Genomic DNA, 144179 nt, shown 5'->3' on the forward strand with positions numbered 1-144179 from the left:
GGATATAAACACCTTCCACTAATCTTTATTATAATTAAATATTTAATACTGTATTGGTGGTCGCTTTTCTCAGTAGATGGCGTCACATACACAATGAAACAAACTGAGACTCTTGCGTCAACTTAATTAATCATTTATTTATTCCGTTTATTATTGATTGAAACACGAGGCTTTTGTGTTAGTAGTTTATAGGTAAGTGACTGAGGCTTCTTGGACGGACGTTCTGAGTTCGAGTCCTAATTTGGGCAACTTAATTTTTCGACTACAAATCCAAAAAAAAAAAATTGTCAAAGCTAGTCTTTAGCTCAGCTTTTCTGAGAAACTATTGCGCTGCGCAGTAACTACAGGTACCTACTTGGTTTTCATACAAAACACTTCTCTTTCTTTAGGCACCCAGAGTAGGTTCAGATACTCAGCAGCAGTTCAAGATCCAAATATGTACAGCCAAGGGAACGCCTAGGAAAATGTTTTAAGTATACTTCCACTAATAACAGCCAACAACAAAATAATGATTTACCAATGTGTCAATGAATGAGCAGAAACCTTAATATTATCAAAAAAATTAAATTATTTTTTTTCTTCTAGGTCCTGCATGATAGTAATTAAATCCGAAGTTAGATAGGCCCATATGTTTACCGCATATTATAGTAAATTTATTCCTTGTTATTGTTTACGTTTTTACTCCTGTTTACATTGAGTATGAGTCGTAGTAATAGGCGTAACAAAATAACATACAACATTTGCTTACGTCAGATATCATAGGTGACTAGATACCTACGTTCTGCAACACGCAAGCTGCGTAGGTTTACCTATTGCTTTTCATAGACATCGCTTTTTGTGGCGCGTGAATGCATGAAGGAGGCTCATTTAATTTTTCTTTTTGTTGCAACTCTTTGCTTTATTGCACTTTTCTTATCTTAATTGATAGGTACCAATTAGGTGTTGTATGTATATTGATTGTCGCTATGACTTTAATTTTTATTAATTGTTGAGGCATGAAAGAAACGGTCGGAGTGAGTAGGTAGGTACCTAATAATTAATATTTTAAAATAAAAAACAATAAATATTGCTTATCTCAGACAGAACACGTATTACGTACGTAAGTACTTACTTGTTAATAAAATTGCTTTATGAATTTAATTAAAATATGATAAAGTAGGTAGGTTCATAAAATAAATATTTCATTCTCATTATTGCACTCACACAATACAAAATGACTTAGGTAAGTAATAAAATTAATCACTGGGAAGAAACGAAAAAATAAAGTATTTTTTTTTAACTTTTATAATTATAGCTTCTTATAGGTATTTGTTAAGAATAATTAATGGCATCTTTAACACAATATAGTCTCACAATTAAAACAGTCTTAAAAACAATATTAGTAAAAAAAAAAATACTTACTGAATTAATCCAAAGAAGAGTTTAGATTTCTATGAATTTAATAAAGATTTTTCTCTGACACTCACCACCGGGAATACCTTAATATTAATGGCTTCAGGAGGTTGTTCTAGTTTTTTCTTACCGAATGCTGTGTAAATTTTGTGGCAACCTATAAAACCTATAAAATGGTTCATCTAAATTAACATCAGATTTAAGGCGTGATCTTATGATTCCCGGAAATTATTTACCTACCTACCTCAAAGTAATTTTGGATGCCTTTGTTTAACTCCGAAAGTTCTTACAATTCAATATAATGAAATATTATAAAAGGTATTATTTATTAAAAGTTTCTCAGGTATTTGTATTACTGACGTTGTCTAACTTAAGATTGCGTCATTTCGATATTGCCATTTTTTGTGGTGGGAAATCATCATATGACCCCTCCCGCTGTGCGTGCAGAGCAAGGGAGTGTCAGAGTCTTGCTTGCTGACTAAAATCCACCATGTTCCTTCTGGAGCCCGTGGTAGGTACGATTGATTATTAAAAAAGAAACGACACTCCAATTGATATCGAGAACTTGTATTGTTATCAAGCTCGTATTTTAAAGTAATTACGTCGTATACAATTAACTTTTTAACAGATAAGGAGTTATTTAATTACAGGTTATTATAAACACTGTAAACATGACATATATCTTTTAACAGTCCACGTAGGCTTGACTTTAGCAACAATATAAATAGTTCCAAATCTAGAATATTGTATTGGATGTAGCTATGTTTATATCGACATCTTAGGTTTTACCCTATGCATGCATGCCTATATTTTTTGAGAATAGCTTTCGATTTCTCAGGGTTTCCATCATCAGATCATAGACCTGATGACAATAATCTGATGAACAAAAAAAAAAATTGAAAGTGGTTGGTAACGACCAACACAAAAAACAATACAAACAACCGAACTAGTAACCTCCTCTTTTTTGGGAAGTCAGTTAAAAACACAACCCATTGTGCAAGGATCCTAAAAGGACATTGAAATATTTATCACACGTTAAAAACTTTTCAGATATTACTTATCAATTAGAGCAATAATAATTAGGCTCTCAACTAACTGTTTTGTACTGCACGTGGGTTCGAGAGCAACTTATTCAAGTATAAGTAAGCTACAACATAAGTTACGATCACAGTCTTTTGGTTAATCTACGGCACGGGTTTTTATTTGTTTTAAATTCCAAAGATCCGAGTTATTTTCGTTATAAGAGCAGTAATGTGAATAGTCAAATAGTTACCTTATCGTGCGCTTTGAGCGGCAAGCCTGTTATGTTGAAATAACAGAACTTTCCATGCTGTTCTGGAATAGAGGTTGGTATCTACTTAACGTGCATGGATATTGATAGGACTCGGTAAGTATAAAAATGGGATACTTGGACATGATGAATTAAATAATGGTCCTTAGTAAGTGGTATAAAGTCATCAACATAAATTAACGCTTTTGTGAAAAGCCTTTGCGCTTGCTCTTTAGCTGCAATGGACTTTCTTTATAGCACACAGGTATATTATTATTAAATCTATTATTTTTCGGAAATATTATTTTAGCATTTCAGAAAATAATTATGTGCATCGGTAACCATGAATTGGTTTGGTGTTTAACTGGTTCGAGGGGATAAAATTAGGGATAAAACCTTATTAATGACGTTGTTAATTTTTACCCCGTTTATAAAATGGATATCTGTAGGGGCAAGTATGTGGCTTGTAGAATATATAAACAACCTGATTCTATTGCCGTCATCACATCTACATTTTCAAACCAGTTCCACGACTCGAGAGCCTGTGCTTGTCAAACGCCACTGTTCCGATACAAAACTGAGTTGTATCGAAATGCGAGCAATATTCTCAATTCAAGTTTAAGTGACGCCGCAGCTTTTTATATTCCGCAAGTTTTGTGCCCATGTCGCGACGGTCTCGAGGAAGCAACACCTGGGAGGTGCGTGCATCGACGTTGGCTCGCAATACCCATAACCTGATCAGGGATATCGTCGAGAACCTCCAGGTGGAACCGAATCCAGAGAAGCAGCTGATAGCGCTTTCAGTCGGTAAGCCTTTACGCAGATACTTTCTAGACTTTCGCATCGAATCTTACGAACTTTGAATTTTTGGAGCAGCTTAGACTACTTTATTTACATAGGTTTACTGAAATAGTCAGGTGTTACGTACCTACAATATTAAAATTTAAGATGCAAAAAATAAAGCCAAATACATGTCAGTTAACGTCGTCTTGTTGGATGGGTATTTATAAAAAAAAAATAAGAGTGTAGGGGCTCTATACCTGACAAGACATAATTTTGCAGTTAAATACACGTTTGGGTAAGTTAAATAAAGGTTAATTTTTAAAATTAATATAAATTGAAAGTGTAGAAAAATACCCATGTGCACCTAATAAAATTTATATAAATTACCTAGAGACGCTGCTGCTACGAATTTGTTTACGACGTAACCATCCTAATGCTGCGGAAAAGTCGCGAAATATTAATTAGCAGAAGTAGGTTAGCGGACGATTTTTTTCATAAATCAAGGTCAACAGGATTTCGATTTCACAATATTTTTAACAAGGCATACTTCATTTGTTTTGCACGTTAGGTGACCCAACAACATTTGGCAATCTTAACCCTCCCGAGCAAGTGCTGCAAGCTGTTCGGGAGAGCAATGAATGGCTTAGCAGCCGCAGCTATGGCCCTGCGAAGGGACACATCGAGGCGAGGGTGGCCGTAGCGGAGTACAGTGCCCACCAGGGGGACATATCACCGGACGACGTCATCCTCTGCAGTGGGTGCTCTCATGCTATTGAACTTGCAATCACTGTGATTGCTGATTCAGGACAAAATGTGCTCGTGCCACGGCCAGGATTCATGATATACAAGACAGTAGCTGAAGGATTAGGCATTAATATCAAATATTACAATTTATTGGTATGTTAACTTTACTTTAAAGTAGTATGTATTTATAAAAAAGTACATTTCGAAGTGCCACATTATTTACCTACGAACTTTCCAAATTCTACTTAAGTAGTACCTTTGTAATAGATCTGGTTGGTTTTATTACTGGTTCGTATGATGAAATTCAACATGACTTTTGCGAGGAAATGTGCGAAAACTAGGGGCGTAGCAGGGGGATAGACAAGTATTAATATGAGGTGATGTTAAACGAGTTTCTAGAAGCATAACAAGTTTCTTGTGGAATGGATTTGCATACTGCTCATTTACGCTTTATTTATTTATAACTGCGTAAATCCTTGATTAAAGGTTATTTTGCAAAACGATAGATCATAACTAAGATTGTTTGTTGCAGCCAGATCAACAATGGAAGATAGATTTGGAGGATCTAGAGAGCCAAATAGATGACGACACTGCCGCTCTAGTCGTAATAAATCCCTCGAATCCGTGCGGTTCAGTGTACAACAAGGAGCATTTGTACGAGATACTTGACATAGCGGCGAGGAATCACGTGCCCATCATTGCTGATGAAATATACGAGCACTTTGTTTTCTCTAATCATGAATTCACTGCTTTATCAGCACTCTCTACAGACGTCCCAATACTGACATGCGGTGGACTCACCAAGAGGTTTTTGGTGCCAGGTTGGCGTATGGGCTGGGTCATTATTCACGATAGACATGACGTATTTGGAAAGGAAGTTCGTAAAGGCTTATCAAATCTGGCAACTAGAATCTTAGGGCCAAATACCTTAATACAGAGGGCTTTGCCTGCAATATTAACATGTACGCCGCAGAGCTTTTTCGATGAAGTAGTGCTATTTATAGAGGTAAGTGAAAGGAAACATATGTTTTATTTTCATTTTTCTTGATCATCGTATGTGTAGTAATTAGATTGGAAGGTCTTATATGTGCAAAAAATAAATCAAACACAGGTATCCTATTTCTATGTATTAATTTCATCAAAACTAGAATAAAACTTTCTAAAGCTGGGAATTATTCTTAAACGAGTAGGTAGCTACCATGCAGCTATAAAAGTAGCGGATATTCTATTTTTATTACTTAACTTTATTTGTTTGTGTTTATGCCACGTATAACTATGTATTTCTCATTTTCAGAATCAAGCAAAACTGGCTTACAATGAACTACGCTGCGCTCCGGGTTTGCGTCCCATTATGCCACAAGGTGCCATGTACATGATGATTGAAATTAAACTATCATTGTTCCCAAGCTTTAAGAATGAACTGCAGTTCGTTGAACGCATGGTTGCTGAACAGTCAGTCTTCTGTCTACCGGGACAGGTCAGTAATTCTTAATTATTTTTCTATGATACTCGACATTTAAATAAAGCGTTACCTACCAGGTAAGTACCACTTCAAAGTGGCCAAATGCTACATAACCGGTATCTGACATTAAATTCGTATTATTTTTATACCATGTATCTATGCATCGTAGTGTTCCACATTCCACTTATGTGTTTAATTTAGTCTTGAAACAAGAGTGAGCCCAGAATAGACCCTTGAGTTACTCCAGTTGAAATTTCTCATTTATCGAATCTCTTTTACTTAACGTGTATATATTTTTTTTTGCCTTTTTTTCATTACATTACGTGTACCTAATACAACATTGGCCATTCATTCCTACCGAACCCGAACCTAACGTTACCTACTCGAAGAGATGATTAATTTATTAATGTTTTGTTTGTAGTGCTTCGCGTATCCAAACTTCATGAGGATTGTGCTAACTGTGCCCGAGGATATTTTGCAAGAAGCTTGCAAGAGGATGATAATCTTCTGCAAAGACCACATCGTATCCAGAGAGACTCTGAAGGAGATAGACAGTAATATAGTAACTGTAGCCAGTGACAACGATGTCATCTGCGATGGAACTGCACAAATTGCTTAGAATAAAAGGTATCTTGATTGTAATAGTGAAATAGATATCATTTGTTATCCAATAAATGGTTTCATTCTCTGTAATTTAGAAAATAATATTTTTAAAATAAATAAAACAAATAAACTTCAGAAAATCATGTGCCTATCTGGTTATTGCAATATTGCACATCAACTATTTATTATTTAGAATCAAATTGCAAGCCTTTGTTCCGTTCGGATTAAATCTGCTTAAAACTTCTCTAACAATCACAACGAGAAATAAATATCGTGACATTTTAACATCCCAGTTGCGCAAAAATCAGTATCAATGTAGATCCGAATGTTCGATAGACATACCTAGACAGGTGATGAAATCATATTTTCAGACTGACTATAAAGCAAATGAGTTGATATCTACAATGTAATGTGTCCCTCTAATTAGCAGGATCTTCATACATTTCCTACTTATTAAACAAAATTATGATGATTAAATTAATGATCTTTTGTGATGTCATGAACTGCATAAGTATCAGCACGTAGCCAGTGCATGGGAATTGTATCACGCATGCATGCATGCATCAAGATTTACAGAATTTTCCGCCTACCTACATCTGCGTCGAATATTCATACAATATCACGTCATATCTAATGAATTCAATAGATTATGTATAATTTCAAACTGGTGTAGTTAAGTTAATGAGTGTGCATAATTTCGTTAGTACATAATATGTTTAAGTAAGCATATGACTATAGACGAATTCGTTGTTACCCATTTGTTTATGTAAATAAATAATATACCCTACGTACAGATGGTTTATTTATTTGTAAAATTATTTTGCATTCATGCAAGAACCTGTGTAGACCTTTAATTTAGATAATACATATAAAGTATGTACATGGAATGTCCATTTATTTAGTGATTGCAAAAGATTGAAGGTTTTAAAGCATGTGCTAATTATGAATGTAGACGGATGGAGAGGAAGACCTAAGAAAAGATGGATTGCTTGAAAGATGACATGAATAAGAAGGGAGTGAGTGTCAGTATAATGAGTGACAAGGAAGAATGGAAGCGGAAGACATACTATTGCGCCGACCCCAAATAAAATTGGGAACAGGGCAGGAAGAAGAAGATGATGGATTGTAGGTTTTCTTTTCAAGATGTTATTAAGGTTGGGACTATGTTCAAATTATATTCAAATCAGCTAGGTATAGGTAACTCCTCAGAAGTAGGTAGAGCACCATCGTCATGATTTATTTTCTTAGTTTTATTAGGCCACTGGCCACTTCAGTATGTACCCACCTACTTCTTATTCCTAAACACTAAGTTGTAATCAGACGTAAATCGGCTGCATCCCAACAGCTCTTTTGCTGCTTAAAAACAGTTCATCGATATTTGTCTCCCTGTACAGGAACTGCTCATTTTATTAAATAGATAAAAAAAAAAATATAAAAAAAAAAAAATCGGGATCGGTCAATAATTTGATAGCGGAAGTTCCTACTTAAGTATCTATGTTGCCAGTAAGAAGCCGGCACGCTGTCTGTTTTTAGTTAGATAAATAAGACCTACATAGCACATCTGTTGCGTATCAGTGGGTCACAAAAGGGGCAGTGTTAGTCACTAAAAATCATTACGCAATTTTCAAAATTTACTTTATACAGTCAATAAAGTAGAACTCGTAGTATTCTGCAATTTTACTGACCGTCTAGGCTGTCCTTAATATTGGAATGTCATTGATACCTGTCAAACATCAACTGTCACCATCTGTCATTGTCAGTCGACCAATCATTTGGCAATCTGACGCTGCTAATAAGCCATATAGAAAATAAGTAAAAATAATTAATATAACAAAGATACACAATAGTTTCAAATATCTTGACTAACTTTTATCACGATGTCCCAAGTTAAATCTAATAAGAAATTCAAATGGGCTTTAGATTTCAATCAAAAGTAAGTACCTACTTAAAAATTGCTTATATATTCAACATGATGCATCATTTTATGTTGGTTATAATTTCTTATTTTTCCATTTTTAAGGACGCGCACACAGACAACTGAATTACCATCACCACCAGGTTATAGCCAGTCTACTAACGCAAGTTACACCGAAACTTCCAGAGATACTGATTCCAATTTACTTTTGATCAAAAAGTTATGGGACGTTGCTCTGGGTCCTCTAAAACAAGTTCCAATGAATTTGTTCATAATGTACATGGCTGGAAACTCAATATCCATCTTCCCCATAATGATGGTTGGTATGCTGATTGTGCGGCCTGTGAAGGCTTTGTTTGCTACCCAGAGCACATTCAAAATGGTTGAAGGCACTCAGGCTACAGGACAAAAGTTTGTGTACTTCATTGGAAACATTGTCAACATTTTACTCGCTCTTTATAAATGTCAAAGTATGGGACTTTTGCCTACACACTCCAGTGATTGGCTAGCTTTTGAAGAACCTCAAACAAGAGTTGAGCATATTGGAGGAGGTCTCTCGCTGATATAAAACGGTAGTTAAAATTAAACAACACTGTATTTATTGCTAACTTTATTTAGTTTATCATTGTATAGAACTACTTATATTTACAATAAAGTATTTGAATGACTTATGGATTTCATAACATGTTTAAGTTATACTTCTTTGTCATTATTTATCACCTTTCTTGCTATCATCACTGAACTCCGCAAGTTTGTTCTTCACATAACTTTGTGCCTTCTCAAATAGAACCTTTGGATCTTCAACCTTGTCTATCTGTACAAACACAGAAAATAACATTATAAGTTACAAAAACAGTGTGCTACAAAAACTTAATTTGTATATATAGAAAAAAAATACACAAATTATATTCCTGGTTCAAGCCATAGATAGTATGTGAAATTACATTATACATATCAAGAATGTGGCGTTAAACAATACTGTTCTGTTACATTCAGCATCCTGTTACTTTTAAGTTCCACTTTGGGAGATCCATGCTTATAATAATACTAAGGAACAGTGGCATAGAAGTGGCATTAGTGGCATAGAATATATTGCCTGGGTTAAACTAAAAACCTTGTTTAATTATTAGGAAATATCTGTACACAACCTTACAATGCTGTATACAAATATCATAAAATAAAAAGAAAAAAAGCTAACCAGGATTTTGTTGCCTTTCCACTTTCCTCTGCTGTTCTCTGACAAATTCCATTGAGGGTAGTCTGCATCAAGTAGAAACAGTATAGGTACAATCTAATAGTGAACTATTTTAACTATCTTACATATAAATGTGACAGAACAAAAGAGGCCATACAGTTAAGAAGAAATTAATAATAATTATGTATTTGAACCAGGAATTTGTTTTAGCTGATACAATTTGTTAGTTGCAAACACAAAATATTGAAAGACCAATTAATCATGCAGGCCTCCTTTGTATTTTATGAATGATATGATACTTAATGTGATAGAACATTAAAAAGGGAAGCATTGTTATGGTTACCTTATAGTTTTGAGCCACATAGACTCCTGTGTAGAGACCAGCACCGAATATTACCTAAAATTAATTTTAATTTTAGAAAGATGTATATGGTACACCAAACATTTCCTCTCATTAATACAGGTCTATGGTCTAATCAACAGACTGTTCACAAAAAATGAACTCTTACACCAGTTTTGATTATCGTGAAGCCACAACCCATAGTTTACACTGTTATTCGTAACCTTGTTTGTTTTAATGCATGCTGCTAAAACAGCTTTTATTTGATTTAATAAATTGATTTAAAGAAGTTAGCAATATCCATTTTATTAAAAAACTGGTTGTCAAAGTGACATTCTAACTTTAAATATTTTGAAGCTATCTAATGAGTTTTTTTGTAAATCAAAAAGGCAAGGTCTTATTGTCACTGGATTTATCTTTTGGGGGGTGTTTGTAACATTTCTTATAAAACCCTGAGACAACCCACTGACGAACCTCAGTGCTACTTATGCCTATTGTTTTTGGTTACTCTTAAACAATTTTGTATGACTACTGACACTTAAAATATTTTTTTTATTTTAAGGTATACATATTAACGTGCGTTACTACTTTTCCTTATTATTTATAAATTTTAGAGCTAATAATGTTAACTCTTTCACCTAGGTTTTAATGGACACAAGAAGGCAATATACTTGCTTACACAACTTAACAGCTGATAATTGACAAAAGGATTAGTTTAGTTTTAATAGCCTAACCTTATTAAAATCTTTTGTTTCGTGAATCTCTATTATTATAACAATAAACTGCGCTGCATGATATTTTGGTCGATTCATTGTGACAGAATCTTGTCACTTCATTATTTCTTTTTAGGCACATGATAATAAATAATGGAATAATAATGGATTTCTCACCAGCGCTTTGATCATCTTTTTCATCAGATATTTTGGTACTCTTCGTGTAAGATAAAAAAGTATTTCGATGAATACAATTGGTAAGAAACACTTTTTCGCAAATATTCTCTCGAAGTGAACGAGTTTTTTATAAATTTTGCGGATTTTTTGACACTTGTCATGATGACATTTTTATTTTTTTGACAACACCGTACAGCTGATCATGTTAGAGGTGTCCATTACCGAACAACTATAATATTAGTGGAGTAAAGGGTAAGCTTGTAATCGACTAAAATGCTGTGAAAATGCTGTTTTGATACACAAAACAGCATTTTTGTATTTGTGTATCAAACAAAGTCAGAAAGAGTTTCCAAAACACTTTTGTTAATCCAACATAAGTTAAGCGTTCATATAGATATTTTCCCAACATAGATCTATCTACAGGCTAACAGGTTTTCTACCACAAGCCAGTACCTTATTTATTGTATTGACCTTGTTCACCGATCCTAAAGATGAATGCTTCATCTGGAAGCAGGAAATTCAAATATAAAATGACTTTACCATTCACAGCGTTCACCTTAAACTCACAGGTTAAACTACTCACTGCATGCTCTCCGACGGGTCTCCGTCCATACACTGTAGGTACCACGAGCACCAGGCCCGCCGCTAGCTGTTTGTTCGCCCGCGTGCAAAACTGATTATGCCGCCCTACGACTACATAATATACTGGGTTTTGTCAAAAAATATATAAAGGGGGGGGGGGGTCCGGACGGACCCCCCCGGCCATTCATATCCATTTTACTTGTCCAACAGAAAAATATATATACATACACCGCTCTGATTGCAGAAAACCCGCCTACTTTTGGATACATAAATATTGCAATACATAACTTACATTACACATAACTTTTTATTTACTTGAAATGCTCTAAGACTTAGAGTAACCTAAGAAGTCCTGGGTTACCCCATTAGCAAACTAAGCAATTGCTTAGGGCATCAATGCAGTGCAATCATATCCCAAGTGGCCCCTATGTATACGATATACGTTAGGTACCAACATAACGTACATCAAAGTGCTTAGAACAGATTATGAGTAACTTAAACTAACGAACTTCAATATCTATAACAATGTTTAAATTCAGTAAAATATTATGTTATTTATGGTTTTTGGTGAGTTTCCCGTTGAAAAAATGAACGTATAAGACACCTTCCGTATGTAAGGAAGCGCGAGCGAAGCGAGCGCGAAAATTTTTTAGTCTAAGGACATAAAACAAATCAAAATCACTGTAAATTAACAAAGCAAAGTCAAAAAGTAAGATATGCACAGAAAGGAAGTGCAAAGGTATATGAAGCCGCGAGCGAAGCGAGCGCGATTTTTTCCTTTTAGAGTTTTCATGAAATAAACATATCATAAAAAGCCAAAGTGAACAAAAAGCTATAAATGATTTAAATTCGGAACTGAATGCCTCAACAATTAAACAAAGATAAATTGTGATATCTGACATGGAGCCGCGAGCGCAGCGAGCGCGAATTTTTTTGGGGATGCAAAGGGTGAACCCGTCAAAATTTATAGGAGACGACCAAAGCGAGGGCGGCTTTTTCTGAAATTTTATTGCAAATCTACTCATCTATTACACTAGTTTACAAATTTTTATTTTTTTCATATACCCCTCACAAAATCTATACCAGTACTCTTCGCCACCTTTGTACATTATAAAAGTAACAACATAAAAATTCTATCACGTCACATTTTTTTTCTGCCCTCAAATATTTGTTTTTAGGAATCATTCTTAACTACCGATCTTTGGTGTTGCATTACTTGTTTAGTTTAAGAGATATTTTTTGTTTAATTCAAACAAAATGTCTCCTAGACACTGTAAATAAAGTTGTGATCGCTTTTGTAATGTTTGTGGACAATATATTTATAAAAAAGAAAACACATATGACAGAATCGTTGAAAATTGCATATCTTCTTTATTTCGGATTTCCTGTGGCCATTCAAGAAAAAACTGGGCTCACTATGTGTTTTGTGAGAGCTGTAGAATCACTTTACTGTGATGGTCATAAGGAGAAAACGTACACCTGCCATTTGGTACACAAATGTTGTGCAGGGAACCAACTAATCACGAAAATTACTGTTACTTTTGTGTTACTAAGACTTCGGGTTTTAATAGGAAAACTAAGTCGGGTATTGTGTATGCATATGTCACTTAAAGAGGGGGTGTTTGGCGTCCCACAAGTACGCAAAATCATAAGTGATTTTAAGTTTGATACTCTTTTATCTACGACTGAAAGAGTTGATTGGAATTCATTCAAAACTGTTGTTAGAGACTTTTTCAGCATTAATAAAAGTGAAAACAATAAAGAGATAGTTAGTGATTCATTACAAAATTATCATAAGATGGGTGTTAACATGTCAATAGATTCCTTTCCTACATTCCCACTTGGATGTTTTTCCGGAAAACTTAGGAAGCATGAGCGACGCACAAAGAGAGCATTTTTACTAGGATTTAAAGGCTTTTGAAGATCGTTATCAAGGCTATTGGGACGAAAATATGATGGGAGACTACTCCTGGTCTATATTAAGAGAAACCGATTCCGAAACCTACAAAAAGAAGTCCAAAATTAATAATTTTTAGTTGTTTATGGTCCGTTTTTTCGTGTTGTTTAAATTAAATATAATTCCAAATGTGGACGTGATAGATTTTTTAAAATATTTTTCCTAGACTACCTATAGATAGATAAATAAAATTCAACAACTTTCAGCTGGGGTATAAAAACCGTGTAAACTAGTGTTATTAGTAAAAATAGTTTTATTACATAATTATGGTTTAATTTTGCCGCCCCCTAAATAGTGCCGCCCGGGGCATTTGCCCCAACGCCACGCTACGCTAATGGTTGGTCTTAAATCGTTTTTAATAATTTTTAATTTTGAAAATGATGTTTCAATAGAAGTAACTGAAACCGGCAGTGTAAGTAATATTCTTAGCGCTATTGCTGTGTTCGGAAATATTGAAATCAAATTATTGGTAGAAAGATATTGTATTTTTTAAATATTACGTGATAAGTCGCTCGATTTGCCGCCCCCTAGGACGTGCCGCCCGCGTGCGGTGCACGCCTTGCACGCCCGCTTACGGCGGGCCTGACGAGCACTTAGAATTCCTGAAAAAAAATCTTCTGTTCAATAATGTCTCTGTTACTTATACTCGCATTTTTTAATTATTCCAGTCACGCTTGCGTGGAATTTTAAGGTGCGTCTACACGGTGCAAGTAACTTGCGCATGTTGAGGAATTTATGCGCAGGTTACATGCATTTTAGAAACGTGCGGATCTAGCGACTCGCTCATGTACCATAGGGCTCTTGCGCATGTTAACTTGCTCCAGCTACATGCACCGTGTAGACGCACCCTTGATGACAGCATTTAGTTACGCGTGGGTATAGTAGACAGGCATGGCTAGGTCAAAGTACGAAATTCTCTGTTAGTGATATAGCCCGCGTTGCGCGGAATTTGGAAATTTGGTTGCAACACAAAGCTCCGGTCAATCTCATACAGGCGGAAAAGCTTATATTTCTGCTTTCATAGCCCCAGATTACTAGCTCTCGCCCGCAGTTCTAAAAAACTCTTCATACAACCAATGATTGAAATAAAACAATATTTTAAAAATTACGTAAGTAAATTATTATTATGACATATCTTTAAAAAAAAAACTTCTATTTACACAAAAACGAAATAACAGGCAATTACAACATTATGGGCATCTAAAATTATGTTGTTTTTAATAAATACTTATCATCTTAATACTTTCATCAGCAGTTTTGGTAAGTAGATTACCAGCTAAATTATGGTTGATACATCACATGATCACTATCTTAATTAACTGTATTAGGTAGGTACATTACATACCTGTAGCATTCAGTTGCGACGATTATAAAAAAGTTCTGTCTTATTTTAAAAAACTTGACTTTAGGAACTTAACATTGAGAAAACGTTAACGTCGCCTGATCTCGATAAACTTTGTTTGGTCAGCAACAAAAATTAACACTGCTTTAACTTGATTATAATGACACAAGGAATTTTATGAATTTATTGGCATTAAATTGGCATGAAATTAACTCCTTACCTATTGTATCGTGATCAGCGGATATACCTACCTATTTGGAATTTTGGTATGAACTACTTAATAAATAGTCCTCATTCTTACAACCTCACAATTATTGGAATGCTTTTTCCTATCTTCAATAAGTAACATTACCTAAGGATTGTCTCTAAAATACCTCTATCAATTATCGTTATGTAAACCGAAATAATGCAATTAACATTGCCAATAAAAGATTCTTACATAGGTATACTTACATACTAAACATAATTCTGATTCAAAATTTACAAAACCCCTTTCGAGAGAAAGTATTGTCTTAACTTATAGACAGTACCTACTAGATACAATTTAACAACCATGAGTACGAATATTATCACATAACATGTACTGCAAAAATATTTTCACAAAAACCACTTTGATAGTCTCATAATATAAACGCTTCCAGCGTTTAGTTTTTAATCGAAGCCGAGGAGACACTGCGTCTTCGTTACCGACATGATACAATATTTCAACATATTGCTACGCATAATATTTTTTTTACCTAACCACTTTTGACAAAAAACATCTCATGAACGCACAGTAGTCTCACTAACGCACACGTCAAGTCACGTCATATAAGTATTCATAACCGAGCATTGTTTTTAATTTGACTAAGGTTTATTGTTCTGCATTTCTAAAAAGATATTGAATTGAATCTTCGTGAAGAGCAATCATTAACATTATAATGCCACCCGAGAGTATTCCCAAAATTGCGAGTAGTAAATTAATACTTTTGCCATGGTTGTTCTCGTTAATTTCTGGCACTAAATCTGCAAGTGCTATGTAAAAGAATGTTCCGGCTGTTGCGGCATAGATCCACTGGGATGCAGATTCATGATCTTCTGCAAGCCAGATTCCACCTGCCATGCCCATAAAACTGAGCACTGAAGAAAGTAGATTATAATAAAGTGCACGCTTGATACTCATTCCGGAGCGTAACAGCACAGCGAAATCTCCGAGCTCATGAGGCAGCTCGTGACAAAACACGGCCAATGCTGTTGCGAAACCAGTTACCGGATCTCCGCTAAAGGCCGCTCCAATTGCTAGCCCATCTGTCAAATTGTGTAGTCCGTCTCCTACAATCACCATGAGCGCTGTAGACGTCATCGGTCGATCGACCGGCGGCGGAGGTGAACCCGGCATCATTGCGCCGAGTTCTATTGGCTCTATTTGTTTTCCTGAATCCGATTTCATGTCGGTCACTGATATTCCCGAATCGTGAGAATGTGCGTGACCTCCATTTATTGTTTGCATTATTGCTTCGACACTGTAGAAAAGTAAAATCGTAAGGAAGGTAACACTGCATTTTAAAACAACTTCGGTTTCTTCCTGCGGGGCTGAGGGAGGGCCGTGTGATTTCAGTGCATGCGGCAGTAGATGCAGGAGAGCGTCTCCGCACAGAGTACCGACAGCTACAGCCACCAGGAAGTGCAGAACGTGGCTGAATATCACCGACTTTAGTAATGGCACTATTGCTACTCCGAGAAGCCCCGTTGCACTGATGACTAATATACTTAATGTGGCATATATCCAAGCTGGAACAAATACATTGAATTAAATGAAGTTTAACGTGGATTATTAAATAGTTACTCATTAATTAGATGGAAGTTTCGAGTTCATTGAATTTTTATGTATAAGTACTCACTCCAAAACTTGTCCAATTTCGGTGCAGGTGCTTCTGTTTTGTAACAAGACCGTTGATCTAGCTGATATACTAAGGCGGGACACATTTCCAGGAACGTTTTTGGCCTGATTGTTATCACTCCAGGTGCTTCATTTTCCATCCCATACACTTCCAAAATTTCTCTCGGGGACAGACATGGTTTTTGCAAGATGGGTTCAGCTGGAAGTGTATAAAATATTCGTTAGTAATTTAAAACTAAGTACAATCAGGCACTCGCTCGCTAAAATGTCAGTAGGCTTTACCGTATCTACGTTTGTTATCTTAAGATCAACTTGTTATTTAATATGTCTAAGTGTGTAGTTACTAGGTACATTGTGATAAACGTGCAACGCAATGACAATATTCAACAATACATTCATTCATGGATTTATGTGACAGATCCTTGGCCGGGGTCAGACGGCTACGCAAGAGCAGCCGTCCACTCTGTAATAGGATAATCGCGATTATAAAGGACAGTTCTCCGTCCAATGGCGTCATGAGCTGTTTTAGCGGACACAGGGACATAATGCGGGCAATAAAGACTAGGCCAGAACATCTCAACAAAGGACTTGTTAAAGTTTAAATATTTTCATTGAAATAACTTGGCATGAAACGAATAGGTACCTTTTACATGTTCCTGTATGAGAAGATTACGAGTTATTAATTTCTAATCATGCATAAAATGTATGTTGATGATTAAAGTTATCTTCCAACATATAAGGGTTACGGCTGACATCGTTTATGCTGTCGCAATAAACGAGAAAGCAGCGGAACTATCTGCATCGCTTTCTACCAAACACTGGTACAAGTCACACCGGATTTCAAAACTTTGTTCATATTTCGTTGATTGAACAATATATAAAACAGCTGTTACTATATTTACTGATTTGACGGAGGCACACTTCGACCTCTTTAAAGGTTACAAGGAAATATCGCGCAGAAGCGCAAATACACCCAACTGTAGCCTAGATCTCAATTTAGTTAAGCACATATTTACCTATCTAAAAAGAAAAAAAAATCTAAAGGATTGAATCATAAAAAGCAATTTCAAGAGATTGGTCACACTTCAGCGAAGAATATAGCGTACTTTGGCTACCTTTAAAATTGATAAAAAATCGTGACAGTCGCTTGGCCAGGAAATGGAATTCCGTTGATTGCAATAATAAGTTTTTGCTTTCGTACAATACATAGGTACGTAGGCACTTTTTATATTTCTATGCAAAATGGGTCTTTTCGTAGAATCAGACAGCGTTTAAGTTTTTATCTTCAGAATAGGAATTTTGTTATAGCTATTTAAATAATATTTTGGAAAATAAATAAAAAAAATAAAAACTACTTAATATACTAAAGGATAGTATAGTACGAACTGAGCAATTGCACAAGTTAGCTGCTGAAAAAAGTTGGAACAACTTTGTTAAGTAAAGGACAATGCCTAAAAACGTCCCCACCCACCAACAGACTTGAAAGTAGTGTCATTGGATGCGCCTCATTTAATAGATATTTTTTTATTATGGAGACATATTCCAAAAGTATGGGGTTTAGGAACTATAAGACAATTTAGTATCCTTAATAATCAATTAACTTCAAGTTTGTTAACCAATTACTCGGAGTTGCGTGGACAGATTTTGAAATCTTTTTTTGTATGTAGAGAAACTATCTCAAAGCTAGTCCGATTTTATTTTCATCAAGATCTTTTAAGCAGTTTTTGAGTTATCATCAGTTAAAATAATCGGTTTGAAAAGGCAATGTAGGATGTCGTAAGGACACCTTCATCATCTCCAACAGAGTTGAACCTGGTGTCATCAGAAGCGCCTCATTTGATAGATCATTTCTTACTATGGTGACGTACTCCGAATGTATGGGTATTAGGAACTATAAGACATTTCATTCCATACATAATCGAATCCCTTCGGGTTTTTCACCGACTACCAACCTAGATTTGAGTAGACAATGCAGATTTTTTTTTTTTACATAACGAAAGATTACTTCAAGGGTGGTGTTATACAACTTTAATCGAGAACTGACCAGCAGTTTTTGAGTTTGTTTCTTTGACTTTTGGTTTCGTTAATCATTATGTTAAACTCAACCGGTATAAAATAAACTTGTTGGCCTGCAGATTGATGACTAAAAATTATCAGATGCTTCTTATTGTTATACAATGACATTTTACGCATAATATGGACTTTTATTTTCGAAATGCTTCGGCAAGAAACTCAACTGACAGAGATGCGGCCATTTTATTAGTTCTTAAAAGTTATAATAGTTTTTACTATTTGTTTACCACTTGCCCATCCTTTATGCAATTATATTGGAGTTAGCTTCCAGCACAACAGGATGCCACCTAATATCAATGTTTTAAGAGGGCGATTGTCAGTAACCATTCAGCTATTCCTTAACCATGTGCTCTTTTTTTTAAGATGTAAAGTTAAATAATTAATGTCAATATTTATGACTTTTACTTAAGAGAAAAGTTCTATGTCTTTTTTTTTTGATTTATACATTTCCGAGTTCATTTAAAATATGGGTTTGTTTTAAAATATTTTATTTATTTATTTTAATAAGTATGTTTTGGTCGTAACTAAACTATTAACTAAGTATCAAACTGGGTTAGGTTTACCACAGTTTTTCCCGTATGCTCAAAAAATTATTAGTCAGTTCTGGATGAAACTTTAATGGGACACACTTGAGGTAGCTCCTGTCCAACAAAAAATGATAATCAGAATCGGCTTGGTCTTGAGTAATTTGTTTTATACACCTGCTAACCTAACCTAACGTTACGTTAATTGTGGATAGTAAAATGTCGAATATATCTTAAACTCCAAACATTTGGAGTATGTCGTCATAGTAAAAAAATATCTATCAGACAAGGCGCTTCTGATGACACTAGGTTCAATTCTGTTGGAGTCAGTAAAGGTCCATACAAAATCATTAAACCAATTATTATTGTAACCGGTGATAACTCAAAAGTTTCTAAAAACATCCCGTTGAAAATGATATCGGACTAACGTAAACGTACACGTTCTTTGCATTAAAACAAAAATAATCAAAATCGGTCCACGCAACTCCGAGTAATTGGTTAACAAACTTGAAGTTAATTGATTATTAAGGATACTAAAATGGCGTGTATTTCCAAAACCCCATACATTTGGAGTAAATCGTTTTGATAATCATGATCTATCGAAGGATGCGCTTCCGATGACACTAGTTTCAAGTCTGTTGGTGGGTGGGGACAGGGTCCATACAAAATCCGGCATTGTCCTTTATTTCTTTATTTAGACTATAGATCAGATACTATTTTCAGTGATTTCCAAAATCACTAGCCGTTTTCCTCTATTTGTCATTTGTTAATTACGAGCAAAACGAATTCGTACAAGTTGTAGCTAATTTTAGCCAGCTCTGTATCTAATGCTAAACGAAGTTTGAAGAAATTCGTTGCAGTTAAGTGGTTTTCATGTTTTTGCACAAGTGGTTCATTTGAATATGTGGTTCCTTAAGTTCATTAAGATCATGTCATGGTATATTAAAGCGTTCATAGGAGATTTATCAGACGACTTTATTTTCCTAATCGATGTGTAAGACGCCCGTGATTTTGAAAGTTTCCGTAATCGACAACTCAGCAACAATCAAGATTGTCAGATGAGGAAATCTAATAATTCGCTCTTTTTGTTATTATTGTTATACATTCATAGACTGCGGCAAGTAAAATTGTTACATCTCATGATTCCAGCAAATTAAGTAAACAGTATGGCGGTATGATATCAAATTGAACCTTAGTTTGAACAATGTTCATGGTGTAGCCTTGCAAGTTTTTTCATAGACACTTCCAATCAAGGGTAAATTAAAATTACTCATTTTATTTCAATGAACACTGATTAGGCCATGTTTCCTCCTTTCCTTTAGGTGTTTACATTTTAACTTTCAAGGTTTAATAATGTCACGTTTCGCTGTTTCACTGAACTCGATATTTCTTTGTAACATACATTGTTTATACTTTTACTATACCAGCCAGACATGGGCACTCACGTGTGTGTGATTAAAGTTTTCCGTATGATGATTTTGTATGACGTTCGTAGTCTAACTAAACCTAAGTGAAAATTTACTTTTTACATGTGCATGATATTACACCCTTTGAGAGTAAAGTATCGTATGAAGATGGATAGTAACCGGGGTTAAGGTTTTTACGAATTGATGCAGAAAACAGCGAAACCATTATAGTTACCAGATCAGACAGATACTTAGCTGAATACTTATGGATAGATGGATTCTTATTGAGCATCCACCCTGGCAGTTAGGCATGTTAGTTGTCGCCTTTATGACTACGTCATTATTTTATTAGGGTGGCTTTATGATATTCATCGCATAGAATATTCCATGCGCTTGTTATCTAATCTTCTACTTATTATTTCAGATACACAAATAAATACGACTTTGTATTTTATTTATCTGTCTATCATGATTCTACTGTTCCGGAATTGTAAATATACTGCTTTGTAAATAGGTACAAATTATTAGTGTTATTATCTTACTCTATTACAAAGTACAAGCGAAATGTTTACCGACTGTAAAAATCTTGTCTCGAGTTTCCTCTACCGATAAGGGATTGTTGTAGTTATCAAACAACCCTTCTAATTACTCTGTTACACAAATAAAGCTGATTCTTTACTTGCAAAGGAGGTTACACGTGGACGTAATTTTACTTTTTACAATATAAGTAAGATGAGCGTAACGTGTTTTTTAATCGAGATTTACGATTTAGGTGAAAATGGCGTGTCAGATTAAAGTTTATATGGAATACTGACCAGGAGGTGGAGATCTGCGGTGCCTGTGCTGTTGGTCATGCAGCTGTCGGAAGGTGCCGTTGATGCGATGGATAGCGAGGTCGTGCGGCGACGTGAACACACGGCCACCGAGCCCCAGGCTGTCTAACAGATGCTCGAAACCCTGCAAAGAAAAAACAGGTTCTTCAAATTCTTGTTTTAAATTCAGAATTAAGGGTGAGTTTTCTGAATAAAGGGCTAGTACATAGTTAGGTAGTTTGTGTTTCTCAATCGCTTTGAACATATATCTACTTTATTAATTGGATACTTATTTAATATTTTTCGTAAGTGACCTAATAATTTGCAGTCGTTATCTAATAATGTAACTAATAACATCAATGCTTTAAAGTTATTTAAGTGCGTAATTACTTAGAATTAGTGGATTAACATTAAGATATTAGTTATTATGATAAAATGTTCCATAATAGTGAAATGTTGACGTGAGATTGCTTATCGCAGAATTTTTATTGCACCTTATTTCCTGATTCCTTACATGGTGTGTATCACATTGAATCAATTTTAACGCATCGTCAATTATGTAAAGTGTTCTATACAATTGACCTACTATCGCTTTATAATTGTATCGAGAAGGCCAAATTAAATTCGTGGCTTAACTGTTATCGGCAGATCAAGTAAGGTGAGGACTGCTTTGTCATGTTTTTTTTTAATTTTACCATGAACCTAGTGACTGAAGTCTACCAGTCAAGTTGAAGGACAGACGGCTTTGAACAAGTGCCACCACAAACGATAACTGCAATAAGCCTTATCAATAAAGGTATCTATCATTCTGAATTCGCAACGGTCGTAAAATTTTGATAGCTAAAGATTATGTTGTATCTGAAGATATTACACACGTTTTACTTGATGAAAAATATTATTGAAGACTTAATATCCAAAAATATAGCCGTGGGAGAATTACTGTTTCATGTACCTACCGAGTTACTGTCCACAATGTTACTGATATAGGGAATACAATGCGTTAAATCGAGATCTCGTTTAGTTTTAAAATATATGCCATGCAGACTGCTACTGTTAAGATGTATTAGTATGAATACCTGTTAGGCTATTGCCATTATCTATAAGTGAAACAATTAAAGCTACTCTATAGATCTCAATCATAAGATCAATCTCTTTCTTAGTGTTGTCAATCCCATGCGAGATCCCGTCAAGTTATGCTTCGGGGTTGAAACGCATGAGATCTGGGGGGTTAGAGAACAGGACTCTCTAGGATGATAAAATAATTGCTTCCAATATATTTATTCTGACCTCCTATGTTTTGTTCTGGAGATGATTTCATTTTATTACCAGGTACACCTCGCATAAAAATGTTTTAAACAATAGAGTGGAACATTGATCTTCAAAAAATATTAATACGCAGTGGTCTTAAATGGATATCGTACAATTTAATGATATAGCCTATGCTCCGTATCAAGATGACCGAATGGTTATTGTTTCTTTCAGAATATTAAATTAGCTGAGTTCTATTCTAACTTAAAGTGCACTAAGGATATCCGATATTATGACGTTAAAAGGTGTTCCTCAGGGGTCCATTCTTTGACCTCTTAAATATGTTTTTGTTATTTATAGTCCAGTAGGCACTTAATTGATGATAGATTTTTTCTTAGTTCTAAAATAATCAACAAACGTCGTTGTAATTGTTATTAACTCCTACACGTGAAGATGTGTGTATTGTATGGTACTAATTTGTGTCTTCCGGAAAGTCGTTACGATACTGGCCTTGGTAATGTAAGTGTATGGTTCAGTTTAAGGTAATATTACTTTGCATTTAGTTTTTAGACTAAGTTACTTAACTATTTTCACATTCAGTCACAAACATTCATACATCCCTACAAACTTTCGCGTTTATCATATTAATAAGAAGTAGGATTTTAAATCGTCACTGAGTTCTAAAAAGTAGCCACTTTCTTTCGTAATTACAATTAATAAAACAGAACCTTTATGTAAATACAGTAAGATTGTAATCATTTCCTTATACTACATGAAGAACTAGTAAAAACATTAGTTTTACTAACAAAATCATTCAATTATGTTTGCTTATCGCATAATTATTCGCATTGTTAGGAGGCTACAGGTGCACATAATGTCAACGCTAAAACAACAACGAGAGATTATACGTCACGCCCGCAGATGTGTATGCACGCGTGCCGGCGATTGCATCCAAGACATTGTAAGAAGTTGTAGAAACCGAAAGAAAGTTGTCAACAACTATAGTCTATTTATAACCCTTGTAATTTTTATACGACATTGACAGTTAATAGTAATAAGATACGAATCTCTTGCAAAAACCTTGTTAGTAATGAAAATCAATTATTTTAAAACAATTTGTGATGACGAGTTACAAAGTAGATGGTTACAATGTTTGACTGTTCAAATATTGAACAGACTCGTGTCACATATTTGCGTTTTCGATTAGGTATGTTGACATGTCTATTGTTCTGCATTTTCCTGGATTTTTCTTAGTCTGAGTATTCTGGGAAAGTCTGAGCGGCGAGAGAGTCTGCATGGATGATATATAACATTTTATGAACATGACAAGGACATATAATATTTTCTTTAATCATAAGATTTTAGCGGACGGGCTGAATTAAAATATTGTGTTGTAAGAAGGTATAGGCAATGTTTGTGAATGATGGTATACAGGTCTGCACACACCATTTCACCATTTCACACTTCACATTTGGGAAATCAAGACATACAAAATACATGTCAATGAGAAATTGATAGCGTTTCTAGTATTTTTTATGTACGGACCCGATTTTGCAGCTTGCAATTTTTTATATATTCTGAACTGCTTAAATTGTACCGTAGGTATTGTTTTTGTAAAGCTGTAACGTTAAATGAATGTATCGCTAATTTAGCAGCAATGCACAAAGAGAAGTAGCTTATTACGCGGTTTTCTCTTCTGTTAACATTAAGTATGTAAGTACAATTTAAAAATGATGTTTTGTGAGACGATATAAATTGATTCTAATGTTGAAACTTCTCTCACAGAGAAGGGGTCTCTGTGTGAGGAAATTGCTTTTCATCGCATTTTTATTTTCATTTCCGACCTGGGAAGAAACTGAATTTCAACCAGAAGTCGCTTTTTCGTCATGTTTATTTTTATGTCCAAAATGTAGGTGGCGATAGCCTTGTGTTTTAGTGATCCACCTCAAATCAAAACCTACTCTTAGGTACAATTCAAAACATCTGGTGGCATTCGTGCTATGTGTTTATCTTTTCCCTGGGAGAACAATACCCCAGAGGCGTAATTTTTTTGCAGTTTTTTCTACTTGACGTTAATTCAGAAATAAAAGTCAAGTGTTCCATTATTATGTGTATGTGTTCGGTACGCAATCTGCGTATGGCTACACACCAGTGGAAATTAATTTACGTGTGCATGTACGTCACGTAATCGGCATAACATAACTATTATACAAAGCAGCTCAGATTTCCTAAATAATATCAGTTTATTAAGTGGTAACAGAAAGAAAAATTACTGACGGCATTTCACGGTGATCGAAGACTATCTAATTTGTAATTATCACTCAAACAGTCATCAAATTATCAGCCAGATCACAAGTCATCAAGCATTCTTATGCGACTAAAATATAGGTGTAACCTGAAAACAGTCGCACTTCAACGTAATAAGCGGATAAGATTAAAATATTAAAGATGTTATAAAATACAATGTAAAACTACATATTTGTTAATTATTAATTTAAACACACATGTACGGTCATATCTAAGTTTGAAATCCTTTAAGATTCCGTATTTGATAATCATAGAGCAAGATAAAATTTGTTCCACATTCAACGCAACGATGCGACGTTTCTAGTCCCCGTAGACAATCTGCGACTTCCCTTTCCGCAATTATAATCCCAGTAGGAGATGTTTGTGATTTGTGTAAGCACTGATAAACACAATTTAAGAATTCCAGTAAGAATTGATTATTGATTTGCACTAGCGTGAAGATTCGGAATTAATACTAAATGCAATGTGCCTGAACCTGCGTCTGATACATCATTAAAACAAACTATTCGCTGAAACCACAATAAGATGACTGATGTTTTGAGAAGAAACTGTTCAGAAATGCTATACAAAATGTACCTAAGAAAGGTATGTCAGTTTTTTGATATTTGGTTCAAATTAACAGTTATCAATTGATGTTGGATTTAACAAAATAATGATAAGCTGTTGATAAGGACTGTCGTAACAGTTGATAGAAATTGTGAAGTTACATATAAGTTCGATGAACTTTCGTTTTGGAAATAGAGAAAAGGGTTATGAATAAATTCTTTAAAATATATGATTAATAGTTGTTAATGAAATAACAACCGGGACTGGTTTTAATTCAGTTCTTTCTATTTATAATGAAGTGAACACATACGTAGGAAAACAATTACACTTACCTCAAATGTAATGACGCCTTTATCTCCGTACTTGTCAAATATTTTGTCAATGAAGTATTGTTCAGCTGGCAGCGTGTCGTTGGCGACGTCCAGCTGGGTGGGCGCGGGCGCTGCGCTGGTGGCTGGCGGGCCCTGGCCGGGGCCCGGGCTGCCGGTGTCTGCGGCGCACAGCGCCAGCACCAGCACTACGACGGCGCTCGTTGTCAACATGGTCGCGACTGAGGGCGCACTCGCGGCTCGCACGGTGGTTCGCAGCGTGCGCCGGCGGCGGTCCCGCGCCTCCGCACCACACTATCAGACGATCAGCTCTTACAGCGCTCCGTTGAACGTGATAATGTGACGCGTCGCGTGGCGCTTGCGCATCGGTCGACCGCTCTTTTGTTTATTTGTTTGGAAATGTCAATAATTTAATCGCGAATCGATATACTCGTTAGACGCAGTTGTAGAAGCGTGTTTATCACTTGAGGTGAGGTGTGCGTCTGCGACTCTGCGCGGTGACTTTCACCCGACGCTCTCTGGAGGCTCCGAGGCCGGTTGAACACCGCCGTTACTGATAATAGGTGTATTTACGTAGTGACCGGCTTCAAAACAACCTATGTATGCGCGTATTTAATTCGCGACAGGTAGCCAGGTTGTGTGCATCGGATTCGGGGTGTTATCGGCCAATGTGGCCACTGGACATGCTTGTTGATCGATATGATACTGCTCTAAATCTAACTTGGTATTCGAATTTATACGACGTCGATTTATTTACTAACGCTATCTACCGTGATATTTTTGACTTATTATCGTGAAGTCAACAAATCAACGTAAATAAGTAATACGCGTTCATTCATAATTCAAGCAGTAAATAAATTATTATAGGTACCAACGGTGCGTGCTTCAAGCACTTTTAATTTAGCAAATCTAAAACTATGGTGTTGAGTAAATGTGTAATCATCAAATAATTACATATGCACACGTTTTAATGCGATTTGTACTTCCTTCTTACTTTATTGATTAATGTAATGTGTCGGTTGTTTTGCAGTGATATTATTTTTTGGTCTCGTTTGTGCTTGTGAGTCGTAACACGTTCGACGGTTACGTGTGAGGATTACTTACTATTCACGTCTAACTAACCACAAGTGTTCCTAGATTCCTACAAAGGTACAGTGAATTCACAAAGAAACACTGCGTCAGATCATTAGCTATTATGTAAAGTATTATTTAATTCGATAAATAACAATAAAAGAATGATTATGTAACATCGAGCAATAAATAAGACAGTTGAACGACGATGAAGAAATAAAGGCGGGAGATATTTCTGTAAACTTTGAACAAAATAACTAACAATTAATTGATTATTTAGAAGTCAGAACGAACCTTGAAGCTGTGTTTACACAGGTGTAAGGTGATTAGAAAGTTCGCAACAGATCAGTGAACAGAGTAATTTGTATATTTCTAAATATTCAAGTTAGGCAGACAAAAATGTGGAGGTTCAGTCACGCATATCAGACAAGATAACATGTTTTCCATGTGATGTTACTAGAAAGGAACAGTATTACACAGGCTCGGGACTAAAGTCTTTAGGTACATGTTACTATCACAAAGGCTAGCTACGCGAACTCTATGCTGCAACTGAAAAACAGGGAACATACAGTGAGCATTTCAGCTCTAAGATTCCAAACGATAAGCACACATAGGTAAAACGCCGTTCCTCATATCTGTATAGTTTCCTCTCAGTTGCGTTAGAAACCGCATTTGGGATGATGAATTTGAAGGATAGTTTAGGATAAGTAAGAAATAGGATGAAAACTGGAAAACCCGTCACAATAGCAAAAGTTGTTTTAACTAGATTGCGAAAAAGAATTTTTATATTTTCTTATGTATAATATATACTATCGTATAGTATAACATAATGTATACTATGGTATGCAGGAACTGCTTGTTTAGGATTAATTTGTTTTCACAGTTATTAATTGATTTAGTTAAGGTTTCCCAGGGTATTATCCTGAGCCTTTTTGTTTTGTTACTGCCGTGACAAAAAGTGATAACTGGGTCCTGGACCAATAAACGTAATTGTTAACAGGATTAATATTAATCTTCTCTCCACTTCTCCCAAAGCTGGGCAAATATCTCTTTTATAGTATTGTACCAAACTCCGTGCCACTGTGCTGAGAATAAAAATGTTTTTGACATCAAATTATATCGCAGAATGGCCTTAATTTTATCTTTTATATCAATTAAGGGATTAGATAAATACACATTATGATGAAGTCGTAAATATATCCTTAGTAAGTAAGACAATGTCAATGTTAGGCCTCACGAAGGCTGGTGAGATTGTTGCGACACGTTTTATGTAATATGTTATGCCTTCTCGAATAGTTTATCTAACGTGATTACCTATTTAATTGTGTTATTGGAACTAAGTATTCTGTGTATATTAAGTTCTATAATAATGAATCTTTATAAAACAAAAGTTCTTGTTTCTCACAGTTTTAAGTAACTACATATTCAGGTAATCTGTGGTTTTACGCCATGTCTACCTTGATTGCACTAAGACAGGGCAATATACGAACCAAGCAAGGTCTTGTCATGCACATCGATTTTATCAATGGAGTTCTGGAATTTGTTTTAGTATAGGTAAGGTTGGTATTCATGTGACTAAGCTATTTACTGTGATAATTGGATTGTCATACCACTCATGTGCATACGGAAAAATGTGGGACCAAAATATTGACTATTTACAATTTATTATCGAGTTACACACTACGTTAGGGTATGAAAGTCCTTTGCAATTGTTCCCATTGTTGTTGATGGGTTTTGTTTTTCCTAACATAAGAACAATACCTACTGGTGCTCCCACATTGCCGTTAGAAAATGTTTAATAACGTTAGTAAACATTTGTTAGCAAACATTTAATCACAAATAAATTTTCATGTTAGAAAATGTTTAGTTATGTTAGTAAACATTTTATAACAAAACAAATTATAACAAAATAAAACATGTGTTATCTTTTGTTTGTAAACATTTTATAAGGGCGTCCTCAGCCCTCAGAAGGCGAAACCAAACTGCGAGCCAATACTAGATGTTATAAAATGTTTAAACATTTTCCATCAATGTAGGAGCACTTATAACATGTAACAGTTTCTAACAAAGTGCAACAATTGTTAACATTTGTTAGTAAATGTTTTGGTGTTATAAAATGTTTACAAACATTTTATAACGGCAATGTGGGAGCACCATACTGCTAAGTGACCGCCTTCCCTGTGGGGCACCATTCGGAATAAAGGGCTATAGTGGTTTTTCTTTAATGGAGGGATTACTTATTTAATTTATTTAGACGTTATAACGTCATGACATGAGACAGATGGAGGAAAATAAATTAGTTCTTATAAGAACTTAATACATTAGTTCTTATAAGAACTAATTTATTTTCCTCCATCTGTCTAGTTTTTTTTTCCATATACCTATGTGGGGTCAACTTTCAGTGTAATGAGATGCGGCTGAATATAGTTTTTTTACATGGAACGATTGATATCTGATCTTCTCAACCCATTTATAAGGGCGGAATGTCATCCCATAGTGCAGTGTTAAGATGGCTTTTCTTTTTGGGGGGAAACTCGCTATCCTCGCTTATACTCGTGAATGGGTGCTGCTCACTGCACCAGGTCGTGTTGAGGGCTATATTTACACTTATTTCTATTAATTATTAGTCTGGTTTTTCATTAAGTTTTTTTTGGCGAAAATAATAATACTATAGTCCTAATAGGTGCATCATGTTTGTGTTGTACATTTTCACCAATGACATAACTGCACAGAATGTAGGTGGTTTTATGTAAATATACAAAAACATATTTTATTAACAGGAGGCTTTAGATACACGTACTTTAATACATTATGTAATGCTTGATTACTTTTGTATTCAATAAGGTAAACGCGGGTGAAGTCGTCATTCCCCAATAGTCTTCAATTAATCTAAAAACTTTTATTTATTATCTCTACCGAACTTAAAATGGGCTGGTTTATATGTCAACATATTGTTGATAATATATTGCACAATTGAAATGACAATACGGGGTTTTAACGGTCATGGCGTCTAAAATATGTTATTCGAAAGGTGTGTGCCCTAACAAAAAAGTTTTTTCGTGAAGTTCAGCTGTCAAAAGTGAAACTCAGCACGTGGTTTTGTGTTTTGATTTACATAACTCCAGTGGGGTCTGTGGTATGTTTCTTTGTTTAATTAGATAGTTAAGTTTATTTGCTAACGATGTAATATGCAATTTGGAATACTTTTAACATAGAAGATATATTTTTTTAATGTGACATCTATTGGTACTTTAAAACTCCCATTTGACCCAAAACCCGTCAATTTTAGAATTATTATGACGACTACTGGGACATGCTCAAAAATTGCACCTAAAATCGTCATAATGAGGATATTTTGTGTTTTACAGTACAAAATGCGAATAAATAGCTAATATCGGGACTTTTACAAAATTGTTAACTCTCTAGAACAAACATATAAGGTTAAGGTTTAGACTACATTTGTTGATAAAACTGCGTTTCTTTTAAGCTTTTTCTTAGGGGTACATTTTACTCTGCTGGTTCTAGATGCACGTACACAGTCATGTTATTCGATTCAATTAATATGTTTCTTAATGGCTAAATCCCCTGTTTTCTATAAGTATGCACTTTCTACGAGTGTTTTTTTTTAGGTATATATTGGCCGCTGTAGGCCTCCGCCATTCTACTAAGGACACGCGATACACATCTACCGCTTTGGGTACAACTACCAATAGCCTTTGTTTCTACTACGCTTGGATTACAATTTGTGACAAGCAAAAATTGACTGTTCTTACACTATGCTTTTTGTTCGAAATAACTGCATGTCGTCACGCGTATTGTACCGCGTCTCCCTAACGTGCCTTAATAGCGCCTGAATAAAAATTATGTCATTCAACTAGTTTCGACGCAAAAAAATATTAAAGTAAGTTTTAAAACTAAGATGACATAGCTTCCATCCCTGTCACTTATTTGCTTGTCGTAGTTATCTTAAGTAAGTTTTTTTTATTTAAAATTGTATGTACCTAGTCATTGCATGATCGTAATTTTAATAGCAGATCATGACTGAAAGAAACTACAAGCAAGAGGGCGATAGAAGCTGTAAATCAAGGGGCCACAACATCAGATGCAGCAAGAAAATTTAAAACGCCCTTTTGAGACAACTTTAATGAAATGGTGACACAAAACCGATGATTATCCTTGTATACATATACCTACTATAGAAATGAACCCAAGGACAATCCCCGGTTCTGTGCTAAACTATTGCTAACTATGGAGGAAAACTACTTGGGCTATTGCGTTGGGATGTTAGTGGATATAGGAAACTATAGGAACTATGGCACCTGCCGATGACAATGTATAAAATATATGTTGAAAGGCAGGTGGATAGGCTCGCCAGCTCACTTACTGGGCCCCCGGGAATCAGTCACTGAATAGCAACAAGAGAGCAAAACATGAGCGGCTGAAGGGTGAGGAAGGTATCGGTGGACTTTAAACGCAGATCACGCGCTCCCTGCGGGTCCAGCATCACCGGCCCAATCGTCACTTACCACGAGGCACCTACCCTCCGAGCCGAGCTACTAACCCAGCTCTAGCGACTCCACTCTGGACGGCCAATGAAGGCAAGCCAGAGGCGGAAGACCTATCCCCCGTCATGCTTCACTCCGGCTGGCCGGAGGTGGGAGACAGTATACTCTTTCTTAAATATTTTAATAGTAATAATTTTACTCGTGCTACATATGCAAATGACTGCATGATTAGGTATATGATTGATTACGAAATATATTTTTAGACTGATTTTGTGATTCCAAGCATTTGATAGATAGGAATATTAATTAAAATGCAACTATGTATCTGTTTTATTGAATACCTGCTCTTCTAACAGATTATGACCTGCTATTCTAAATAAGGATTTGGTTTTCTATCTATCTACCTAATGTTTCAAAGGCATAAGTATGCTTAACAAATTCAAGCACAAAAAAAATGTACATAACTTGAACCTTATGTTCAAGAGCAGAGAGTTTACATTAGCATTAAAAGTTGACGAGTACTGGGAATATTTGACGAGTATCCGTACAAATCAGACGACTATTGGTACAAATCGCCCTTTTGTTACTTTTGCCTTAATAAGTACATAAACCCATGAAAATTATTAAAAAACATTAGTTACTTAGAATAACGAATAAATACCCTATCACGTCATGCAAAAATTTTCATTTTCTATTGAATATTTAACACACAGTGGCGCTTCAAAGTCGGTGATTTCCGAAATCCGACGAGTATTGGTACGTTTACCTTATCTAAAAATATAGGAAATACATATGTTGTGAAATAAATAAATGAGAAAAGTTAGATTATTTCATTTTTCATTATCAACGCTGAGTCATCTGTGTTCAGTCTACAGAATTCATGACTCGACGGCAATAAGCCACTAAAGACGTACCTAATTAAAATGTGTCTAAACATAAACCCTAGTGTTGAACCAGGGCCTGGTGCTAAATTCCTCATTGAATCATATTAGGCTCTCTGGATTCTGGATCCGGTAACAGTAGTTTTTCTCCAAGGGAAAATGAAAATTTTCGTCAGAAAAGACCTAATATTGCATGAAGACACCTAATCTGTATTTTATCGGCGTGGTAAAATATTACTAAATCGGACATTATTTATTTATTAGCTTAGATAACTGCATGTTTATCTTTACCGTAATTTTTCCTTACTATTACAACTACTACTCGCAGGCGATAATTTATATTTACCCTGTAACTACTATCTAAATGGGCTTATTGGTTATCTTTCAGCAACATTAGAAATTTATTTTCATGAGTGTAAGTTTTGCTTGTTTCTTACTTTCTTTTTGGTTTGGTTTCGATTAAAGATTGTATCGGAAATCAATTTGAGTCATGGTTTTCTGCCCAACATTTTAATACTTATTTATGGATTCTTACTCATATTAAAGTGAGGGAGGGAATTACGAGCACTCTTGATTCCCTCACCAAAATCGTGGAATATTTTAGTCTTTTTATACTGCTGAGTCTATACCAACCGTAATCTAAAGGTATTATCATAACATGCCAATATGACAGATTACAGAGAGTCAAAAGGACACAATATCAAAGGAAGGGCGATGTTCTTCAGAAAAAAATCCCGAGTGGGTGTTAACTTTAAGTATTTACTCCACTTACATTTTATTAATGACACAATCGCATTTATTTGCTCTTTTAAACTGCTCTGATATCTGTTTACTAGTGCTCAGTCGAGCGATGTGCGAACTTGTAGACATTCTACTGTTTGTAGTGGTATTTACTGACTGCGCCCAAAGCAAACATTCCCATCCACCGGGAGAGATAGCGAGTATCAACACACCACTCTAATCGATATTATTATATATCAACATCAATTAAAAACATGTAAGTATGCTAGAGTTTTTCATAACATGCGAGCATTTGATGACCGACATTAACCAGTGCGACTTGCATAAACAGACATAAACGTGTAAGCATGTTGGTGGATAGGAATTTTCTATTCATTTCCCCGAGATTGTTTAGTACATTTCCGTCGAGATTAGCTTTTCTATGGAATATAAACCATTGGGAATGAATGGTTTTGTATTGGTAAAATAGAAAACAAAGGGAATCAGTTTAAACATGATAGTTTTAGATTCTGCGACAGGTTGTCATCCCGTTCCATGGTTCTGTTACCAGCCAATGTTTACCAAGTCGATCTGTCCCAGTTGTTATTTCCGCTTAGCTATTCATTAAACATAACCGCAGTTACTTACGTTTAATCCACTATTATAGAAATGCAAACCCTCTGTTTGCAAGTGAACCTGTAACCTGTTAGGAAGGCAATGCAGGTACTCCCCACGTGTTAACTTTATAAAATAGTGTAAACGTTACCAAAGCAAATAAAACTTGATAAACTGTTAGTTTTTCGTTTACCATAACAACCCATTTCCGCCTGTCCGGGACGAATTTGGGGAGATAAGCAGGCAATGCACATTCCGGTAATAGCCAGTTATTGTAAATAACAGCTAAGTACTATCAAATATTCAAGCTTTATCAATAAGTGTGGTGTCTAATGATGGCCATGAACTGCCTCTCTTCTCAAACCTCCAAACCGAAGCGTTTTTGCTATTCTGAACCCTTTGTTTCACTACTTTTGCTATTACATACCCAATTGTAAGTCAACATGTGAAAATAAACTACATTTGTTCTATGATTACTGTATTCCTAAACCAACTTTTCATGGACAGTGGGAAATGTCGTTCGGCATATCCTGTTTATGACAAAACACGCGGAAATATCCTGCACTGTTGGTTATGATTGTAGCACAAACTTGTGTATTGAAGTAGACGTTTTGTAGGCTTCCGTAACGGTTACGAAACTTTAATTTGGCCAATTTTCACGGTAAGCATACAATGGCGACGACGTCGCGACTTGATCATAACAGTGGATATTAGTACGTGATTTAAGAACTCAGCACGTCAGTTTTCACGCTTCAAATAACACCGCTTTGGTCAAAAAACTCGCCAGTTTATACGCGAGCAAGTTAGCTATTTGATGGACAAATAATTGAAATACTAGGTTACGCTGAGGTTTATTCTTTTTGTGATATAAAGTTACAGTAATTATGGCGATGGAAATCAGTTAGCATGCATGATGTGAGTCAATTATTGCGTTGGAATCTAATTTTTCTTTCTACATAGTGTTTTTTTTTATCGAATGTTAGTAAAGATATATCTAGGTATAGGTACAATACACATAGGGCATTAGGAATGGTGCTTCATACAAGGTAAAATTTTGTAACGTCGTTGCATAGTGAACAAAATATACAATGATAGGAAATTGTCAAGGTAGGAAGCGACCAACCGGGACGTTGTGTTGGACACGCAGTATATTCATGCATGCATAATGTTGGGATGGTTTTTACCCGACTGCAAAGAAGGATTATGTTTAACGCTTTATCATCAACGTAATGTTTTAACGAAAAGAAGTAAAGAATTGCCCCACACGGAGAAGTTATCGTGATGATCAATGAACCCTAAATCAGCCACCACGCTTTCAAGGACTTATTGGTATGGTCACCGTCCGTATATCAAAAGCCATTCAAGGTACTCATAGATACTTATACACATAGACAGCAAGATTTTTTAAATCTCTTTATCTTACTGACTGAAAGCCTACTCTTGTTCCATATAAAAAGATTTTGTCTTCCAGGGCCGTTCGAAGAATCCCGTAGCGTTAAGTTAAAGGCTGCGCCCCCAAACGGTCTCTTCAGTGGTGATGACGACACCCATAGTTTCAGTTATACTTACATACACTACGTTTGAAATAACTTGCCAGATAGGAAGTTACCTTTGCCTTTTAACAAGGATCCTAAAAAAAATATGTACAGTCACACACCTGATTTCAGATTCGATGGATAATTATTAGTACCTAATGCTTAAATGAAAATAAGGTAAATAACAGTTAAGGTTTAAGTACGACTACTGAAACAAAAATTCACCACATTCTGTTCAACACTAGGGACTGTCTAACAAAAGCGCCTACATGTATATTACGACTCGGTAACATGACTGTAAATGAGAGCTCAAGCACAGGGGCACTAACATTTAGATTGATAAGCTAACCAAGTGTTTAAGAGGTCTAACTGTGATGTGACCTGCTATGTTCGATGTTGGGCTCTAACGGGATTTCGTTCTAGGTGTCTTATTTCCTTTTCGTATTCAATCACGTTATAACTAGCTGTAGATTTCAATAGCCGTTTAGATAAAAAAAAATAAGCTTTAGCTCCTTGTCCAGTTTCCTTTATGTGATAAAGGAGATGGTTTTAAAGATTTAAAGGTAGATATAGGAAGTATTGCACAATATAAGTCTGGGATAGTATTCTGAAGATTGTATCTGATCTATCTTAACTCGGTTGTGCTACTTAGAAGAAATATAGAAATTGCGCAACAGCTTGCATGTATTTTTTTAAAGTGTCTAACTATTTGTGCAAATATCGATGGGTCTTTTTGTGATTAGTTACTTAGGTGCTTTATTTTACGTCGTGATTAGGATTTGGTATGACTTGATCAGGTTGATGATTTACCCTTAACTGATGATAAGAAATTAATCTGGGTTCTATGGCATACCTACTAACTACTACTACTAGCATTTAATGCTGGTTGAAGTAGATTTTATCAATTCATTACATTCGAAAGTTAATAAATTATATTCGTCGTAGGGCAAGCTTCAGGAGAACCTACCGAGGTATAAGTAATACTGAAAGGATCTCAACGGGTGTCTTGCATAGAGAACTATGAAGTCATCTGAAAGCACAAATTGCGAATGCAAAACGGCTAAAAGCTATGGCTTTGTCCCTCAATATCTGTGCTGACCCTAAGTGGTCCTTGCGACCATGAGCCTTATGAAACTTTCTTAGTCCAACTGAAATTGCAATAAGAAGTAAGGAGTAGATACGATTATGTATCTACTATAATAGTGCACATCAGCTAAATAAATAAGAAATGTGACGTACAGGATTGGTGATAACATCTGAATAAACACACGTACGAACAATGATTGCCTTGTATTATCAAATTGTCATATACTTAACATCTATTCACATATAGATTACTTAACCTACAACTGCATAGGAATCATCAACTTATCTAAGTTATAACAGATCTGTACTTAATATTATGCCAGCCCATATGCCATGCAAATTGGCATAAAACAGTAAAATTAAAATAGCAAAAATAATTAATCAGATCACAATATATTATCAGATAATAATAAAGATCATAAATCCTTGGAATCTTCGGGGAGACAGAGGAATATTTTGGAGCAGGCGAGGTTGAAGGCGTTGCATACTGAGATCATCCATTGTGGTTTGTTTTGCCAGACAATGAAGATGAAGTATACGGGGACTCCGATAGCGATGAAGGCTACGCCGATGCCAACTTCCATGGGATGTGTGAAGCAGGAGCAGATCACTACAAAGGTGCAGATGATGAGGAAGGATATTGGGAGGATGATGTTAACGCGGATGGGACGCTGGAGGTGCGGCCGGGTGAATCGCATCCACAGTAAGCCGGCGACGGACGCCAGGGTGAAGAGCGCCTCCACGGCAGTCACGTACACTATGAGCGACTCCACGTTGTTAGATAGCAGCAGCATCAACGTCGCTATGCACTGGAATATAAAAAATGTATAGTTTACTTCATGATAATCTGAAAACATTTTTATGGCCTTAGTTGCAATTTTATTTGGCATCATTTTAAAGGGGTACCTACATCTATGGGCTAAAATAAGGCAAGAAAGAAAATAAAATCTATTTATAAAATATTGTAATAGGTGGGAAAGGATACATTTTTCTTTCAATAGGGCCTTTAAATATTTTAATGAAAATCTTCCTAGAGAAGCCGAATAAGTAGGTTCGAAGGGCAGGTAATTTAAAAATAAATCTAGAAGTGCTGGATAAAATCTTAAATAAGGAGGAAGTATAAACGTGTTACTATCATCAGGGAAGTAAGTGTAACATCAGTTCCAAAACATGTACCTACCTACAGTAGGCAAATAAGGAGGAAGTAAATTTTGGCTGACTAACGTCTGCGTTGATAGAGCGTTTGCCGATAAACATGGTGGTTATCCAGTTATAATGAAGTAAATAATGGCTATAATAACAATTATATAGCTTGAAATTTATTTTCCACATTGTTATATTTTAACCAGTGGACGTCAATTATATAAAGTAACTACATCATCAATAAACCGATTACAGTGAAAACGTAATCGGATGTCATTACGGATACTCAGAAGCCAGTACGTCTGACAACAAGCTGGGTTGAGGAGGTCAGACAGGCATTCGCTCCGTGTAAAACACTGGTACTCAGGTGCATTCGTTTAGACTGAAAGTGAACCCCTACATACATATGTAGTTGGGAAAAGGCTCGGGAGATAGAGATGAGTGTAAACGTAAATACTGAAATAATTAGGTTCCACTTTAATCAACTTTCCAATATGACCGTGTCAGAGAAATCATCATAAAATAACACTATCCCGTTGATCAAATCAACTAAAAGTAATTAAAAAGCTTTAATTAAGGTGACTAAATGAAAACATTGATTACCATGTCAACTTATCTTGTTGCAGTTAATATGCTTTTTGATATCTTACACGTTTCACTTTGTAGTAACCTTCGTTATAAACCAAGTAAAAAATAGATTTTTGACACTTTCATACAAAGAAGCTAAATAATAAAGCGATATACATTAACAATTGTGTACGAATAATTTTATTACATGTGTAAGCTGTTGATATTTTCTTTCTTTTCTTTTATATTACCTACATACACACATAATAATCTGACCGTACTCCTATAATAATCTGGCCGTAACCATAGATATTAGAAGGAATGCAAAACCAATACTTACAAGGAACAACAACGAAGGCACTGGAGTCAACCTTCTGATATCAATCAGAGATATCGCAAGTGGTAAGTGTCCATTCCTAGCTCCAACGAAGAACAGCCTTGACGAGGCATAGATAGCTCCGTTCAGGGAGCCAAAGGTGCATAGAGCGACGAAAAGTGGCATGACCCAGGACATCATGCCAAGGATCTTGACGCTGAAGGTGACGGCGACGGCTTGGGAGGAGTAGATCTCATCGTTGGTGAGGACAGCGAAGTAGGCCACGTTGGTGAGAGCGTAGACAAGGGTTACCACTGGCATGGAGATGCAGATAGCGCGAGGCAGGTTTCTGGAAGAAGATAACAGAATTTTGAGCATTCCATATTTGATTCATGAGATGCTCTTTTTTTCTTAATGGTCTAGGTGGGTCTTATCAATTTGTTTTTTTTTTCAGAAAACTTGCAGGGAAAACATCGAGTCGGATCCTAATCTATTTTCCTAGTCTGGGGACTACTAGGAATAAAAGCACGGGAGACCGGTGTCTTAAGTTTTGTTTTTCTTAAATGTGCATTTCATATTTGTAGATTGAGAATTAAAATAACTTATCTTTAAATGAAATCGAAGTAGGTATGACTGATAACGCTGAATGAGTTGCAAAATTCTCACACTTTCTTATAAATCATCACGTAATAGGTAGGTACCTAATTATCTATGTCAATTAACTAATTAAGAAACAAATGAGTTTTGATAAGTTGATATGTATAAACAAACAGTTGGAGTATTCTCATGATTCATTAAAGTTTACACTAAAGTGATGTACGATTATTATTGTGTTTACAATATGATTAAACAATTGACCCGTTACTATGAGATGAACTAGATAATGACGGCGAAAATATTATTGGATCATTAACTAATGCATCGCATAATAAGATCTGTTAATATGAGAACTTTGTTCAAACGAGCTTATCAACTTTCAATAATATAAGTAGGTCTGTACTATTGTTCGTTACCAACAATAAAAGTCATTATAAATAAGGACCTAAGAACCACGATAATAATAATTGATATCGTCACGCGTGCAACGTCTGGTTATACATATTTAAGAATTTCAATATTCAGAAAATAAATTAACTATCTTTTGACAACTCACTTATATGGCTCTTTCAATTCTTCGGTGACGAAGTTTAAGTAGTTCCATCCGGAGTAAGAGAATAGTCCCGTATAGAATGCGATGGCCAGCTGGCCGGGCTCCGTGATCGTACCCTGCATCATGTTCTCCAAGTTCTCCGTGTGCCCGGAGAATAAGTACCACAAGCTGGCGAAGAATGTCACCAGCAACGCGAGAATTTTCGCCGCCGTGAACGAATCCTGAACTCGCGTCACCCACTTAACGTTGTAGCAGTTTATAACTGTTAGGAAACCTGGAATGAAACAATTGAACAAATGAGATTATTATTCATGATTACACGCAACATATTTGTTCTGATGAATTGTGGTGGTAAGGCAGCATGTACCTACATTGTTTGGGACTTACAATGCAGAAAGGAATGCTAAATGGAAAGACCCTCCTTTGAAACTACGAACCTGACACACATATGCAAAAATTCACCAGTGTACATAAATTGCTAGTAAGGCGGGAAGGATTTTTGAATTCAAAGCTATCTCACAGACGGTCGTTATCTATGAGCCAAATCTTAAACACATAACCTAATCGGTCAATGGAAATTCCTTGCTCTTACGCACAATGTGGGTCAATACTCGTACGGAAGCCATCGTTTACATTGTAATGGCAAAATCGGGTCCAGTTATTAAGTGCCCTTACTATACGTTGAGCGTGATAATTCAGCACAAGAGCGTGTGTCAGTACCATGCGGGAGGAAGCTCTCATTATCCTGTCAGGCGCAATCAGCTCACCAACCGCGCCACATACACCTATATACCTAGCGGGAGATAAAGAAGCGGACACAGTTGCCCTATTGGCGTGACAGCCAATGGCCTCAAGCACAATACTTCGCTTTACAATGATAGATCGCGGGATCGTGTCTTGTTAGACTATCTTCCGTCACAAAAGGGCTGAGTGGCAATTTGACGAGTTAACATTTTCTATTAGATCGATTTTTAGAGGTGAATTAGGAAAATAGGAGCACAACATATTTTTACAGTGTAGTTTCTGTTCTTAGGTTCATTAGAACAAATTAAGGCAAGTGCAGAGTGATAAGGTCAAATATTGCTTTCAAGAAAAATACATTACCTCTCAGAGTACCTACCTAATCATTAGGTAAATGTAAGTTAGACATATTCCTATAGGATAAGCAGTTAAGACATCCAATTCAATAATTGCACTAAATTATTATGTCTGATGAAAAAGGGGACATGATCGAGTTCTGCAATTGCTTTACAATCACACAAAAGGCCTTTACGAACAAGATCTGCAATAACCGGCTCCCCTAATTCTTAACACTTCCTAATTCGAAAAACGCAAATAAATCGCTGGAACTCAATTCCAGGGAATCAAACCGGTTCGCAGCATGGGGTGATGATAATGCGTCCTCTGACGGCGAAAAATGATTTCTTATTGTTGAGCAAAACACGAGGCATACTTGTGAGAACTGCGTGAGAGAATTCTTAAAATCATCGAACAAGTTTCTGGGAAGCAGAACATCGATACAGGTTTCATATTGAGATTTCTGAGTATGATTAAGATTGCAATATGTGTGGACCTTATCCATAAGCAGCCAATACCATATTGGGATGGAAATCGAGTACGTATCGAATAGCTGTACTATAATAACAACGGCAAATATGTCGAAGTCACATCTTTTGATTTGTCTCAAATTCTTTTGAATTAATTCAGGATACTGTTTGATAATGCAATAAATTATACTGGTTACACAACAAAATAAAGATGACTTTGTATCAATTGAAGTGAATAATAGCGTTGGTTAGACGCAAACAATACCGTCTAACGAGGCTACGCAGAGCAAACATTTGTAAGAACTGTGTAAACATAAAAAATCGGTCTTATCCAATCGGCCTAGTAACTAACTGGGGTAGCCCTTGACGTCATCATTCCCATAATCGGCTTGTAGTTACACAGTCAAACTTGACATGAAATGGGGGGAAAAAAATGTTTACTCAAACACGTGTGTTCGCTCCCGGCTTCTGTGGGTCATTAACCGGAGAATCTCTTCTATTTATTCTCCAAGGATAGGTTATTTTCTGCTTTGTCGATCATCACGATTAACAAGCATTTAAATAAAAGACGATCTGGGTATAGTAGTCACCATTGAATGTTAAGTGTGGCACCAGACACCACATGTCTTTAACTTGACATTATTTTATTTACGAATCCATCCCACGCGTGGCAGCAATTAACTAATCGCGACATAGATACTGCAGATGACATTAGAAGCAGACGCACTGGTGAAAACTTAGCTTTGCAAAATTGATTTAAGAAGGCTGTCCCTATAATGTAATATGCAGTTTTCAAAAAAGAAGTTGGTTGGGCATGATATATTAATTTGTTTTACCTATACTTTATCAATTTGGTCAGCCTCATCGATCTAGTAGATAATCTCAAGCGGAATAGTGAGCGTGGGTTGACATCTGTAGTCAGGCTTGGACTGCTCAGTTTTAGGACCATTTTATCCTTTAGTAAAAGACAATTCGTTAATACGTAAAAATATATGATGTCTCCCTCATTTCAGCTCGTTCTTGGTTGCACCTTTGCCCGAGCGCTTTAGAGCCAGGGGTCGTCTAGCTTATGTGATGTTATGCTTATACCTAGGTACTAGGTTAACAATACGATCAATAATTTCTGGATACTAACATGTAATTGAAGCAGCTATGAGGCTCACAGCACTGGCAGGCGGCGAGCAGGCTGGCCAAAGAGGTTTCAGTATGTTCTCCGCGAAGGTCAACGCTGTGATGGCATTGCCTGTGGGCACCAGGATGAAAAGAGCCACCCACAGGTACAGGAACGCTGGTAGAGGTCCGAATGCTTCTCCTATGTAAGCGTAGTCACCCCCTGACTTTGGAATCATTGTGCCTGAAATTGAAACTCTATCATTACATTTCATTGAGAAGATACTGAAGCGGAGGCAAGCTTAGTAGATAATATGGCCTATTTTATTAAATGCAATTGGATGAGAACTGGTTTACTCATTTTGAAAAGAGAATCTGTAGATATGTTATATCGCTGAGGTCCAATTTTTGGCGGATGGTAATGGCTTTATGGTAAGGGGGAAATCAATGTTGTTGTTTCGTGACATTCAAATCTTACTCGTAGGGTGGAAGATTACTATGATTAACAAATTGTACAACGAGAGCTATCTACAAGGGAAGCCCTTTTTATGCATAACCCTCCTGTATCGCTGTTTATCATTTATCATATTTTACGGACGATTTAATTGGAGCACTCACTAGACGCATCTCAAAAACCTTGGCGCTCAAAATATTGTTAGCGTCTTTTCCTATTTTGGAAACTGACTGATGTAACATCATTGAATAATTTCATATGTGGAGAACAACGTAATTTGCATATAAATATAATGAATACGTTACAGATACCTACGTAAATTCATTTGTACATAGTTTTATACATCTCACGCACGTGTTTCAAGTGCAAGAGGTGGAACATTGTAACTGTTAATTCGAGGTCACGATTTTTGGCTGATGTAAAAACTGTTAACGGTTACTGATTATCAAATATCAATACCTAACTGCCATTATTATTAGTGGAGCATTATCCTCTTGTAACCTAACATAATGAAACATAATCGCATGAGTCAATCGAATTTAGATATGTAAGTACACGACCGTAAATATAAACAGTAGGTATGTAGATAGTTGCATTACTAACCCTAATCCCGACTTAAGGTCAGCATATTATTGGAATTCTTTTCTTAACAGCGCGCTAAATAAATAGAACGTTGCTGTTGACCGATGCATGTCTAAACGGCTTTTGTTCATATGCATAAAGCATTTAAAATCTTCGTTTCCGCGTGCAGAGTTCCAAAATAACTTGACATTTGACACATTTTCGATTTGCGTTAGATAACCGGTCAAATCTAATTTGAACCAGTTCAAAATCTTAAAGCATGTTTAATTAATGCCAACTCTATGATCTGCCACATGGCGATACTGAGGGATATTTAGTATTTACTGTAAAGGTAGCATTCGTTATCGGCAATAATTATATTCATAAACCATACCAAAACATTGAAGTGTGTTATTGTTCATGATTACCTAATCGTTACAAACACGTGTGAATTCTGAGTGGTCCAACCCTCCGAGTAACTCCGTTATTTGTAAAATGTCACGGTCTGTTAACTTTAAAATTTGGGTCAGTCTACCTCGTCAAAACTGCCAGTAAGCAGCTGCCTGTATTCAAATTACAAGGTACAGCAAAGAGGGGTTGTAAATTTTGCGAACGTTGTTTTATGAGTTTGTCGTTTGCCAGAACTTTACGATGGATATTACAATATTTTTGGACTATTTTTGTTCCATTGTGGTTTGTTTGCGTTCCGTGTTTGTCATGAGACTACCTATATCAATGTATTAGGTTCTGTTCGAATTTGTTCACATTGCATTTCAATTTTGAAAAATGTAAAGTCATATAATATTTAATATTATTCCAGGTTCCAGGCCAGTTTGGCCATAAAATCCCCGATATGATATGAGAATAATTTTATGGCCCTCTAAAGATAACGCCGACTAACTGTATTTAATTTTGTCCTTCCGCCATAAAATGTTTCAGGGGTTTCCTGATAGAAAAAATTGAAATGACTGTTAAAATGCTTTTGTTCGATTTTATTATTATAATTTTTACTCGCCCTTACCCAATGGGAGAGAGAGCAAGGCGTAAAACTACGATAGGTTCTTATAATAAACTTGTGTATCTTCATATATTTATGCTTTCTTATGTTATTTGAAGCCACGCTGAAAATCTTGAATTCTCAATATAGATACCTAGGTAAGGCAGAATATATCTGACAATATTTATGATAAGGTATAAAAATCCTAGGTAAAGGCAGTACCACCTGCAAATAGCGTTCGTTCTCAGTCGATAACTGGGTTATACGGTGATGTCTGCATTGCGCCTTAGGTCAAGTCTTTCATAGAAGGAAAGTAGGCACAAACTGCCATAAGATGTAAATATATAATAATAAAGAAACAAATAAAAAAAATATATATATAATTTAGGGCTAGTAGCAGACGTGACCTTAATTTATAACTAAAGCAGCTTTAATGTTGTTTTTCAAGGACTTTCCTTATCATAGTTTGTACAAAGTTTATAGTCAAGGATCAAATAAATAACGGCTTTGAAGATACCGCAATAAAACATTCTTACGCTAAGTTGAAACCACGTGCTTTTATCAAATACCCAATCAATGGTTGAAAATTAATAATTCGCTTGGATACCAAAATTAGATTCTGTTGCTAACTGTATAACATTGATTCTGGTACTTAATTAAACTTTCGTTAAGGTGTGAATGAACATAATTTATACGAATCTTGATACTTATTAAATGACCAAGTGAAGTATATCTATTTGCACTTCGTATTTTGGGGATTCTACAGCCCATGAGATCTTTTTAAGATTTTGCTCAGATGGCTAAGCAGAGCAAGCTAATGAGGTTATTGCATCATCTGTCTTGAACTCTATTCAAGCTGCTTCGACGGGAATTGTTTGAAGAGAAAGGAGTATTGTATGTCTAGCCTCTAGGTAGGTACATAAAACCGACTGCTCGTTACTAGTGTGGATGATTTAACCAGGGCCGCGATTCTCCTAATTTTACTTAAGCGTCATACGATTCACGTTCGACTCGATTCGACTGAGATCCGATCCCGACTCGATTACGATTGAAGTATATGTGGCATTCCGCTATTTTTTCTTTGAAATAAATGTATTTATCCTTTTCTGTCATTCAATAATGAATCATTTTGTCTGCAAATGATTTACGATTGCAAAATGATTGCACAGCAAACTACCGTATGGACCAAAATCACCAAAATAGCAGACCAATCGCACACCAATCAAATGTCAATCGAATGCGATTGGTCTTTTATTAGTAGCAGAATGCCCGATATGGTTAAAACTGCTATTGCGATTCGATTTCTACTCGATTTTGACATTATTAACTTAGGAGAATCGGGCCCCAGGCGCTAAATCCATTCAGTTTTTGCTCAAACTGAATGGATTTAGTGCCTTAGAAAAATCAAACATTTTTGAAGTGCCAAAAGGAATCCTATTCGAATAGATAAACGTTTCTTATTGGATTTCAGCTATGTTGTCGGGTAGATTACAATTTGATCGTAATTTAACAACGCGGTTTGAAGAATAGTTAAGTTCCGGGGTGTTAACAGTCGTTATGCTTATTTAAGAAATGCGACATATTTGATTTTACGTGATATTATTGTGATAAGTTTAGCGTAAGATGATGAGAGACAGCAGCACCTGTAGGTGTTAGCTGCGTAACAGGTGAGCAACGGGTTCAATACACCTTGATAACAGAATTAACGCTTGTAATTAATTAATGTTAACCGTGACGGTAACACTTTGCTTCTGCGTGATATATTTTTTACTCACCTAACTCTGCATAGCAGAGAGCTCCGATCATCGACAGGAAGCCGGAGAGTACCCATACGATTAGTGCCATGCCCTTGGAACCGGCATATTTTAGTGCTAAGCTTGGAGACACGAAGATTCCTGAACCAACTATCACACCAACTATGATAGCCACTCCATTCATCAGCCCCAACTCTTTCTTTAATCGAACTCCTTCACTGGACTCTTTATCACCAGATTCAGTACTCTCTGAATACATTTCCATCGGTTTCGGTGGCAGAACATCAATATCACTCACTTTCGCCATGATCAACGTTTATAAATAACAAATTCTTTGTGGAAACTGGCGACTTGAATGACGAACACTAGTAAAATTAAACACTTTTACACATTGTCAAACAGCAAGATGTAGCACAGCCGAAATTCTGAAGCACCGTCATACAAACATTGCATCACACTGCGGTGTGAGCTGCGGCGGGAAACACCACGTGCGGCGATGAACACCATCGAACTACCATGGACTGATAAAACTGCTCCTGCGGCTTACTAGCCGACAGTAGCTGATAACACGATACCGACCAATAGTAAATATTACCGTGGAACAATTCTGTATTATTGCATTTAGGTTAATATATTCAACACATTTAGGACACCTGTTTTAAAATTAAGCAAGAGACCTTTTGTGTTATCGTTTTTCAGTTACGGAAAAATTTAAGCTTAATTTAATTTATAATGAGTATTTTTTAAGATTGGTATTTTTCCCGGTCGCGATCGTGTCTATATGTTACGAGGAGTAGACGTCCGGCGTGACGTCCGCTTGCCTTACTATTCACTAAGCTACTTTACAAGTTAACCACGAGCACAGTCGTCTGCGTCCGCGTGGATGACTCAAACACGTAACGGCATGGGTGGAACACCATGTCGAGTTAAAATCAACTCTAACGGCGAGGTAATTGAGTGTACTTTCATTGAATTATGGGTGAAGAGAATTCACTGCCAAGTTCGTACAACTAGTTTTTTTAGCTATCTCGTTCTCACCATCCTATGTGCACCACCACGTGTAGCTTTGGCACAATTATTTTCTGAGCGATAACTGGCAAAATAAGCGACACTGATAAAGTACCGCCACGTTTGATGATGGGCACGTTGACCGCCTATAAGAGGATTATGTTCTTCACATAAGCAGGATATGAGCAATTCATTTATAGCATGTTCGCTGCAAAGAGGTCAATGACAGTCCGGTGATACGAGATATCAATCCGTATGGTGAAAGCTGCTGTTTCCCATCTCACTTGTAGTAATCCAATAAGCGTATTGCTTTAGATAGGCAGTGCTACCTACTTCTATATAGTGGATTATTTCGTTACTATTATTATATTAATCTTTTCTATTATTTTTCTCAGCTGAAATAATGAGGAGAAACTTGCAACTATTTTAGTTAGCAATGTAATATTGTTTTTTAAGTATATTTTCTTATCATGTTATTCAAAAAGGAGTTTATTAAACCGGGCTTTTATTTTTTGAGTACTTATACATAATTTACCCATATCTTAATTAATAAGTTTCATTCATGGTGTTGCGCGTTTAACGAAAACACGCTAGTAAAATCGCTGTTAGCCTTCTTATAAGCGGTTTGTTTGAGCGGAACTTTCAACTAATATTTGTGTAGTTTTGTAAAGTTTACCGCTATTGGGATAGAGTTGCGTTATCAATACACGGTTTTTAATCTTTTTGTTTATCCATCGCGCCCAAAAAACCCTTCTCAAATATTCTCTCTCAAGTATTTGGATTTTAGGTAAATTCATGAGATTATTTAGTTTTCAGTTCATGTATTTTGTATACAATAAACAATACATGTAATATTAACAATAAATAAAATTAAATTGGGGATGCTTATTGAAACTAAAAAAATATATATTTAATCATTATCTTTGTTTACTTCGTACTTAAATATCCTTGCGGTTCCATCATCGGAGGTGGTGAGTATTAGGCTTTCTTTAGGGTTGAAACATAGGTCTAGTACTTCGGACCGATGTCCTGTGAGCATCTGGCTTCTTTCTCCAGTTCTGCCTTCGTAGACTCGTACGGAGCCGTCGAGACAGCCGGTGACCAAATGGTTCTTCACCCAAACCATCTTGGTAACGCCGCCGACCGCGTCGTCCGATTTGGCACATTGATGACGAATCATTTGTCTGGCTACATCCCATATGCCTACTGCTCCTGTTAGTGTCCCTGCAAAATAAAAATGATTTTTATTTGTAAGTAATTCTGGGTATTGTATTTGTTAAAAAAAATATGAAAACCATGCAAATATTTATGTAGCCAGAGTAAAAAATCTTTGAATGAAAACTTTTTGGATATTGTTTAGCCATACTGTAATTGGGACCTTATTGTTGAATGTCCAGTAGAATATCCACTTATCACGACGAAAATCTGTGAAAAAATATTACGTTATTTACCTGTAGCAAGTAATCCCAACTGTGTGTCTTGTGCAAATGCAACTGTTTCCAAATCATTCTCCGTTTCTAACTGGCCGACCACTTTACCATTGTTTGGTGTTGTTAGGACAACTTTGCCTGTGAAAAAATAAAGAACACATATTTAGAACTAGTTCCAATACCCTCATTTGTTGAGGCAGCAGGGGCAAACTTGATTATATTATTTACTCTACATATTGTCCCTATAGTGTGAAGTCCGAAAAAGTCGAAAATTAGTTATCAATGTCATCTTGATGGCATTGTGATTGTGATGTTGATGACATTGATAACTCATTTTTGACTTAGTGACTTTTCACTCTAAGGGGACAATATATTGACAATAATTGCCTCTAAAATATCCAGGTGTAAGTGATCCAGGGCTCATTTAGCTTCATTTTACAAGATTTGATTTTGGACCCTTGGATATAAATAAAAGTATTGAAGCAAGTAGTACAAATAAAACATCAAAATTTAAGAGCTTTTCTACTAATTAATTGTTCTTATTAGTCTTACCATCAGTAGATATTGAAGCCATGAGGTTATCATCAGGATGTGTGTCTATGGCTGTGACTCTGATCTGGTGTACCGTAGCAGGTAACTGATGCAACACCGCTGAAGTCTTGAGGTCCCATATCTTCACTACTCCATCTTCATAGCCTGCCGCTAAGCGGACACCATCATGGAACAACTGGAAAGATAGTTATTTTTATTAGTTTGACTAATAATACATAGCTTCATGATTACTCAGCAAGTTGAGAATGAATAGTGACTAAACAATTTCTGCAAATATAATGACTTGCTAAAATAGGATAACAGCTATATCTGATCAATATCATAAACATTATGAATCCTTATTAAAGTAAATAATATCCTAAGACACATTGCTTACCTTTCCACACTCTACTTTAGTATTATGTCCTTGCAAGACTTTGGTATCTCCCGAGGGTACTTTAAACACATAGATATCTCCAGATTCTGTTCCAAATATAAGAACTCTGGCTCCAAAGTGCCACAAGCCCCAGGTTAAGTCATCAGCTTCATACTCAAAGGCAACTGTCCATGGAGTTTGTTGGTTTTCTTCTAAGTTACATTTCCAAACTTTGATTAGTCCGGACATGTCAGCTGTAGCTAAATAAGCTCCATCGAAACTAAAGCCAGCAAAGATGACGGAGTCTTTATGGCCAGTGCAGTCCATCACCAGCTGTCCGTTATCAACAGACCATACATAGGCCCTGTCGTCTTCACCTCCAGTGACTGCTAACTTTCCCTCAGGATGTACATCACAACAGAACACTGATCCAACATGCTTACTGAATACGAAAGCTGCATGATCCTCTGGAGGTTCCATATCAACGTCCTCCTCTTCCTCTTCTAAGTCCGTCACCTCTTCAAGGTACTCGTCATCTCCTAGCTGAATCTCTTCGCCTTCTTCGTAGTAGTACATCTCGTCCTCCATGCCTGTGATTTCGTCGCCATTCACTGACGACGGTGGAGTGTCTTCTTGCTGAACCCGCATTGTCTGAAACCGGTAAACAGTTGATCTTCTATTAACTTGGTTACAACAGAAATGAAACAGTGGTGCAACGACTAGATTAAAACTAACCTCTTTTGTAAGATCCGAAAAACAGATGTTTCAATTATTTTAAGTGGTTAAACGCACAACTATGATTAAATTTTACTTCAGTATACTTTCTTGAAAATTTTATTCTATGTGGATCGAGAGATCTAAATATTTATCTTTTAAAATCTACGTTTCACGTTAGAAACACGATTTCTTGCTTTGCTTGAAAACTTCGAACAACTTGCATTGCATGCCGCTTTTTGACTTTGACGTGACATGTCATTAGAGATGGGTAACTCAGGAGTGATAGATAAAAAAGATATGTATCTTTCCGTTCTTATCACTCACTCTTTGTATCAGTTCAAGTCCGAATGTATCAGTGTATCTTTAACAACTCATTCAATCCGTCGTCCGTTTGTATCTCTGTTGCACTCGCACACACAGCGTTGAGCGGTTGGCGTCACGGTTTCTCATCGGAAAGTCCAGACATCTCTTTCGCATTTCCCTACTTAGAATGTTCTGTCTCACTTTCTCGATACCGAAAATAAGTGTTTGACCACTATTTTTATTTATTTATTCGATTTACACGGCTTTAACAGCCAATTACATAAATCGTAAACTTAAATTTGAAATGAAAAATAGAAACTTAAAAAAAAAAATAAACCTAAAAATATTATAAACTGATATACGAATCTATCTATCATAAACGAATCTATCACTCTTAGTTCGTACTGATTTAGTGATACATTGGATTGAATTGAACGAAGCGAGTCACTCTGAGCAACAGTACAATGTCACTCACGGATTCGAAAGGATATAGAGATACAAAAGAGTGATACATATCCCAGTGATCAAAAGATACATATCAATCTTTTCTTTTCAATGATACGTTTTTCCCATGTCTACATGTCATTTCGGTTTTGTGACATTCAACCACTAAATATAGAGGCATTGACATATAAGTATAGGGACAGGAAATGTCACGAAAAAAACATGCACACCTACTGTCAGTCTGCAGTAGTAACTAAAATGGCTGCCATTACTAGGGTTGTACCGCTACCGGATTCAACAAATATCGATATTGTATTCTAGTTAACGTTCGGCCATTCAGAGAATGCGTTCCTGACACGTCGCGATTGAACTGACGACGTAACTTTGCAATGGCGTTGCAGTTACGATAAAAATATTTTTGCTGGTTGTTTACCGTTTTAACAATTGAGGAGCATTAAAACAACATTATTATATCAATAATCAATGAATGTTATTACGTCGTCAGTTCAATCGCGACGTGTCAGGAACGCATTCTCTGAATGGCCGAACTATAGAAGTATGTACGAGTCTTACTGGGTGCATAAAAATAACCGAGTATAAATAATCTCTTCGTCATAGAACTAACTATCACATTAACTTCACTGATACTAATAACCTCAACAACATCAACCAAATGGGAGGAGTCATTTCAGTAGGGTGATACCTTTGAAAAAAAAAAAAAACAGGCAAAGTATATAATTATTTATTATTTCAAATAGCCCTATGAAAGTTCTTTCACGACAGACTAGTTGCAGGGTGCCAAAGATTCGGTCCTATGAAGAAGAATCCGCAAGAAACGCCATAAGGAGATACTCTCTTAAAAAAAATACAATAATTTAAAATCGTTTTCAAGCTATTCATGAGAAAGTTATATAATGCAAATGGAGCTAATTATGTATTAATCGATTGTACAAAACAATTTTAGTGCTAAGAAAAAAATATTTATACAATTCGAAACCTATACTCGGTAACTAAGTTCTCAAGCAAATATTGCAACTTGCATTCCGATTTGCTCGTCTGTGCGGAAGCACTGCCGTGCCCGTGGTCGCCGTAGAAGCATCATGTGAAAATAAAAAGGCAAAACATATTATTTTCAATAAAATATGTCTTTAAAATCCTGAATTTTATAATACGCCTTTTTAATCAAAATGTTTTTAACTGATGTTTTGTTGAAAATAATACACAACTCTGAGGGCTCAGTGTCTTAGGGACAGTAAGTTCTGATGTTAAAATTTGTAAAAGCAGACTTATTAAGTGGATATTATATCGATACTATTATGACAACTGCACAGCACTATGCCAATATAACATGTTATTGTAAACAACATTTATTTCTAAATATAGGTTTTTATACAGAAATAAACCAAAATATAAGTACTTTCACCATCAATTCATGTTCCCGTAACATATTTTTTATAAAATGTGAATTATTTTATGTAGTTTCTAGCAAAAATAGGTTCCTAACCTGTGTAAAGACAATCCAGCTTGATTTTGGTGCTTCCTAGCACCACACTTCACAATACAACACATAGGCATATTCGTTGATTATTTCACTATTGAAATAGTAAAGTCTTAAAAGTAAACACGAGTGATATTCTATAAAATAGCAAAAATAAGTCACGAAGAGCACCTATTTGACAGCACAACTACCATGACATATATGGCCAGATAAGGCACGCACCTACAAACAGGAGGATTTCAAAAGTAAATGTCACCATTTTACGCAATCACAAAAATATTGTTGTCCCTGTTTTCAAATACACTTATCTGCTTAGAAAGAGTGAGACAGAACTATGTTGCATAGTTTGTTTCATATTTATATAACTATAGATACGTCAATATCAAAACGGCGTCTCCTTATAATTCTAAGCTCGATGTATAGAGGTCAGTGCATTCAACCAAGAAGCTTACATGTTTGACTGGAGGGACCGGGACCATCTGTAGATAGAAAAATCTGTACATAGAATCTGCAGATAGTATGATACATTGATGTCTCCATGCAGTCGCAGTTACACACTGTCTATACTCTATCCACGGAAGCAAGAGCTAAAAGGTAAACAAAGAATGACACTTTTTCAATATGGCGGTATAACCCGACCGATGACAAAATCACAGATACTGCGAACATTTTACACAAAAATGTGACGTTTTGTCATCGGTCGGGTTATACCGCCATCTTGAAAAAGTATCATTCTTTGTTTACCTTTTAGCTCTTGCTTCCGTGGATAGAGTATAGTGTCTGATCATGTTGTGCGGGTGATGATGAGCATGAATGTGAATAGATGTAATGAAATGAAATGTATTTATCTGCCAGAATATAGGTAGAATATGATGGTCGATACAATAAAAAAAATATGGTCTCACTATATTCGACTTATAATTTAGTCATGCAAATATCTTAAGTTCTAAAATCTTATAGCTAAAAAAGTACCTGCAATCATTTTGCATTAAAACTATTTCTCTTCTAGGTACTCTTTGACTGTATAAAAACATTTATCAATAAGCCAATTTCTGAGGGACCTCTTAAATTTACTCATTGGTAGGTCTTTAATGCGAGATGGTAGCTTATTGTATATTCGAATGCACATTGAATCATTCATTTCAATTCAGTTCTCATAAATGGTAAATTTAATTTTTTTGGGAATCTACAATTGAATGTGCAATCATCACCAAGTTTCTTAAACATGTCTTCATACAATTTTGTAAATCTGCAAACTTCCTCTATATAAATGCATGCAAGTGTTAGAATGTTTAGCTGTTTGAAAAGCGGTTTGCATGATGTCAAATTATCCACATTACAAATAGCTCTAATACACCGTTTTTGTGAGATAAAAACTCTGCCAACATGCACCGAGTTTCCCCATATTAAATGCCATATCTTAATACTGATGCAGTGGACTGATGTAGTGGAAGGGGATGACCTAAAAACGATGGATTTTGTGAATGTTGACATGGCTAGAAAGAATGTGACTGGTCAGATGACGGCAGATAAAGCATGGCAGACGCAAATATGATGCGCTAATCCCAAATAAAATTGGGATAAGGGCAGGAGGATGATGATGTCTGACACTGGCAGTACTTTGTGACACTGACTGACTGACATAACAATAATTGACACTTGACATGCACTTGACAGTTTAAAACTGAACCAAAGTTAGGTTATATACTATTGTTGTAGGTTGTAGTTTGTAAAAAACAATTATTACAAGCTACAAAAAGGTGTATTAATACATCTAAAGAACAAAACCTAGCTTTCAATAATGGCATCATTGAAAAAAGGTACTAATTCATTGTAACTGCATCTGGTATGTTGAAATTCTTTACGGTATCTAACCTGAATAATTTGTGATTTACAGCTTTGTTACCAACTCAGACCACCTTCCTGATCTCGAAACGATTTCGTGGAAAGATTAACATCCAAAAACCGAGGAAACCACACTTCGAACGGCAGCTTTTGATCGATTTATCTAAGCCTTTTTATGGCCCACCCAAACACACTATACCTGATATTACTTTTTGTGACAGAGGAGAGAAACGATTTGCCAAAGAGATCGATAACCCGTTTGAAAGAATATTAGCTAATGAATGCCTGAATTGGTTCAATACTTCAAAGATGGTTATATTTCTACATGTTAACTCCATAAGTATGGAAGATAAATTCCCAGTTTTTGCGGCATTAACCAAAAACAACATGCATTTGAGATGTTATGGCAAAAAGATCGTCAGTATGGCTACCACTGGGACTAGATATGAAGCAGTAAATCATCTGTTTACCTCTCATCAAAATATACTGTTTGGGCAGCCAGAAAATATTGCAAAAATGTTCAAAATAATGAAAAAGGCACCTCAATTAGTTATCATGGGTTTGTATTTAACTTTCAGTTTAAGAGCTTTGTACCTAAATGTTGGATTGAATGTCCTTCAAAGTTGAATAAACCTTTTTTCTTTTTCAGCTGGAATCGTACAAGATAGATTATTGTCAAAGAATGAGTTGGTGGAGTACAGCCAAATGCAAAATATTGACACTGCCCGCAGTCAGTTGTGTGCAGTACTTGACAGTGCAGGGTCTCACCTTGTGCGACAGCTGCAGCAGGGTCAACAGACTCTCGTGGCTCATTTGGACAAACATGTGGAGCTTCAGAACACTCCCGCTAATGAACCACAAGACAGCGCCCAGAAAGAACCAGAAAGTTCAACATAATTTTATTACTATGTAGAGTTATTTATTAGTATAAGAGTTAGAAGATTTTATTGTTGTTTCCTTTATTTACAGTTGTTATATTATTTTTATTTTATTTAGATATTTGCAATCCAGTAGATATTGTAGTTCTTACCCAAATAAAAAAAAAGTAACTTCTTTCCTAGTGTCCAAAAGAATTTTGGTAAGTACCTAACACTCTAATCAGAAGTCATTTAAAATTAAGGAACTACACTCAAGACAATACATTTTGTAGTACATGATGTTCATGTGTAATATTTGCTTGATATTTAGAGTGATTTCGAACTGGCGGATTTTCCGTGAGAACACGCGCGCAACATAAACAGCTGACAACGAAAGATATAAGCGAGGACGCAAGAATAAATGCTCAAATTGTGCCATGAATAGGCCAAACTGAGCAGATACCCATAGTAAAACGCGCTGAGTTTAGACCCTAAGTATATGACAGTGGTCTGCATCTAGCCGCGCATCCTGTAACGCGCGGCATCTCTATAAATGACACGGGAAATCTGGCTAAGGTAAGAACACAGAATAGCTTGTTGATTGACGATTTTTATCTTCGTTTCATTCACACACACGTATATCATGTGAGCTGTTCCTTAATATTAGAAAACTCCTCCTAAACCTTCCTCACAAACCACTCGGTCTATTCTATTGATCTGCAGTACAGTCACTGTAGACTTCTTGGGAAACAAATTTCACAGACGCCGCTGGAAGACAGTGGTAGAAATTCACCCAGACTAATTAACTTCTGTTATTGTTTATTTGTTTTCCTTTTTCAGTAAAAAAAAAACAATCTTCGCAATCGCCTTTCGCGATGGTTACTTGAAATGTGCACACAATGCTTCGTGTTGTTTACATGGCAGTTTTTTAAGCAAAATTGTTGGCGAATACGCGCAGCAAGATTATATATGTGAAGCTTTTGGTGTGTTACTGCAGACCGTCCAAAAACTAGTGGTCCTTTGTAAAATAAGACAAATCATAATTAACAAAATTTATTTTATTTCAATCTTGAAACACAATCTTTGGTTGGAGTTACAACTTATAACTACTTAGTCCAATAGAGATCAAAAGTTAATGACTATACAAGCAGGATTGCTTCCATGAGAAACTTAACTTTAAATAATACTTGAGCAACACGGATTTCATTGGCATTACGTAATAGTAAATTTTATTTACGTAGATGGCTAAACTTAACTAAAATACAAACAATAATCATACTGGCAGTTACCCTATTACAAAGAGTATTCTCCATTATAAAATATCAATAGACTTTTATTCACTTCTATAAGCTCTGTGGTCACGGGGCTGCAATGCGGCTGGTGGCGGTTGCTAGCGCGGTCAGGGCTACTGCAGCTTCCACTTCGTCCCGATCATGACGCGACAGTGTATTTATCGTAATCCGTTGGATTTTGTTGTCCGGCTTTCTTCGCTTTCCATCTGCCCACCACGAGTAGTTACACTCACTGGGCTGGAATCTGGCCGCGCTCTCCAGCCACTTACTAAGCAACATCGGACTTGTGATCGCTTTTGTTTCCTCCCGGCTATTCTCATTTGCGTCAGATTTGTAGGAATTATTGTTGATGTTCACGCACTTCTCTTTCATGATTGAAGATGTGTCGGAGTCATCATGGTGATATTCAGCTATTGTTTCGGGGCTTCCTGTGAGTTCGCCGTCGTTGTCTAAGTTGTCATCTGGGTTGGTGGGGTCGGACTCGCTCCATATACTGTCGTCAGAACAGATGCTGAATTGTTCCACATTGCCTTGCGCGCGATCATTGTACGTTCGAATCAAGTGACCCCATGTCTGTTGGTTTCGGTCTACGTTAACATTTTTCAGCTTTCTTCGCCAGTTGGCAAACCAATTGCAAATCTGTAAATAATAAAGAAAATGATAAGATATAGCATTGGGTAGTAAATTCAAATTGAGATAGTGAAACTTGATTTTGGTTACCGACGCCTATAAAGACATTATACCTTGTCTTTAGCACTAATTGAAGTAAAACACAGTATTCCGTTTTGTTGATTGTTAATTATTAAATAATGTTCTTCAATTGAGAATACTCAATCTAGTTTTTCGCTTAACGTTAAACTGTGAACTGTAGTCAACAAAGCAGGGACAAAAATAGTGCCTATTTATGTACAAATAGCAATTTCTGGCATCGATCCAATTAGGTTGCTGTTAGGCACAAACACTATACCTACGTGTAAAAATCTGAAAACAATGAACTCTAGAACAATAAATGAAATGGTGCACACTTACTTGAATGTACGTAAGGCCAGTTTCGCGAGACAAATATTTCTTTTCCTCTCTGTTGGGGTACGGGTTATCTCTTCGTCGCACCAGCCAGTCTTTAAGGTATCTCTTGATTTCTGGTGTGAAAAGTCTCTTTTGTGGACGCTGACCCGCGACTAAGCTCCTTCTGTAAACGAAGAAAACATAAGGCACTGACATGGTAAACAGAAAATTCGTCTAACATTAAGTTTAGTAAACAGTTAAGTTTATTTTTATTTATAAGTAAATAACTTTCAGTCCCTGTAAATGACACGTAAGTGACGCACAAAGAAATTATACTGAATACTGAAAGTAATGACTCATGAATGTCAATGTTTTTAGTTACTAACCGAGTGTATCGTCTGTTTCTGACAGGTCTCGAGGATTTGCCGAGATCTTCTTTCATTGTTGTATCAGTCATGGCTTCTTCAGGTTTTTGGAGGAGTGTCATCTGATCTTGAATCGCTTGATCTCCACTTAAATTACTGCCGAAATTGTTGAGTAGTTGTACAGCGACACGTAATGTGTGGATAGCACGTGCAAGGGCACCACCGCTTGCGACACGACTCGTGTCTCGCAACACTGCCGCTGCGGGGGATGCTTAGTGATCTATTAAAAAAAATAAGGACATGATGACATAAATAGATTGTCTTTCGAACAGTGTACTGTTTAATTACATGAAACAGTTAGAAAGGTAACAGTGTGTTGTAGTAGCTGCATTGATGTAACCGAAACATGACGGTCACATTCCTTAGTTCACTTTTAGATGTTATTTATCCGCGATACCCTCCTGTAGCGCACATTGGACTTTTAACTTTGATTTATTTCAATGTGTAAACTCTATTTTATTTGGACTTATTATTTTAATGTTTTTGTATTCATTAATTACCACAATGAACAAAAAACATGTTAACTATTACGTGTGCCCGAGGGTCAATGTTCTTGTTTTTGAATGGCCGAATATAATTTAGTGTTAATTAGATCATTTCCTGAGTGAGAACGGACGCACTGTTTCATGAAAGTGATTTGTGAACAATACAATTGTATTTTTCTTGCAAGTTTTGTCATAATGTGAAAATAGTGGTACGTACCTGTGTGCGGGAAAGCTCGGTGATTGTGTGAAAATGGCGTCGGATAAGCGCGCGACGGCAGCGCCGCGGCGCGGGCGCATCTCTGCTGCAAATACGTGTTATTTCAGGATGTCTCCCGCGATGTCTTCAAAAACATGATTACAATAAACACCACATATATTTATGGTAGCGGTGAGTAGGTACATAAACATGTTCTTTTTATGTAGATTATCATATTTTCCAGATTGAATTTTTTTTTCAGCGTACGAATGTAGAGCGGCATGAATTGCTTTGTAAATGATATGTTCATAACCTATGAAAACTTGTAATACACAGAGTATTGCAGAAGAAATGACGATGAGATTGGAATAGTAGCAATAAATGTTTTTCGCGATGTAGAGTCGCCCGGTATTGTCATGAACATTCATTGTGGGTATGTTAGGATAATCACGACTCGGCGAAGACACACGTCTCGTGTCTCCTATCTTTAAAACACGAAATTGGAAATACAGACACATTTCATATTGATCTTACAGGTTTTTGTGTTTCGAAATATGGATCCACCGCACTTGATGATGAGTGTTCAACTAACTGCTGCTCTTATGGTCAGGGGCCCGATTCTCCTAATATTACTTAAGCGACCTTCGATTGACGTTCGACTCGATTCGACTGAGATCCAATCCCGACTCGATTACGATTGAAGCGTATGTGGCATTCCGCTATTTTTCTTTGAAATAAACGTTTTTATCCTTTTCTGTCATTCAATAATGAATCATTTTGTCTGCAAATGATTTAACGATTGCAAAATGATTGTACAGCAAACTACCGTATAGACCAAAATCATCAAAATAGCAGACCAATCGCACACCAATCAAATGTCAATCGAATACGATTGGTCTTTTATTAGTAGCAGAATGCCCGATATGGTTAAAACTGCTATTACGATCATATTGACATTATTTTGACATGATTAACTTAGGAGAATCGGGGCCCAGGTGTAATCAAACTAGAACACAAAGGTTTTATTTATATAGGGGCTCCCGATTTCTTTAAAGCCTGATCATCACTAGGATAGGCGCTTAAATTCTGCAGCGTTTGCAAAAAAGCTTTCAATATTTCAATTATTAGGAAAGACAAAGACAAGAGGTGGAGTGATACATTAAACGCGCAAAAAGAAACATCTTTTGGTCCGACTCAGGCTGAAGTGTCCCTGATAGCAGCTGGTTTCTTTCAGCAAAAAATATTAAGCTAGAGATATTTTACTAATAGAATCAATATCTACAGGAAATACATAATAGTAAAGTTGGAAATTGTTACTAGAATTTGAAATGTGTAATCATTTGAAAGTGATGATTAGCTGATGGGATTTACATATTAAGCTTGTTGCATTTTTGCTATCATTCAATCACGTATCAGGGGTCGTTAGCTAGGTACTGGCCTTAAAATGACAGAAGTTCCAGACTAACAAACAGTTAACAGCTTCAATAACATTCAGGTAGATCGTTCAGTTAAAAAGGCGCCCGCGAACATGACGCAACTTCTTCATTGTACTTCATCATTGCGCTGTTGTCAAGTAGTAACAAACCGCCATGCAGCAGGAAGTTTAATTGAAAATGGTATAAATCAATGCTATTATTTTCTCGATATAGTTAACACAGTCAGTATTATATCTCGTATTTTCTGTCAAAGTTTACAAGAGCCCTGAATGCGCCGGCTGCAACAAGTCCAACATGGGCAATTGGTTTGCCGTCTTTTTCTGATGTGTGTCGGATTCAATGGCGGCGTCCCTCTCGGGTGCGGCGCAGTCCCAGCGGCGCGCATGGTGTTTCGTGACAGCGCTCTACAAATTCACTACACATGCGCTGCGGCGACTGCTCGGAGTGGTCGGCCGAATCGCGTCCGTAGTAAACTGCGCCTGACGTCAGCACCGCATCGTATTCCAGTTTCGCAGATCATAAAAATGGTAACAGAAAGTGATTCAGTCGTGTGAGATATTCCGTGGCGGCGTGTCACTCCATGGTCGTGTGATCCCGCGGTACAGCGGCGTGGATATCGCGCGTATTTAACCCACGTGCGTCGCGTTTACCGGTATACGCGATTGATTTTTTTGCGGAATGGGCGAGGAATCTCAGGCCAGCGATGGCAAAGTGGTTTTAAAACGTAAAATAACATTGTTTAATGGAGTTGGGATTATTATTGGGACTATCATTGGTTCCGGTATATTTATATCTCCAACAGGAGTATTCAAATACACTGGGTAAGCAGAGTGCTCCAATTTCCCGCCTTTTGGACTGTTTTCAGTTTCATGTTAGCGTGTACAAATTCAATTCTTCGCTTTTTATCGGTGTACACTTATCGCTGAATTCGAAACGCAAGATTTTTTTGTTGAATTATAAACGAACGTTTACTTACTAGGTACTTACCTAAAATAATAATTCTAAAAACCTTTTATATTTTATAAATAAACTACATAGCTTAAGTAATTTAAAGTGATTTTTTTAAAGTATGGAGATATTTTTCTACACGTGAATATTTTGATTTATAAGTTTGACTTCCATGATTTCAAAGAATTCGCGGTTTCGATATCTTATCTACTTACAACATGGGTAGTTTTATTATTAACCTATCATTCATTTGTTACTTAGACCGAATAAGGAATGTTTATGGATTTATTATCTGCTACCATGGAATTTTTAATTTATTACCTGCTCGATAAATACTTGGGTGTGCTGAAGTTATTAGCACCAGGCCAAGATCCAAATACTGAAACGGACGATAAGTTAAAAAATAATTTAGTTTACAGACATTACGGAATTAATGCAATCAGAAAAAAATTGTTCATTAAGCACTTATGTTATTACATAAGTACCAGTTTGATTGTTAAATTGTTGTCCATTTACTTAAGCGCAGTGGTCAGTAGGTGACATCGGTTGGTAACTTTCATTTGTGGCATTGTACACAGCTGCCCCAGCTGACGTCGTGCGATATAGCCACAGGTGGCTTATGTATGGTCAGCATAATCTTACTAAGTAATAATAATTATACATTTTTGAATGTGGTGCAACTATTGGAACTAATAGCCAGGTATAACTCACTTAGGTACTTCCTTTATTAATCGTTGCGAAATTACGTATGAATTTGAAGTTCTTTTTTCAAGTTATGAACTTAAGACTACTTAAAACATGGCGTTTACATAAATGTGTCGTAATGTTGAGCTTGCTATGTTCAATTAACATACTTAGCTTGAACTGATGACAATGCTGAATGTTGTTTAGCTTGACTACACGAAAAAGTTAAACGCTGATTTTATTCGATGTTTTCAACATTCGTTTTTTAAACAATGCGTGATATCTATAATTAACACCCATATCAGATTTTTGTTACTTTAACCTATTTACAAATGAGTTAAATATCTGATACGGTGTTCTTCACTAATTGGTTTGTTACTTACCGTGATGTGGAAAATGAATTCGGGTTAATGAACTCTGTATACTTATGTTATTCCTACGCATTTACGTACTTCTATCGCGGTAGTCACATTTAAAAACGGATTAACAGAAATTCGATACTTTATCGATTAACTAGTGGATAGTAGGAAACGTAGAGATCATGTTTCGTTCACCCATTGTATTGTCAATTTCTTTGAAGCCCTTTAGAATTTTAGATTTTTTGAAATGGTTTTTGAATCATTTCAATCAGAATTAAGTATAATTTATCTTTGGGCAAAAAGATTAAACCAACAATCATAAATTCCTTGGAACAACGGTAGATAATCATGAAAAACGAAAATCTGGATTTTCTCACGGTACCTATAGGTTTTTCAAGGCGCGGTTGACACGCTAGCCTAGATTCCTTTATAATTTGAAAACTAGAAGACCGTGACACTGAAACCTCTGTGACATAAGCGGTACCTATCTGCACTAGCACAATAATAAAGTGCTATCTATGTTGCTACATCTATGCATCTATTATATGCCTACATACTACACCAAGTTGTTTCTGCTTTGAGCTGGCTAAGGTCACCAAGTTGTATGAGGTTAAAACTAATATGAAACTTCTGCAATATCTACAGGCTTCCTAACTTAGATAAGTATGACCGAAGAGCCTTGTGAGTGTTGTGCAGATCCATCATCCATCATTGCTACTTATTAAGACAAATATGAACATCTGTCGTAGTAAAATGATGAATTATGATTTCATTTTAATTATACTTAGCCTGGCCTGACTATTTTACAGACAAAATAGGCATTTATGTGCCATTTATTTTATCACAACCGCAGAATTTATGGCGCATGTTTACCTGTCCGTGATATCGTTTACAAAGTTATGTATGAGACATACATTATGCAAGTCCCTATATAGCGACATATTAAGAGATTTATGTACAGTCGGATTTGAGGTAAAACAATCGTCTGGTTTGATCTACGACGCTCAAGTGAACTTGTTGCGGTCAGTTATCATAACTACTTAACATATCGGTCCCTTCCGCGTCTCGAAGGCACGATAAAAGTACCGTTTGTCTTATGGATATTTATTGCAGTGCTTTAGTCAGATCACAACACCGTTAGTAAGATAACTGGTCCTGTCTTAGAAAAGCATAAGTTGGGAATAGTGTAAAGCGGAGAGGGAAAATTAGATGATATTGTTCAGTCAGCTACGTCACTGTTTCAGGAAGCTGATTTTACCTTTTCGGGAAAAAATCTAGGTCAAGCAATGAGCGTTTAGGTATAGGTAGGTGTTACCCACGTAATATTAATTACTGACTTGCCTGTTCCAAAATAATCTTTTACGAATAGACTCTACTCACTATTAGTGGGTGTTCGTGGGTGGCATCATGCGAATGTAGGATCTTGGAATGCATCTCCAATGCTAGGAATTTCCTCTTACGGGATTTAGGAAAAGTGCCATGTATGGGTGAATATGTCCGAATTACGTGATCTATTATTCACTACTCTTGGATTGTGTCATCAATTGTTGATGGAAAGGTTACAGTAGGGGACTCATTGAACTTTATCTCGATTAAGCCTCTTTAAAATATTGAAGGTTCCACTTCACCATTAACTAAACAGTTTCATTTGTTATAGGTCCGTAGGCGCGTCTCTCATAATATGGCTCGCCAGTGGCCTGTTGTCCACATTGGGGGCTCTGTGCTACGCAGAGCTGGGGACCTCCATCACGAGGTCTGGAGGTGACTACGCGTACATCTACACGGCTTTCGGCCCACTGCCAGCGTTCCTGCGCATGTGGATAGCTCTGCTCATCATCAGACCGACGACTCAAGCAATAGTGGCCCTTACCTTCGGCCATTATGTTGTGAAGCCATTCTTCCCTGAATGTAACCCTCCTGAACTGGCTGTCAAACTCCTTGCTGCGGTTTGTTTATGTGAGTATTTATTGTTTTACTTTTGCATTGGGGGATTGGGCACCAGGGCTACATCATAGTAATAGAAAATATTGCAAGAGTAGGTAGCAATTGGTGGACTTTTACATTTGACATTGTACGATATCAATGTCAATCATAATAAAACTAATAATAAGAACTGATTTCCTGCTAATGTTCGGTGATGTGACTCAATTAAATAATGGCGAAATGAAATCGACAGCATGAATTGGCTTAAATTGATATGATTTATGGACGGTGTTGATTTTTTGTGAGAGACTTTAAATTGGCAATATTTGACTCAATATAGGTATCTACTTTTACATTAATAAAAAACTTTAATTTTGTGTTATGACCATAAGTATACTTGTTGGTACACTTGTTGTATATTGAGTTACTAGCTTCTGCCAGCGGTTTCACCCGCATCCCGTGGAAACCTCTGCACGAACCCGGATAAAAAGTATATAAGCCTATAGCCTTCCTCAATAAATGGGCTATCTAACACTGAAAGAATTTTTCAAATCGGACCAGTAGTCCCAGGGATTAGCGCGTTCAAACAAACAAACAAACAAACTCTTCAGCTTTATAATATTAGTATAGATTGAGTAAGATGTCATATAAGATAAGATAAACGGGCACCATATTTATGAAGTTGATAAAGCCAATCACTAATGCAACTTTTAATGCAAATCGTGTTTCTCATTAATTTATTGATTTATCAAAACCACTTGAACTTAACTTTTTTATTATTGCAAACAGTTCGCACTTATGCAATGAGTTCTTCAAAAAAGAGTTTTATGCCAGTGAGCACGTGGGTTTCTGATTTTTCCTGTACAACTATATGTACTAACTGTGTAGTCCAGTGTAATAAAATTGTTAACGACATAGGTAAATTACATATCTACTTTATTCCGAGAGTTAATATTTTCCTTTTCATTATCCCTGTTCGGTAAGTACCTATAGGTGTCTAAAGAAACCTAACGTTGTGAGTAGGTACCTTCTTAATTACGTAGTTTATCTAGTAAATAGGTAGTCAGAAGCCAGTAAGTCTGACACCAGTCTAACCAAGGGGTATCGGGTTGCCCGGGTAACTGGGTTGAGGAGGTCAGATAGGCAGTCGCTTCTTGTAAAGCACTGGTACTCAGCTGAATCCGGATAGACTGGAAGCCGACCCCAACAGGATTGGGAAAAAGGCTCGGAGGATGATGATCTAGTAAATAGGTACCTACTAAGATACGTACAGTAAGTACTTACACTACGTTGGTACTTGCAGAAAGTGAAGACAGTTTGTATCAATGATATGCACCACTTAATAGACCTGACCACTTGTGGTTGATGAATCTAGGCACATTTGCTACTAAGTTTGATATGGAAGAGGCAGTATTCAATTCCTAACTCATTTCCAAAAGAACTTAGGTACCTATGTAGATTATATATATTTTTTCAATCAAACCTGCCCACTATACACATTCCATTAGGGACAAATTAATGTAGGAACTGGTTCAAAACTCTCAAAAAATTCCAATGACAATGATATGGCAAATTCTTGCTTCTAAATATAGATGCTTAAGTGTTAATAAGACAAGGTCTCCGCCCCATAATAAAGTATGGAGTTTCTCTAATCAATACGCAATACTCAGTGGAGCAGGTTCCGTAGACACTTAATGGGCATGTTGACAGTCCGTCGGGAATGCTTTCGATCTTCGTTCACGACTCGAGTGACAGCATTGTTTGGACAAACAATCATAACTTCCCATAGTGAAAGCCAATTGCCACGTTTTTTATGTACATATTTGCAGGACTACTATGCAGGGTATTGATACATATTCAAAGGTAAAGATGATAGAAGATATTAAACACATTAAACAAATATTGTTGAGTTTCCTTTGCACTTACTACTAATTTACGAGACCTCTACATTGTAATAATAATATCAGCGTGGACACAAATAAATTGATTTGTTTATACTCAGCTCAGATACCAGTCATGTACCAATTAGCGATTCTAATCTAGACCAAAACAGTGTAACTAGTTGTTGTTTTCTATACATTTCTAGATTTACAATACAAGGTTGATAAACTTATGCTGTAGAGACGTTTAATAAAAATCAAGGATATTGATCACAACTGAAGTGAACATAAAGAAAATGTAGAGGCTAATGTAACACATCTAGCAAGTGACAGCCACAACCATTATGAATCAGTGTTCAGTGCTCATTACAATAGGTAGCCGGCATGTCGATTCATTACGATACGACAGCAGAATCTGTGTCAACGTTATTTTCCGATGATGCTACAATTTACTGAGTAAATGCATGTGCATTCGAAAATAATCAAGAGCACGTACAAATAATGTGCACGCCAAATTTAATCAAATACTTCCAAACCTGTAATGCAAATAGCAACGTAATATGTGTAATAATAAATCGGTCATTGATCTAAACGGTGACTCAGAATAATTTGTTGATTCGCTTACTAATGACTTTATGAGGTCTGATGAAACTCATAAATCTCGAGTAGATGCAATTAATATGTAGATCGGTTAGGTCTGCAATTATGATGATCAGCAGTTTTCCGCATGTGAAGATACGTACAATAGTAACTCAATCTTAGATATGTACTATATAAGTAACGGTCATCTTGAGGCTATTTTCATCATTACCTATAAACATCGAAAACATGACACAAGAGATGTTTATCTAGGACCGTTTATCAATGAAACCGGTATCATGAAGCAGGAAACGAGAACCTGACTAAAATATATTCATCCAGAAACTCAGGTCAAGTTTATCTGTAAATGTATATTCATCCACCCACAGAACTTCGTGAAACTGCCTAGCAACTTCTTAGATTTATCTTACGTTATCAGTCATGTTATCATACGAGTTATTACGGTCAAGCTTGTTGCTAATGCAAAATTAATTGCTAAGAGGCTTACCCTTTCAACCCCTTAGCTCATGGTGATCATGATAACGATGCATTCATTTGTTTAACTTGTACTCCTAACGGGCCCTGGCAGCGACTGGTTACTTCAAATCATTAAGCATTGGAATCCAGGCATTCCAGCGGACCAAGCCATCTTAGTAATTTATTGACGCAGACTTGCCTACCTACATGAATAAATTCATCAGTTTATTTATAAAATGTACTAGCTGCTCGATGGAATCCACCGACTTCAATTAAGTATAGTGGTTACAAGTTTTCCTGTCGCTATCACAGTGCTGCTGTCATTTTTTAAATAATTATATTACCAGTCATCACAGCGCTCTTACAAAAGGGTGTAGGGGCTTCCCGCTAAAAAGATGATCAACACTGTCAAGTGCTTGGAATGTAGATAGAATTAAGCTCACTTCACTGAATAGTTTATTAAGTGGTTTTAAAGCCTCTCCTTTTATACCTATGTATGACAATATTATCAACAAATGTAAGAGGAAACAGGAAAATCATTGAACACCTTAGGGAATTCCATTTTAAAATATCTTGAGAAATACAGACCAAGAATAGTCAAGTTTGCTTTGAAGCAAAGAGATAACTGAAAATCTATAGAAAAGGAAGCCTTTAATTCTTTGATTGCATTGCGTCTCAGAGCGGATCTGCCGGCGGAAACTCCACTTAACCCAATTGATGTTGATAGAGGGTCGGCTCTTTGAAACTGAACCTCCATCTTGTCAGCCAACGCTCTGGCGTAAATTAGTTTACCTATAGCTGCTATAGACGTTGTGGCTATTGCAGATAGCGTGATGTCAATTTTAGCGTTACTGATCAAACAGTATGAGGAGGAGATAGAACTTCAAATGTTTTGCCATAGGTATCCTTCTTTGCAAATTACTTCGGCAATAAACTTGCTTACTTTTAGGAGGCCTAACATTTCACGATGTGATTCACATGCGCAAGTACATATATTCTTGTGCGTGCCTTTAGTCAATATTCAGGAGGTTAGTACCATGGATTAATCTCCTGATCTAGAACGTTTATTCTTGTCTCGATCCCCGCCCACCACGTCACGATAGTAATGTTTATGCAACCTAGTTTCAAGAACACGTTTGACTTGCAGCTTGCTCTAATGACACGTTCAGGTTGCGGTTACTGCAACCCGACGCTTGAAATTACGAATGGCATTGATCTTTCTATATACACCCACAGGTTCTAGCTTTAAAACTGGTAATATGTCTAACGGCTAGAGTGGACTGAATGTATCTCGGAATGAACAGACACCAATTAAGACTTTTAATATCCCAAGAACTTTTATTTGCTAATAGAATCGTATTTCATACATTCTGCGGCAGATTACTAATACGATAAACTCATTATGCTAAAAGTTATCAGAATTAGAGAATTTGAGCTGGTAGGTAAGTAGACTGTCGTATAAACAAATATTTGCTGTGTAGTGTCTACCCATACGGAGGCGTACCGAAATACGATCCGGAACTGTTTGTCTTGAACCTAATGAGTCGCTGAAAGTGGATCACTTAGAACAATTTGTTTCGCTACCGATCATTCTGCATAGTACTCCCCTATTCGAGTTCTACAGTCGTAACTGATAAAACAAAAACTTGAACTTGTATTAATCTTTATTAGTATGGTCTTGACACCCTCTGACAGTTCTAGATGCCTCATTAAAATTAATGATTTTCTCCAAACGTTCAAAATTTTTGCATAAATCTCTTTGGATGACTTAATTTAGATGATACACTATAATTTATATGTTTTGGCTTCAATTTTAGATAGCGCTTAAATGTATCATTGTTAATAAGTAAGATCGTTTATTTAAAGTAGGGATGGAGACATTTTAGATAAAGAAACAAGACGGACTTGTTTTCTGTAGTCAGTAATTGAACTTTTATAGTGTCAGTCACACGATCGAAGATAGACTCTACCACCAAATACCATGAGAAACTTGTTTAAAATATGCACTAGTAGAATGTATTTACGCCTCACTTGTCCTTGCCTACTGGATTTTCGTAGATTGTAAATTGCTTCTTATGCGACAGGTACCTACATGTGGACTTAGAATTGTTCCAATTGCATCTAAAATACCAATGACATTTTCCAGTTTATTTACATGTTTAGAGCTATTTATATAATTAAACTTCTTTTGTTTACTAAAATTATTTTTCCTTCTTCGCAGGTGTTCTCACAGCGATCAACTGCATCAGCGTGCGATGGACGATGCGAATACAAGATGTCTTCACCTCGTCGAAACTATTGGCTTTGATCGTCATCATTATCTCTGGCATCTACTATATCTGCATTGGTAAGTGGATAAATAATCAGTTACTTAAGTGATAAGGAAGTCTAGACTTTCATGTAGACTCTGATAATTACTCTTTTCATATGATTGTGGTGAAAATGAAAAAAAATCACGCTGCAATTTTAGAGCCTATGTAGAAACCCACTATTACACTTCATTAGTTTTTGTTGAACTACCTTTAGAAACTATATATACATTGACCAACTATGTATCTTATTAGAAATAGACGTACGATTGATAAAATCCACTATTTATAAAGAGGTGATCTTTATCAGTCGTATTATCGTAATATTTGTGTTTATTTCCGTATCTACAGTTGAATTATTATCGATTCCGCGGTCAAATCTAACATTACACTCATAAACCAATTCTATAAATAGCGGAAATATTATATTGATGACTTTATCAGCTTACCCATTTGTCTATAGAGATAAATAATGATTACGTTAAGTACGTAGCTATATGATGATTATGATAAAACTGTTACAAGTGACACTTGTAGGTACTCGTACTCAGTATGTATGATATTATAACCCACATTCATGATGGTTTGGTGGGTCAACGAATTGAGCCGTTGATAGACCAAGGTCGCAACCAACAGTCCATTGTTTGGTTCCTTTCTCGGAACACTCACATGTAATGTAGCGAGAAATTCGCAGAATCACGTCTCGGATATCCTTTTGTCATACTTAATCACAAGGCAAATAGAAGATTTTCCTATGTAGACCTATTACTGTAATAAGTTGTACTACGCAGTTGGAATATTAGTCTAAACTTAAAAAAAAATATGATTTGCAAACAACCTAAGTTTTGCAATTTTATGTTTAGACCATTGCCTAACTAACATTACCCAATGTTACATGCTAAGTCATGTCATTTTAATAATGCCCATGAAATGGAGAGGAATACTGAACACTTATGATAAGAATATGATTGATACTGACGAGTAGCCCTACGTATAGGTAAAAGCCGATAAGAACGTCACATGGCTACGAGCATGGAGAACGCAATAGGGCAAATGTCTAATCTTAAAGATTTTGAAATACTCAGTGACGTCACCTGCCTTTACCGACTATATTGGGGTCGGCTTCTAGTTCAACCGGAGGCAGCTGAGTACCAGTGTTTGAAATAAAGCGACTGCCAATCTGACTTCCTAAACTAAGTTATCCGCACAACCCGATACCCCTCGGTAAGACTGGATGCTAGACTTTCTGTCTTAGCGGCTTATACCTGATGATGGAAATGATATTCGAATCCCATATTTTGCATTCAAGACACTTTTATGACACTTAAATAGATTTTTGCCAAAATTAATTAATTCGGCGTAATTTCCGCACTGCACGCGCATGCTGATATTTATGTCTTTAAAGAAATTTGGCAAAACTTCAAATACTCAATAATCGAGATTGATTGCAGCGTAAATAGGAATGTAAGTAGGTACTAATGACTCACTAGCAAATTGCATTTTACTCTACGTGGAAAACGTTTAACGTGCCAACCATACGTAATATCATTATCGTCCAGGTGAGAAAGTAAAGTTATAACGATTTTTACTAGCTATACAGGTACCTATTTCACTATCAGAAGAAACAGAGAAAGTGAAGAAAGTTCGAAGGGCCGTATGTTTCTTGTAAAGGTAATTTTAGATTACGTACGCATAGCAACTATTTGCGAAGCCATTCTCTCACCTACTATCAGAGGTATTTTCCGATAAGAGGCTGTAGAAAGTACAAAAAGAAAGTTTAAGGGCCGCGTCTATAAATCATGTCTGCCAATTATTAACATCTGTGACAAGACATGGCTACTTTTTAAAGGCAATTAGATAGCTAATAAAAAATAAGCGTTCACACGGAAAAACAAACATTTTATTAATTAATGAGACAACAACGTTACTAAATCAACTTTGACCTAAGAATCATATTTCAGTTTAGATTAAATGAAGTAGTAGGTAAGATAGATAGACTTTGATGCTGTATAATGTAAGTGCCCAGTTTACACGACGAGATCACGTAGGTCATTAACACCCGGACGGAGACCACTGCGGTTAGAGTTTAAATAAAACAAAAAAACGTTTCATGACATGTATGTAGGTATGTACCTACTTATTTGAAATGAGGAATAATAGCGATTGTCTCCCTATTTGTATGTGTATTATGTGAATGATGAATACCTACTTGTAACATATGCATTTGTACACTTGAAAATCCTGTTAGGCCTCTCTCAAAATGCCAGTCCAGTTATTTCCTTAATTGTTGGCATGACAAACTGATGTACAGTAGGAATCTCTAGATTTGGTTACAAAGTTCACAGATAGATCTTATATTACACATAAGCATATATTATGTTTAACGGATCAAAGTTCATACTTATAAAGAAAGTTGTAAAGCAAAAGGCATTGATCACTTATCGCTACTGTCATTAGCTAATTTATTGGCGAACCCATCAATGAAAGGATTCTTCCATTATTATGATTTATACCTACATTAAAATAAGCTCGACCCTCGCGTTTATTATTTATAAGTCAATGATTCATTGCTCATTGATAGGAAAAATTCTGGCTTGCGTATAAGCACTGCATATTTATACCGTACAATCTTGATAAGTACTTAATATTAATACTGCGGAGATGAAATATTATACTGCCTCCGTTGATTACCAAGAGAATTACGCATAACTGCCGACAATGTGTGGGGAAGGACAAGTATATTCATATACTGTAGTTATTCATTACACGATATTATTTGTGGTTGAAACAATAACCAAACATTCAGTAATAAAATTCGGTGGTTATTTTCCGAAACACGAGTAGTGTAGCACATAATTTGTATTCGTCACAGAACCACTGTTGCTTATTTTCATCCTTAACATTTTTTTTTCCAAATTACCAGGTCACACCGAAAACTTCGATGGAGCCTTTGAGGGAAAATTCAGCGCTGGCAACATCGCTCTCGCGTTTTATTCAGGACTATTCGCTTTCGGAGGGTGGAATTACCTCAACTTCGTCACTGAAGAATTACAGGATCCTTACAAGTAAGTTTCGCTACCTGTCAAAATATAATAGGCATGATGACAGTAATCAAAAATCATTAAAATAATATATTTATTAAATTAAACTTGAAGCTTGGAATATAAAACGCGCATTGTTTTCTTTATTAATAATGTGATTAATATGTATTTTTATAAAATAAAATTACGAAATAAGGCAATCCGCCATGATATCTTGAACACCAATCAGAGCTCGTGACGTCATCTCTCAAAACAACTCGCGCGAAAGCGCGCGAATGTCACATTTCGTTATTGTGAACTTCCACTGCGATCTTTGTTTTTAATTAATTAATTGTTTATAACACGAGTTATGGAGCCCGGATTTATCAAGGTAAACAGCGCTAATTTGCCTAGAATTGATATCATAATGCTGGGAAAGTTTTTGGCATCAAATAAAGATTTTTGTTCAGCTGAATTTAGAAATGTTAAAACTTCCATGTAAGTACAGATACCGGCACGGATATTGGGCTCTCGGCGGAAGAGTGGGGATCGCTTTGCGCACCCGTACGCATAAGGCAATGAGGCAGTAAATCGCTTCTGCGCAGGTGAAGGTCATGGCTCGATATCCGTGCCGATAACTGTATACTAGTTTAATTAAAAAACAATGAGAGATGAAACCTAACCTCGAAATAGTTATTTACATTATAAACTATGCTAGAATCTAGAGAACTATGTAATAACTTACATCAAAGTGATCTTCACAAAAATAAAGTTGTACCCTGGGCAATATTGCTTTTGAATCTCGCCTTGCAAGTTTAAGCCACTTGTTTCGTATTTTTTTATTGTGAGGAACGTACACAAATAACTTATCAGGAGTTGTTTTGGATGTGTTCTTACACTGGGGGACCCCACAACACCTATGCCCTTTCGAATTCATATTTAATAACACAAAAAACTTAATTATTGCACGAGAGTTGTTTACTTGCGTCTTGTAATTTCAGTCGTGACGTCACCAAGTGACGACATGACACTGACAAGCGTTTTCGCGCCGGATTCAAAGTGGACAGAGAAAAATGCAATTATTTGATAAAAAACTTCGCATTTTCTTAAAATTAATAATTTTTCATATAAAATAGACGCATACCTACATCATACAATGGAATTTAAAAATTTGTCATCATGCCTATTCTATCGTGTTTTTTATTTAGGTACATGCAATCTGATCTCTACCACACAATTATTTTACAACCTTTAGAGATGAATGTGCGCAACAGCAGTTTTATCGCTTTGGAACGTTAAAAATGATTTCTGCAAGAAAAACCTGCCGCATTCAGCAGTAACTTTTATAAGATAACAAAGAGAAGACCCAACTTTCGTGAACCTTACTTGTTCGTATTCGTAACTAGCGCCATTACGAAATAAGCACGTGCGTCGATACTACGCACTTTTATAAATCTGTCTGCACGGCATTGTATCTAGATCGCAATGCTGATCGTGCTCCTTCCAAGGCTGAATAGCACTATTCCTAAGCTTTATGTAATGCACGAACAAGTTGCGTCATAAAGTGGAGCAAATAAAAGGATCGGTGTAAAGAACACGATTTGGTATTAGGCTAGCTAGGGTCGCACACTGGATAGACCTTTAAATCCGTCTGAAGTGGTCCCCTCGAGAGCTCCTCAAATAGGTTGGTAGCTACTTACTTACCCCATTGTTTGTCGTTTCGATTAGGGTTGGAACGTCAATGTTCTAGGTACCTACATTTTTACCAAGCTACTCCAGATTTTAAGTCTACGAATAAAAATTGAGCGGTTATTGCCGTATCACCCGAATAAGGGACTGATGGGGGAAAGAAAATAGAAAAAGAGCCCAATAACTTAGAAACGGGTAAAATCTGAATTTCAATGGTATTGTTGGTGAATGTTCAAGTCAAGATTCAAGGCATAGATATGCCCGTTTGGATACTACAACGCATTTCGGGTAAGGAAGTGAAGAATAAATTTGAAACTTTATAAGTTACAATGACAGTACTGTTGGCAAAGAGTATTGTTTTATTCATTTGGTGGCGAAGTGTTCTCGCTCTATTGCATGTTTTATTCATGGAAACATTTATTTCACGTTGGAAGATAGGGAGTTAGTGACCATGGATTGGCCATTCGATTCTATTTACTAAAGAGGAAAGAAAACTTAGATTCTTTAAAATGGACTTGTAAATGTAGATGGATCAAGTAATCACTGTTATTGAGTTAACTGGTAGGATTAAAACAGGTCTGTAAAATGAAAATCTTTTAGGTCGAAAATTAACATTCATAATCAAGACTCGAGAGGAGCCTTTTTAATCAGAAATCCTACAGGTATATATAGGTAATAATAATACTGAATATGGTGATAATATCGTGAATAATTTTTGCACAGACGTGACTAGCGTTAATAAATAATAGTTTTACTACTCTAGGTGGGATGCCAATGGCCATCATATACTTAGATAGGTACTCTAAGATGAGTTTTGTTTTTCTGTAATGTAATTGAAGTTGTGTCAACTCATTAAAACTGAATCTAAATCTGATAAATATGCACGTGTTTTCATAATGTAGATACCTCTACATATGTAGGTATATTGCAGAATGCGAAGTGACTCATCAGGGGTATTGTAGGGATTTACCCATTGCTAAACGCGTATTTTTTTTCAGCTTTAATTAGGTTTTTACAGTCTTTAAATTCAACAATTTATTTTGTTCAAATGTTAATATTTTGTGAACCTCTATACGTAGATGAATTGTTATGCACATCACTAAAAGTCTATGGCTGTTTTACGACGAGTGTTGTACCCTCCATTCTAAGCAGAGAGTAATAAGTTTTTTATGGTCTAAATTCCTCTGTTTCAGGAATTTGCCCCGAGCGATATGGATCGCTATGCCCATGGTGACTATTATCTACGTGATGGCAAACTTGGCCTACTTTGCTGTCGTTACGAAGACTGAAATGATATCAAGTGCTGCGGTGGCTGTGGTAGGTTTTATTATTTTCATTTTTGTTTACAGGAGTTTTGTAGGAAAGTGTATGTTTTTGACTGTGATATTATGAGGCCCCAAAATCTCAAATCTTATGTACCGGAGAACCTATTTACCTATTTCAGAACGGTCCGAAGAAATGTTTGTTCTTGCTTCAGCTTGTTATCAAACTGCAATTTATAACTAAACAATAAATTATTATGTGTGTTAATTCAAAGTTACCTAACAACCTATCATCATTAAAATAGCAAATAAATTGCACTGATGATGTAACTGGTCGTTAAAATGTTAGTTACCAACTGTGTGGGCTTGCCTTGCTCGTTTCAAGGCATGAAAACAAATGGCAATCTAATGCATGGTACGTTTGGAAGCGAGCTGCAACTGTCGACGGCACGTGCGACTGTACAAAATCGGTCGATATCAGAGGGCGACTGCACGTGCTGCTTCAGCGTCGATCCAAAATAATGTAAATACATTGGTACAAACCAGTATTAGCAGCATGTGCGGTCGGGAGTTGCGGTCTTCAGCTAGCTTTCAGAACGTACCTTAACGCTAGCTATAATAGGTATTTTTATAAAATAAATCGTGATAGTTTAAAAATAAATAATATAGACAATGAACTCTCTTCGCCATTACCCTCTCATTTGCGGTCCCCAATTTTCAGGGAAGTAAAACTCCTGCTTTTGTCATATTAACTGCTGACATAATAAAGCGGAAGGAACTAAGTACAAAACAATACATCAGTGTACGACATTATCAGTAGCAAAGGAATATTCCTACAATCCTACTAGAACTCAGTTCAGTAGGCCATCACGTCTCCAGAAATAATTATCATGTCAAGTGTACTTGTGTGCCTTCTATCACTTCCAATACCTATATAGGTATTATTGTGACACGCTTGCTGATTGTACAGACGTTATTACTTACCTACAAATATTATCGTAGTGTCTAATAATATAAGAACAAAATTAGGGGGGTGTCTTCGAAGTAATTCTTTGAAACGTAGCAATGATGTAACATAAAACAAAGCATAAGAGTTCCATTATAAATGATATCGATACAAGTCTCTCAATACATACATACCTCCTTATTGCCAATTAATCAAAGCTACCAAGATAGCAGAAATGAAGTAGAAGTAGGTCCTTAAGGGACCATGGCATGAGTTCCTGGTGTTGGACTCAGATAGGGTTCTATCCGTATGAGTAGACCCACAGGATAGTAAAATTTCATAAAATAACGAACAGCCGGTATCTGTAACATATGTCAATCCGTCGCCTTCCGACTAACATCCTTGAATAGACAGATTGACAGTCGGTGATTGATTTATGAATAAGATACGTAGGACGTTTATAAAGGAATTATTAATACAGTCCTCGCTTTTATGACTCTACAATAATATAACGACGACATTTTATTATACTTGATAGTTAATAGTTAGCTACCTGTTTACTTATATGTTTTTGTTTTCAATTAAACGTTAATGCTAACAATAAGTATATGTCCTACCTAAGTCATCATCGTCAATGGCCTTTTAATATCTATAAAAGATGATTTAACTTATTTCTTGATTTAATTTAATTCCTACATAAGTATGTACTTATTATTCAAGGTCGTCATTGGAAGTTGACGTCAATTGCAATAAACCACTCCTTCCCTAACAAATACCTAATTCTCTGATAGAACCTGCTTAAATAGGTACCTTGATACACGTAGATTTACAATTTTTGTATGTTCGGTCACAGATTACATACTAAATAGTTACTACGTGGTCACCACTAGGTATACTGGATATTGAATAGGTTTCAATGTACAATCGACCAATTTTTATTTTCTGCATAAGTAGTAGTACCAGAGTACCTTCAATAGTAGGGGAGGCCTAGAAGGGATTTTGGGATTTACTCAAGCGCGGCAGATTAGTATATAGGGAGGTACCTATTACCCCATTTAACACCTCCACCAAATATAAGCCCTGTATATGTAGCCGCGTGTCTAGAATAAAGGATCAGATTAGTAAAAAAAAAAATATCATCTGACATTCTCCAGCGCGTCAGATTAAGATAGGGTAAGTTAGTTATATGCTAAAAAGTGTATATTCCACTAATCTGACAATTTGCGATTGACGATAAGAAGTAGGAAGGTTACAAACTTGTAAAAAAAAAACTTCATCTTGACTTTCTCGAGCGCGGCTAATTTTTTTTTTATTTTGAAGGGAATAATTCAACGTTCACGAAAAATATATAATCTGACGATTCCCGTAAGCCGAAGTAAGGAAAATTAATCGATAAAGTTTAAAGCGTGCAGCTACGTGATGCCGGTATTCTCCTCCCAAGTTTCTATTCCTCTCTCTCTTTTTTCAATTCAATTCATTTGCAATAAGTGTTGGTACATTTTGGGTCTTAAATAATCTACACTAATGTTATAAAGCTGAAGAGTTTTTTTGTTTGAACTCGCTAATCTCAGGAAGTCATACATAGTATGCAGATATACTGTTTTTAACGAAGACGATTCATTTTATTGGCTACTTTCGTTAAATACGTGTTCCTTCCAGTTGCATTGTTTGTCTATCGTGATACCGAGAAATGCCATTTCGTATACTTCTTGTAATTTATGTCCTCTATAATTACTCTTTATAGTCTTCTTTTTATACAGTCGTGGTGGCCTAGTCATCCGGTGAGACTGGAAGCCGACCCCAACATAGTTGGGAAAAAGGCTAGGCAGATGATGATGAGCCTTATTTTTTATCTATATGTATTAAATTGAATAAAATTAGTTTTTGTAAGATTTACGCGTAGATTATTTCCGTCAAGCCATGTTATTATAGATTCAATTGTATTGTTTATGTCACATGTATATTTATCAATGTCATTATAATTCAATGTAATTATTATAGAAATGTATGTAATGTATGAGCAGATTGGTACACTCCGCCAATAGCAATTTCATACATATCATTGGATAGGCCTTTTTATCTAGAACAACCTTTATTATGACAACTTTGTTGAAATGTTTGTCCGTTCTGGGAAAAAAGTGTATCAAAAAGTGTGTAAAAGTTAAAACTAAATAATCTATTGATATCTCAAGTTTTAAAGGAATACCAAAGTGCTACAACGTGTATGTCTTGTAAGTACTAAGTACTTGCTTTGCAGACATTGGTGTCCAAGATAAACTTAGACAGTAAATACAAACTTAGAAAAGTTGCATTTGTACTTGCCTGACCTGGAATCGAATCCACATACTTGAGAGGTTGGTTCTTTACTCACTAGGCCACCACGACTTAGATAATGATTATAACAAAATTAAAAAACAACGACATTGGTGTTAATTTTTCAACGAAAATTAGGTTACAGTATTGATTATTATTAGTTTTAAAAACTTTCCATTGTCAGATTAAGCGAGTCTCTCCAGATAATCGTCAGATTATGAGATGATTACGTTAAGGGTACATAAATGAACCATATATATCTTAAACTGACGCGCTCGAGTATTTCAAAATGGCGATTTTTTTTTGCAATTTTAAATAATGACCACGAGTTTAGGTCACGTCTAAATCGTCAGATTATTGCATAAGAGACTTCGTTTTAGTTCACTTAACACCCCTTTTGAAAATCTGTCGCGCTCGATAAAATTATTTTTTTTCCCATTTTTAACCCTTACCTACGACCACCCCCACCATGGAAACAGTCAGATTAATGTACGTATGTTTAAAAAATGACGTACGACGTGCATGCTATTAATATCTGACGCGCTCGAGTATGTCCATGCAACTGTTTTTTTTTACATTTTTGAAAGTTTATAGCCGCTCCACCCACCGATGAAAGTGTGTGTATGTCAGGACATTTTTTTCTTCTTATCATCTAAGCTTCACAATCTAATAGGTCTCATTGACGCTCGAGTCACTCCCGGTTTAGCACTCTTGCCTCCCCTACTACAATAAATTCGTGAAGATGAAAGAGACCCAACACGTGTTTGTGTGTAATTTTATTAGATAGTAGCACTCGTAGTCCTTCACTACAGGCAATCGCCTGGGCTTGTTTCTCGCGAGGCGCCTTAGGTCGGCGTAGAGAGCCCAAGTTGTCTACGTCTTGCTGTACTATACTTACTGAGGTGTTTTTATAGATTCTAATAGTTCGTTCGTTCTGTTTTCAGGTGTTTGGTGATCAACTATTCGGTGGATGGAGCTGGATGATTCCTGTGTTTGTGGCACTATCTACCTTCGGTGGAGTCAATGGTGTGTTGTTCACATCCGCAAGACTGTTCGCGACTGGTGCGCAAGAGGGACACATGCCTGCCTTCTTCTCGTTGTTCCACATCAAGAAACAGACGCCTATACCTTCGCTCATCTTCACTGTAAGTACATATTACCTACATATATGAAATAGCTCACTAAAAAAATAATTGTCAATACCTATCTTGAGGAACAACATAGCAATTAGATACCCATCAATAGTGTAGATTGGAGCCACTGGTTGGAAATGGCGTTGAATCTTTATCATTCTTTACTCAAATAGAAAACATTTTTGGGAACTATTTAATATTTTTTTCCTTCATGCCTCACCGCTTCCAACTTTTTTTAACATGATTTTCGTCTCATTCCAGTGTCTGTTCTCCCTCCTGATGTTGACAACCAGCAACGTGTTTGATCTCATTAACTACTTCTCTCAAACGTTGTGGCTCTCAGTAGGAGCCTCAGTAGTCGGCATGCTGTGGTTGCGACGCGTCAAGCCCGACATCCCACGACCCATAAAGGTCAACATCATCATACCGTACGTGTTCCTCATAGCTATCGCCTTCCTGGTCATCATCCCAGCCATCACCGAACCTAAGGATACCGCTATAGGTATAGCCATTCTCCTCTCTGGCATACCAGTTTACTACCTGTGCGTCAAATGGAAGAGCAAGCCAGAGATGTACCATTCCTTCTCCAGTTGCATTCTAAGGTTCCTACAGAAACTTTGCTCATGTATCTTCGTAGAATCCTCTGAAAGAATGTCGAATTGAACTTCGTGATTGACACAATCTGAATCAAGATTGCGTTTGGATTCAAAATGTCGAAATTGATATAGTTTCGAACATAATTGACGAAATATGTATGAAAAAAATATATTTACATGTAAAGGACCAATCAGATATCTAATGTAAACTATTTCGAGATCGTTATTTTTACCCACACGATACTGTGATAAATATACGTCTGCAACGTATCCACATTTTAAACTTCATATGTAGGTCCTGTCTTAGCGTACTTATTGTTCGGTGTTATTCTCCAATAGTAATTGTCTATTTGTCTACACATGTAGCAAGCCAGTTTCATAAATAAAAAGTTCTTTCAAGTTTAGAGCGATATAACAATTTGGGCAATACTAAACCAAGTCAGTATTTACAGACGATCTGAATGATTTGAATTACTAGATTATTGTAGTATTGATTATTGTCTGGGAGATGCATAACCTGAACGCGCGAATGTAACCAAATCTAACTCGGCCATGCTGACATTTGAAGTGAATCCGTTCAACTTATGGAACTATGTTTTGTACAAGCCACGCTTACTCAATGTATCTTTTAAATGCAAGCGATGTTACCTCTATAAACTTACCTGATTTGTATTTATAGGTAGGTTCGTGTTCGTTGCTCTCTGTTCTGAATATCTACTTTATTTAAAGTTGTAGACGTTAAGAGCTTATTTATATTTTATCAATGATAAGGTACGGACATTCCTACAAAGCACTGTTTTTATTAGTCCTAAAGTTTAGGCTGTATTTGTTAGTTTTGCTACGTTTTTTTTACAACTGTTTTGAGATAATGTGTACTCAGACTTTTTGTAGTTACTATTTATTATTACATTTACATATTATACATTATAAAGATTTGAATAAAAAGGTTTATGACGTATTTATTATATCTCCTGAAGTAGGTAGTTATAAGTATAAATAAAAACGACTGTCAGTGTCTTATAACTTGATAATATCAAAAAGTGTATCCATATTGATTGATTAGAAAAAAAATAATAAAGAAAATCTACAAGCATACCTACTTATTGCATTCAGTACATCTGTACTGATAGGTACATTATCTGGCATATATACCTATTTATAAATGTTTGCTTAAGTAACTACAAATGATGGTTTAAATAAACTTATAAGTACTTGACTATTTACTGTTTTTTTAATGACATAAACCTATCACCTACAAATGCCTACTAAAGTAGGTATCTTAACTTGGCTTAAATAGATACCTTAAATAAACCTTCGTTTTAAGAAATGGTCAGTCGCTGTGATTTAGTATAAAGTTTTTAAGTAGATAAAAAAAACTGTCTTATTTCACAAGAATTAAATAGCTTCTCAAGCAGATGCTGTTGCGCTCTTCTGCCACATTTATAACAGACTCCTGACTCTGAAATGTTGGTAAACACTGTAGGTTATATGCACTATAGGTGTAACACACAGACAATGCCTATATTCTTTTGCATGTCCTACCAGCAATAGCGACCACCAAAGGCATCACGTGTGTGTCTACACTATTCGTCGAACATCAACGTTGGCTGTGGTTGGTGGCCCATATGCTCCTTTATAATACCAAAATAATTTGCCTACCCTTATCCCAAAAACTTGAGATCAGCGTCATGATGGAACCACCTCAACTCCAAAATTATTGGCGTCATAATCAGCTGACTGCCAGTGTTATACATGGATCGACTACCTACATACTTTACGTTCTCAAGTCAATTATCCGGATAAACCTTTGAAGCACATAACAAGGAATACCTACCTATAATACCTATCTATATTTAAGTAGTGAATATTCTTTGTAATAAAAAAAACAAAGAATATTCACAATTAAATTATTTATTGTGTACTTTAAATAGTTTGTTATTGAGCGTACTATAAAACACTGGCACACAATAATTGGGCAATTATTTTAAAATTAAATGTCAATATTCATTCACTTCAGTCAAATATCTAAATAAGGAGCTGAAAAGAAGAAAAGATGTTAAATTTACAAAACAAACGTGTTGTGAGTTTAGTGCGCCAGGCACGGCAGTTCACAGTTTATGCACCACTACAGGAATACAAAAGGTGGTACCCTGATGAGACATTTATTAAACAATTTTCCGGATCGGTCATGTACCCCACACCAGAAACAAACAAGTACTACAGAATTATTAGCCACGGCAAACTCTGGCCAGTTGAACGCAAACTTCAGAACATGATTATCAACTTTGGTCCTCAGCATCCAGCTGCTCACGGCGTTCTGCGTTTAATATTGGAACTGGATGGCGAAACTGTAGTAAGAGCTGACCCTCACATAGGTTTCCTGCACAGAGCTACTGAGAAACTAATGGAACATAAGCATTATAACCAAAATTTACCCTTCATGGACCGTCTAGATTACGTGTCCACATTGGCGAACGAGCAATGTTTCTGTATCGCTGTTGAAAAACTTCTCAATATTGAAGTACCTCCGAGAGGTAAAGCAATTAGAGTTTTATGTGCAGAATTGAGCCGTATAGCCAACCATTTGTTGAATGTATCGGGCACTGTACTAGATGCAGGGGGTATCACACCTTTTTTCTGGATGTGCGAGGAACGAGAGAAACTATACGAAATGTTTGAAAGACTATGTGGTGCTAGAATACACTGCTGCTATCTTCGTCCAGGCGGCGTGTCCCAAGATATTCCTATTGGTTATCTGGATGACGTTTATGAATTATGTAGTAAATTAGGAAATCGGTTAGACGAAACTGATGACCTTGCAACTACGAACCGATTGTTCTATGCTAGGTGTGCCGGCATCGGTGAAGTAAAGGCACATGATGCTATGTCTTTGGGATTCACTGGAAGTATGCTTCGCGCTTGTGGAGTTAAATGGGATCTTAGGATATGCATGCCGTACGATGGTTATGATTTGTATGATTTTGATGGCGTTGTTGGAACATTTGGTGATACTTATGACAGATATCTATTACGTTTTGAAGAAATGCGCCAGTCTTTGCGTATTATCAATCAAGTAATTGACACAATGCCTGAAGGAGAATTTAAAACAGATGATTCCAAAGTTTGCTTTCCTTCACGGAAAGAAATGAAAACTTCAATGGAGTCCTTAATTCATCATTTTAAGTTGTGCAGTGAAGGGTATCCAGTGCCACCTGGATTTACTTACACCGCGACTGAAGCTCCAAAAGGCGAATTGGGTATATACATGGTGGCCGATGGAACGTCGATTCCGTATCGTGTCCATTTACGTCCAAGTTCCTTTACATCATTAATGGGTATGTCTGTAATAGGCCCTCGCTTAATGCTAGCCGATATAGGCGTGCTCCTTGCGTCAATAGATGTTGTGTTTGGAGATATTGATCGTTAATTGATTGTTTATATAAAGTTATAATTTGTGCCTATTTATTCAGTGCCTACTTACTTAAATGCGTAGATTATATCTATCTTATATATTTATTAACTATAATGAATTACATACAATTCGTCTCCATATTGTCGTTTCTTTCTTACATTGCGTAAAAAGTAGGAACACGATAAATGTAAGTACCTAGGTATGTATCTATAACCATTCTTCTGTTAAAATAAGCCTTGTTACTAAGGGATGATAGGTATAAATGATGATAAATGGGGTAATAGGTACCTCCCTATATACTAATCTGCCGCGCTTGAGTAAATCCCAAAATCCCTTCTAGGTAGGGCTGCCATTTCGAATTACGCCAAACCCGGACAAATATTTAAAAAAACCCGGACATTTGGCGTAAATAGCATTTTTTCCCCGGACGAGTCCGTTTTTTTTTGTTTAACAAAACAAGACCTAATTTTTAATATTACCATATTACTTAAATTCAATGAGGTCCTTCCTTACATCAAAAGTCAGGGCCGTCTCTAGCTCATGTAGTACCTAGTATTGAAAGATTGTGACTGAATGTATTTCGGAGGTCATAATTAAGAAAGCTCATATGGAAACTAGGAGTTACCTTCTTGATTGGTTAGACAAAAAAATTATGAAAAATACAAACAACCGTAAAGTGAAGTCGCCGCGAGCGCACAGCGAGCGCGAAAATTTTTGAGTTTTGGGTCACTAAAGCACCTAAACTTGTATAATAAAAAAATCCGCAAAGTGAAGAAGCCGCAAGCGAAGCGAGCGCAAAATTGTTTGAATATTGGGATATTAAAGTGGCTAAACGTAAAAAAAATGTTTTAAGAAGGGGCTAAAATTTTTCTGGTCAACTCCTTAGTGCCGCAGACCGAGGATAGGAACGCCGGTAGACTTAAACTGGAAATTTTGCGGACACCGAGGCCACCGAATCTGATCGGAAGGGTGGCTTGAAGCCACGCTCGGTCGTCCAAGGCCAAATTAAAAACAGATGTAAAAGTAGAACGGATAATTTGGTCAATTCTGTCTAAAAGATGTGGCTGCTTCCATAAGGGAGAGGAGCGAAGGTTGTATATAAATTTTGGGCCAAAACAACAGTATTTTACTAAGGTAAAAGCCGAATGAAGATTAATTTTAAAAAGTCTATCCGAAATGTCATTAAAATTTGAAATTTTGTTATCTATGAATGTTGTGAAACTTTCTTCCAAAATAGGTGAACCTAGGAGGTGCAATGATGTTTCGTCCAGAATTTTAATTTGAGGTGCTATGACATTAAATTTTGATATGACTGTCTGTCTGTCCGGGATGTCAGGAACAAAAATTTCACATTTTGATAAATTTAGATCCAGTCCAATCGAATGAAATTTTTCTTTTAGGAATATGAGGTCTTGGTAAACAGTTTCTCTATCTCCTCCTAGGGTCCCGTCATCCAAATACCAAGCGTTAAATTTTGAATTTAGTTTCTCTATTATGGGGTGAATAGCCAAGCTGAAAATGACCGGCCCAAGGGGGTCACCCTGTTGGCATCCAACTGCAGATTCCAAAACATGGTCCTTGTATAGTAATTTAGAAGGGTGCCTGTAACATTGCCAAAGGTAACTATAAATTTCGGGTAATTCTTTTTTAGCCTCGGCCAACAAGGTGTCCCTGTTAACAGAATTAAAAGCGTTCTTTATGTCACCCTTAAGGATGACCTCACCTTTTTTTGAGTCTAAAAATGTGGAGAAAGCATGTATAGCAGCCTCACAGCCCCCTTTCGAACCAAATCCGAGTTGCAGGGGCTGAAATTTGTTAGCAAGCACGTCATGATAGTGCTTGCAACAAATTTTGGCTGCCATACGCCTGTATGTACACCCTACGGCAATGGGACGAATGCCGCCGTCCTTTTTACGGAGCGCACATAAGTTCGCTCCGTAAAGCACGTCCACGACGGCATTGTTCACACCGCCGGAGAGCATAAGATTAACTAGAGCCGTAAGTTCCCTCAGAAGCGACTCACCAGCTTCCCCAGCGCCCGAACCTACAAGATCCTTCAGATGTTGAGGGCTCAGGCCGTCGAGGCCGCCGGCAGAGCCGCTCCTGAAAGAAGCTATGGCTCCAGCTACTTGTTGGGCTGTAACGGTGAGGTGGTTGGAATTTAGATCTGGAGGGTCGGGGAAAGTGAGGTCATCCGAGGGAGCCGGGTGTTTACTCTCCAGAGCGGCAAGTGTTTCTGGAGAGTACGGCGCCACCACATCGCTGCTGAAAAGGATCCTAGCAGCACCCCTTATGTCACCCTCGCTTAATTTATTCTCTACATGTTGACACAAGTCCTTGGAGGTGAATTTGGAATTTACTGAAGTGTCTGGGACGAAAATGGAGGTCGAAAGGCTGCAATTTAGTTTAATTTGCTTGGTTAATGATTTTTTATTTATCTGAGTTTTGTCAACATGTAGGATGCGGTAGGGAAGGGTGAGCAACTGTTCCCAGGCGCTTTCTGAATTTTCCAGGGTTGCGAGGCGGACGCATTGGGCCAGACTTGACGCAACAGTCCGCCTTGCACCCCTGGGCACTCCTTTGAGTATGGGGGTGTTATATTTTGATACTTAGTTTCCCTATAATAAGATCATTTTGTAAAACTATTGAATAAAATTTACAGATCATTCAAAAAAAAAAAAAAAATGTAATTATTATAGAAATGTATGTAATGTATGAGCAGATTGGTACACTCCGCCAATAGCAATTTCATACATATCATTGGATAGGCCCTTTTATGTAGAACAACCTTTATTATGACAGCTTTGTTGAAATTTTTGTCCGTTCTGGGATATAGATCAAAAAGTGTGTAAAAGTTAAAACTAAATAATCTATTGATATCTCAAGATTTAAAGGAATACCAAAGTGCTACAACGTGTATGTCTTGTAAGTACTAAGTACTTGCTGTGCAGACATTGGTGTCCAAGATAAACTTAGACAGTAAATACAAACTTAGAAAAGTTGCATTGGTACTTGCCTGACCTGGAATCGAATCCACATACTTGAGAGGTTGGTTCTTTACCCACTAGGCCACCACGACTTAAATAATGATTATAACAAAATTAAAAAACAACGACATTGGTGTTAATTTTTCAAAGAAAATTAGGTTACAGTATTGATTATTATTAGTTTTAAAAACTTTCCATTGTCAGATTAAGCGAGTCTCTCCAGATAATCGTCAGATTATAAGATGATTACGTTAAGGGTACATAAATGAACCATATATATCTTAATCTGACGCGCTCGAGTATTTCAAAATGGCGATTTTTTTTTTTGGAATTTCAAATAATGGCCACGAGTATAGGTCACGTCTAAATCGTCAGATTATTGCATAAGAGACTTCGTTTTGGTTCACTTAACACCCCTTTTGAAAATCTGTCGCGCTCGATAAAATTTTTTTTTTTTTCCATTTTTAACCCTTACCTACGACCACCCCCACCATGGAAACAGTCAGATTAATATACGTATGTTTTCAAAATGACGTACGACGTGCATGCTATTAATATCTGACGCACCCGAGTATGTCCTTGCAACTGTTTTTTTTTTACATTTTTGAAAGTTTATAGCCGCTCCACCCACCGATGAAAGTGTGTGTATGTCAGGACATTTTTTTCTTCTTATCATCTAAGCTTCGCAATCTAAAAGGTCTCATGGACGCTCGAGTCACTCACGGTTTAGCACCCTTGCCTCCCCTACTATATACTAGCAAAATCGGCCTGTCCCACACCTTCAAACATTTTTATTTTTATTTTTTTTATATGGCACGTGTGAAAGTAAGTTTTTGATGGAGATGGCCAAATTTTCATAGTAAAAAAACCCAGAATCGACAGCAACGAAATGGGTACCAATGGGTTCGTTATGATAGACCTTTGATGGTGCCAAAAAATCCAGTCTGTAATCCATGGGGTATAGGAGCTATATCATATTTTCACAAAAATAGGTTATGTTGAATTTATGTTGATTTTAAAGATTATTTGCATAAAGGACCATAAAAAATACTAACGTCATACATGCGAAGAGTAACATCACCATAGTTACAGAGTTTGCCTGGTAATCAAAACGTCTTGAGTTAGAATTTTGACCCCCACCCATTGCACTATTGACATGAGCCACTCCAGATACCTACGACTAAGTACCGGCCTTACCTACTTGAAGAGGTTTCCCTGTTATGTGTAAACTTCTGAACTGGCAAAGGTTACTTAAAAAAAAAATGAAAGTAAAAAAAAATGTTTTTTTTTTTTTAGCTTTTTAATCACTATTCACATTAGTGAAAAGTTCTCGTCAATGCGAATAATATAAGCCCAAACACGAGGTAGTTAATATTTTTTCCCTTGACCTCTCTTCTCCATCATTAGGTCAGCTCTAAACCATCACTCGTGTATAGTGCTATAATAACAGACATATGTACACCTGAGTGTAAAGTTTTTACCCTATGCGCAACTTTTAATGAACTGCAAACAGAAAAGTTAAGCTTTTTTATGTACTAAAATCTTCATCGAAAAAACCTTGTAAAAAGAGAACCCCATGGTTTTTAGATGATATGAAATACTTTTTGTAATCTACACATTATACTGAATCCAACCATACATACGAAGTTTCTGTCGACTCTGGGTTTTTTTTTGGCCATCTCCTTTAGGTATATATTTTAATGTACAATTAAATCAATATGTACCATAAAAAGTGGATAGTTATTTTTATATTTAAAATAAAGCTAAAGAGGACGTACAAATATCGTGTGTCCCATGGCGCTCTTGGAGATTTCAAATACGCCTTACTTCTAAAATATTCGTTTTTAGGTATGTTTAAGTTTTTGAACTTAGTCTCTGTATATCTAAAAACGTATTTTTAATTTTAATGCCATAAATTTATTGTTATTTTAAGAAATATCATTATTTTAATGTTGTTCTACGAAAATCATTGTTCCGGAAAATCCTGTTTCGTCACGGCGAATTTGATATCGTACGCAAGACAAAATCTACTAATTTGTGTTTTTTCTACCTTCTTGGCAACTTTATGATCGTATTAGGATTCCGCCATTGCTGTTTTAAAGTCAGTTACGGCTAAAACTGTGACGATAATGTTGAAGTCATCAGCGCGCAAAATTTTTGTTCCGGATAGTGGCAGTATTTAAAAGGTTAATAAATTCTTTTCTTAACTCTATAACACTGTATATAACATAAACAACTCATCATTATTAGATTATAAAGGCTAAAAACAAGGTAGTTTAAATAAATATTAGTTATTTTCAATTTTAAAAGTCTTGTGAGATGAAAATGTCACCCTCTGCGCGTCACGTTACATACTACCGGAACAAAATCGTAACGATCTTGAATTGTAAAGCTTAGTGTACAATTAAATAATTTATGGGAGTGTCATGTCCGCGCGTGTGGTAGGTATCAAACGAAAAGGCATACATTTAATCGGTTTTGTTTATATATGTGTGTGTAAAGGTTTATATCTAAAAATTTAGTTAGGTATTTAATACTTTATTCTTTGTAATTGTGTTTTGAAATCGGCAGTGTGGACATTGCTCAAATTATTCTTATCCATCACGAAATTTTCATAATAGTCACTGTCCCATATTCTGGATGTTACAAAAATGGTTTTAAAAAATATATTTTTCATTTTATAGCATTTATTTTGGCATCATAGTATTTTGTTAGTATCTAAAATTTCTCACTAGGCTTGATTTTGGAAATTGTAGCGGGTATCATTAGTAATGACAACTTTTCTAGTGAGATGTGTCCAAGAAGTGACGAAAGTGAAATTATTTAGCTGATTATTTAATAATCTTATAGAATTATGCTAGTTTTGTTTGTTTTTAAAAGATTTTAAGCATATCTTTATGCCAACATAAGTTGATTTCGTTTCAATACTTGTTTGTTTTATTTCTGATTAATTATATTTTGTGACGTTCAGGAATACTATGCATCATACGCTAACAGAAAATTAATTTAAAATGCAGATTTAGCTGGTTAACAAAATATTCATTAATATTAGAGTAAATATAGTAGATTTCTCGAAATATAAAAAATATATTTCCGGTGCGTCACAGGGTATTCTTTTCTGAAAATCACCCATCTACTCACTGGCAGACTCTGTTGAAGTCATTTTCGGTCTTCAGCCTAACATTTCGATGGCCTTATCGTGTAATGAAATGTCATGATTATGAGATTAATAAAAGCGTCACATTATGTCAATGTCACTCGTTTGATTTTGTCATTCATTATAATCATTATTTTTCAACCATTTTCAACTGAGTAGGTTGTCATACAAACAAAAGGTGTTATCTATTGTTTGAAAACAAAAAAGATTGTGTTAATTATAATCATGTTAAAATTTGAAATAGTTTCCTCAAGGATTGTGGAAGGTTTTGAGAACGAAAAGAAATTCGTAGCTTATATGTTACAAGTAACTCAAGCTTCAGAATCCAGGGTGATGGATCCAGACCCTGCAAACGTTGAAAGACGGTACACCCATTTCCTCGATCTTTACAATGGTTTGAAAAAAGAATTTCCGGCTTTAGTAGGCGGATTGTCGTTCCCCAGAAAGGTTGGTAAACAAGACTTCAATTTTAATTAATTGTAAGTTCATTGTTAATATTATGAGTCATGAATACTTTGTTAGCAAATCTCTACCATTGTCCAGTAGGCGTATCACCTACATACAAGTATTATAATTTAGGGATATTATCCATTATTTATGGAGAGTACGCACTTCAAAACTATTTTATGTTAAGTTTATCAAAAAGTTATATAGATATTTAGCAAGTTTGTGCTCTTCGCAAGTAGTTGGTAATTTTTATTATGCGATTTGTAAGTCAATAATTATCACTTTTATATTAGTTTGTTGTGTATGATCTGGTTTCTAGATATATTTTTTTTATTTCAGATTGTTATGGGTAATTTTGATCCAATTTTGATTGCCAACCGATGTGCAGCATTTAATTCCCTGCTAGATCTAGTGGCCAGTGAGTCACGGCTGCGGGACTCTCCGGCTGCTATCACATTCTTCCAGGACATTGAACTAAATGAAGCCAAGCGACTCATCAACAACGGAAGTTTTGATCAAGCCCTGTCTGTTTTGGAGACTAGTTTCAAATTATTAAACAAGGTTTGTATAAACTCAGTACCTATATTTAACCCATTGCATTAATTAAATGGACTTTACTAATATAATATCTATCTATAGAAATGTAATAGAGATTTTTTTTTGTTTGAATGGTTATACACTGAAGGCTCCAATTTGAAAAATTCTTTCCCTGTTGGGAAGTAACCATATTCCCCAGTAACATAAGCTAGTGAGCTAAAATTTGTCTAGCCACGGGAAGAAGTTCCCCAGCACAGGAATGAAACTGTACGGAATATAGCTAGAGTAACATTGGTGCAGTGACTGGTAGACACAGAAATCAAAAGATTTATTGATCTCTGCAAGTATGCTATTATACCTGCTATTTTATACTTTGTTGTATAAAATGAACATTCAATGGAATATTAGATACTTTTTTACACAATTTCCAAATATTATATTGGCCATGAGATTAAGTAAAATAGTATATGCATAATAAGTGTTATGCATATTATTAATGTTTAATCAATGTATACTTGCATTATTTACTTCTTCAATTCCAATAATAACAACAATATTTGTCTGGAATTTTCAAACTTTATCTTGATGACCTTGATTAAATGCCCTGTAGGTAATTAATTAGATATGCAAAATTTGTTTATCAATAAGACAACAATGAAAACAATTTTAATCTGCATATAATTCTTTTTATGTACTGATTTTGTTTGGTGATTTGACACTTTATTTTGTTCAATAAAACTGTATTCACACATTACTACTTTGAAATGATATTCAAATAGTTGACAATGTTGTGTTAACACTTTCCAGGTGTATACGGACAGGTCTCGCGTGGTACTTGGCGCTTTGTGTCGTATAGTCGCCTGCGCGGGAGCCAGTGACGGAACACTCGCTGGTCCAGTGGAACGCTGGGCACAACTCGCGCTCAAGCGATATGAGGCCGTCAGCGACTCTGATCTCCTTCTCATTTATGTACCGCTGTTACATACATGCATTACCATTTGGTTAGTATCTTTTTACTTACTATGACCTCTGTGGATTAAGCAAGCTTGTGGTTTAAGGACTCTTAAGCCCTCAAAATAATTTTTGTGCCCAAAAAAAAAGTCACCAGCAGTGCACTAATGGGGCCTTGTTTTGCCCAAGGAGGCTCTCTATAGGGAAATCCTACCAGGTAGGCACTGAGCAATTGCTACTATTGTTATATGGTTAATCTGGTACTGTATGTCCTTGTTTGTCCTAAAAATATATTTTTGTTGGTTAATCATCCAATATTATTATAACATGAGTCATCACCCTGTGTTCACAAACGTTTTCCTTTGCTAAGTAGGTACATCATCAATCATGTGATGAATGTTAGGTAACCTTGACGAACATAACGTATGAAGCAGAATATGGCATATACCTACAGTCTTCACTAGTACATATTAATAATTAATAATAATTATGATTTGATTTATCTCATGTGGAATTTCACACTACTGAACCAAATTCAGGATTTCGAAGCCATTATCTATATGGTTGCAAGTCTGTAGGCAATTGATAGAGGAAATGGTGTTATATTAAACAATGGAACAATAGTATTAGCCAATAAACAAGTACTATCAGATAACTCAACAATTGAATTCATTGAACTGTTGAACAATAATAATGCACTATAAATAATAGTAATAACCTCAAGATTTAATTAGCTAGTACCTATTTGTTATGAAACTGATAAGATGGCGCAACTATGACGTAAACTGTGTCCACAGAATACTGCGATAGGCTATGTTTATAGAAAACACGTACAATGCAAGCACTATTTGCTAGCAATACTTAACTAGATATTTGGTGTTGCTTGGGCAAAATATTGTTTACATTATAACCTTCATAAAGAGCTCATCCACAAGTCACAACATAACGTACAACGAATTTACAACAGTAGGTATCGTCCCATTTATTCGTTATTATTATTATTCCCTTTTTTCAAATATTTAATACTTTTAACAAGTAGCTTTACTATTACAAAACGCCCAATACATTGCAGTTTTACTCAAAAGTATTTTTTTTTTTCAGGGAGACCCTTGGCAGAGACAAGTCGAAGTTGGTTGAGGAGCTGAACGATTTACGTAAGCGAGGAATGAAAGTAGATTCTGTGCCAAGCCTAATGGAAGCAGTGGATAGTCTTATTATCTAAACAAGAATAACAGCTGTGACAAACGACTCGATAAATAATTATCTGAATACTAATCTAATGTATGTATGTTTAAATGTTATATCAATTTGGACCAGAATAATGCGCTTTTGAAACATTAAAACTTGAATAATTTAAATATTCTCAATGTTTATAAAATTCAAGGATTCTGTTTTGCATAGATTTCAATTAATTTCTGCAAGCAATGCAGCCTTGTAGACTTGATACCTACTCATTGGACAAGTTTCGTAGTTCAGTCGCGACTCGACAGGTGGCGTTTTTTTAAAGTAATTTTATTCTCTGGGCATTATGCATATTAGTTAAAGATCTGTGTTATCAGGGATGGCGAATAATGCCTCATTTTTAAAACTGAATCTCTATCTGTTGTCATTTTATAAAGTATCGGTTAATCAATGAAACGATACTAAAACCTTCGGCAGTGAGTAATATTTTACTCCATATTATATGAAATCAATAATGCCTGAATTTCGCATCCCTGAAAGTAATATTTTATATTTTGTTTATTGTGTATACGTGTAGTGGTTTCTGTATATTTGATATTTTAATGGTAAGGCGTTTAAAGCATTGTATTGGCTAGTATCTCACTAGATTGTAAGTCTAGTTTTTGTTTAAAATCATTTATCTACTGATATTATATTTTATTAAATTATTATCGATTTGCTTAGGCATATATGTAAAACATATTAGTTTAGGGAGAAACAATTGGATTGTGCCTCGGCTTTATTTTAGATCTATATTTATTACGTTTTTTTTTGTGATTCAACTAAAGAAAAAAGAATTCAATACATTGTAGGCCAGTATTGCCTCATGGCCAAAATATATGCATTTGTCGATGAACTATAAAAGGCGGTCAAATAAAAATGATTGATATGAATTTGTCAAACTATCTGAAAGAAAAATGGTCAATTTATAAAAAAAAAATCTTTGTGCTCCAAATATTATTATACTACAGCGAGCTTTAACTTATGTAACATGATATTAGTCTAGTCGTTTTCACAAAAGTCTTTTTAAAATAATATTATTATGAAAGCGAAGTTTATGAAATAGCTTTAGAACTGCGCTGTAAACATTTAACAGTCAATTATGTAATTTAGCTAATGTTCAACATATTACAATCAGGGCTTGGTAATGTTAAGCAATTTTTAATATGCAATTTACAATATTGCTTCAGTTTCAGTAATATATTAGTGCAATAAAAAGAATCTAGCATAATATTCAAGGTATACAATATGTAGTTGTATGTAGTTATTTAGAAAAATTAATTATCATTATCTGTGTGATTAATGCAAATGTTTATTAAGTAGTTTCTTAGTCTACATGTAATCAAGTGTATCTAATCAGTTTTTTTAAGAGCGGCTAGACATTTACTATGATATTATTTTTTAAATAATGCTAATGTTAAGATGACTGATATTTTATACATTTGTAGCCATTGTAGGAAATAATAAAAATTATATACATACCTACTTTCATTGTGGTTGTTATTAATTGCAGAATTTGTGATCCTCAAAATAATGTTAAGATGTTATCTGATATTAAGTACGATTTTACTGGCCCGAAGGCCGAAGGTGGCTCTTCACACAGAAGGGTCTAACCTAACATCATCTGCGTAGCTTGTTCCCAACTATTTCAGGGTCAGCTTCCAGTTTTACCATAGTTCAGCAGTAGCTGAGTAAGTACCATTGCTTTTCACGCAGAGCGACTGCTTATCTGACTACCACAACCCGGTTACCTGGCCATCTCGATACTCTTGGTAACACTGATTGTCAGACTCTGGCTTCTGGCCTAAAATGGCCCAATTGGTGCAGTAATAAAAATAACAATTGTCGATATGCTAAACACATCTCATAGCCAGGACTCAAATGATTGCGATCGCGATTTATTCATTGATTGGTATACCTACCTATTCTTACTAACCTAGGTACATACAGCGTTATAAAATTACTATAATATACTTACCTAAGTAGGTAAAGCCGCATGGTTAGGTACGCGATGCCGCTGTGTCATAAAACAGTAATCAATTTAGTAAATTGATTGGGGATTCACCAAAACAATTTGCCCTTCATAAAGGTAAATTAATTCGGTTCAATTATTTGAATTTTGGGATCCCTAACTGCGGTTGAGTGGTTCTTTCATTATTGGTAGTTATATAAAGCCAATACTTTTAATCGAGCACTGTTCTCATACTATACGGCAAATTATGTTGATAGGTCACGGCATTAATACAATTAAATGAAATAATCTAAAGTTACCAAACTTAAATTAAATTAACTACTTAAATTGGCCATAGGTCGATTTTTGAAACCGATTAATCGGCAATCGCTACAACCTTTCAGCTGCTGAAGGTTTATAAGCTCTTAGTAATTTTGTTAAATATTGTCTTTAACTCAACCTACAGAGCTCGCGTGGCTAAACAACGCTTGGCGCGGTCGGTCCGTGGATGGGTGACCATCTTGTCATAACTAGAAAGAAAGAAAGAAAAACCATTTATTATCGCAAACGACGCAAAAGCAATAAAATAAATAAAACTAACAACTAACTACTTCTTCCGTGTTTCGGAGGGCACAATAAACTGGTGGGTCCTGGATGTCACTTAGCACAGTTAACTTTTGGTACACTATATAATTTATTATAATAAATAATATATAATTAATTTAAAAGAAACTGTGTCGTCATTTGCACCTAAAGTCAGACATAAATATCTTCAGAAAATGTTCAATAGATAGGATAGCCTGTCCGTTTACCGAGTTGGGAGTCAACTAATTGGATACTAATAGGTATACCTTCCCTACTTTACATTCCTATAATATTATTTTCCATTTACCTATAATCCATTGTAGAGGTAGGTAAGTACCTAAGAACCTACCTAACACGACGAGCATGAGCATCAGTGTTGACTCGAGCGAGGTTCCGTCACGCGAGGCCGCAGCCAACCCTCAAATGCCTCAAATCACCTAATTGATTCGCGTGGCGCGTCTCCTTAGACACGGCAAGTCGGCGAGCACTGCCCGCCAGCCGCCCTCCGGGAGTTGTTTGCGATCCCGTCAGCCCCAAGCTTGTTAATTCCTCGAGGAAGTTTCTACTGGCACGCGATATTACCTACCGATTTTAAATTTCAGTGGGCACTATTTGTATGTAGGTATATGATACTTAGATTTAATACTTATGATTTTGATTAGGCACGAATTAGTTAGATTTTCTATTATCCCTCATCAGGGACTCGCAGAAAGTTTTATCGTTCCTTTCATCTTGAGCAGCAAGGAACTTACCTATATAACTCAAAATAGTTTTAGGTAGTAGGTAACTGAATGACAATTTTTGAGTTAGGTACGTAAAAAAAAAACACCTCGAGGAGAATTGCTTTATTGCTGTAGGGCTTCTAAACTTGTTGCATCTGGGTCCTTCTGTCAGCCTCTACTTTATCCAGTTACATCAAATTACGAGTGGACCTAACTGAAGGTATTACAGGATTTTCCCTGGAGCGACAATATCTTGTAGCAAAGTTGTTCAGCAAAAAATATAAATGAGACCTATTTATCTCAAAAGCTGGTTTTTCATTACAGGTCTGTAAGGAAGCAATAGATAGGTAAGGAAGTCCTTTAAGAAGCAACTTTGTTTTAAGCGCGCCTGGTAACCGCCATAAATCAGCCGTTCAGAATTTACGAGGGCCCTCCGCAAATCGGTTTATATTTTCGATAAATAAAATTGGCGCGGGTTTTGCGAGGTAAGCAGAGGCAGTTAGGAGCGCGTCGCCGCCCGGTGCCGCCAGCTGCCGCGTGCACATAAACCCGACTACCCTCGCGTTTTCTTGCTGACAATTTTTTCCTGCTCCGGTCATTACGCAGCTGGGCCCCGAGACAAAACGGCGAATCGTTTAAGCCCTCTCCGGAGACCGTCCAATTTTATTGTGTGTACCTAGTCGAAATTGATATGCCGCGCGAGCGTCGACGGCTCGCTCCATATGACGGACACAGGTTCCGCAAGGGACCATTTGCTGCCTCGCGAATTTTACGCACTAAACCTTACAAATGGCTTTCGCTTCTTTGATGTTTCGTCGTAACGTGAATAAGATGTTTGTGCCAATAATGTGAAATGAATAACATGCAATAAAGCGAAGTTTAGGTCAGTTGGACTGCCAAAAACGTTGCCGTTAAAAAAGGGCCATCAGAAAGAACGCTCCTTTTTTCCTTTTCAGCAATTAGCAGTCTGTGGAAAGTGACAACTTCCGTCTCTTATATAACATTTTTGATTTGTCATTTAAAATAAAATGTTGTTCAATATTTTCATCCCATCAAGTTTCCCCAGTAATGTCTGATAAGAATGATTGTGACATAACCGTGGTGTTAGGAGTGTTGGTGGTGTTCACGCTACCGCTGACGCTTCTGGTGCCAGGGTTCTCTCTGTGGGATGTTGTTCCCAAGGTGCGGATCTCGCGCCTGCACATCGTCAGCCAGGACCTCACTTGGCCCCAGTTGAACGCTGCTATTGTTTCGCTGCTGACGCTGTTTTTCTGCCTATACCTGGAAATTCGGAAGCGAAAGTGAGCATCGCTGACTTCCTTTTGCTTTGTGTTAGAGTTTGAATTTGGTGAAGTAGTTATTGCTTTATTATTTCAGAATACACAAGGAATGTGAGCTGTTACATAGCACTATATCCATATTATTTCAAGTTCATCGTCAGCCTAGTGCAGTCAGCAAGTCAACGAAATAATATCAGTAGGTACTTGCCGTGAATGAGCGTCTATAAAATAAAGCGAGTTATTTTATAAGAAATGGACACACATACTGTTTAAAAAACCTCAGGTAGAAATTGCTGTCCTCAGTCGGCTCTAGCACTATATTATGCAATCTAGTGAATTCATCGCTGGCACCTATGGCCAGGCTCATGCATCAAAGATGCATGAATGATTTTGCAAAATTACCTACTCTTAAATCCCACTTACTAAATTATTTTAAATTGTTTCGTTTGATCTGGTATATGCATATGGCGTGTATGTATATTGTATTTGGCATAATGCTTGCTCACTAGCAATATTGGTTTTTAATTTGGTATTTGGTACAGGTCCTTAATCACTTTATTTCGCTTAGGTTAGACGACATGGTAGAAAAGGTCCTGTCGGTGAGCCAAGCAACGGACGTCACTATGGAAGTGGAACGCGAGCGGCAAGCTGCAGCGGTTCGGGTGTGTGTCGAACTCTTAGATGCGTCCGCGGAACATTACGAAAACCTTGTATTACTGCGGGACGAACTTCGCAAGCGCGAGAAGATGAAGCGACAGTTTCCACCAGCCATCGAGCCCAGCTCCACAATGTGAACCTTACCAATGTTATTCAGGAATACCGGCGACGCCGCCTTTATAAATTACTGGAAGCAGTATTGAACAACATGTGAAAAGTAAATCATTAAAAATTCAAAATAAACTTGTCAGTGTATTGAGGAGTAATACATACACACAGTAGTTCTGTAAAAATCTAAAAACATTAATATTGTTACAAAAAACATTTAGAAAAATCAGAGAAAACAATACTTTGGTTTTAGTATCAAAATGTTAGTGTTCACTATAATGTTTTTAAAAATAAACAGTCTTATATCCTAGTTAGTCTTTTCATTTCGTGATTACCTATGCTTTCAGCAGAATAAGATGCTAGAATCGAGTAAATCAACAAATTATAAATAAAAAAAAGGTTTTTTCTATCTACACGCTTATTGAAGTTAGATTTCATTGTTTGCAAGATACTTACCTCATCATCCTTCTGCCCTTATCCCACTATTATTATTTTATTTTACCTACCTGCAATTAAAAATTACTTATCTACATACTTATTTAACTTATTATAAAATACATACAACGTATACGTTCTCTACATTGAGTGTTAAAAACTTGAAAAAGCAGGTTCCAGCCTTCGCCTTAATTTGGACCTGTCAATAGATCATCGATACCAAAGTAATTGTAAATACCGCAACTTTCCGTTGTTTTAGATTTTAGACCGCTGTGAAAATAAGAGTTTTTATTCCACTGTCTTTGCTAGAAGTGTTCATTAAAGCGAGGCAACGTCCTGAGGCTCTCGCGGGACGCTGCCGACGCGAAAAAACCAATCTGGAGCTAGCAATTATGGCAAATGACCTAATTAGACCCCACCGGTGCCTGCTCGTCTCGCCACCGCAAGATTTTTCACCTCCCTGTTGTTTGCGGTCTCCGAGAGAATTGGCTTTTAATATGTGTCGAGTTACTTTTGTTTTGTGTGAATATCATGGAGTAACGGAATGTGATGATAGGATTGCAGATTATTGCACCTAGTTATAATTTTTTGTAGGAGTTAATTAATTTAATGTTAGCTTTTGTATTATTTAGCATACCTCTCATCGTATGTGGTATAATAGTTATCCAAGTCTTTCGTTTTACTTCAAATCTTGTAAATCTAAACTTTGATACGCCGTATTAAGATAAGAATTTTAATAAACCTCCGGTAATGTATCTCTGAAATTCAGTCATCTCTTAAAGTTCTCCATCGAGAGTTTGTACACACGACGGTTGCAAGGCATTAGATTTTTGATCGTATGTTTGTACAAGTTGCGATGTGCTTTGGTTTACGACGTAGAAGTCAGCATTACGACAGTTGTGCTCGTTAATCGGGACCAAATAAACTCAAACGTGCCATGTCTTCTCGCAACTTTGTAGCTTTTCTGAAACACCCAGTTTAAGGAAAATCACCAAAAACTTCTTGATCTTCATAATAGTTTTTGTTTACTTTAAGAACTGTGATAAATGATAAAATGCATCAAGAAATCGGTGCTCATTTGTGGATATTCATATCGTAGAGATAGTTTCGTCCGGGTGCTACAAGCGCTGCTCGGAGACACATTTGTCTCAGCCGCGTCTCCGCTGCGACGCGGTGTTAGCGGGCATGAGCGCGCTTCCTCTGTTTTCATTAGACGGATCCGCCGGGAGCGGATCAGCCGCTCGCAAAAATAAATAAAACTGTTATTGAGATAAGCATCTGCGCGGCGAGGCTTTTCGCTAAGTCCCGCTGTGTCGCGCTGAGCAATGTACCGAGATATGTTCGGATTACGGCGCGCCGCAGCTCCGTGCGCTTTCCTTCATATCTACTGCTTTTCTTCAGTGTTTTGCAGCTGGAACCCATTTACAAAAATTATCTTCTGTACTTAGGTATTTAGAGGCATTATAAAGTTTGTAAGTTATTCATAAAAAGCGTTCAAAAAAGAAATGAGCTCGTAACATAAAGTAAACTCTCGTAATGCTTCAGCCCTCATTAAGGCTACCGAAAATAAAAACAATTACAAAGATGCCGCTCGCTGTTCAAGAGCTCTTAAGTGGGACAACTGAAGACATAAAGTGTCTGAGTTTAGGTGGCGTATGCGTGGAGACGTGGACGCACGGATTAGGCGTGCACTCATGAAGAGCTGACGCTCCGCGACGGCTTATTGTTGCGGCAAATTGGCCGCGCACCGCACCTGCGGCGGCCACCTGCCCACCCCGGGATTAATTTCTCATCACACCGCCCGTCTTCCCGGGAAATAATGAACACGACATCCTCCAAGAAAAATGCCACTGAGCCCAGAGATGTCGCTCCACTTGATTAATAAACTCTGTATAGCTGTAGCCTGTTGCGGCTCACATTTTGATGACCCAGCTCTCCCAAAAATTTAAAATAATATATAAAAAGCGTAGCGAAAGACTCATCGAAATAGAATATTTTGATACTTTTGCATTATGGTAAGCAACGTCACTAACTAAAACAGTTTCCTATTAAAACAACCTGTACAAAGAAAAGTTGTATTTAAACCAAATTGAAACTCATATTCATATACATAATTACCTCGTGATCGTGGCTGTACAGTTGATCATCTTGTCATAACGATTCTTCCGTGTTTCCGAAGACAGATCTATCTTTGGTAACGGTTGCCTTGGTAGGTAACTGGGTTGAGGAGGTTGTAGGTATAGGCAATCGCTCCATGTAAAACATTGCTCAGCTGCATGATACTCAGCTGCACCCTGCAAGCCGACCTCAACATAGATATAAAAATGATGCTAGCCTAGGCAGATGATGATTCAAGGAACTTGGGAAGTTTATGATGACACTTGGTCACAAAATTAAAGTCATGAAAATCTAGTTTGAATCTACATAAAATCTCTCTCTCTGTAAAATGTCGAGTCTAAGTGATGCATTCTGCAAATTGTGGGTACCTAATGAGATTGATTGATTGAGATCATTAAAAGTTGTGTGTGTGAAAATAAATCGATTACAATTTAAATATTGAAATAACAGTTTTCAGTGCAACTGGAGCCCGGCGACAGCATCTAAGTAGTATATTGAAAATATTTTTATTAAGAATACATGTAAACAGATTACGGAATATCGCAAATAGCTAACACTACGTAGCTACCCACTTAACAACGTTCGCGACGCAGATGGCAATTTCACGGTTCACAACTTCTTGTCTGGTATGTATCCCATATTGTTTTTTATAACTCGAAAAAACTAACCTACAAGGCGACAACGGTTTACAAATAAAAAATCTCGAATTAGATACAATAAAAACATTGTATCGTAACTGCAGCGTCTTATAATTAGGAAATTGGATCAATTACAAAACTACGTTGGTAATTGTATTAAAAGTTACATCGTCATCACATCGTTTACATGGCCGCGGCAGCTTTCAGTCGTTACGAACAGTTTGGGCGACATTATATTACCGAAATTTGATTTTAAACGGCGACATTGTGACCACAAAGTCACGAACGCGTCATGCGATACTTTTGTCGCAGCCGCAAGATGGCCGGGAGCATCTGTCGGTTTGTCGCTCTTTCCTTGCAAATAACCGTTTTCTTGATACAATTACTGCAATGTTGTTATTATTGCGGTTTACTACATTCATATGAACACTTTGTGCAATTCACAATATGCATCAAACAAACATCGTTGTTATTTAAGTGTCGCGATATAATGTAAATGTGCCTTTGTTAGTAAAGTTTGTTTTTTTTCATTGAGAAAAATTTAATCTGTGATATAAATTATACCAAACCGTATAACAAGATAAACCAAGTATTTTTTAGTGTCGTACTTACATACTTCTATATACCTATTTAAGTTAAAAAAAAAATATGTTTGCCTACATACTTATGACTTTTCAAATTGTTTTTACGGACGATAAATTATTATTTAATAAAATAAAATAAATAAAAATGTTTTTTCATCCCACCATCTCGGAAAGAGTAGTTTTACCCTTTGATATCTGAGCGCAAAAGCCGTTTTTATCCTCTAGAGCGGCAAAGTGATTTGAATTTAGAACATCGTGTGCAATACTCCATTTGTGACAATCTTGCTAAGACTTTTCAAACAAATACATATTAAACAAATAAAATACTGATTAAAATAATTATTCAATTAATTAAGTAATTTTTATTATTGTTTTTACATCGATTTTTAACCTCGTTTCATTTTTAAACTGAGTTTTCAAATAAATGAACTTTAATAGGTACTCCTTTTTAATTTGATACTCATTATGTGCGCGCCATTTTGTTTTTTTGCATTTAGTAATTTCCTCGATGAGGTGGGATGAAAAGTTACGTGTTGCACTCGAGTGCAAAGATTTTTCACCTTGTGCTCTTTTGATTCCCTCGCTATCGCTCAGGATTCTAAAATTGAAACACGAGCGTAGCGAGTGTTTCAATAATTAGAATCCTTCGCTAGCCCGGTCATCAAAATTGAGCACGCGGTTAAAAAGCAACTTTGCACTCTCGTATAACAAATAACTATTATTCAGACAAAGTCCATTAGGTTAGTATACATAACTAATGACGCTACAATATTTTTTTTAACTAAAAACAATTCTAACTTCATATATTTTCTCTATCAAATACCAACTTGCTGCTCTTGTAGTGCTACGCCGCACATACGTAGATTTGACCGATTTAGGCGGCCAAAAATATTTTACAATGTATTTCGTTTTTTCTATCTTTATTTTATCATTATTTTATTATTTATTTTATTTAAGCATTGTATTTTGATAATAAGCATGTTTTATTGAAAAAAACCGTAAATATATTTTTTTTTTAATGTAGAGTATAATATATTTTCATTTTAAAAGTAGTTATGATATTTTTTATTATATCTATTTCAAAATAATATGTAGTGTAGTAAAAAAATAATTAATATTTTTTTTATTCCTCACTTTCTGCCTCTGATATATCAGACTCTGTGTTTGATTCAGCTGGTAGTAGCATATTTTATTGTTTCAGGGCAAAATAATCTTGCTTTGATGTTTTTTTTTGTTGATCACATTTCTTCAGTTTCGTATTTCTTTAGTTTTCCTTCGTTTAGTCCTCTCACTACAATCTTTAAGTGATTTAGATGGCCGCCCCGGTCGATTTCCAACACTTGTCGGGCGTTCAAATGTTCTGCTTAACCAATTCTCATTAGTTTTAAGGATTTTTTTTACAGTTTCAGTTTCTTACTTTCGTAGCTATTTTAAAATATGCAAATCTTTGTTTAAAACTGCTTATATTATCAGGTGTGTCACCCTAATAGGTCAAAAGTTAGTTTCCTAGGTAATTTAGTTTTTCTTCCAAATTAGTCAGATCTTGCTATTGTATTTTATTGTAAATATAACGTAGGGTCACTATTTTTACGCCAGAGGTACCCAAAACAAAAAAAAATGCACTTTGTGACATTTTAAAGAAAAAAGTATTTTATTTTTGTATGAGCTTCAAATCTTAAAAAGCCTGTAAGTCGGACATCCGCAGCTATCCGCAGCCAAATAATATGTCGTAAGCTAGTTTAATATGTCAAATATCTAAAACTAAAAAAAATGTTACGCGGTCGAACGCGATAATATAACAAAATTGTGTTTAAACAAGAAAATTACTAAAAAAATATTTTGCTTACACACCCTCTTTTAAAATTGAAATAATACTATAAAAAATTAAGTGATCACACTCAAAATATATTAAAATATAATAACTGTTACCTACACAACTCGAATCCATCATAATAGTTGCTTAATATCAATTAGATAGCACAAAAATAATTTTTCTTTAATACCGTCTACCGAGATCTCTAAAAACGTATAACGTAAAATTTGCACTAAGGTCAAGTTCTAACTCCTGGTGCAAGCGCATATCGCATGTTTGGTAGGTAGATGTGGTAAATTCTTATTGCTGGGGTATTCCTCTTTCCATTTTACCCACAATTTGATGATAACCTTTATTTAAAAAAAAAGACTTTTGGCCAGCTAAATTGCTCAAATCTACGTTAGTGCGCCGCTCACCGATTGCGCCGTAGTATGGCTACGCTACGCTATGGCTATATTTTTACTACGAAATATGTATTTACATCTTATAATTTTTTAAAGATATATTATTTTTTTCAATGTTTTTAAATAGGATAAAATATACAATATGAGTACTATTATTCCCAATATGTTAAATGAACTTAACAGAACATTGATGTGATAAAAAATATTTGCGAATAGTGTGCGAAACTGACATTAGAGTTCTTCAATACTGCTCTTAAAAAATAGTTATGAAATTATAACAGGAGTTCATACGACTTCTTAAGGAAAACCCCTACTGTCAAATTTTTTACGGGGTGTCCTGCGTGAGCGACGAACGCGACGCGACGCGATGCAACACGACGCGACGTAATGCGACGCGATGCTATGCGCGACAAATGTCCTACGTGATTTTGGTCATTACTTCTCAAATCATGGAGAAGTACAGTACAATTTTGCTTGAAAGTTCATATTTAAAGTACACACAGCAACATTCTTTCAGTTCTTTGTACTAATAAACGATTTCTATAATGTTTATGTTTTTTGTCCCACAACGCTTCTGAATAGTTCGTGGTGTCGCATCTGGTCGCCCTCAAATCAAGAGCGCGTTACGTCGCGTCTCACCGCAGACACTCACATAGGCCACATGTAGGGCATGCGGTTGAGTTGATCGCGTTCGTCGCGTTCGCAGCGTCGCGTCGCGTCGCGTTCGTCGCTCACGCAGGACACCGCGTTAGAACTAGACAATATGAGTAGTGTCTCCTTTCTAAAATACGACTACAATCTGTCAATTTAATAAATTCCATTAGTTTTATACGCACAAATCATTCAATTTGAACACCTAGTGGCTCCTTCAAAGACAGTAAAATTATTTATGTGTGTATTTATTGTATTAACATAAATTGGACATGAGTTATTTTATTGGGCCGAATGCGACGAGAATGCGGTGGACAAGGGTTATGATAGTAATTCAGATTGTCATAGCTCGTAAATGCAGCGTTTGATTATTTTATATATAGCTGGTAGTTATAATACTCCTTGAACTACCAGTTACCAGGAGAGGTCAACTGCTATATTTAATGTATTTAATATGAAAATATCTGACGCCGAAGTGATCGAAGTTAAAATAGTAACTCTTGTATAACAGCTACATTTTCCAATGCGCCATTTTTGTGGTGATTTGAAAGAAATCCTAGTAGTTAATGGTTTAGAAAGCAATACTGAAAATCCATCTGTACCGCTTATTTTTTGTGTCAGAAATACACAACAATGTTTAGCATTCATGGTGTTTTTGAGTGTAAGTTTTTGTATTTAAATCTTAGGGCGGATGATTTGAGAAGTCTGCTTTACGTCTTCGTATTAAATTTCATTAATATTGGGAAGAGCACCAAAGAGAAAGAAAAAAAGTTATTGGTTGCAACAGAATTCCGATAAAATCTGAATTTTTATTTAATATTTTCTTCTCGTATACTTTAGCTTGTAGTTTTGACTCATTAAATATTTGGTATTTGTACTTATTTGTAAACCAAACTACATAAATAACCATCGTCTCGATAAATGATTGATTAAAACTACGCTTAATGATTAATTAAAATTATTCACTTAAAAACTGCTACAGAACGCATGGTAGATATTATACTACTGCACAAGGGATAAAGAGAATATCATCAAAAAACGCTAGAATATTTTTTAACATGAAAACGGCATGTTACACATCGATGTGCATTTAATGCCACTGGCACTCGATCATTCCTGTCCAAACACAAATATCGAAAGTATTCATATCCTCGTATGAAATCAGTGTAGTGGAGCGTTCTGTGGGCGCTGCGAGTGGTCGGGCTCCGCAGGGGTCCGGCATTCAGCACCATCCCTTACTTTAATTCAATAATCGCGTATGAGACACAACACGAGTCAACTGCCCATCGCAACCTAACAACGATCAGGCGACAGACAGATCATAGGTTGGTCAATATGGTCGATTGCTTATCTTTGACCATAGAGTATGGCATGATTAGAAAGTATTTCAAAATATATACATTTTTTGCCTTTTATCAGTAAGCGGATTTGGTTTATTTGTTTTGTATTACTTTAACTGTTCTTGTTATCCACGACAAACTGTATGATGTAGCTACATTTAAATATGACTGTGAGTTAGGTAAACTGCCTCCTATTTAATAATTCGCTAACTTAGTCTGCAATTGCTTCGTTTCTTGTTCGACAACCTTAGCAAATAGCGTTGATTAGAAAATGGAAGTAAGTTTACGCAAATGTTTACGTTTTGAACAAAAGCTTCGAGCATATTATTATCTTCGCGTGTTCTCTGTTATCGCATTGAATGTGTTCGGTTGTCAGCTTACTCTGTGAATAGTTTAGCGTAATGGGGTATTGTTAGAGCGGCTGGCGCCGAGCGGCAACTACGTCTTTCAGTAACATTACTGTAATGTCCTCCCACTCGGCGACGCGCCCCGCTGGCCCGACATCCGTCGATGCCACGGACAGATCTCTCTCGACTATCCTCTTGGAATCATTAGGAAACATCTATGTCGCATTCATCACATATTTACCATCAATTAAGGAAGATAACTAGGTGACCATTGAATTGTTTTGTTTTGTCTTTATTTAAATCTGTTATAAATAACGCATAAATCGGTCTGTAACTTTTAATGGAGCTTGAAATAATGAAATGGACGTTAATCATAAGGAATGTCTCTATGGTACAATGCCATAATTTCATTTGATATGTTAACGATATAGCACCAACAATCTCACATTAAGCCTTTTCATCTGTCAAGTCGTAACAGCCATGGAATTGGGTTGTAATTTACGATTTTATCTCGACGGGCACCCTGCATAGGGGCAGCGGTCAGTGTGGCCGGCGAAAAAACTTGCACCGGGGTAATAGAGGGATAATGGTCATCGGGACTGGCCGCCACGCCTGCCCTGTTGTGACTTGCCAAAATAGAGTCGTAATAATGAAAGATGGCCCGCGTAAGTTGCGCGTAATTTAGTGCGATCTGGTAACGAGCGCTGGGGGCCGTTTTGTAGCTGTTTGTCCGGTGCGCGCCTCTCTTGTTGTATTAAGTGGTCGGGGGTGATTCAGTTTCACTTTTGTTGGTCAGTTTATGTCCGTTTCGTATTTATTGCCGACATCGGCAGTAGATAACGTTGTCACTGTTAATAATAGCGGGCCACACGATTATTGTGCTATTCAAAGCGGCGGGATGATAAATGGGATACGTATATGAGTCGTCAAGGATCGAGGTCGCGTTAAGCCAGCACTCGAGATTGATGCTGGTCGGCCGCTAGTGCCTGACAAATAGTTGGTCCAGCGGAGGCATCGCAGGGCGTCTTGCCATAAATAGGGATTACGCTCGTGACCACGCAGTCTTGTGGAGTGGACGCAGAACAGCCCCGTGACGGCTCCTGGCGCCGCACAAGACTCATGTCAAACGTCTCTATCGTCCGCATCGTTTGTTACTCAAGACACTTACTTGAGAAATCCAACAGCTCTATAATAAATTGTTTCGTCTTCATTTACAAAGTATTTTCGTCTTTACGTCCCGCGAGTCGCGAATTTGCGTTACTTCAGCGTCTAAGTCCCAAATCACAAGTTAGAAGACGGGTATCAAGTTTGGCACGGGAAGCGTTAAGCCTCGGCTGTTTCAGGCTCGGTGGCGATGTTTCAATCGTAAGTGCGCCTGCGGCTTAAGGGCTCACCCCTACTCCGGGATGCGTTGAAACGAGCGCCTTCATTTCATTTATACCGCTTTCACTGTCTTCACAACCTATTTCGGTTCGCCAATAAAGACCAACATGCTAATTAAAATAAGAATAACTTAATCGTTACGAAATTTCACTGGAAGTAAACTATATAAGCAGGATTTGATTGTTTCTAGCGTGCATCTACCAAGTAGATTGTAAATTGACACGCTCGATAAACCTGAATAGTCAGAGTTTGGAGAAAGGGCTTAAGTTGGCGATGATAATCTCTGTTATAGCTTAGGGTTGGGGTGAACATTGTCTCACTTACACTAGATAGTTATGTACCTACTCGTTTTAATGTTGCTACTAATCAGTCTGTTACTCGAGTACATAAATAGAAATAAAATAATTTATTCCATCCACATACTCAAAAACACAATTAATCAAGGTTATACCTACCGCGCAAGTAAACTTTATTAAGTTTAAGTGCATTACAGTAGATAACAGGAAGTTGTAACGTCTCATCTTACCTCAGAGCCGGGACGTGTGCACCCCATTTCATAATTAGGGGTCATAGTGTTATCTCGTGAAATCTCCAATTACATAGATGTGTATGGTCAGCGGGCGGACAAGGTCCTGCCTCCGAGGATTAGCCGATGGTTAGTCTTCTCACGTCGTGGCCGAGCCGGGGTTTCAATTAGAGCGACCCGCCCGGCGTCGGGCCCGCCCGCACAAATGACAATATTGGTTTATTATAGCCTTCCATGAATATGTAACGTTACTTTGTTATGACTCAATATCGTAAACCTCTACGTACTAAACAAACGATACGTATAAATTATAATACTACATGATGTTACCTCTTTATACGATAAAAGTATTAAAAGTTAACGGCCGGTGGCGCAGGTCATAGATGGCTCGAGCTTGACCCGCCTTCATGTAAGTATGTAGCTACGTATGATTATTATATCAGGTTACATTAAAGGGTTGTTACGACACGTCTACATATTTTTTAATGTTTTAATCATGGATCTACATAATAATGTGGAGCGGGACTTCCTGTCCATCCGACAACTTGATTGATGTGCCTTCCTAGATTTGTACGCCCAAAAAGTAACACGCTACACGTCCGCAAAGCTTTTACCATACAAATATGGCATCCGTAATACCTTTGTTTTATTTTTAAATACGACCCTTTCATAATTAGCGTAATAAATTATAAAATGATAATAATACGAGGGCCATCTTGTGAAACGCTTTAATACCGCGCGTCGGGGGGCGCCGCCGGCGACCGCATGTCAATCACTCTCCCGAATGTAGAACAATTCTTATTTCGAAAAAGAATAAAAAATGGGTATCACTTTTATTTTGTGTCCCATTTCGTTTAGTAATGTTACTGTAAGTTTGAAAGAGACAACGTATGAAATCGGTCTTGTGGTAACATCTGTGCTTTATAATAGACGCTTACGTAGGCTTCTTTTCGGGGATCGGTGCGAGCCCGGTGGGATCGCTTTAACATGATTGATCTGTTTATTTTACATTTTAAAGGAGCATTTTTACGGTTGCTTGTCAACTTAATAACAAAGTGTTTTATTTGGGGATACGTTAAGTTCACTTTTATTGATAGGTTTCTTTTAACATTATTCATTATTATTTATTCCTTGCGATGTTCGTATATTTAAAGGTATTTTCTGTCTATTCAGCATTGCTTAGGTTGGTATTGGCATGTCATGGGATTACGGAATGATGATGAATTACAATGACGTAAAAGCAGAATAAATAAGCGCCACTCTTAAGGTTTGTGTTTCTTATATCTATGTAAGTAGTTCTAAAAATAAGTGCCGACCAAGGTGTTTTTTGTAAGAGTTAGAAGTGAAGTGTGGGCGGAGGCGCCAGGGGTTAAAGAGAGTGCTACTGTGTAGAGATAGTTAACATTTAAGAAATTAAGAGGTCGGTGAATGTGTGGGCAGAGCTTTTAACGTCGCCGTCGGCGTCGGCGCGGGCGCAGCGCTATCGTACCACACCGACAGGTGCCGATCTACTCATGTGTTTTGAGAACAACCAATGACTCTATTAAAGTGGTCTGTGCAACCGGCTTTATAAGTGTACTGACTAGCAAAAAACAGGGCCTATTAATACTTCAATTGTTTTTATAAACGTTAGGACAAGAGGCGAAAGGAGAGGCTCACACAAAATTTAAATTATTCGCAGAGCCACAGTAAATGCCGGATCATTACCATCAACAAATAATTAACCATGAAATTCCCACACTGAAATCAACTTAAATACTTAATACCTACAAAGTAACCATTTAAAGAATATTGTTTACTTAAAACTCATCAACGAAATCAATTAGAAAAAACTTCGTCGAACAAATTAATAGCGGGTATCGTTTAAGACGGTGTTTGTATAGTGCGCGGCTCGTTAAAGAGGCAAAAAAACGTTGCTCCGGCGCAGGCAGCCAGGCCGGTCGGCTTATCGGAAGCAATTACACGTTGTTCACTTTATTAATTTCCATAACTACCCTCGCGACATCAAAGCGAGCCGCGATCGCGTGCGCCGCCCTCGCACCGCGCAAGTCATGGAAAACTCTCGGGTTGAAAGGTTATGTTAAATTATTGATTGATTAACAAAATTTGGCTTCTTGACTTATGAAACCTAGAATAACATATTAAAAGGTTTATATAAAAATAATATATTTTTAAATAGGTCTTGTCATTGTACGTTTACCAAATGGTGTGTTAAAAGTATGTAAAAAAAAAAAATGAAAATTGAAAATGAAAATTAAAAATAATCGGTACTTCAATCTACCTTGCTACTTAGCATTTATTTCAATTTGACTTCGACAATCAAAGGCCTTCTTCGGCTTATAACTTGCGCCAGCGCCTGTGCTACTGTTTACCGCGCTGAAACCCTTGAAGACGTTTTAACAACGCTCTCGGCCTGGCACATACACTCTTTGATGTTTAGCGACACTTCAAATACTCACTGCTCTTCAAAACATATTCATCCTTTGAAAATTTGTATGACGCAGATAAATACTGATATACAAGGCAGACATAGTCGCTACTTTTTTGTTCTACGACCGATATATAAAGTATCTCAAATAAAAGACAGGCGAATCACAGGGTACAATAAATCAGTATTCCAAAACAAACAAAATCTCTATGCATCGCGAGAGGTGAACAGTGGAACAGAGGAGAGACTTATCTCGCTAAAACGATTCCCACATAAATAAAGCTCATCGGATATGAAACCGTATTTACATAAGAAAAATATAAAGAGGCCTAAACGATAGGTCCATAAGGGCGTCGTATCGGGCGGGCAGCACTCGGGACGCCGCTCACGTCCGCGGGGAGCGCTGCGCCTTTAATAACAATACGAAATATCAGTTCGTTCCTCCGATCGCAAATCTACGTCAATAACATATCCAATAGTAGCGCTCAATTCATTTCGACATAATCTAATATAGCGGGGCACGTTTCCCGCCTAAATCTCCCGCCACATGTCGCCAAGATGGCCGACCGGGCGAAACGCGAAACTAAACAAAAAGGAGATCACGAATCGGTAATATCTTTCGAGTCCATAAAGTTAAACGTTTATTTGCAGCGATATTTTGTCCTTTTGTAGATATTGCTTTACTATGTAAGCACTGGACGAGGGTCCGCTGCCGTTGATATTTGTGGAAAATCGACCTGAAAAAATTAAAGTCCTCAGTCACTTATCTGCACTGTTACGTGGGTAAACAAATGTATTTAACATTTAAACAGATTCGCAGTAATTTAGTTAAATTGCAGTCAATTTTCTTTAAAGAGTTATTTTGAAACCGACATGGTTTAGCTAATTGGACCAATTTGTTGCGGTTTAAGTTAACCTAGGATTATGTCAAATGACTACATCAATGTCCGTTTAAATCATTATAAAAATTAAGGTAAGTACGACGTATTGTAGTTCTACTGTACAATGAGTAAGAGAAACAGAAGGAAAAAGTAAGGGGCACAAGGATTGCTATATTTTGGGTATACGTCATTTGAACAATTATTATAATGGCGTTAAAGTTCAGCTCAGTTTTACGCCATAATTACCACCTATTTAATAAAATAATCGTCCAAGTCGGTCTCTAGGCTGATATTATGGAAACCTTTCACATTGTAACTTTCTGTACCTACTCAGAAAGTTCAGTTTGTCATCACACATCATTTTTCATCACAGTTTGTCATGAGGTCGTGTTTGAAGAATTAAATTGAAAATGTTGTATTAGGAAAAGATAGTCTTATTCAATGACAAAAGACAAATCTTCAACAGCTTTTGCATGATTTAGGTACCAACATTCTGATAAAGAAAAAGCAGTAAATCAGAAACAACATCCCTCAGGCACGATGAAGCCAAGTAAAGGAAGCATTAACGTAATTCTCCGTCGGTCATGAGTACAAACAGTGGGGCGAAATAGCTGCAATTAAGCTGGGCTTTCTAATGCATTGATTGATCAATCATCGGACGACAATCGAAGGAAGTGCTGCTTTGTCTGTGGGCCCGCATTGAGCGCGGACGTGCCAACTCAACTGATTTGTAGTCTGGGACACGGGGCTTTGCTTGTTTTATGCCTATTTTATTTGCACATCATGTAATTCTATGTGAATTATAGGAAAATGTTTGTAAAGTAAATATATCTTGAACACTATGAGGCGTAATTATTTAAATGCAAGCATTTCTTAGAAGATACATGTAGGAATACTTCAAGCTAAGTCGTCACAGTACTGAATTTTCTTCTCTATTCTTCTATCGTCTTCACTATGATAATCATAAAGTACACCTAGTTGTGATCTACTTATTCTATGACCATTATAGCTTACCTACCTATAGATTGACCCTTCATTGTAACGGAGAGCTATGATTTTAGCAGGAATTACTGTTGAATCGACTCCTGTACCAACATAGGTAACTTTGCGGTTGTAGATTTGATTAAAATAATTTACAAAAATAAAAGTCTTGTAAAAAGTGTAAGAACTGACGTGGAACTAAGTTTATACTATGTATTTGTATGTTGAGCTTGTTGAGTACATAATTCTGGTCATCCGTATCATGTCAACGCCATGCTCACATGTGCTTTCAGGATTCTTATTAAATTTTTTTTTTTTACCTACATACCATTTCCTTGACCCTTTGCAGTTTAATGTCCATACATTAAAGTCAGGGAAATTCTACATTTCCCTCAGGTTACCACAGTTTTTCTTTACTTAACAATCAGTTACCTGACCAAAACATGAGTTCGCACGCTCCCATCCAGGGAACTCGGACCAGTGAGCATTTTCTATTAAGACCATGATCTGTCACGAACTGCCGTATTCTTAGGCTGTGTGAGCATGGCGGCTGTCGGCGAGATGTAAGGGTCGTCGGTCACGTGCGGCGATTGCTATTGATTTCCATTTAATTCGGCGCGTGCTCCCACTAGCCGCCTACCGGAGCCGCGGCCATCAACGACAAATTGCTGAACCTCTGCTGCCTTCATTTCCACTGATTGAAGGGTGCCGTTGTTGCTCTGTTTGGCCGTTTGTTTGCGTATGTGGGGGTTTTCTTGAAAGTTTCAGGGTTTGAATGAATTGTGTTCAGGTACGATTTCAGGCTGTATTTCTTTGAGTGCAATATTGTTGAAAATACGAGTATCATGTGGATTATAAATACAATGTCTATATAGCCTGAGGAAGTTTGTTCCTGTCTGGCTGATGATATTCCAAAATTCCTTTGAATTTGGAAGTGCATTCCAGGCTACTGGTGAGTAATTTAGTAGTCATCTCGGTAGTAAGTAGTTATTGTATTATAGTGTACAAATGATTGTATTAGACGAAATAGTCTGTCCTCGGTGTTCGAGACAATAGCGCGCGTGACTCCATCTCGCACCACTACCACCACCGCGCTGCGCCCGCGCCACTGATTGCATAGAATTTTCTATAAACAATGCTATTTCTATTATATGACCTGCACCGTGATTACTGACGTATTTTCCAGCTACCCAGAAAATTGTACAACAACAATAAAGAACTCTCGTAGGCAATTTAAAAAGTTTTCGCTAAATGTAAACCTTTATTTGATCAATTACTTTTTGATACCCTTTTTTTCAAGAAAATTGTTTTTTTATTGAGCCCAGTAAATTTCGAGACGGCTTACGCCGCCCAAAAATTAATTGATCGGATCTCGTTTCTCAGAGGAAACAGCGCGGAAGAGTTTTAATTAGCGAAAAAAAAGCACCACAAAACTTCCGACGTAAAAAACCGGGAGACAAGGGTGGGCGTAGCGAGGAATAAAAATCTCCCGCTCGTAATGCGGGCAACATTTGTGTGAGGAAGACGCTCAGTAATGGAAGACAAATTTCAATATAATTTGCAATACATAAGCGTGTTACTTTAATAGCCCAGAACCACCCTTCAAATTAAACGGGGCTTAAGTTTTATTTTATTTTTTTCTCGTCGGTTCGATCGTGTTGTGGGCGCGTAAGCAAGCTCGCGGCCACGGGGAGCGTCGCGCGACGCACAGCCCGCCCCGGGAAAAAATATAATCCGACCAAATTAATTGCTCCTACAGGCAATAGTGGCGCGGCCGCGATGCCGCCAAATCAAATTAAGGACGCGCTATAAAAACCAAATTAGTGCCCGCTTTAACCGTGAGGGGGTATTTAGTTACAAGACGTTAGTTCAAATCCCGCCATTTTCATTAACAATAAATATCCCCTTGCAGCCGCACAGAATCCTTATTGTTTTACTTTTTACACCCTTGTGTCCCGAGCGGGATATAGCGCGGACGACGGCGACGTCTTGTACTGAGGCTGGCTAATTTGTTCTTTTTGTTTACTTACCGCGCAAAGGTAATAAAAATTTGTGTTGCGCGAATTGTATGGACTTTAAATTTTATATAGCCGCCGGTGCCGGTCGAGTTTTGCATTTAATTGGGAAAAATTTAGGGTCGGCGAAGCGCTTCTGTGCGGATTCTTAAACTAATTGGATGGCCGTTACAACTTTTTTGTCTTAAACTTTTACGCAATTGAAGTAGGGGTGAAAAGGGACATTAGAAAAATATATTTTACTCTAATATCCACGAAGTACAGGGCTACATTAAAAAAAGCTGAACGAATTCCGTTGGACCGTTATTTGGATCGTTCTTCATTACATCTATGGATGCAATTATCATGAAGGGGTGAATTTGATGTATTTTTTGAGGTCGGCGGGTGGTTAATTAGAGGCGATGCAGTAAATTAGAGGGCGGTGGTAATCTAAAACAATAAGCTGACACCGTCATTAGTGGCAACCCGCTGCAGATCGCTGCACCTCCCTAATGTGACGACATTTATTACCTTCACATTTAATTTCGTATACCTGTCCTATGCTATTTGTAACCTATGGTCAAATTATTTTATAATATTTCAGGCACACAAAAATAATTTGTCCTGTGTATTTTTCTGTGTGGCGCAGATGCATCTTGAGAAAATCTGAGCATTTTTCCATCTTACTTGCTCGTAGATGGGAGTTTCTTGTCGTCTTTTGATGATTGTTGCAAAGTCCTCATGCAATCCAACTTCCTAACTTAACTTCTATGAAAACAGAATAAGAAAATCGAATTTCATAATACTGGCATACTGACTTAAAAAAAACTGTTTTAATAAAATGATGAGCAGGTAATTAAGAACAAAAGGATCTAACACATCAAATCTGCCATCAAGATACTTGTGAAGTATGTCAGGAACAAATTGCACGTGAGATAGATGAGAAAAGGAAATTAAATTCAGAATTAATTTTATCTATTAAGCTAATTGCGGCGAAGTAAAACCTTCATGTGAAATAAATGTAGTAGGAGGGTGCAAATAGTGGCAGGATTTATGAGTTCCGTTTTACCTGGCATTAACGCGTAATATTTTATGATCATAGTTAAGAGAGTTTAATGGAAATAGAAACAAAAACTATATAAAACTCTTGTTTTTTTAATTTGGCAGGTGTGTGATTTATTGTGGATATTAAACTGGACTTGGGATTTGACCTTAAAATGTTTTGCAGTTGTATTCATCTTTCGTTGAACAAGTAATTGTTATATACAACTAAAACGAATGACTAATTAATCAAACTATACCAAACAGCTGAAAAGGTTAATTTATCAGAACAATTAAGGTCTATTTCAGTCTTACATATCAGTGGACAGTAAAACAACCCAAATCGCCCGATCAATGTGTGTATGAAAACATAATAACAGACGCATGAATAGCATAAACACATTGTTTGGTGTTCGGCATTATTATAGGGCTGAAAAGCCGCCATACGAATATCGTAATTATATTATTAAAATTACCACGACGATTGCAGGAAACATGTTATTTAACGTTGAAGCGATAGGATCTTATCGGCTGATCCTAATACCCGAATGTGTGGATATTATCGTGCTACCTGACGAAATCGCCCGGATACTCCGTGGATATTCGACACATGGCCGCCATTAATATTTGTGTACAGGCTGTAGTATTAAGTAAGGCTTTCATGATATGTAATTAGGTGCTGAAAGTTATGCGAAATGGTGATATTAAGTTTTATGTCTCAATTCGTTTGTCTTTACATAAAGGTACCCGATGTGTATGCAAAAAATATACTTAAGTATTTGTAATTTTATGTCGACAGTATTTCTGTATTTGCATTAAGTATTTCAGGATTTAGATTGTGAAGATCAGAAGGAAACCTTTTCCTATAGCTTTATGATAACTGTTGGAAATACAGCTTCCTTTATCTGACAGAAATATTGCGTTAATTAGGTATAAGTTTGTTGTTAAGCCTCATTGACATAATCTCTGGGCTAGGTAGGCATGAGGTGGGAAACTTTCAGCAATAAACTGAACCTTACCTGCTACTTAGAATAATCATAAAGATATCACATGCTTTTAAGACCCATATAACACTTGTATTAATGTCCTATAAGTATAGGTAATTAGAGCTAATTGCTACTGACACTAGATACAACAAACTATAATAAAAACTGCGTATAATTATTATATTGAATGTATGTTAACTACCCCATACAAATGTGTTTGTTGTAGCCGTAGCGAATTGTGAATTGCAAATAGGGCAAGCATTTACTCCAAGAAGTAGTTGACAGAGAACATACCGTATATAAAGCATTATTACGAGACAATGCGGTCTGTTTGTCTATCACGATAATCTGTGGACTGCTCATTTCAATTCCGTGTTGTGTAAACGCCCTAATGGACTCCGGTAATGTGACACGCTTGACGATTTTACTCACAAATTGTTGTACGAAACTCTATTACAATCTAATGACAGTCACCGTCTAATTGCAAGGTTATTACGTTTTGTTGTGCACGCGGCTTAATGATAGCACTGGGTAATTATTGAGCGAGGTGAAACCCTGAAGATGTGTCGAATTGAATCGTCGGCCGAGTAATGACGGGGCGCGGCCATGCCGGATGCCGCCGTATTAACCAACTATCAATGCCCGCATAAGATTAATTTTTAATTGTCTTTACCCCCAGGCAACGACTCGATACACATTCTTATTACACGTAAATTGCACCATATCTCGTATTTTAATAAGTAGCTGCGTGATTGATATTTATTTGCAACTCAGTATCTTTAAAGTATGTTATTAGAAGTGGAAATACAGTTCATTTAAATAAAAAAGCTGATTGATTGATACATTTGATGAATAATGTTACATGACCAAATAACATAGTGTGGGTATTATCACAGCACGGCATCATGAGAGTCGGTTCCATAATTAGAACAATTTTCATCACATTATCTTTGCAAAAGTGTTTTATTTAACTGTTCAATCGTATGCTTGCGGTACCCGTTACAAAAGGATAATTATGTAATTTATATAGGTACCAGATATAAATTAAACATATTCACGATAAGCGCCACAGCCATCATTAGGCACATGTAAGTGGGACAGTCGATACACGGCTGTCACGACTGTCATCAACGTTACCACCATGAAATATGGAAACGCATCACGTCACTAAAAATATGATCCGCCATATCATGACAATCTCGACCAACATCTAGAGCGGTGAACGACGAATAGATTTCGTGAATAATTTACCAGACAATGGACTGTCAACTGTTATATTGTATTATTTCGGTATTGTCGTGTTGAGCGTCACGAGAAAGTGGCATTTGTTCGTAATAACGTTTTAAAAATATGTTTGCGTAAGCTTTGTGAAAGCGTAATGACTGGCGAAAATAAACGGTGTTTCATGGTGTACTGGCAACATTAGTGGCTGTCCTGAAACTTACGGATGGTCTCACTCAAAATAATCTATTGAAAATGCTTCCAGTCCTTTGTAGAGATAAGGAAGTGGGCAGTTTCTTACATACAACTCCTTTCAGCACTCTTTGGTAGGGTATAGGTATAACCAAATTGTGTTCCTATGCTTGAAATAAATTACAATAACTAACGACATAAAATCATTTTTTATGTTTTTGCCCTTCCTTTACTTATATAACGTGATAGACCTTACTTTAGTGATGTATTGTCAGTGAATGAAAACTGCAACTCACTTAAACAATTTCATAAGGAAGTCCATATTCTAGGCGTAGCTAGAGGCGATGAAACTGCACTGTGAAATATAGAAAACTGTCACAGACGGATTTCTATAAAGATTATCAAATGAAAGACACTACTTACTACGTAATGAATGTGGACTGAAACTCGCTTGATAATTGCAGAAAAGTGGAACACGGCAAGAGGCCGGAAAAACGTTGCTAAGATGAAGAGATAGCAACGTATGAACACTAAAAAGACGTTTTCAATTCAACACCTAAATAGCTTGAGAACTGTATTTCCTACTATAAAATTGCGTCACTGAACTTCGCCATTTGACGTTTTAAGTAGGCGCAGTGGTGTTCAATAATTTTTGAACAAGTATCGTGATGTCACTTCAACAATAATAACAAATGCGCAATCTTAACAAACTTAAGCATAAGATACACACATTAAATAAGTTATTTAACAATACATAATACATTACAATAAATAATTAGTGTTACCTATCAAAAATAAAATATCTAACACTAAAACCCGATAAACAAACTGAAATGTTATTTTCAGTAAAGGTCCAAGAATAAACCTAATAAAAATGTAATTTGCAAAAGTGTTAAACCCACCGAAGCGGATTTGTTTGTCGCTCGGGGCTCGATGTAAACCTCGACCTCTTATTTTTGCCACGTCGCCTCAGACGGACCCGGATTGATTTACGGAGCCAAGTGAGTCGCCCTACCCGACCCGGCTTACTCCTAACTAAGCTTTATTCCGGGATTACGCAAAACACACGCCACCGATCGCAGTGACGTGTGCCGAATTGAGAACAGTTCGCCGCTACCAAGGGTTCACTCCTGATACTGTTTAAGAGGTTAAAAAGGTTTCTCAAAACGTTTTTTCTTTATGGTTCAACATTAATAATACTTTTTGTATATTTTACCATATTTCAAAATAATATATTCGGGTAATAACTTGTTAATGACCACGATTTTATTTCCCATACTTAGCAACGCAAACAGCAAAGAAATGAATATTTATGAAGAAAGAGATAAACTCATTTATGGCATAATTTAAGCCACTTTCGAAAATAACATCGATTGGTCAGATCAGGCAGAACTTTAATAAATCCCGGTATTCTGTTTAAGTTATTACACCTATTAAAGGCAAAGCAAGAAGACACGTTCTACCATTAAGGCAGTCTGAAGCAGCGGGCCGGCTGAAGCGCGGGATATTATCGCGCCGCTTGTTGCCCGCGTAAAATAATAATGGCCGAACTTCCGGTGCCGGCGGCGCGGAAAACTTAAGCGAAAAAGGCGGGAAACGCCCCCGGCCGTCGCCGCTAACTTTGTTAACCGCTCGGATGTGACGTCACTTAATTTATTAACACATCCCTACCTCCGCCGAGAGGTAATTCTTGGTTTTTACGACACTTTTCCACTTCTCACTCAACGTGCTACAATTTCGTAGAGCTGCCGCAGGCGAATAGTTTTTGTTAACATTCATGCTCTGGCTAAACTGTCTCAATCGGTTCTGATTTAAGAAAAAAAATTATATTTCTTGAGTGTTATTATCAATATCTTTTCACTACGTTCATTATTTGTTTAGGTACATACATAATTTAAGTGGTATCTGTACAAATATAATACGTTAGATTATCAAGCGAGTCCTGACACATAATAAAAATATAAAATTATTTTAAATATTTAAATTGAATGACGTTTTGTTTATCCTTAATATTGCTAATTAAGATCTTTAAATATTTAGATACGTCTTAAATTATACAATTTATATTATGACAATAATAAAATTAAAGTTTATCTTGTCTTTAATACCCAAATTTATGACTTGATGATCAAAAGGTTAATAATATTATTAGAATATTTCATCAGGCGCTTCTCTTTGTAATTCTCTTAGAGCGTTTCCTTAAACTGTTGGTGTTATATAAAAAATCGTGGTGACATTTAACAAATAAAGTGCAATATATTTTTAATATTTAAAAATACCACATTGTAAAGCATGACCGATACAAACATCGCGTCCATCGATAACGACAAGTGAAACTTAAAAACGTCGTTCCCAAAAACATAGCCGACGGAAAATCAATAATCGAAACCGCACAGAGAGCACTCGAATAAATACACACCGACTATCCAATAAAACACGTGAATCGTTTACAATTAAAGCTTTAAATCGGCAATAGGTGTTGCCATAAATCGGACGAGAAAACAATCAGCGAGGCACCGTCGTTCGCAATTAGCGCTGCGCGGCTCGATAAATTTGCATTAATGCTTTCGAAAAATCCGAGCGGCAATAATTTTCGCGTGCCATGTGTTGTATAGTGCGCGCCTACCCCTACCTGCTTTTTCACTGCGGCCGCTGCCAAACGGACCCGGAGATACTTTTTTCAGCGAACAGATTTACTCCGTTCACCTGTAGTTTCAGTATCAGATATCTGTCCAGTTGTTTCTCGTGTATTTACAAATTGAGTTGTTTGTTAAACTATGCCAGGATTTTCTTTGTCGCTTGTTTAGCAGTAAATAACAAATCAAATACATACTTAAAAGGACAATGGTCAAGAAAATGACATGACAAGGCAATTGTCAAGTCTGCAGAAAGCGTAGTTTTTAAAATACCTTTTTATTTTTAATAATTTTAATCTTACAGTAAGTATCTTGAAAAATTTCGCTTTGAAGTTAGAGGTCAATTTCCCGAAAAACAGATTTTTTTCAGTCAAGAGATTTCTGCATTTTTAACATAGATTCACTAGCCATATTGTATGAAAACAAAAGCCTAATCTGGCACATAAAACGAACTGCATCCTAACAGTAGTAGTCCGCGAGGCGCGGGTCTCGGATGGACATATTTCCACGTTGGCAATTCACGCGTATCCGCGCTTGATTTACGCAACGCCCCCCGCCTCAGTGCACTTTACACTTTTGCAGGTCCGCGCGCACCAACGCCTATTAATTGATATTCGCCGCGACACACTCCACACATTTTTATATACACATTTTCCGATAAACAATTTTAGAGCGAAACACCTGCGCCTCGTTTTGGAAAAACGTTTGACGCGGAACACCCTACAATCTGGTTGTGTTGCTTTCGGCGTCGCTTTGATAGAACAATATTTATTGAACATGTTAGAAATGAGTTTCTGAATCCTGCTAACGACACAATTAGTAGATTTTAAATAAGACATTTAACTAAACGGTATATAACTATCTACATATTTATAGGCATGTTTATCTTATTTCTTTTAATCAGCCGAAACTATCGGATTTAGCTTAAATGGTGTTCGATGTTGTGTAGGCGTCGATATCAATTTAGCATGCTAATAAGCGAGTCTCCCGGAGAGATAATGAGTCTTCTAAGTGTTGGGCGCCCACCTCTCGGTGCTCGCATCACGAGAGGAGATACCGGTTTGTTAATAACCATGACTTGCCGATAAATACTCTATGAATTGAACGCGAAACGCTCGGTTTACATAAAACGGACGATTTCTACAACTAGTGTTGTACTTTACGTCTTTTTAATAGTGTATTTATTTAAAGTGTTTCTTTTTTATAGGTTTGTTTGTAGATAATGGTGAAGTGCTGCAGGAGCTGTCACGCTGGGCGTTATGTCCGATATGTTTCTATGTTTATGTCTCATATTACCAAAACAGTATGTGGGTGTGTAGCTATGAAAAAACAATTGAGGTCGATTTAATTGTTTTGGTAGTTTCACCAAACTTTTGAAATAGGGCATTGGCTTACACAGTTTCAGTTTATTTTTTTTATAGTTTCCGTTCAGTAAGTATATAAAAAAGTGTAATCGTGAATATACTGTTACACTATCAAAATATAAATACTTTCTAGCATGAACATGTATATTGTTACGGTGTTCATTTGCATTTAAGATTAATTTGTTGACCGAATAATCGTCAATTTTTATCGAGCTGTGTCGCCTGCGTTACCAATGTGTTGTATTCTATTTCATCATAAAAACGTAGCGTCCGTCCGGTGCAATACCTGTATTTACTTTTTTTTGTTATTTATTGAATATTTATAGCATATAATAAACTGGAATGACAACTGCACACAGCACATCGAGTAGGAAAAGTATTCAAAACATTTTTCAAATTTTGTGTAGACGTTAACAGCGATATTAAATAACATCTCTATTCACAATAAAATGTGTCATAAAAATGTTTAGGGATAGCCAGGACAGACGAGCGAGCCGGAAGAGTGTCACCGCGGGGGTAAGCAGACTAACCTGATATATGAAAATATTCAATTTTATAACATTCTGTAGCGATAACATCTTCCTGTCGATTTGATATTTTCGGCGGTAAGGTAATATTATCCGCTGGTCAGTGAATGGAGGACGGAGCCACGCTGCGCGCGCGCCTGCCAACATCGTAACTTAACACTTAATCATTTATACAGACACTTTATAGTCCCAACAGGGCTGCTCGCTGCTGAGGACCTCGGCCACAATGGCACTTACCACTCTGACGTCTACGGCCAACTCTGGCCACTAACGACAAATGTTCTTCCTCATTTGAATATAAGGGAAAATTCCACATACATTTATGAATGAAGTAGGTATAAAACTATAAAACACAATTGTTCATTTTCCAACTGTTTATTATTAATGCCATAATTTCAAATGTATTCAGAGTTGGTCTTAATTTGCAGCAAATCGCATTAAGACATTAAAACACCAATGATCTCGCGATACAATCACACGAGAACAACGTGGTAACCAGTGCTTGTCCATAAAAGGTAGCAAGAGCAGATGTCATAAGTCAAGCGGGTGAGGTGGACGGTAAATTTGCGGGCGCCTGTTTGAGGGCGACGGCGATGCGTGGGCGCCGGTAGCCTTAACTCTGCTTACGCGGTATCGCGTTACAGTTTGCAGAATAATAACCACTATTTCACAGTTTGTGTGGTTGGACTAGCTTTTTAAATGTACGACGAGTATCTAGTAGGTCGTAAACGAGAGCTGTGTTACCATTTGTGAATAAGTAAAAACTGGTGCAAATCTTTTGGGTTGTCTCAGCGATGAGTTATAATAATGTACGTAAATAATTAGATTTTCCTAAATCTCACATTTCACGAAGGTAGGTAGGTACAATGTAACTGATAGAGCCACAAAGCCTAATTGAAACATTCGAACCGAAATTCATTAACGCGTTTGATTTATTGCATCGTGCAAATGCCATAAAGTAAGATGAGGGAGAAAATATAATAGTTTTATTGAAGAGTAAACGCGATAAGCCATAAACATACTATGTAAAGCAGGTTCGAGTACCTTTGTCGAAAATAAGTTTATTCTTTTCAAGCTGTGACCGAATGAAATATCTCGGTTCTCGGGCATCGATATCAATGAAAGTGAGTCAGGGTTTGATGCCAAAACCCGCGAACAATAACAAACAAGTAATCCGCGTCCTCTGCAAGTTACGAGGTCCAGCACAAAAACATCGTTAGTCAACGAAGTGCTACCTACCACGCCAGCCCATAACGCAGTTCATTATTTATATTAACAGTTTAGCAGTCAGTGGCAGCTCTCTCGATCCCGACTTATAGCCGCGTGAATATGCGTGGGCATTATTTGTACCCTTGTTAAGCGCTGAGGATATTATAAAAATGATTCCTTTATCCGCGCTGTGACACTCGCTGGAAATTGGTCGTTTAATTTATGATCATCATAAAAAAGGATTCGAACCCGTGCAGGTTGGAATTTCATTCATAAGAACGCAGAGGCGTTTGGGTCTTTATGGATGGATGTTTTCATTAATTTAACGCGGATCCGGCGATGCCACCGAGGTGTCGGGTGTCCGGTGACACTCACACAGATCTGACAGATAGCGAGGCTCGTGCTGCGACTACCGTTCATCCTCGTACGGCATTTGTCACCTCTCTCCGGTTGCTCTGACGTCATCCACATAAATACAGCATTCACATCTACGCTCCGACACTTCAATTGCGCAGCCTTGATAAACATCGATCTATCTCGATATGAAGAAGTGCAACTCATGGTCAAGTCGTGTTATGGTTATTTACATATTAAATCACGCATTCCTTGAGAGTCGAGTGCGTGACTTAATTTATTGCCGCGATCAATGTAAAATAATTCTTAGACATTACAAAAGATCAGTCATTAGTCATTATGAGTGGTGGATGATGCAGCAGGAGAGAGCGTCAGGCCGGCAGTGACTGCGGGGAGGCGGTGCGCGCGCGCACATCATCAGATAAGTGACAATAACTCGATACGCGTTCCAAATGCGCTCAGGAGCGCATTAGTTAGCTCGGTGACCGACACCGACAGTTGGCCTAATCCACTCAAAACATTCGGAGACATTTGTCGGCTCGCGGCAGGGATCGGGTGATCGATAGCGCGACTCGCCACAAAACGATAGATAAAAGCCGATAAGTCAGAAGAAATATGACGCGAACAAAATCGGGAGATGTACGTAATAAGATAAAAGTCAAACAATGATTCGACCGCGGATTCGCCGCGGCATAATTTATGTGACAACGCGTGATGGACGAGCGGCGACTTTCGGTAAACTATTTACATACGGCGGCGGTCGCGCTGTCGGATTGGGTTCTGCTTGTGACAGAGGGTGGGGCTTACTACCGAAAACAAATGTCACTGTTATTTATTAGGTTACGGTACTATTAAGCCTAAGACGGGAATTATGGTTTGGGGATAGCCATGAAACCATTCGGTAGCGCCTAAGCTGGGCGAAAAATTCCGGAAAGCTTTGTGCTATTTGACATCGGTAGCCACAGTAACTTTAGGGGTCAAATTGTTCAATTTGAAGTGTTCATTAAAGTATTAGTTTGAAGATTTTCGATTATGCGGCGCAGTTGGCGCAACATCCAAGTTTAACTAGGTTAAGTTAGCGAGTGAGTTCCAGACGTCTCGGCGTCTTCGTAGCGGTGCTGCGGTCCCACGGCGATCGCTCTAATTGAATCAAAAGCCCGCGGTCTCGCGCCCGACACCGGCTCCCTTAGCACGTCGACTTAGATTACTTCCGTCTGTAAGCAGGTACAAGATCATATAGCTGCTGCTATGCACGAGGGGTTGCAAATAATAATGTGAGAGGTCCACTCGGGCGGAACGAAAACTTGTAATCATCCCCGTGCAATTTTATTATGGCGTTGCATATTTATGTGCGCAGTTTACCCCGGAAAATCGTTTCAGTTTGTTTACCTTGTAAGGTAAATCTCCGTCTTCAATTGTTTGAGAGATAATTGCTGATGGCTGTTATAAGGTAGTTGTATCGGTAAAAATGAATGATTGGGAATGACGAAAATGAAATAGAAACAATTATAGTTTAGAAAGCTATCTGAACATCAACCCGTTGTTAAATGGAAATGGCTTCATGTGCTACAATAATAAAGTGAGTATTTACAAAACACGACAGAACTGAAATTACTTATTCGCATTGACTTGAATGTGAAAAGAGATGGTTGGGTTGTTACAGTGGGGTGATAGCTGTCGCCGTGCCGGGACACAAATTGAGTTGGTAGCTACAGAGGACGGTCGTAGGTGAAAACGTTAGGCGAGCGACAATCCCCGTGGAGACAGCATCTAGGCAGCTTCGCGTTTTTATCTCGACGCTGCTCTGCGCGGCGCGCCCGCTCGACCGTGTAATTGGATGAGAACGACGCGATCCCAATAGCGCGCCCTTATCTGTTCGCGGCAAATCCACCCCCGCCCGCCCCGCCGCACACCCGGGGCGCCCGCCAATAAGTTTTTAGTGAGTAATTCAAGATAACCCCTTGATGTTGTTCATTTTCACACTTCCTTTCGCGAGAACAGCTCTTTATTGCGTAATATGTAACTGTCTCTTCGCCGACGGGAGTCCCGGGGGCTCGTACACAAACTTCGCCCCTTTTATGATGTTAATGCGATCGCCTCCGACCCTCCTATCTGGATAATGATAATTGCTTTTTCCGAAATTATTGTTTGATGTTGTCGCTCTACGTAATTTCTCGAAGTCCTTTTAAATGGTGTTGTGACTCTTGACGTTAACAGTTAATTTGTTTTTATTTTTTGTCAATTTAATTTATATTAATTCATAATTTACTTAAAAGTATTTTTGTATTATCCTTATCTACTGTAAAATTATGTTTTCTCATGTGGTATACTTTATCAGGGTATGTTTATACCATAAGTAGGTTTTTCTTCTCTGGAATTGGCAATTACGACAACGTAAACAGCGAAGAGTTTTCATAAATACTTACGCTCTACTTGATATAATGTTTTCATTTCGGCTTACTTCACAAAATTAAATAACAAACAATAAACGGGAGCTCGTAATAACAATTGCACACGAGACTTACATCAACATACGTCCATAACTCGTAATAGGTGCGCGATAAGTAAAGTCCTCAACGCGACACATCTACAGTACAGGGTGTTGTTTATCTTTATCATTTACGTGTATACAGCGTGGTTCAGGAGTTTAGGTCGCGAACTGTCGTCATATTCCAGCGTTATCTGATGGCCTCCCCCGGGACGCGCTATCTCCGCGCCTAACCGCAGTCCGGAACAACTGCTCGCTACAACTACGACATGTTTATATTTTTAAATTGTACCTAATGTTTTGCAGGGGAATTCTAATGCAGTAGCGCTTGTTGTTTTGGACACTTGATTTGTTGTTTTAAAGCTTATTAAAATTTTGCAGCGCAGCTGGTTGCTATTGGGCTGGCTGACTTACTTACAAGAAAAACAAAAATCTAGTGGGGGACTAGATTTTTGATGTTGTTGCAAGTTGGCTGGCGAGATGGATGGACGAGCTAGCCAAGGTGTCCAGAGCGCAGTAGATACGAATTGCTGAAGCCCGGGCAAAGTGGTAAACCTTGGGGGAGGCCTTTGTCCAGCAGTGAACGTGATGAAAAAATGACGAAGGCTCGATTATCATACCATATCCTTAAGAGAGTTTTTAATTGAAGGGGACTGCACGTCATACATTAAAAACAGAATGATCCAAAGGTTTACCTGTTTAGCATCCGCAAATTTATCGCATTTATTATACCTACACATTACTTAAAATGATCGGCAGATTCAATCTTATAAACCCCATTCAATAACGCAAAAAGCAATTTGGAAGTTCGTAGAACAATTTCGTCAGATCAAAACACGAATGAAGCTCATCTTGGCGAGGGATCAATACAAGAGGCTCCGCGTGCCGTGTACCAGGAGTCGCGGCTCACGTCGCCAGCTCTCATTTAAGGATCCGCCGAAAACTTATTTTTTACTGTGTTCATTATTTTGAGTGAAATTGCGAGAGCATTAAGATGAATATAGGGTGGGACGCGACGGGCCTATTACCGGCCGCCTTGTAATCAGAGCCGCGCCGGCCCCATCCGCGCCAACACAACACTCGAAACACATATCATTAATTTGTTAGCGATTTCTTGGACTGTTCCTCGAACTGCTGAGGAGTCACATACCATGTAACAGTTATTACCATTCCAAAGGGAGACCTGTGAAATTGTACTTTAAGATATAAGTGCAGTTATCTTATTCTTGAATCGTTGTGGCCATAATTATAATAGGTGTAATCTTTTTATTACGTTTCATTTTAGCAAAAAAAGTCGATAACATTGATCGTTATACGATATAGAGTTACATATGCATGTAATATATTCAGCATAATTTTACACTTGGAAGTTACAATTTAACATAGAGTCGGTATCGGCGCGGCCGGGCGGCCAGGCGGCGGAGTGCGGCCCGTGGCAACGCATCATAAACGTGCCATCGGCGAGCCAGCCCTATAATTTCCTCCCTAATTTTCCCATTTTAAACCTGTGATCCAAATTAGGATTTGCATAAAATTGTTAATGACAGTTAACGCAATATTCGACGTGTCAAAATTGGCGTCTACCTATTCCAATTTTATTATGGACTATATTATCGCCGAGATCGTCTTAAATTAGGATCGAGCGGGTAATTTGGCTTAAACATTCGGTTGAGCAGTAGCTAAAAAAGTTAATGTGAACGGTATTAGAATTCGTTTTTATAATGCCGCGCACGTAAGTTTTATAATGTCTGCTAAGTGTTCCGCACAATGGGAACATTCTGCTAAAATTACTGTCATGAAACAGGTAATACAGCAGTGACCGCAGAGATTACAAATGTGTTGGAGTTGTAGTTTCTTGGGTGGCAATAATTACTTATTCTAACACTTTATTACGGCTAAATAATGATAATAAGTGAGTGAGAGAGCTCGGCGGTGGCGTGTCTCCTGTAGCCTGTAATCTCGCGCCGGCCCCCAATCACGCATTTCTCACCCGGGCGCGTTGAAAAAATAATACCTCCCAGAGATTTGTCTATAATTTGTCGGATGCCGCACGTCCGCCGCACGTACGGAACCGCGCATACCCGAAACGTAGCAGCTGAATCGGTTTCTATTCCTTTGTTATTTTATTTAGACAGTAGCTTTCTAATATATCTACACTATAATTTTCGGTAGATAAGTATAATTGACTTCTGTCGGGTTTTAATATAAGTAATTTGTAGTGTTACGCGGAATTATAAGTTACGATCCATAGATTTTGTCGTTACGTAGTGTAATGACGAATGCAATAAAAAATCTATTGAAAAGCGTTAAATGTTTCAGCTTTCGCGATAGACCACAATCTTATTATGGTGTATAACGTACTCACATCAGATATATCGCACAATAGCGTTTATCCTGTCAAACGTGGTCTATTCATTTGCCACGTGTGTTATGACCGCTCCTAAATTCTCGATGTTATGGGAAATTAGCCGACAAACTTACATATTCTATAGTGTTATTTTGACAGTTGACTGACAGTTGCTTTCGATGGACAATTATGCGTAACCGACAAGTGACGTAAACCGAAATAATATAACAACATGGCCTTTATATCCACAGGGCACCCATCCGAACAGTTAACACCGTAACAGAGAGGACCTGGGTAAACAATAAAACCATAAAATGTGGAATGGTATTTCGAAACAACCAAGTCAAAGAAGCATACGCGTAGGTTATATTTATGCAACATAGTTTTATAGCTGAATGATCAATACTCGATTCGCATGTACACTTGTTTTATACAGATACATTTCATACGACATTATTGGCAAGAAAAATAAACTGTTCTCCGAAGTTCAATACGCGATACAATCGGGACACGAACGAGGAACGTTTAGCTCGGCACACTGTCACTTGGGCCACACAGCTTGGCCTGTCAGGCTGTATGAACGATTGCTTTTTGAACGCTACCTACAGTCCCGAGCCACTCAAACAGACAATGTCCATTCATGTAAGACAAGATCGTGTTGCTGCCACAAAATCAATGTTAATCTTCTTCATCTTTACGCCTTTTTATCTTCGCGGGTTAGTAATAAGCCGGAAGATGCATTTAATATAAACTGTCTACGTAATAAATGGTGTTACCGTGTGACATCTGTGACATTTTGTGGTCACTGGTAACATAGCGTGACGGTAAGGAGTCCCATCCTCTGCGCACCTAGTACGCTCTATCGTGACAAGATTTATGTCATGTTAATGCAAACTAAGTAATACGCTGTAAAACTATTAAGTGCACTCAGTATGGATTATCACCTTTTAGTTCAGTTGAATTAGATGACAAAAATTTACGCGTGAAGAAAGTAATTACACCAGGGTATAAATTATGTTGCGTCCTGGTATGAAATAAAATAATTGCCGTGACAAATCCATAACTGTTGGCGAATTGTCGTAATAAGTTTTTTATAAGGCCTTCGACAGGCAGTGGCGGCAGGTGAGAGAGTTGATCGACGTTCGATAAATTGGATTGACAGCTGGAGTGTTGCTTGCGCAAGAGTTGCTGCCGCTTTCGTGTCAGACTTGTTTACGTTTCCCAACTTGCAGATAATCGCAACAATCTTCCACTGTTCAAGCCATTGTGTTGCTAATTTACTGGTGTTTTGTTATAGATACAAGATTTGTTAATAGCTCGTTTAGCGGTGAATTGTTTTGAAGTTAATCATGCAATGAAAGCGAAAGCTTTTAACGCTAACACGAGGCGCTAAGATATTATTTTGATATAATTTTTTTTCAAACAACCCTTTTTGTAAGTTTTCCTTACTTTCCCTACATGAAGCATATTCCTTAAATAGTAGGTAGAAATGTCGTAGTCAAAAAAATATAGTGTCAAGGTAACAGATAGCACGGTGTTCACATTCAGCGACCGACTGTTGTGGTAATGTCCCATTGTGAACGTCGCTTTCTGACGGATTACCGGCTCTTTAGCCGCTTATTGATACACGAGCTTTGTATCCATTACCTTTGGTTGCAGCCGACTGTCGCTGGGAATATGACGATACAATGTATGAGGGGAACTTTGTGGAGAGGGTCTTTAAAGAATATGCTTTTTGCTACGTAAATATGAAAGGTGACTTCAAAGAGTTTAGGTAGGTAGGCATACGTTTAACTAATCGTTCAGGTATTTTATGTATATATCTATATATCTGATCCATATCCAAACACAATAAGTATTTTTAGGATATTGTGTCTCTACTTCTTATTTAAGGTCGATATTTTTTATTTGTAGGTCAGAAGAAAAAAAATCCCAAGGTTCAAAACTTATCTACATGGTTGTATAATTGGATTGACTTTAAATTTATGCTGGGTCACATGTGTACCAAAACCATAATTTCAAATAGCTACCTACGTACAAATAAATCAAATACTGTCAGCAACACAGCAACGTCTTACCTATACACATAATTAAACAGAGTCACGTATCATTTAAGCGCAGATTAAGGGTGTACTCCAATGACCCTTGCGATTAGTAGCCGGAGTCGGAAGGCCGTGGCTACGGAACGCAAAGCCGCCGGTAATTGCGGCTTCTCCGATATCCCGGCAAGCCCCAACTTATCCCCGAGGATGTTCGTTAGTGATGCCCACTCACTCAGCCCGATGGAAAACACTTTCCAAACAATTGCCAACTGACTGCGCTGCTCTAACATAAAGTGCTTTTAAACTCATTCAACATTCCATGACATTTCACGACTGTGAACACTCGTTTCTGAAGGGTTATTTCAATATTCGCAAAGGCATCTTCGTGATAAACTGTACAAGCAAACTCCTTCTGATGAAAGAAAGATAATTTATCTTAAATAATATCTGCTTAATCATCGTATTAGTAGCCGAGCTCAACTCATTGCCCACTTGGCGCATTTTCTACGGTCAAAGGATCAATGGCATAAAAACAATCACACTGATAAATTACTATCGGAGTTAACTAACTGAAGTGAATGTTAGTGATTTCTTTCACCGCGGCTGCCGCCCGCACTGCTGCGCGCGCGCAAGTCATCCAGGCATCTCGGCGGCCATCACAAATTACAAACAAAAAGCTAGGAGCGTCCTAATCTGACGTCGCATCACGTTCGATCATCGACTGATCATGATTTACGGACACGCTGAACGGTGATAGGTGATCAGTTCCGTAACAATTGATTCTCGTTTGTTGAACTTGCGCGCGCATCATCCATTTCTGTTTATTGTACTTAGTCATTGAACAGCGTCGAATTGCGCACACCGGTATGTACTTAATAAATCAGTACAATACTTAGATGTTCTACGGAGGCATATCGCTCTTTCAGTTAATTCGCATATCGCGGAACAAGTCAATTTCGCAATAGGTCACGCGGCTTACTAAGCCTCTAATGAATTGTGATTTATGAGTTCGGTTTGCAGGGAACAAAGGCTTGTTCACTTTTTCATATTTGGTAACTAGGTTGACGTTATCGATGATGTTTAAATGCTGTTGCGTAGCTGATTGTCCAGCTTTATTTTTTTCTAAAAGAATTCAATTGTTGCATTTAATACTACGATTTAATACTCATAAATAAGTATTTATGTTTCTCAAAAATCTGATTGATCATCGGATTCACCTGTGAAATATTCCAAAAATGTAACAAAGGCGAGGAATTAAAATATCGATCGATCACAACACGAGTTTTGTTTAGCGCGTATTCTATCTGGCAGGGCCTGGGTCGGGCAAGCCGGGCCCACGTCAGCCCACCTGTCCGATTAGCATCACCTCCTTTATACGGGTCACTCAGTGACGGCACTCCGCCGCACGCCGCGATACCAATTGAAATCTGTTTCGTTATGCCGTGTCAAAGGATCTAGCTGACGCGGAGCAATGCCGCTGGATTACATGGTGACTAATATCGGGCCGCGCAACGCATTCCCCAACTTTATAACTGTTGCGTGATTCAAAACCAATCAACGATATAGTCGGCACTCAACGATATCAAACTTCCATTACCGTACAATATTAATAGACTAACAATCGGCTGCCTAATTGATTACAAAAACAATGTAGTTGTTGGAGCACGGGCGGTTGCGTCTACTTCCTCGGTTCTTGCATATTAATCCGAATTAAAAGCAGCGACGGGTACCAAATGCCAAGCATTAACCGGCCGGCCCTAGAGACTCCATTACGGGCAATAAAATGCCTATTATTATCGAGGGCCGAAAAGCTGATGCACGCGATGCAATTACTTGATTGGCGGTGTTCTGGCCCGTTCGGGTGAGTCGTGATTGATGGTGTACATAATTAGAAAACACTTCAGCGTGTGTCTTCATCGGCGCAATCTTAATTGCGGGCAGCACTTACTGCGCTGAGTCAAACAGCACGTGCCACAGCATCGCTGCCGTGCCGAGCCCTCGATAATAATTCGATACTGTCTGAAAAACATTCATGTTTGATATACGGCACGGCTGCAGCCACGATAACGGTTTAAACGCTGCTTTATGTGCCACTGATATGAGATACATCACATTTCATAACACATAAAAGAAATTCTTTGAATGATTTCCGTCTTACATCTAAAGGGTGAATCTTTGGCAGCTTGAGAAATAAATGGGTATTGATTGCTTTGTAGTTGCATTAACATCTGCACTACTGCTGGTAAACAACCAATTACATACACAAAGACTACCTACTTTTATGTAATTATGTTCCAAACGCAAGTGATGTGAACAGCTCAGGGTATCAAATCATCCACCTTTGTCAGATTTGATGTTTGTAATAAGAACACATAGGTATTTAACTTTGAAGACAACTCACGGTTCTGCAAAAATATTAAAACAAAAAAAAAATCAGGCACAATCATACTTAATTCTCCTATCCTACATAGATTTTCAAACCTCCTCGACTTATTCTGAATCATACGCCAAGTGTTTAGGACTAACCACTAGACGCATTTGCAGAGACTTCTTTGGCTCTCCGATTGATCAGCTTATTGGCATTAATAAATAACCAATTGAGGTAATTAATTGTCTTAAAAGCTCACATCATAATGACTCGAACTCCTTGAATGATTTCAATTTGCGATCGGCACTGTTTTCTTTCCATTTCTACATGTGTCAGACGCACTCAAAATACTTCCTAAGCTGCTTTGCAAATGATACAAACCATCAGGCGGAGAGTGAGCGGCCGATAGTGGCCGACACCTCGCAGATTTATGGCTCAATGCTGATATGGCAGCTATTTCCGGACTGTATCGATATTTTCAATTCGCTGTACGGCTATTAGCTCCCGACGCGCTAAAGTACTCCGCGAAGTGAATTCGTTGCACCTCGACGAACACCAATATCAATTCCACACTACGCGAATACATTCAAATAAAAATAACAATAAAAATCCTGATGCAAAACAAAGTATCCGCTCAGATTGCGCTACACACTGAAGGCTGGCGCGCAGTTTGTATTATGTACAATATTTACCACGGGTTTGTTGGAGTGCATGCAATTGGAAGCACTTTACAGTCACAGAGCTTTTGTTAGCTTCGTTGCATAAGTCGAGGTCTGTGAGGCGGCTGCAGAGCGGCCGGTGCCGGCACAACCGCCGCGCTGCTCCGCAAGTAATCAACCTATTAATAAGGGGTTTAGCTCTAATGCCACCAATTAAAATGGTGACTCTCGTCTTGAGACGCCCACAGTTTTTGGGTTCGTTCCAGCCGGATTAGGATTGCTTCGACAAACTTACTGTGTGTTTTATGAGTTACACCGTCCAAGCTTTGCGCGACTGTGTTTTATCTCGTTTTCATGTGAATTTTATGTAAATTCCTGATATTAATATTCAATTGTCGATAGCAGTCATCGGCCGTAATTTCAGCCGGGGGCGAGCATTAAGTATGGACCGTGACCGCGTTGACAGGGCGGGAGGAGGGCGGCGGCGGCGTCTTTGTCGGCGTCGCTCTTTGATCGGTGCGCGGGCGCCAGTAGCGACGGGATCGAGTGCCAGTTTACGAGCACCGACGCGTTTTATTACCAGCTGCCTGCTTCAATCAATAAGCGCGAACGGCCATTAGCCAACCTACGCGATGCCAATGTTGCACCCGCCAAACTTCGCACGCCTGCTTCCATGCCTTTGGTTTTTACACACACCTGATTCATTCGTAAAAATAAAATAAAGAACAGTTCACATGGATTTAAACCATTATTAAGGCAATCAGTGGCAGTAATGGAGCTAAAGTGATAAATATCTTGCTTCTAAAAGGTAAATACAGCATACAGAGTAATCAGCTACTTAAATGTGTCTGTACAAGTTGTAACAATCACCTGAGGTAAATGGGCACTTGTTACAACTTATAATAATTACGTACTTACTACTATTGCTATACGGCTTGAAACAGATGATAATAACAGATAGTGTAGTTTTGCTTGCAGCGCCAGGAAACTTGAGAATATGGGGATTATGTTGCTCATTTTAAATAAGGGACCCATTCGGAATACCCTCTAGGCGCTTTGTTGTAATGAGGGCATCTATAAAATGACAGTGTGCATCACTAAATAAGTGTTTATGTATGAAACCCGTTTCACTAGACTGGAACCCTTCTGTCCGCCTAATAGAATATTCTAACTTCTAGTAAAATACAAGTGAATCTAAAACGATAATTCACTTTCTTACATTCACAAGTAATTTGCACTCAATTATTGATTCACGCTCCAATTAGGAATGAATAGAAAATACAGCAGCTTAGTTTCAGTCGACGGCAGATGTAGTCATATTAGCGCTCGCCACGCATGGATCGTTTAAAACAATTAATCGATATGAGCGGCTACCGAGCGCCGAGCGATTCTCGCGAGCAATATATTTAGCGTCATTAAGTATCGATACAATATCGATATCGTACCGATGCTGTACCGTTTATGAGCTATAAGGAGAGTACCGCGAATCTGCTGCGCAAAAACTGTTTCATCAACACCAGCTAAGGACGGGTCGGTAATTAGTTTCGATTGCCAGCGAGAATGCCTTTATGCTCGAGTGAACTATTATGTGAAAATAAAGTTTGATTACCGAGAATAAGATATGCATATTGAACCTATGATCCAACGGGTGTATATTCAATGTAGGTCCATAAGTTTAATAATTATGTTTAATACACCTTTCTAATACTGCGTGATTAAAAAAAATGTGTATTTACCTATATATGTTCTCAGTTAACAGTCTTACCTACTTTAATGTACGCAATACACGTAGTACATTAAATTAGAAAAAATATTATTTTATAAAGGTACTAAGACACTGATTCTACTTAACGTTTTCAGTGTAAACCAATAAAAATATTTTCAAAATCTTTAGCTAAGTTTATTGGTGTTTCTTGGTTCATTCCAGTGTTGCACCGGCCAGGCAATAAAATGATATCGTTACAGCACAGAGGGGCAGTAATAGTGGAGCCACTGGCGGCCGAATTTGCAAAAAATCACGCCTCAACAGTAAGCCTTTGTGTACTTGCAGATAGTACGGACTGCAGAACAGATTGTAGGATATTTTAGAAATGATGTGAATTTTTCCACAGCATACTACTGAGAAATAGCTTCACGAGGTGAATGGTAAACAAGTCTTTCTTACAGGTCATAGCGGACTATACTGTCCAGTTGCTTGTGATGTGGCAAAAATTATATAAAACAGGTTAGACCGTATTCAGATGACTTTTATCGAAGTTGTTTGCAGTTTCAGTTGACGCTGACGAACTTTTTCATTGACAGAAATACATATCGATTATTATTATTCGCGTTTTACACAGCAAACTTTTATTTTCTTTCAAACTAAACACCAAAAATAATAATACTTTATATGTAAATTGCAGACGCTACGTGTGAGAGCGGGCTACACAAAGAGCGCCCAGCCAAGCTTACAGGTGCTTAAATCGCGATCAAACATGATCGAGACGAGCGCCTTTCCCCACTACCTCGCATAAATAATACCGCTCCGCACATGATAATTTATATACCTTATATGGAACTTATACGCTTATCCGCCAACTTAATGGTGAGAAAATTGAATCGCGCCGCTGAATATTCTAAGCACGAAGTGCAAGTGATTTTAATTGTGAAGGTGTGTGTTGCTTGTAGATGGAGATTTGTAGCTGCGTGTAAGTATACGAAAGAAGACTTCTTTTGGTGTTGGATTAGGGGTGATGCGTAATTTAAGAAACTTATAATGTCAATGACCCACTTACATCTTCATCAGACTATCTTTTAACAACCAATAACGAAAAGTTCTACGGCTACAAAAACTTACAAAGACCATTCAACATTGATATTCTTTAACAAATCCACAAAGAGCTCCTAAGAGCACTAGAACGGTATCAAATGTATGGCGCCAGGACCCTTGACAGTCGGCAGTGGCAGAGTTACGTGGGTAATCTCTTAGTGAGCCGCCGAATCCATCACTCTTGAGCACGTAAATAGACTGGAGAAAAAATGCATGTGCCCCAGTTATCTGCAGCGCTGCAGCGTTGTGTATGCCAGTACTTGTTGCTATCGAGCTAATGGGCCTTTTTGTATGCCGCCCGTACTTACACGTGAGGTTTACCTGTTTATAGCATGTGGAAAAGTCAGGCCTGTGTTGTTGTGTTTGTGTATTGCAGATAGCTGAAATTGATCTCGAAACTAAGTGTTTGTTTTTCGTTGTGCAGGATGTGTGAGAGGATCTGCTCAATCTTCGGATCCAAAATACACAAGTATTTATGTAAACCATGGCAAAAAAGCAAACAAAAGACTTCTTGAAAGAAGTATCACAATACTTTGTTTGTGCTCTTGACATTATTAACACATCTGTTATAGGAAAACATCTCTCTTCACCCAAATGGTCGAAGATCACAATTGTCACCAATTAATAGGGTGTGGGCGCGCAAAAAACGACCACCGTGATGGAAACACCTTGGCTAATGTGCCAGTTGACAAACCAAGATAGAGGGCGTGAAAAAAATATAGTTTTGCGAAACCGCAGGGGTGCCACGTTAGTGGTCGCCTTGTCCAAACATAGGACCTCCGCTGGAGACCACATGGACGAATTCTGATAGGTTTTTAATGAACTTGCAACTTCATATCAATTTAATGAAGGCGAGATCAAGAATTGTGTCTATTTTGAAGTACCGTATAGGTGGTCCGCTACCCTTTGTTTTCTTAGGTGGTCTAGAATAAATTGCTTTTTCGAAAAAGGGTTGTTTGTAAGTTTCCTATATAGGCATTCTAGTTTTTATTATGTTATAAATTAATTTTAATTGATAACATAACAGAAACGTCGAACGAGTAACCATCAGTGGAAGCAATTAAAAATAAAGAACAAGATCATGTTTTTTGATTACCAGAAAACAAACTTCCAGTTTTAGTGTTAAAGTATTGCCTTCTAAAATATTTAAAAACTTTATTTTTTGTCATTTGATCAGCAAGTTTCGATAAGACGTTTTCCCGTCACAATAAATCAGAGATACTTCATTCAGCAACAATAACAATCCTTGAACCTTAAAAGCAGTGATTTTTCTCGCCAAGTCACTGTGCCACGGAATGACCGCAAATATGGCGCTTGTGGGCAACCAACAATTTAGTTTATACTAGGAGACGCCCACAATAATTCATGAGTACAATAGGGCAAAGAATCTTGAGTGAGTCGTAGTTCCGTCATCAATGACACAGTAGGAGATAACGAGAGTTGTATGGTAGCAGATGTTAAGGGGAGTTTGTGTGTCCTCCTTTATGCAGATCTCTATTAAGAATCTATACAATAATAAGTGAATTATTTGGCTCCTTTCCCGCGTGCGTTGATGAATCAATTTATTTCGTTCTGAACGATAGGCATAACATTTGACATGTTCCTATATCCCATTTATTTGATAAAATAAATAACATAGCGAACTGCGAAAAATATAATTGGGTAATCAATTATAATACAATTTAAGTAGGTATTCCTATATAGTAACAATTTCCACTGCCTGAAACAAGTCGCGGAATATTTTTTGAATATTTTTAAAATAATTTATTTCACAAAAAAAGGTCTTCATCTTACAAGCCCATCAATTCATCCATACATCAATTTTATCGACTGACTTTTGTAATCACTCCATGGATTACCGAAACCCTTTTCAAAAGTACTTCAAACAATAATTGTCTTTTGTTCAAGGGGGGCAACTTCTAGTGAAAGAGTACATAACTCCATAAGAATGAAAACAACTATCTACAATATATTATAGTCATTTGAAGATACAAACAACACCTGGAGCACCACGCTGTGCGTTGTTGGCCAAATAAAGTCATCTTCACATTCAAGTTGACAAAATATTTGGGGCATTTGAAAATCATTTTATAGATTTAAGAAGAGGAGCCATTAAAATACATGTCTCAGCATGAAACCATTGTTTTTTAATGTTGGATCGGGAAATTGGATATTTGATTCAATAAAAAATGCCTACTACTGAGAATCTTTGATTATTCAATTATTATTAAGTCGTGTATCAACCCGCAAAAAGTCGAGGGGAACGGTCAATTTAATGCTCGTAGCCCATGAGCAAGCAAATGGTCTCAATTTACTGTACGTAGGTACCTAGTTCGCCTGTTTCTTATGCAAAGCTATATACATCCGGCATCGACGTGCTTGACTCGAGCTTACAAATAAATAAGCGATACTATATTAAAGAGAGGATTACTCGCTGTAATATCGTGACACTTTGTAATGAACCCTGATATTTATTCGTAGATTTATTTATTTACAAAAGCATAATATCATAAGACGGAATGCACGTCGTGTCGAGTGAAGGCAGCGACCGACCGAGCTAGATATGTCTTCGTCACAATTTACATAAATGATGTATGCGATCCGCCTAATACTGCGCGCTGGTCATTTATTAAGCAGTTGAGTAGTTGCGCGAGCGCAGCCGGGCCGCATAGCGCGCGTGCCGGCCGTGCCGCCGACAGCCGGCCCGGACGCGGACCACACCAGAACATGCCTCGGACCTCAACACAGAATGTCATGCTCAGTTCTGGGTCAACCTTGTTGACGTATGTAAATGGACTAAATGATTGTTATCTCTAGATAAGAAACGCTGGACGCCACTTTCCACGCAGCAAAACAGTTCCAAATCTGTCATGCAACATAGAATTTGAGTACTTAGAATTCCGAATTGCAACATAATTTATATTTTTTTGCAAATATGTCCCATGTTCACAAAAACTATGAAATGTTGGGATCTATTAGTGTGTATCCACGTGTGAGCGCACGCCCCCCGGCGGCCGGTGGTCGAGCGCGGGTGGTCTGCGCGCGCGCCGCCCGCTCCTCGCGTCAGCTTCACACGTCTACTCGACACGATCCTACTTCACGAAACCCAAATAGCCCTACGGCTGACGTCACAAGACACAATTTCCAGCAATACGAAAAAAACAATGTTACCTTTAAGAGATCACCGGTGCATCGAGCAACTCATTAAACATGATAGTAGGCCTCTGGTCTACCGAAAGCAAAGATTTGGACGTAATAACAGATGGGTGTTAATTGCTATCATGAGGCGTCAATAATTGTTTTTTTTAGTCAGTAATGGCAATGGAAGTTCCGGGTTATGAAAGTTTTTGTAGGGTGTAATCAAGTCGTAATCAGCGGTTTGGCTAGAGCGTGTGAGCTACTCCGCGGCCTCAGTTCAACGCAGGGAAATTATTAGTTTGGTGGAAGTATTCCGGCGCGAGTTCGTGTTGCGCTTGCCAGTGCCGTATGAAGACATTAGAGCGATCTTTATGAGCCGATGCGTGTGGTTTAGTGTGTAATTCATGGCGCAATCACAGCTCTCGCGTCTCAGCAATTTATGACTAAACATCGGTTTGTAACACCATTGGATGATGATTATTCATTTTTTGTTATTAGGTAGAGAGACATTCAGGAGCTCACGCGTTATCATCAGCGTGACCCGGAACCTTACTACGTCATTAACCAGAAGTAATAAATAAGGCAAACATTTGGAAAACAATTTGTAACGCCTTACTACGATCATAAATCACAGGCGTGCATCTTGTTTCACAGAAACGGAGCATTGCCGAAATATTTAGAATCGTTTCTGTCATCTCACGGGTTCGTTTTTGTGGATGCTGGTTTTTGTACGGGACCGCTACCGACGGCGCTAATGAGATGAGACTGATGAAAGTTGACGGGCACCCGCACAATTATTAAAACCATTGATTTACTAAACAAATCGTCTCAATTATTAGTTATGAAACGTAAGAGTCGGTAGGTAATGAAACATTATTGAAGCCTACATTAAACAAACAGACATGAGGCATGAATGTTAATTAAATATTCATAATAACTAGTTGTGTTTGTACGTCGCGCAGTGAGACAGTCGTGAACTCAGGGCCACCCACGCCCACTAATAGTCAAACGCCACAGACTAGAATCACGGAAATCGTCCGTGACGTCGCTTCGAGCATGACATGCTTCTCTGGCTACCTCGGAATTCACAATATTGGCGAGAGCTACATATCCGATCCTAATCTCCTTCTGTCCCAAATTTTCATCTTATAAAATAAATATCACGCTGTCATTTCGCTACATTTAGGGTGACACCACCATAGACTCTTTTTTTACACAAAAATACAATCAGCATAACAAAAACATGACAAACAAGAAAACTATTATCCTGCAAATAAAATTTTCTATATACCGAATGCGGGATCCGACAGATCCTATCGCAAAACCCACTATTTTCCATCGGAGTCGGCCATATTTTTGTCAATTTTTCGTCTGACGTATCCCATTTCCTATTCAGAAAAAAACATGGAGTAGACGTGAAGTTGGAAAACAAGGGAACGGAAAAAAGAGCGTCTCGTTTGAAACGACAGATAATCGTGTTAGCCGGCCGCACCGGCGAATAACTGATGCGAGCCGCCGCGCCCGCTGCACCGAACACAATGAGATTGCGGTGTTTTTTCCGCCGACGCTCCGCTGAGACAAACAAGGGATGCAAATTCGTGTTGACACCGCGATCCATCTTGTTCGCCTCTCCGGAGACCAGTTCCTGAATAAATAGTACCGTGATTGAGATGTCCCAGCGGTTTATTTGTACGAGTACGTAGCACGGTTGCAGATGTTTTTCTTGGCGGTCGTACCGAAAAATAACTGTGCAAGAGTAATAAATAAGCGTTAGGTCAGTGAGTGGTGGATGCCAGCAGTTTAGTTTGGCTTAATCTTGGAAACAAAACTGGCGGTGTATCGTAAAACAGGGGCAGTGTGACCGCGGCGTGCCGCTACAAACTGTGACCTTACTGAATGAGGAACGGCGCCCACCCCGCGACTCGACACAGACTAACGCCCTACACTGAATATTTAAAGCAGCTTTGCTACTTTTTATCTTTCACCCCATCTTGCAGATGCACAATTTTCATCTCGCTTTTGTATTTCAATAATAAACAATCTTAAAAAGATTGAGTTACGTAAGCAAAAGAAATTGTAAGCAGACCCGTTAAAACGAATTAGTTTTGTACTATTTATTCTGTGAAAATAAGCAATAAACAAACCCAAAATCCAGTCGAACAGCCGAGCATTTTCTCAATTTTGGGCCGGTGTTCGTCCGTCGCTACACGGTGGCAATGTAAGGGTACAGCGAATAGATCATCCTCTGGATCGGGCCGCGCCGCGCCACTGTCCAATAAATATATTGTTTCGCGCACAGCCAGCGCAGATAAAGCAAGCTCGCGCCTCGCTTTGCCTCGCTGCCTTTGGGTGCCGCTTCACTATTAGCGATAGCCAGATTTTAAGTTGGAATGTAACCAACGAAATGCTACGAGATGCTTTTCCGCTATGAGCTTGCTACGTGGGTTTTACCTAGCTGTCGAAAAATATTTGAAATTAATTTGTCATAGACATATGAATTAGATATATTTACTGTGAAAAAATAAAAAGTAGTATGAAAAGACAACAAACTTATCTGTGGTTCAGCTCTGTAGTTGCTACGAACATGTATAACTTGCGATGGTTCTACTAACATAGGCAAACATTTTATCAAACTAAAAAACTAGTCAATATTGGTAGCAAAAACTATGAGTACCTAAGTTTGTTGATAGCCGTTCAAACCTTTAAAAGATGACACATGCCATATACCGACGTAACTTGTGTTATAATAATTTGATTGGTGTAAAAAACTTGTCGCTTGTAGTGTAACCACACCCCGGCTTCTATGCCCGGAACAGTGTCAGCCAAACGCGGAGAGCTTGGCGTTTGCACATTATGACTAGCCGAGGGTGTGCTGTATTATACTTATTTATCATTTCAGAGCTACTACCCACCGCCAAAATACTGCGGGTCAAGCATGAAATGACCAGCGCTTTAGATACACTCTTATTACATGATAACTCGTTGTATGAAGGAAACACGTGCAGTCCAGCAAAATTACTTTCATATTCCCAGTAGTTGTAATAAGAAAATGCGGTTATTACTGCTAATTTTACGACAACTGTTTTCTCAGCGTAAAACGCGGTAACTTTCGAAGCGGGCCATGAGTATAATTTACACGGTCTTGTAACTACCGCCGCTAATAAACTGAAAATTAAACATGGTTTCCATCAACGTGCCTCTGTAGGTACCAGAAATATTCACGAAATTGTGCGATAAATCCGTAACCTATTTACCTAGAATATTGTCGGGAGAAAACGGATGATTCAAGCGTGCTATCAAAGCGGGGTAGTACGGGTAGAAAGAGAGCAAATAAACAAAAGTGGAGAGAAACCAATACGATTTAGCGAGTCCCGGGAGAGGCCCCACCGCCCGCGTGTCCGACCGGCATATTGTCACGACGGAGATACCTTACACGGAGCGTTTAGCTTTACAATCCTGCACCTTTAAAGAAATACATCTGGGGAAAATGCTCTGAGCTAACATTTTCGAAATAAATAACCAGAGACGTGGTGGAGATTTTGAAAATGTAACTGAGATTTCTTTTTATGTCATTTTCAACAATATACTGAAGTTTTAATTTTTCATTCAACACGTTTACCTTAATTGTTTTTAATATGAATAACTAGTAAGTATTAATGTTTTCAACAAATCTATTGTACAACTACGCCACAAACACTATCCTATCAAATATTATGTTCCTTAAAATAAATGATTAAATCTTATCAAAGATCCCTACCACGACAGTTTCCACCACGACATTTCCAGTATCCATCGATTTACGAAGACGAATTCTTTATCAAAACAAAAGCAATCTTGTTCGCCATAAACAGCCTATTATCAAGTGGGACCCACTTAGGTACGTACACAGGAGGCTCTTAATCACGATAAAAGTAGTAGTAGGATGTGTCGCACATTAATTAAGATCGGACCTTCGTAATTTATTCAGGTGACAAGGAGCAGCGCGGCGCGACGTTTTGTCGCTGTCGTGTCGCTCGCAACGGTCGCAGGTTGCCACGTCGCGTTGTGGTCGTGCGACAAAACGGACACGCAGTATTGGGTGGTATGGACAAAAAAGAGATTTAGTACTCTCTTTGAAAGTAAGCACATTAACGTTTTAAGGCAGTTAGTTGAGCTTTTCTTTAACTGTAGTTTTGTTTTGGTTCATATTAGAAATGCAATGGGGAAATTATTTGCCAATTTGGCTTCTGATCTTAAATCTTGTGGAGTACAATCAATTTCCGTTTCAGTCTCTGAACCGTTGGAAATCATTTTAATTGTAAAAAAATGTATTTAATTATTGTTAGTCTACGCTGAAAATTCTTATGATTTTTAAGCTTTGCCATCATTTTTTTATTGCATTGTTTTTTAACTGTCCGTAAATTCGATAGTTCGCGTTATTTCGACGGTATTTCCATGTTTGAGGAAAATGTTTCAAATACAGTTTCGGTTTTCTTTTCAGTGCTATTGAGTGCCTGCTGGAGAACCTCACCAAAAAGTTTTCTACTATGAAGGGGATTGAGGTATACATCATGATTGTGTTATACCTACATTGTCCTTTACATTTTTTGTACAACTTTCTTGATTCGCGGAGTGACTTGACTTGTTGGATAATAGTCATTGATCGGTGAGTAAGAATAACATACGTATCTAAAAGAACTTCGG

At 37.2% G+C, this 144179-nt stretch overlaps 11 protein-coding genes and 1 long non-coding RNA gene across 12 annotated transcripts; 7 read left to right on the forward strand and 5 right to left on the reverse strand.

The window, feature by feature from the left end:
- Positions 1-3211: 3211 nt before the first annotated feature.
- On the forward strand, positions 3212-7045 carry LOC124646012 (tyrosine aminotransferase-like). The gene is made up of 5 exons (XM_047186028.1): positions 3212-3469; positions 4014-4342; positions 4722-5195; positions 5484-5666; positions 6073-7045. Exons 1-5 carry the CDS (start codon positions 3325-3327, stop codon positions 6268-6270), a joined length of 1329 nt encoding a protein of 442 aa, XP_047041984.1. The 5' UTR covers positions 3212-3324; the 3' UTR covers positions 6271-7045.
- A 950-nt stretch (positions 7046-7995) lies between these two features.
- LOC124646013 (ER membrane protein complex subunit 4) lies at positions 7996-8867 on the forward strand. The gene is made up of 2 exons (XM_047186029.1): positions 7996-8187; positions 8275-8867. Exons 1-2 carry the CDS (start codon positions 8132-8134, stop codon positions 8735-8737), a joined length of 519 nt encoding a protein of 172 aa, XP_047041985.1. The 5' UTR covers positions 7996-8131; the 3' UTR covers positions 8738-8867.
- Positions 8765-10759, reverse strand: LOC124646014. Its single transcript, XR_006986295.1, has 3 exons — positions 10595-10759; positions 9708-9761; positions 8765-8983 (listed from the first exon to the last, which is right to left on the reverse strand). It is a non-coding gene; the product is annotated as an uncharacterized LOC124646014 (long non-coding RNA).
- A 3470-nt stretch (positions 10760-14229) lies between these two features.
- LOC124646132 (zinc transporter ZIP10) lies at positions 14230-26094 on the reverse strand. Its single transcript, XM_047186211.1, has 4 exons — positions 25603-26094; positions 21173-21314; positions 16356-16553; positions 14230-16245 (listed from the first exon to the last, which is right to left on the reverse strand). The coding sequence occupies exons 1-4, from the start codon at positions 25810-25812 to the stop codon at positions 15329-15331; spliced, it is 1467 nt and encodes a 488-aa protein (XP_047042167.1). The 5' UTR covers positions 25813-26094; the 3' UTR covers positions 14230-15328.
- A 10107-nt stretch (positions 26095-36201) lies between these two features.
- Positions 36202-46456, reverse strand: LOC124646134 (large neutral amino acids transporter small subunit 1). Its single transcript, XM_047186213.1, has 5 exons — positions 45633-46456; positions 41871-42089; positions 39192-39462; positions 38063-38387; positions 36202-36821 (listed from the first exon to the last, which is right to left on the reverse strand). Exons 1-5 carry the CDS (start codon positions 45916-45918, stop codon positions 36429-36431), a joined length of 1494 nt encoding a protein of 497 aa, XP_047042169.1. The 5' UTR covers positions 45919-46456; the 3' UTR covers positions 36202-36428.
- A 1068-nt stretch (positions 46457-47524) lies between these two features.
- LOC124646218 (angio-associated migratory cell protein) lies at positions 47525-49910 on the reverse strand. Its single transcript, XM_047186326.1, has 5 exons — positions 49692-49910; positions 48978-49607; positions 48602-48776; positions 48071-48187; positions 47525-47843 (listed from the first exon to the last, which is right to left on the reverse strand). Exons 2-5 carry the CDS (start codon positions 49602-49604, stop codon positions 47530-47532), a joined length of 1233 nt encoding a protein of 410 aa, XP_047042282.1. The 5' UTR covers positions 49605-49607; positions 49692-49910; the 3' UTR covers positions 47525-47529.
- A 3667-nt stretch (positions 49911-53577) lies between these two features.
- Positions 53578-54708, forward strand: LOC124646202 (39S ribosomal protein L10, mitochondrial). Its single transcript, XM_047186299.1, has 3 exons — positions 53578-53738; positions 53816-54322; positions 54413-54708. Exons 1-3 carry the CDS (start codon positions 53720-53722, stop codon positions 54658-54660), a joined length of 774 nt encoding a protein of 257 aa, XP_047042255.1. The 5' UTR covers positions 53578-53719; the 3' UTR covers positions 54661-54708.
- A 954-nt stretch (positions 54709-55662) lies between these two features.
- On the reverse strand, positions 55663-58690 carry LOC124646201 (homeobox protein Mohawk). Its single transcript, XM_047186298.1, has 4 exons — positions 58045-58690; positions 57304-57562; positions 56942-57101; positions 55663-56551 (listed from the first exon to the last, which is right to left on the reverse strand). The coding sequence occupies exons 2-4, from the start codon at positions 57402-57404 to the stop codon at positions 55979-55981; spliced, it is 834 nt and encodes a 277-aa protein (XP_047042254.1). The 5' UTR covers positions 57405-57562; positions 58045-58690; the 3' UTR covers positions 55663-55978.
- Positions 58691-59888: 1198 nt separating this feature from the next.
- Positions 59889-80796, forward strand: LOC124646016 (large neutral amino acids transporter small subunit 2). The gene is made up of 7 exons (XM_047186031.1): positions 59889-60280; positions 63108-63406; positions 68531-68656; positions 71542-71683; positions 74521-74644; positions 78793-78993; positions 79243-80796. The coding sequence occupies exons 1-7, from the start codon at positions 60138-60140 to the stop codon at positions 79642-79644; spliced, it is 1437 nt and encodes a 478-aa protein (XP_047041987.1). The 5' UTR covers positions 59889-60137; the 3' UTR covers positions 79645-80796.
- A 789-nt stretch (positions 80797-81585) lies between these two features.
- Positions 81586-83004, forward strand: LOC124646181 (NADH-ubiquinone oxidoreductase 49 kDa subunit-like). Its single transcript, XM_047186265.1, has one exon. It carries the CDS (start codon positions 81631-81633, stop codon positions 83002-83004), a length of 1374 nt encoding a protein of 457 aa, XP_047042221.1. The 5' UTR covers positions 81586-81630.
- Positions 83005-89275: 6271 nt separating this feature from the next.
- Positions 89276-93774, forward strand: LOC124646219 (sorting nexin-20). The gene is made up of 4 exons (XM_047186327.1): positions 89276-89580; positions 89920-90141; positions 90925-91118; positions 92170-93774. Exons 1-4 carry the CDS (start codon positions 89359-89361, stop codon positions 92288-92290), a joined length of 759 nt encoding a protein of 252 aa, XP_047042283.1. The 5' UTR covers positions 89276-89358; the 3' UTR covers positions 92291-93774.
- Positions 93775-96615: 2841 nt separating this feature from the next.
- Positions 96616-97751, forward strand: LOC124646309. The gene is made up of 2 exons (XM_047186431.1): positions 96616-96848; positions 97396-97751. The coding sequence occupies exons 1-2, from the start codon at positions 96616-96618 to the stop codon at positions 97619-97621; spliced, it is 459 nt and encodes a 152-aa protein (XP_047042387.1). The 3' UTR covers positions 97622-97751.
- The last annotated feature ends 46428 nt before the right edge of the window (positions 97752-144179 follow it).

The sequence above is a fragment of the Helicoverpa zea genome, chromosome 3 (genome assembly GCF_022581195.2).
Source record: "Helicoverpa zea isolate HzStark_Cry1AcR chromosome 3, ilHelZeax1.1, whole genome shotgun sequence".
NCBI lineage: Eukaryota > Metazoa > Arthropoda > Insecta > Lepidoptera > Noctuidae > Helicoverpa > Helicoverpa zea.

What these genes read in the sequence shown, in the direction of transcription:
- LOC124646012 (XM_047186028.1), top strand. Translation starts at nt 3,325, where the DNA reads ATGTCGCGACGGTCTCGAGGAAGCAACACCTGGGAGGTGCGTGCATCG. An exon ending in GCTGATAGCGCTTTCAGTCG is followed by an intron (nt 3,470 to 4,013) that starts GTAAGCCTTTAC and finishes TTTGCACGTTAG; the next exon opens with GTGACCCAACAACATTTGGC. An exon ending in AAGTAGTGCTATTTATAGAG is followed by an intron (nt 5,196 to 5,483) that starts GTAAGTGAAAGG and finishes TCTCATTTTCAG; the next exon opens with AATCAAGCAAAACTGGCTTA.
- LOC124646013 (XM_047186029.1), top strand. Translation starts at nt 8,132, where the DNA reads ATGTCCCAAGTTAAATCTAATAAGAAATTCAAATGGGCTTTAGATTTC. An exon ending in GCTTTAGATTTCAATCAAAA is followed by an intron (nt 8,188 to 8,274) that starts GTAAGTACCTAC and finishes TCCATTTTTAAG; the next exon opens with GACGCGCACACAGACAACTG.
- LOC124646132 (XM_047186211.1), bottom strand. Translation starts at nt 25,812, where the DNA reads ATGTTGACAACGAGCGCCGTCGTAGTGCTGGTGCTGGCGCTGTGCGCC. An exon ending in CCGCAGATCTCCACCTCCTG is followed by an intron (nt 16,554 to 21,172) that starts GTCAGTATTCCA and finishes ATACACTTCCAG; the next exon opens with CTGAACCCATCTTGCAAAAA. An exon ending in GAAATTGGACAAGTTTTGGA is followed by an intron (nt 16,246 to 16,355) that starts GTGAGTACTTAT and finishes TATTTGTTCCAG; the next exon opens with CTTGGATATATGCCACATTA.
- LOC124646134 (XM_047186213.1), bottom strand. Translation starts at nt 45,918, where the DNA reads ATGGCGAAAGTGAGTGATATTGATGTTCTGCCACCGAAACCGATGGAA. An exon ending in TCTCTGCTATGCAGAGTTAG is followed by an intron (nt 42,090 to 45,632) that starts GTGAGTAAAAAA and finishes TTTCAATTTCAG; the next exon opens with GCACAATGATTCCAAAGTCA. An exon ending in TGCCTTCGTTGTTGTTCCTT is followed by an intron (nt 36,822 to 38,062) that starts GTAAGTATTGGT and finishes TTTATATTCCAG; the next exon opens with TGCATAGCGACGTTGATGCT.
- LOC124646218 (XM_047186326.1), bottom strand. Translation starts at nt 49,604, where the DNA reads ATGCGGGTTCAGCAAGAAGACACTCCACCGTCGTCAGTGAATGGCGAC. An exon ending in CTAAAGTAGAGTGTGGAAAG is followed by an intron (nt 48,777 to 48,977) that starts GTAAGCAATGTG and finishes CTATCTTTCCAG; the next exon opens with TTGTTCCATGATGGTGTCCG. An exon ending in GGCTTCAATATCTACTGATG is followed by an intron (nt 48,188 to 48,601) that starts GTAAGACTAATA and finishes ATTTTTTCACAG; the next exon opens with GCAAAGTTGTCCTAACAACA.
- LOC124646202 (XM_047186299.1), top strand. An exon ending in ACCTCAATTAGTTATCATGG is followed by an intron (nt 54,323 to 54,412) that starts GTTTGTATTTAA and finishes TTTCTTTTTCAG; the next exon opens with CTGGAATCGTACAAGATAGA.
- LOC124646201 (XM_047186298.1), bottom strand. Translation starts at nt 57,404, where the DNA reads ATGACACTCCTCCAAAAACCTGAAGAAGCCATGACTGATACAACAATG. An exon ending in AGAAACAGACGATACACTCG is followed by an intron (nt 57,102 to 57,303) that starts GTTAGTAACTAA and finishes CTTCGTTTACAG; the next exon opens with AAGGAGCTTAGTCGCGGGTC. An exon ending in CTGGCCTTACGTACATTCAA is followed by an intron (nt 56,552 to 56,941) that starts GTAAGTGTGCAC and finishes TATTATTTACAG; the next exon opens with ATTTGCAATTGGTTTGCCAA.
- LOC124646016 (XM_047186031.1), top strand. Translation starts at nt 60,138, where the DNA reads ATGGGCGAGGAATCTCAGGCCAGCGATGGCAAAGTGGTTTTAAAACGT. An exon ending in CCTTGCTGCGGTTTGTTTAT is followed by an intron (nt 63,407 to 68,530) that starts GTGAGTATTTAT and finishes CCTTCTTCGCAG; the next exon opens with GTGTTCTCACAGCGATCAAC. An exon ending in TACCTTCGCTCATCTTCACT is followed by an intron (nt 78,994 to 79,242) that starts GTAAGTACATAT and finishes GTCTCATTCCAG; the next exon opens with TGTCTGTTCTCCCTCCTGAT.
- LOC124646181 (XM_047186265.1), top strand. Translation starts at nt 81,631, where the DNA reads ATGTTAAATTTACAAAACAAACGTGTTGTGAGTTTAGTGCGCCAGGCA.
- LOC124646219 (XM_047186327.1), top strand. Translation starts at nt 89,359, where the DNA reads ATGTTAAAATTTGAAATAGTTTCCTCAAGGATTGTGGAAGGTTTTGAG. An exon ending in GATTGTCGTTCCCCAGAAAG is followed by an intron (nt 89,581 to 89,919) that starts GTTGGTAAACAA and finishes TTTTTATTTCAG; the next exon opens with ATTGTTATGGGTAATTTTGA. An exon ending in GTTTCAAATTATTAAACAAG is followed by an intron (nt 90,142 to 90,924) that starts GTTTGTATAAAC and finishes AACACTTTCCAG; the next exon opens with GTGTATACGGACAGGTCTCG.
- LOC124646309 (XM_047186431.1), top strand. Translation starts at nt 96,616, where the DNA reads ATGTCTGATAAGAATGATTGTGACATAACCGTGGTGTTAGGAGTGTTG. An exon ending in CTGGAAATTCGGAAGCGAAA is followed by an intron (nt 96,849 to 97,395) that starts GTGAGCATCGCT and finishes TATTTCGCTTAG; the next exon opens with GTTAGACGACATGGTAGAAA.